This window comes from Pongo abelii, chromosome 2 (assembly GCF_028885655.2).
Source record: "Pongo abelii isolate AG06213 chromosome 2, NHGRI_mPonAbe1-v2.0_pri, whole genome shotgun sequence".
NCBI lineage: Eukaryota > Metazoa > Chordata > Mammalia > Primates > Hominidae > Pongo > Pongo abelii.
The window spans coordinates 147,795,565-147,907,483 of record NC_085928.1 but is presented as its reverse complement, the minus strand read 5'-3'; the positions used below and the strand labels follow the sequence as shown (position 1 = coordinate 147,907,483).

At 46.6% G+C, this 111,919-nt stretch overlaps 2 protein-coding genes across 15 annotated transcripts; one reads left to right on the top strand and one right to left on the bottom strand.

The window, feature by feature from the left end:
* Nucleotides 1-5,571: 5,571 nt before the first annotated feature.
* MRAS (muscle RAS oncogene homolog) lies at nucleotides 5,572-63,982 on the bottom strand. 8 transcript variants are annotated; one of them, XM_063722224.1, is made up of 7 exons: nucleotides 62,807-62,946; nucleotides 62,209-62,376; nucleotides 38,487-38,697; nucleotides 13,653-13,806; nucleotides 12,548-12,647; nucleotides 10,497-10,576; nucleotides 5,572-8,942 (listed from the first exon to the last, which is right to left on the bottom strand). In XM_063722224.1, the coding sequence occupies exons 3-7, from the start codon at nucleotides 38,677-38,679 to the stop codon at nucleotides 8,843-8,845; spliced, it is 627 nt and encodes a 208-aa protein (XP_063578294.1). In that variant the 5' UTR covers nucleotides 38,680-38,697; nucleotides 62,209-62,376; nucleotides 62,807-62,946; the 3' UTR covers nucleotides 5,572-8,842. The 8 variants fall into 8 exon arrangements, with proteins under 8 accessions (XP_063578294.1, XP_054408664.1, XP_054408667.1 ...); XM_054552689.2 differs by having other exon boundaries at nucleotides 62,542-62,944; XM_054552692.1 differs by lacking the exons at nucleotides 62,209-62,376; nucleotides 62,807-62,946 and adding an exon at nucleotides 63,250-63,982 and having other exon boundaries at nucleotides 12,544-12,647.
* A 17,179-nt stretch (nucleotides 63,983-81,161) lies between these two features.
* Nucleotides 81,162-111,700, top strand: NME9 (NME/NM23 family member 9). 7 transcript variants are annotated; one of them, XM_054552685.2, is made up of 12 exons: nucleotides 81,635-81,799; nucleotides 82,216-82,252; nucleotides 86,468-86,529; nucleotides 86,635-86,692; nucleotides 92,087-92,190; nucleotides 93,447-93,518; nucleotides 95,998-96,114; nucleotides 97,233-97,308; nucleotides 105,124-105,206; nucleotides 105,508-105,600; nucleotides 106,578-106,732; nucleotides 107,965-109,891. In XM_054552685.2, the coding sequence occupies exons 4-12, from the start codon at nucleotides 86,668-86,670 to the stop codon at nucleotides 108,197-108,199; spliced, it is 960 nt and encodes a 319-aa protein (XP_054408660.1). In that variant the 5' UTR covers nucleotides 81,635-81,799; nucleotides 82,216-82,252; nucleotides 86,468-86,529; nucleotides 86,635-86,667; the 3' UTR covers nucleotides 108,200-109,891. The 7 variants fall into 7 exon arrangements, with proteins under 7 accessions (XP_054408662.1, XP_054408661.1, XP_054408658.1 ...); XM_054552684.2 differs by lacking the exon at nucleotides 86,468-86,529 and adding an exon at nucleotides 109,903-111,700 and having other exon boundaries at nucleotides 81,641-81,799; nucleotides 107,965-108,101; XM_054552683.2 differs by lacking the exon at nucleotides 86,468-86,529 and having other exon boundaries at nucleotides 81,634-81,799.
* The last annotated feature ends 219 nt before the right edge of the window (nucleotides 111,701-111,919 follow it).

Below are 111,919 nucleotides of genomic sequence, written 5' to 3'. Positions count from 1 at the left end.
TTCAAGTGCTTTCTTGACATTCCTCCCGTCTCTCCTCTGCTCCCGTTGCCCAGCTGGGCTCCCATCCTAGTGATGGGTTGCCAAGTAGTCCTGGAGCTGCCACAGCACCCTGAATTTTCTTTGCTCTTTGCTGGTTTTGTACCAGGGTGTTGAGGGCCAGAGAGGCAGGGGGTGTTAACCACAGCAGGGGTGGAGATGAGGGAGTCATGTGCATTACACACTTAGTCACGCTAGGGAACTGGGAGGAGAAGGGCAGCCCAGCCGCCTCCCCTCCCTCAGGATGTCGTGGGAGCAAGCTCAGAGATGTGTCCACCAAGTGAACAATTTAGAGCTTCTTAGAAGTTGTGGAGTCGATGGATCTTTGCTCCTTTCATTTCCTCTTTCCACTCTCTATGGCTGTGAAACTACCAGAAGGGCCTGAAGTCAAAAAAGAAGGTTCAAGAGGCTGGTTCATTTTCATGCTGGGTGACACTCAACGGTACAGTGAGAATCTGCTAAAACATGATTGTCTCCTCAGAAGAATATATGTATACACGGAATTTTGCATATGATTTGAGGGGTATCAGCCACCCCATCTGTAACCCCATGGAGCCAAGGTTAACAACCCCTGTATGAGGTGAGGTACCTGGGTCCTGTCAGAGGCATTTGAACCACAGCAACTCCATCTTGAATAGGGGCTGGGTAAAATGAGGGTAAGACCTACTTTCCCAGATGGTTAAGGCATTCTAAGTCACAGGATGAGACAGGAGGTCGGCACAAGACACAGGTCATAAAGACTTTGCTGATAAAACAGGTTGCAGTAAAGAAGCTGGCTAAAACCACCATGGCCACAAGAGTGACCTCTGGTCGTCCTCACTGCTGCACTCCACCAGCGCCATGACCCATATGGTCTAAAAAGGAGAGGCATGAATAATCCGCCCCTTGTTCAGCATATAATCAAGCAATAACCATAAAAATGGGCAACCAGCAGCCCTGGGGGCTGCTCTGCCTATGGAGTAGCCATTCTTTTATTCCTTTACTCTCTTAATAAACTTGCTTTCACTTTACTGTATGGACTCGCCCTGAAGTCTGTCTTGTGCAAGGTCCAAGAACCCTCTTTTGGAGTCTGGATCGGAACCCCTTTCTGATAACAGTTCCAGACCTTGAGGGGTCCTCATGAATCAGATGAAGGAAGGAAGAAGTACCTGGACAACTTTGCCCAGAGAGTCAGCAGCTGTCTTGTAGATAAGAACAAGCCCAGCCGCAATTTACCTTCCCGTGGTAAGAACTTTTATTTTTACCTAAATAATTTATCTAATTAAGTGGTTCTCAAACTTTAGGGTGCAACAGAGTCTCCTGGGAAGGTTGTTCAACACAGATTGGTGTGCCTCACCTCAGAATTTCTGATTCATTAGGTCTGGGGTGGGACCAGATAATTTGCATTTCTAGCAAACTCCCAGGATACGGAAACTGCTGGTCTTGAGGGCCACACTTTGAGAGCCACTTATCCAGTGATTTCACCTCTGCTCATTAGCCCAGCCGCAGGGCTGATGACAGACTAGGAAGCTGGATTTGAGTCAGAGCTAATGGTTTAGCACATAATTGCCAGGATGTACATTCCACTGAAAGCATCCATCAGTTCTTTGCTTGGTATAAACTCAGCTTTCCTTTTTTATATTTAAATTTCCACATTAGCATGGTAATGAGCTATTTAGAATGATGTGGCAGCCCAGCAGCTATGCTAAGTGAAAATCCAGCTTGCACAGAATAGCCCACCCTTTCAAGTGCTTAGGGACTGGGAGTCCCTAAGAGTTCTCGGCAGTTAGATTTTTTCTTGTTCTTTACATTTACCATAGTTGTGCACATTTTAACCAAAATGCAAGTGTTTGAGAAGCAAATTGGGAGCCCACTTGCCTCTGTGTGAAAACTTCCCATAATTAAGGGAAGCATATGCTGACCGTGGGTGGGCACTTGGAGCTCACTGCCTCCTCCTCGCTGGGCAGAATCTTGCAGCTGTTAAAGGCAGAGGCGCGAACTTTTTAGTCATCGAATGAATGCAGATGAAGCTTCCTCTGGTTGGATGAAGCTGAACCGGATCCTGAGGAACAGTGAGTCCAGGGCTGGATTTCATTTCGATGCCAGGCCTGATGTTGTGGGGCAGTGGCTACTCAGTCTTCACTGTGCACTCAGCTCTCCTGGGATCTTGTTAAGATGCAGATCCTGACTCAGCAGGTTGGGACAGAGAGTCTGCATTTCCAGAAAGCTCCTGGGTGATGACAATGCTGACATCTATGACACCTGGGAACTTCGGTTCACAGCCTCTTTAGAAGTGTGCAGGAATGAAAGTGGAGTTTAAAATAGTCCTGGTATGGACCTGGGAATCTGGGCACCCTTTTTAGAAAGGGAAACCTTCAATCTTCAAAAGTGATGGAAGTAGTGGGCCCAAAATGTGACTAAAATCTTCACCTGGTCAGTGAACACCCTCTTCATCTACTGAGTACAAGGATTATGAGGGACCGAGATTTATGGGAGCTCCTCCAGGTCAGAGCATTCCTCTTAATGCACAGATCCCCACAGCTCATCATCCCCATGAGGCTGGGAACCCTGTGCTACACAGGCTTTAATGTTCTCTGCAGCCTTGATGTGGGGCTCAGAGCTCAGTGAGTGTGTGCTGCCTGAATGAATGGACATGTTTGACCAACCTTTTTTTTGTGTGGCTAATAAACACCAGCCCATTACTAAGTGTTCAGTGGCATAGCCCACTCTGACACATCTTAAAAATTAGATGGAGGAGCCACCGGGGTGTGAGGTTTGAGTAGAGCAGAGACATAATTTGACTTCCATTTTACCAAAAATGTTCTGGCTGCTGTGTTGAGAATGAACTGCAGAAAGACAAGAATGAAACAGGCATGAAAGATGGCAGCTCAGGGTAGAATGTTAGCAGTGGAGGTGACAAGAAAAGGGCAGATTCTGGATATATTTTGGAGTCAACAGAGATTTGTTCGGTGTGAGATGCAGGAGAGAGAGGAACGAAAGATAACTCCAAGGTTTTTGGCCTGAATAACTGGAAGCATGGAGTTGCCATTAGCTGAGCTGGAGAAGGCTACATGTGATGCAGGTACGGGAGGGTGAAAATCAGGAATTCCGTTTTGGACATGTTAACTTTGAGACCGGGTACCTGACACATCCAAGTGAGATATCAATTTGGCAGCTGGATATATGAGTGGGACTTGTGAGACGGTTTCAAGCTGGAGAGGTACAACCGGAAGCCCACAGCAGATAAAAGGCATCTTAGCCTCAAGATTGGATGAGGTCATCAAGAAAGTGAGTGTAGGTAGAGAAGAGGACCAAGGACTAAGCTCTGGGGTGCTCCAAAGTTAACAGATTAGGTGGAAGATAAGGACTAAGAAGGAAGTGACCAGTGAAGGAGAAAAACTAAAAGATGGCAGCATCCTAGAAGCCAATGGAAGTCTCATGAGGAAGAGGGAGTGTTCAACTGTGTTACTGCTGAAGGGAGCTCAAGTATGAAAAGACTGAGAACCAGCCTTTGAATTTAGCCAAATGGAGGCCATTGGTGACTTTGAGAATGGTGGTGGTGATGGAGTGGCAGCTGAAAGCTCACTTGGAGCAGTTTAAAGAGAAAGAAATGAGAGGAAGCTCACCTGGAGCAGTTTAAAGAGAAAGAAATGAGAGGAAGCTCACCTGGAGCAGTTTAAAGAGAAGAAATGAGAGGACAGCATAGATTACCCTTTTAAGATGGTTTCTTGCTGGGCTGGGTGCGATGGCTCATGCCTGTAATCCCAGCACTTTGGGAGGGAGAGGTGGGTGGAAATTTGAGGTCAGGAGTTCAAGACAAGTCTGGCCAACATGGTGAAACCCCACCCCTTTACTAAAAATACAAAAATTAGCTGGGTGTGGTGGTGCCTGCCTGTAGTCCCATCTACTCGGGAGGCTGAGGCAGGAGAATCGCTTGAACCCGGGAGGTGAAGGTTGCAATGAGCCGAGATCATCACACTGCACTCCAGCCTGGGTGACAGAGCAAGACTCTGTCTCAAAAAACAACAACAACAACAACAACAACAAAAAAGATGGTTTCTTGCAAAAGACAAAAGAGAGCAGAGAATCAAGTGGTATCTGGCAAAAGAAGTGGGTCAAAAGAAGGTTTTGTTTTTCTTTAAGATGAGAAAGATCCAGCAGAAGGGAAAATTGGAGTTACAGAGGAGGGGTGAGGGGCCACGGTAATGTCTGGTATGTGCTAGTGCTCCAGGAAGGGGCTTGGCTTCAGCCAGGAGCATGGAGGGTTCATCACTAACAACTAAGAAGGCACAGCAGGTGGTTGCAGATGCTGGGGAGGGGGCAGAGGTGGTGAAAGGAGTCTGTGGAAATTCTGTTCAGCTGTTTTCAACCTTCTCAGTGATGGAAGAAGTATCAACTGAGAGTGAGGGAGATATGACACACACACAGAAGGCAATGTGAAGATGGAGAAGTAAAAGATATGGAGATGTTGGCCTCGAAGACTGAAGTGATGGAGCCACACGCCAAGGAATGCCAGCAGCTACCAGAAGCTGGGAGAGGTAAGGAGCGAAGGCCCTCCTGGCACCTTCATTTCAGGGCAGTGATACTGAGTTTTGATTTCTGGTCTCCAGAACTGTGAGAGAATACATTTCTCTTTTAAAGCCACTAAGTTTGTGGTAATTTGTTACAACAGCCACATGAAACTAATATACAACTAGAGGAGAAAGAACTGACTTAGAAGACCCACTGCCTTGTTCTCTACCATATACCTAGCACCCAGCCCAATGCCTAGCATATGGTAGTGCCCAATAAATATTTGTGGAAAGAATGAATGGGCAGGAAGACAGGCCTGAGTGGTCCACTACATCACCTATCTCCCCAGTCGGCAGTCTAGCCTTCTCTGCCTCCAGCCCAGAGGGCATGAGAAGCATCCTCCAGCACCCAGGTTTACATGTTTCAGCTAGAGTTGCCCAAAGAGCTACCAAGAAAGGGTTTTGGCTTGTACTCCCTGGAAAACGGAGCCTGGGAGATTCAGCTTGGTCAAGTACCCGCCCTATTTAATCAACAAAGAAGTGAAATCACATCGTGCCAAAGACTGTAACCCTAAGGATGGGGGAAGAGGGCAGTTTCTATGAAAAGGAATGTCAGGCAGATAATCCAATAGGTGTCCTGGACAAAGAGCACCATTTCTGGGCTCCTCACCACACTCCTACATTAGCTTTAGTCCTCCAGCTACTTCGAAGTGCACATTATTGTCCCATTCACAGGCAAGGCAGCTCAAGACTAAGGCGGGTCATTTGCCCAAAGGCACACAAAGGTCGGTAGCAGGGCTAAAATCCAGATCTGCCCAGTATCAAGAGGTAGTGCCTCTAAATGCTGTGCTAACCTGCCTTCATCCTCCGGCTCCATGCAGGAGGGAGACACCCCACAGCCACTAGTGGGGTCCTCCTTACTTTAGATCTGGTTAGCACCAAGGTCATGCTCTGTAAGAGGTTGATGTTCTGGGCAAAACACTAACAACTCACGATGTTCTCAGCAAAACTTAAGGAATACTGGAGTAAAAGGAACTAAGGCAGATACGTGTTTCTCTTCTTTATTAATCAGTCGAGAGATACAAAGACTTAATAAAAAGTTACATAAAAGGCTCAAACATCATTGAGATCTTCAGGCATCACTCTCGTTTCACAACAATGGCCACCTGTTAAGACTATGAAACAGAAGCTGGGCGCTCACAGGCGCACAATAATTCAAGTATCTTTCATTCCAAGTAAACCCAACATGGAATTTCAAACACGATGGGCTGCCAATGGAGGGAACCTGTCTGTGGCTCCAGATTTGCTGTAACATGTCTGAGGGGCCTTTGGGTTAGAGTTGCCACGTTAGTGGGTCATGTCTCCTGGCAAAGTGAGACAGGCCCCACGAGGCCAGCCAGGCATTTTCCACAGCAAGCGCCATGAGAAGGAGGTGGGCAAAGTCCTAAGAGAAACCATCCAGGTGTCCCCTGAGTGGCAAAGTGCACAGGTAGTAAGTGGCCATAGTCCCCAGCTGTGGGAGTGGAGAGGATGGCTAGGATTATCTCCGGAAAAAAAAAAAAAAGCAGCCCTCTAAGGAGGGTGTCAAACAGTGGAAGAAATCTGAGAGCACACAATGGCAAAGGCATGGGGTGAGGGCATTTCAGGAAGGCTGTGCTCCAGGGGATGTGAGGGTAGCACTATTCTCCGGAAGACCAACGGGAACATGAGGATGTCAAACAGCCACAAGTCCCAGTTGGCTCCTCAGTCATGGTGTGGCGTGGCCAATCAGGTTTCCCAGTCTGACCCTGCTAGACGATGATGGAGGAGAAGATGGAGGGATGCCAAGGGGCACACTCTACACTCTACTCTGGCCTATCTGGAAGCTACCTCAGTCACGAGGGCCCACTTCTACAAATGGGGCATTATTTACTCATTTCATTTATGGGGAAATGAGTTCATGGGAGATGAAAGCTTACGGGAGGCTCAACAGCAGAGGATACAGAAGACCAACCCTTAACTAGTCTCTCTCAGACACTATGGAGTTCAACGTGGGCCAGCTGCAGGATGGATGAACAGATGCACTGTCCCTTCTGTCCCAACTGTGTGGTTGAAATCCCTATGTCTTCTCACCTTTATGGCCGAGGTCTCTGTTCTACGTCAGCTGATCTGCTTCCAGTGAGACTATCCCACTCAGTGCTGTCGAGGAGTTGCAGCTCCATGGTGGGCATGGGGTATGCTCATAGTGGTTGGTGCCTAGCAGGAGTTTTCTGGCTGTGGACACCGCCCTGTGTGCAGGGCTTCTCCTACTCCGCCATGCTCTCAGTTCTGAGCATCTCCATCCTCACTCCTTCCTACCTGCCTTTCCTCCACCTCACCTCCAGTTTGCAGCTGCCATCAAACTGCACACAACAAACTGCTGCAGATGCCACTTACGGAAGCATAAGGATTGGGAAGAGCTTTGTCCTTTTAGTGTTTAAAATACCTCTTAACACTATAGGGTCTAAGGAAACTTTGAAGTGCCTCATCTGGAATGTTCTCTCTTATCCTTCCTTTTAGGAACAGAAAAAGGGGCAATTTAGACAAGTAAGAAGTTTGATTTCCAACAAACAAAAGTCTCAACTGTCTCCTTTTGTAGCAGAATCATTCTCCAGCTGGGCCCCTCAGTGCTGGTGATCTTGCTGAGGTAGGAACACAGCGCATTTTCAGAACCCGGATGTCTTGGCATCCAGCTGGGTGCTCACTTTCCTTGGGTTTCTTTCTCCAGAGTGGCCAGGCCACCTGCTGAGGATATTCTAGTTTGCATAGTGACCTGATCTGTAACATCTAGAAAATAAGGTCACCAGCTGTGCTGCCTTTTATTCTGACCTTTTCTTTGGTGCACCATTGTTCCTGTTGTCTTTCCACTTCCACCCCAGCCGGAAAAACTCCAGTCTTTGGCTCACACCAGCAGCACCTGAGGTGGGGGGCGGGGGTGAGCATCATCAGGGAGCTGGGGAGACTGCCCCCTTGCAGAAGGTGTATGAGAGCCACGCATCAGCCCAGCCTTCCTTACTTCTCAGATCATATTATAGTCAAGATTCAACAGGTCAATAAAAATTGCCAAAAAGGCAACCTAGTACTACTTTTACAAATACTGGAAGGGGTCTGCTCATTGACTAGGCTTATAGAGGTGGTAGTCAGTTGACTCCAAGGGAAGATGGCTTCAGGTCTTGGTGCTGTTTTAGTGATAACAGTATTGAATCATTTTTGGTTAAGATCCAGCATGAACTAGAGTTTTCTGGATGGTGTCCACATTAGGTTACTTTGACGTGTCAGTGTGTTCATATCAGAGAGGCACCAAGCAGCACAGCTGATGTGAAAAAGCAGCAAGAGACACATCTGAGAAACCCAGAGCCTCCTCAGACCCCTGGGGAGGGCAGAGAACTTAACCCATACTGTCTGAAAAACAAACGAACACGTTTGCAAAGCCAATCAGCTTACTTTAGTTTATACATTTCCAGGATAATGAAAACCCCTTTTAGAACTGACATGCTCATGACAGCCACTCCCCTCAGCAAAATACAATCTGTTTTCTAATATTTGCATCCCCAACCATAGGAAAACCCTCTGGGTAAATACCTCTCTCTTCTCTCATTTCTAGGCCATGTGTAGGGTCTCTTTCCCTCCCAGGTTTGACCCATGGCCTGAGGCCTCCAGCTACAGTTCCCATTACCTTCTGTCCTCTCAGTCACTCTACTTTTAGATTGAGTTGAGTTTTGGCACTGATGGGAAAACTCGGTTAAAAAACAACAACAGTATTCCAGGTATGTTACCAGAGAGGTCTGCTGAACACTTGAAACTTCACCAGGCAGCGAGCCCAGACCCCTTTAATAAAATAATAATCACTAAAATAATTTAAAAATCTATAAAAGACATCCAAGCTCAGACACTGTGGATAGGGGGTAAGGGAAAGAAGCTTGTTCATGGCTTGTTTTGTACTTTGTATGTGGATAAACACTTCCACATCAAACCAACACTATGTAGTTACAATAAACAACACACCCACCGAGAGAGGGGGAGGAACCGGGTTGAATCAACACATGGGGGAGCCAGGGGCACTTGGATGGTGCTTCTGCTTACAGGTGGCTTCCTTGTCTCTTGTGAGAGGTGGGAAAGCCCGTGCCCTCTGGGCAAAGCCAGACCCTGTCTGCTCCCTGCCCACCCGCCCTTCTCCCTTCCTGTACCAAGTCCTTGGGCCAAGGGTTGTGGTTAGAAATGGTTTCAGTGCAGTTAGGTGGGGAGGGGTCTCGAGGGCTGGCCAGGCCACCGTCACTGTGCCCAGGGCCTCAGGCCTGTCACAAGATCACACATTGCAGTTTGTGGGTGCCTGTGGCCCGGTCTCCCCGCCATTTGGTTTTCTTCTTCTTCTTCTGGCTTTTTTCCGGAATCTGTTGCCTTTTGAAACAATGAAGGACAGAAAGAAAAAGTCAGAATGGGCTTTGCTTCTCCTCTGCCCCTCTCCTCCTTAGCCCCAGATCTGAGTCAGAGGAGGCCTGTTCTGGCGGGGTTAGTGAGTGAGAGGGATGGGGATGCCATCCGTCACCCAGTGGCTGTCCTGGCGGCTGGAGGAGGGCCTGGCAGGATAGCTTCTCTTGAGGCAATGAAATGGGGGAGATGGGGGAGGGGATAACCTAAATTGCCCTACTGATGGGAATGACTGACATTATGTTGTAGCTACATTTACATAAATCGTAAGCTACATCACGTTTTGTCTTATAGAGTGCTGGCCTCTATTCCTGTGTTTCATAGTTTAAATAAAATGATGGGTCAACTGAGCGTAAAAGCCATTTCATGTTTTCTGTTAACTTTTCCTATGTCTAAAACCTTACCTTGGCACTATAGATTCACAACCAAGGCATCACCATAGGCTACCTGATGGCAGCATGTCCTAATTGGAGGCAAAATGCCCAAGAGAAAATAGTTTATTTCTTTCTTTTGTAAAGATGGCATTTCACTATGTTGCCCAGGCTGGTCTTGAACTCCTAGCCTCAAGCAATCCTCTTGCCTCCACCTCCACCTTTGCCTCTGAGTGCTGGGATTACAGGAATGAGCCACTACGCCTGGATGAGAAAATCATTTTGAGAGTGCAAAACTGCCAGCAAAAACATAAAGTGAAGACTGTAATATTTCCTCATTATGCTGGGGAATAATGAGAAGATGAGCTTTTTGAGCATGTGGGGGGATGTGTGTATAGTGGGGGTTAGAGCCCGGGGCTGATCTCACAGCTCACCAGCAACCCTTGGAGGCACCAGCATATAGGCCACAAACTCAACGCACAATGTCTGAGACCCACTGGTTAGGCTGCTGTGCATGTTGAAGATTTGGGAAATGGGATAGATTGGTGACAGCAGATGCAGCCAGGAGGCTGTTTTAGTCATGAGTGCATGAGGTGATTAAGGTCTGGGTCCTGACCATGCAAAGGAATATACAAGAAACTTTCATTAGGATTGCTGACAATACTTCGAGATTGACAGCTGGTGGGGTTGGGAAAGGAGATACATGTGCAATGCCTCGGAAATTTGAACCTTGGAATCAGAATATTGGTTGTTCAGGGGAAATATCAAAGGGTGCTCTGATATCAGGGCAGGGAAGAGGAGAGAGACCTAGTTTGTACAGTGTTGAAAGCTTTGGTGTGAGGAGAACACTGAAGCCAGGCTGGAGGGAGCCACCTTCCAGGGAGCCTGAGCCACTGCCTCAGACAGGAAGGCATTTCCACTTAACATGTGCAGCAGACATCACCCACAAACCCGTTAGCAGCTGTGGGGAGGGCAGAGGTGGGTGGAAAAAGCAAAAGAAAGAAATGGAAGGAGGGACAAGAAATCCAAAAATAGGCCCAGAATTCCACAGCCTCATGGCCTCAGAACAGGAGCTGCTTCCTCAAGCTCCCAGCTGCCTCCAGGAGCCAACCCATGCTGTGGAGGCCCGCTTCTAGGGAGGGGCAGTGCTCACCTAATTACTCTAACGAGGTCATGGAAGGCTTTGTCGACATTGAGAGGTGGGTCCTTGGCACTGGTTTCTATGTACGGAATCTGGAAGGCAAAGCTCAACTTGGTCAAAGTGGCACAGAGATCCTCAAAGCCCTGTTCCACCCTTAAAAATGCCCAGAGGTTCTAAGGAACCCAGGTGCTTTCAACGCCCCCCCACAGAAGCCCCGGCCCCCAACAGCCTCAAGCATCATTTAGGGCTTTTCACTCTTTCAGGTTGGAAAGTGTTACTAATGGCTTTTCCAATTCCCTCTTGTTCTCTAGGCACAGAGATATTTAATAGCTCCCTAAAAATAGAATAAAGTGATCTTTTTATGTACTTGAAGATGGAAGACTGTTTCATTTATCAAAATACATTCTGATTCTATCCATTTTTCTTTCTGAGGTCTGTTTCTCCACCTTGGGATGACTTCTGCCCCTCTTTCTGGGCCCCTCCAGAGTGGACGCTGGTAGAAAAGGCTGAGGAGACGCTGGGCTATGACCAGGATTCTGGGCCCGGGGTGACCCTGGCCCATCGGAGCTGGCCCCCACTCCATCCCAGCTCTTGTTTGATCTGTATCTATGAGCCTGGGAGCTCAGCCATGTTTACACAAGGTTTTTGTCTGCACGTTCAATGCTGAGAAATCATCTCCCGGTTGAAAGGGTGCAGACAGCGGGAGATATGACTGTGGTGGCCCCACAGAGCAGGTTTCCAGGGCCGGATCTGCTCCAAGCCTCGGGCTGGCAGAGGGAGGAGAATAAAGGCTCTAGGAGGTCAGGACACACTCACTCCTGAGCGCTCACCTTCTCCTACAGCAGGGACCCCACCAAGGCAGGAAGTGTTCATTCCCCAAAGGCGGGGAGCAGGGTGGGGAACACATAGGCCTCCCTTGATGAGACAGATGGAAGTAAGCTGAGTGTGATTAAACTGAATAACTTTGTTATTTTTTGTAAGTTTTTTCTGATTACAAAATTAATGCCTTTCACTATAATATGCTGAAAAAGAAAAGCACAGTGAAGGAAAGAAAAATAATAAACACTTGAAATGCATGGAGGAGGGTGACAGAGTAAGTTGTTGTTTTAGAGGAGTAGATTGTAAATCATTGCCCAGAACACAAACCAGTCAGTTATCTTCCCATCCATCATCATCGCCTGAGGTTGGATGTGCACACTTCTGTTGTAGCCAACAGACACACAAAGGGCAGAGCACAAAAGGCAGAGCTTAAGCCTTTGAAATATTCATTGGACAAATATTTGAACCTCTGATAGCACTAAATGGAAACTGCTCTTCATTGTGGGCTGTTTGGCTTTCCAGGTCTCACTATCCCTGACCTCTTTTAGTCCTCACATTAACCCTCTGAGGTAAGCAAGTATCTCCATTCTGTAGCTCAGGAGACTGAGCTCAGAATGACGCACTTGCTCAAGGTCAACAGTGGCTGGCAGAGAATCAGGGTTTGAACTGGGCACACTTTCCACTTTCTCCTGGCCCTGGTAAGGGGTGCTGAGGTCTGCTTTGGAGCCTCTTCCAGGTTGGACACCAAATCCAGCCATGGCAGGTACCCCTGATAAGTGGCCAGTAGAGTCCTATGGGGCCCCTGTGAGTCAGGACAACGTGCTTCCCTGCACACACCCAGAGGGGAGGCAGGAAGGCACCGCAGCCCAAGCTGGGACCTACCTGGAGCCCCTTCACATCCTGTACTCCTGCCAGCTCAGTAATGGCCCAGGCTCCAGGGCCTCAGAACACTGCCACCTGTGGTCCCACCCCATTGCTCAGAAGTCCCTGAGTTGTATGATCCCCCCCAGGTCCCAGACACCTTCTACTTTCTTTCTAGGGGACCTGTCTCTACCTCTGATGAAACACTGATGTGCATTACCTGGATTCCTGGAATTGCAGGATTTCAGTAGCAACAAGACTTAAACTAAGGGGAGCCCTTCAATAAACAGTAGTTTCATTTCCAACGACCAGGACTTCCGCGGTGACCAGGCAACAGCTTTTACACATCTCCTGACCCCCTCTACACACACGCACACACCTACATTGTGTTTGGTCGCCATTTCTTTTCCTTGCTCCCTGGTGATTTTCCTTAAGTGCATCAAATCGACCTTGTTGGCCACGAGGATCATCGGGAATGACTCCCTGGGAAATAAAGGAACAGCAGCTCTGTGAAGTTTCCACCACCCCTCACACCTGGTTAAGGTGGCACAGCCACATCTCAGGCATAGCACAGCCAGCCCACAGCACCTCCCCAGTCAGCCTGGACTGCAGTCCCTTCCCTCCTCCTTTCCAGAGAGAGGTTAGGGCTTGGGGAAAAGGGCCCGGGGGCTGCTGGCTGTCTTGGCTTGAAGCCTCAGTTCCATTGCAAGGCCAGTGGTAGGCCTTGAGGGGCTGCTGGCCAGCGGCTGGTTCCCCAGACCTGGTTCCCATCTCATCTGAGTGAGTTGGGTCACTCAGATGTATCAATCACACAACCAGCTGCACAATTAGAATGGCTCCCAGCAGAGGGCATCAAGAGGCATGGCCACCGTAAAGATTCTTATTGACATGGGCCAAATTTTATCCAAAACTGAGTGAAACGACAATCTCACCGCAGCATTGAGTATTTGGCAGCGTTGGGTATTTCCATTTTAAAAAATTATAATTTGACAGGTGAAAAATGGTACTTTACTATTTTCCCTATATTTCTTTGATTAGCAAGAAAGTTGAATATTTTCCCACATCTGAGCCATTTTTGTTTTCTCTTTTGCAATTCATGTATTCAGAGTAAAACCCCCATTAATCTGTGGGAGCTTTATGTGTATGTATATGCGTCCCTTTACCTGGTAAACTTATTAACACTTTGCCTTTGGAATACATGTTAGCTAGATTTTTTTCTGTCTTTAATGGAATTTGCTCAAAGCTTGTTCTTTTCCTATTAGTTTGTGCTTTTATTTTCATTACATAGCCTCTTTGAGACTCAACAAGGCCAAATGAGTATAAACCAGATTTCAAATTATTTAATTACTCCACATAAGGCTTAAAAAAATCCATGCATTTAATTAGGGGCGAGAGAGAGAGACAGAGAGAGAGAAAGAGAGAGAGAGAGTGCCCTAGGAGGCAGGCGCAGGCCTCTTCCTGGTACTCTCACCTGTCTTTGATGCTCACCTGTCTTTGACACGCAGGATGAGCTGGTGGAAGCGGTCCACGTGCTCAAAGCTGGCCTTGTCGGTGACAGAGTAGACGATGAGGAAGCCATCCCCCGTGCGCATGTACTGCTCCCGCATGGCGCTGAATTCCTCCTGCCCAGCTGTGTCCAGAACTGGGGTGGGATGAGGCCACTCAGGGGCTGTCCTCACCTACCCTGGAGCCCCCACAGCCTGCAAGACTCCAACGCTGCTGCTGCTGCTGTCCCTACCGTGGCCCAGTCCGAGCTGTCCCGTGAGGGGCTGTATAAGCTCTCTCTCTGGGGCTGCTCGAAGGGTCCCAGCTGAAGCTCCCCAACCTTAAAGCCTGCTTCGGGGTGAGGCTCTGACTCACTGTGGACCCACCAAACTCTTCTCCTCCAGTTTCACCCCATGTGCTTACTAGGCCTAAATTCTCTGATCTACAGACGCGCCTCATGAAGCCAGTGATGAACTCTGCTACACAATCCCTCTGGCCGGACCTGGGCTTGGATCCCTGCTGCAGGGCCTACAAACTGTGACTCTTTGGGAGGCTGCCTGACTCTCTGAGCCTCCCCTTTCCTCCTCTGTCAATGAAAACAGTGCCTCTACCTTGCACCCCCTAGGGGAGGAGAGCTTATTTGTGGACATGCCTGGGGGGAAGCCCTGAAGAGGCCATCTGGGCAGGAAGGGCTTCTCAGCCCCCAAGGGGACAGATACCAAGGAGACCTTGGGGGAGGAGTGGCCCCTCACAGCCAGGGCACTTCCTCCTAGGCTGGGGCTGGAAGCTCTTCTTCCTAAGCCATCCATCCCCCCAACTAGTCCTGCCCAGGTGCTCTCGCCTCTCACCCCCACCTTCCTCCAGCCTCCTTCCTGCTGAGGGAAAGTCTCATCCCTCTGCTCACAGCCACAGCTCGGTAGGCAGGGTGGGGGGTTCCTTTTAGCAGTGCAGGCCTGACCCCTTCCTGCCCTCTGGGGGCATGAAGTCTGAACCTGCAGCATCCTCCAAGCACCTGCTCATGGCTTAGCCTCCCCTGCGTCTTCCCAGTCCCCCTACTGTCTGACCAGATCCACCTTCCCCTCTCCTGCGAGGCAGGGGAGCGGGTGCTTACAGATTTTGGAGCCAGCCCACTGGGCGGAGTCTAGCTCCTCATGCCTGGGTGTGACCCCAGGCAAGCTACCCTCTCTGTGCCACCATTTCCTAAAACGGGGATGGTCAAGGTAGTTTTCAGTTAATACATGTAATGCCCTCAGTGCAGTGCCTGGCACAAAAGCCCTACGGGAGGGTCTGCTGTGAGCTTGCCATCCTCATTGGGGTCTTCTCTCCCACTCTGGCTACCCTCACAGTCCAGGACGCTTTCCTCCAAATCCCCCTTCCCTCCCCTTCTCCATTGACCTTGGTGAGCAGACTCTGACTTGGCTGTTGCTGGAGCCCCAGGACCAACCCCAGCCCCATGCCAACCTTCCGGGAACACTTCTGGCCGCCCATGTAGTTGTCCCCAGCAGGACTGTTAGCTCCCAGGGTAATGGCAGGTCTGTGCCAGTCTGCTCATGGCCTGGCCAAAAAGTAGCCCCGAACAGTACTTGAATGAAAAAATAAATGTGAAGTCTGTCCAATCTTGTCATTCATTTAAGGAATGTCTGAGTGCCTGCTAGGTGGCAGGAAGTGTTCTAGGCCCTATGGACAGAAGGCGAATGAGACCAAATCCTTCCTTTTATGGGACTCATCATCTAGTAGCGAGACAGATCAACAAATGAATGGCTGTTATTTTAGTGGAGATAGATACACAGTGTGAAGAATGATATAGTCGGCTGGAGGGTCACTGGCAGAAGTTGGTGTCATTTTGGGTAGGGAAGGAGGACCATTATCAGGAGGTGACATTTGAACAGTGACTAAATGAGGGGCCGGAGGGAGCCACATGGCCTAGCGGAAGAGCACTCCAGGCAGAGGGAACACAACAAATTCGAAGGATCAAAGGTGGAGGTGTGCAAGGGCAAGAAGGGGAGTGAACGGCGTGTGAAGGATGGAGAGGAGGTGGGGGCAGATGGCAGGGCCTGCCACACTGTGTAAGGTTCACTTGGTTCTAAGCAAGACAGGGGCCACTGGAGAGTTTGGGCAAAAGAATGGCATACTCTGGCCGGGCGTGGTGGCTCATGCATGTAATCCCAGTGCTTTGGGAGGCTGAGGCAAGTGGATCACCTGAGGTCAGGAGTCTGAGACCAGCCTGGCCAAATGAAACCCCGTCTCTCCTAAAAATACAAAAATTAGCCAGGCATGGTGGCGAGCGCCCATAATCCCAGCTACTCATGAGGCTGAGGCAGGAGAATCACTTTAACCCAGGAGGCGGAGGTTGCAGTGAGCCGAGATAGCGCCACTGCACTCCAGCCTGGGTGATAAGAGCGAAACTCCGTCTCAAAAAAAAACAAAAAAGAAAAAAGAAAGAAAAAGAAAGGCATGCTCTGGAGGACATCTTGAAAAGTTCATTCTGGCTGCTGGGGAAAACAGAGCAAGAGTGGAAGCAGGGACCCAGTGAGGAGGCTAGCACAAGAATCCAGGCAACACACGCTGGTGGAGCCGAGGGCGGGGAGTGGGTGCTGGGGGAAGTGACCAGACCAAGGCCACTTTCTAAGACAGAGCCAACAGGAGCAGAGCTTTCTGGAGGAAAGTGTGGGGATAGAGAGGTGAGAAAAAGAGGCACTGAGGATGACACCTGTTTCTGGCCTGAGCGTCTAGGGGAATAGTGATGCCAGATGCTGAGGTGGGGAAGTCTGCGTGAGAAACAGGGTTTGGGGGACTCAGTTTTCGACACAGGCTTCAGAACCTATTAGATACCATGTTTGACTTCCAATAGGTATCTGGGGACTTAAGTCAGACACAGAGAAGAGAAGAGAGGGTAAGAGATACAGATGTGGGAGTTACCAGTGTATAGATGGCAAGGAAAGCCACGGGACAAGCTATCCGGCGACGCCTGGGAATCCACATCTCCTTAGACAGGCACCTTTACACAGTACCCAAGAAAGTCGCCTGTCCCCACAGCCCATCATTGCTGCACATCCCCCGGAGCCATCTGGCACTTCAGAGGGGCCAGTGATGGACACGAGGACCCAAGAGGTGCCCAGGGCATAAAAGCAGCTCATGGCTACTTCTGCTCCTTCCCTGGGCCTCAGTCTCATGTAGGAAATGAGGGGCGGGGCTCCGGGACCAGCAGGTCCTTACAGCTCTGATTTCCTAGAACTATGTCATCTGGATGTGAAATGAAGAGGTCAGAAGGCAGGACCCACAGCCAAGGACCAGGCAGTTTCCCCAGTATTTCCCAGGAGGGAGCAGGAAGACTGCACCTTCAACTGGAGGGACTGCAGCTTTTTTTTCTTAGAAAAAAAAATAAATTCCACTCAGAACTGCAATTAATAAAACAGACAGAAACAGCATGCATTTGGCTGAAGTGTGGATGGAAAGGGCTAAATTGAAAAGCAGAAGACTCCTGGGCGCAGTGGCTCATGCCGGTAATCCGAGCACTTTGGGAGGCCAAGGCAGGTGGATCACCTGAGGTCAGGAGTTGAAGACCAGCCTGGCCAACATGGTGAAACCCCATCTCTATTAAAAATACAAAAAATTAGCTGGGGATAGTGGCAGGTGCCTGTAATCCCAGCTACTCGGGAGGCTGAGGCAGGAGAGTCACTTGAACCCGGGAGGCGGAGGTTGCAGTGAGCCAAGATCGTGCCATTGCACTCCAGCCTAGGCAACAAGAGCGAAGCTCTGTCTCAAAAAAAAGAAAAGAAAAGCAGAAGACATTAAGGCAATATCGTAATTCATATATTTACAGATTTTGAAGGTATATATTATCTAAATGAAAACTAGGGATCTAGGATATTTTAAAATATGATCATTCAAATTTAAAAAAATTAATAGGGAGTTGAAAATCAAAATGGGCCCTATGGAAAGGAAAAACAGTTATCTCAGACATTGAAGGTCTTAGAAATTATATCATCAGGCTTTCTGAAAGAATTCTTACAAAGTAAAAAATAAATCCATCAAAGAGAAAGATGAGTGATACTACAAACAGTGGCAAGTGAAGAAAACAGCAAAACATAAGAGTTAAGTTTAAGGCCAGTGCAGTAAGTTCAAGCCTATAATCCCAGCACTTTGAGAGGCTGAGGTAGGAGGACAGTTTGAAGCCGGGAGTTCAAGACCGGCCTGGGCAACATAGTGAGACCCCATCTCTACAAATTTTTAAAAGAACAGGTAAGTTTAACTAAATCTTGTTGCATAATTTGAAAAGAATAGACGATAATGTAGAACTAAAATCTATGATCATCCAATGTGTGAGGGTAGGAGCCGGGAAAAAGTAAGTACTAAAGTTCTTGCCTCGTTTGTCAAGAGGCTAATGATCCTGATTACATCTAGATGCTGATAGAAAAATATGAGTATACATACACATACATATATAGCATAACCAATAGAACGGAAGTAAAACCTCAAAATTCCTAAGCAACAGAGGACAAACAGGACAAAGTAAGTGAAACCAATCCAACAAAAGACAAAAATAAACTTAACAAAAATAAGCAAATATAATAAAAAGTAGGCATGAAATAAGATGGCTGAAATAAATCTATGATTCATCACAATAAATGCAAATGGATTAAATTCATCTATTAAAAGCAGATACTAAATACAAAATCCATTTGCCTGTTTTCTTTCAAAGACACATATAAAGCAAAATGACAGAGAGGATGAAAAATAGAAGGATAAAAAGAACATGCCAGCCACATGGTAACCAAAAGAAAAGAAGTGCATCTACAAAACAGAATTCAAGGCCTAATCATGAAACGGACAAACACAGAGTATTTATAATGGGAAAGGTACAAGCATCAAGAAGTGCCGCAGTCATCAATCATAAGCATCTAGGCATGTTGCTTAAACACGTATGTGGACAAAAAAAACCGGATTTTTAAAAACAGCAGGAATTGACAAATTCCATAATCATCATGAGAGACTTGAAGAGGCCTCTCTTATATATAGAACAAATGATCTCCAAAAGCAATGTCCTGTCCTTAAATAACAAAATTTAAATACTTGGCTGGGCAAGGTGTCTCATCCCTGTAATCCCAGTACTTTGGGAGGATAAAGCGGAGGATCGGAGGATCGCTTCAGCCCAAGAGTTTGAGGTTCCAATGAGCTACAATCTTGCCACTGCACTCCAGCCTCTGGGGCAGAATGAGAACCTGTCTCTAAAAACAAAATTTAAGCTTATTCTGAGAGACAGAACAAACTTTACACTCCAATAGTGAACAAGCATTTATTTTATTTTTATTTTTTTGAGATGGAGTCTCACTCTGTTTCCAGGCTGGAGTGCAGTGGTGCAATCTTGGCTCACTGCAACCTCCGCCTGCCGGGTTCCAGCGATTCTCCTGCCTCAGCCTCCCGAGTAGCTGGGATTACAGGCATGCGCTACCATGCCCAGCTAATTTTTGTATTTTTAGTAGAGACAGAGTTTCACCATGTTGGTCAGGATGGTCTCAATCTCCTGACCTCGTGATCCACCTGCCTCGGCCTCCCAAAGTGCTGGGATTACAGGTGTAAGCCACCACACCTGACCGTGAACAAGCATTTTTAAACATACATGAAATTTGGCCATATATTAGAGGCCATAAATAAAAATTTCAACAAATTCCAAAAAGCAGAAATCCTATAGGCTAAGTTTCGTCCTTTATCTGAAATGCTTGGGACCAGAGGTGTTTTGGAATTTTTATTTTTAAAAGATTCTGGAATATTTGCATATACATAATGAGATCTCTTGGGGATGGGACCCAAGTCTAAATACAAGATTCATTTGTATTTATACACATAGACTGAAAATAATTTTATACAATATTTCCGAGAATTTTGTGCATAAAACAAAGTTCATGTTAAGTACTTATATGTGGACTATTCACTGTAGTGTCACATAAGCGCTCAAAAAGTTTCAGATTTTGAATTATTTCAGATTTCAGATTTTTGGACTGCAGATGCTCAACCTGTACTGTAACAGGATCAGAAACGAACAGAAACAAGAGTATAAGAGAATCTAGCCACCTGAAAGTGTTAAAAGCCATGCTCCTCTATAACTCTCTAATTAAAAAGCAGAAATCACAGTTGAGAATTGAAGGACAATCAACAGTAATAAAACCTCTCATTTAAGGCCAAAGTGGTACTTAGAGGAAAATTATAGCTTTAAATGCATTTCAGAAACTAAAACTGAAAATTAAGTAAACACTTAAATCAAGAGCCTAGAAAAGGAAAAATAATATAAAATAAGAGAGAAAGAAAAAGGTATCAATAAAAGTAGAAATTGCCAGAGTAGGAGGAGGGGAAAGTAGCTGATATCTAAAAATCAAAAGCAGATTCTTTCAAAGGACCAATTTAAAAAAAACCCAGCTTTCAGCAATTCTTATCAGAGAAAAAAAGACAAGCATTTGGAATAAGAAAAGGCCTCTGACTATGGATACAGCTACATATTTAATTATGGAGAAAACCATACACAGTTTGATAATAATAAATTTTCAATTCTCAATGAAATGGATGGTTCAAGAAATATAAATGATCAAAATTGGCTCCAGAAAACATATAAAACCTAAATACACTAATAATGGCAGATGAAACAGAAGGGACAAAATCTACCCCAGGAATGGTATGAAGCCATCCATTGGTCTGGGAGGGCTAGCAGGGAGGAGGGGTGTGTGGCTGAGCTGGGCCTGGTCCCAAGTCGGACTAGCCCACCCCTTGTCTAGCCCACCCCTCCACACACATACACCTGGAAATGTCTGGCCACAGGCCCCTTGTCAGCAGTTCTGACTCCAAGGCTTCCTGGGGGAGGCTGAAGATAATGGGCAGCTACACTATTAAGAAATTATGATCCTGCCTGCATTCTCCATGCCTGATGTCATGAAGGTAGGAGGACTCCAGAGACAGAAAGTATTAGTCACTGTGGGAGAAGAGGTATGCTGCCAATGTGCATGTGCGTGTGCATTTGTGAGAGAGAGACAGACAGATAGACAGAGACAGAGAGGCAGCCAGACTGGGGGAGGAGGAAGGAGAAAGATAAATGGAGAGACAGGGTCAGTGTTGTGCACATCTGTCTGCGATGCTCCAATCCTCCCACTTGAGGATCAAGGGATCAAGGGGCCTAGCAGCTTTGCAAAGGAGGATTTAACGGAGACCCTGGAACTGCTGGGAGCTTGTGGATTTCAGATGCCAAGGCAAGCCCCACATGCTGGCAAGGCATGTAGTTCCAGGCAGGAGGGCAGCCAGCATGGAGGGGCACCAGCCGGGGGCTCTGATGTAATGGTCAAGACCTTCTCCTCCTCCCCCTCACCTCTGCCCCTTTTCTCTGCTTCTCCTTCTCCCCCTCACCTCTCCCCCTTTTCTCTGCTTCTCCTCCTCCCCCTCACCTCTGCCCCTTTTCTCTGCTTCTCCTTCTCCCCCTCACCTCTCCCCCTCACCTCTGCCCCTTTTCTCTGCTTCTCCTTCTCCCCCTCACCTCTCCCCCTTTTCTCTGCTTCTCCTCCTCCCCCTCACCTCTGCCCCTTTTCTCTGCTTCTCCTTCTCCCCCTCACCTCTCCCCCTTTTCTCTGCTTCTCCTCCTCCCCCTCACCTCTGCCCCTTTTCTCTGCTTCTCCTTCTCCCCCTCACCTCTCCCCTCTCTGCTTCTCCTCCTCCCCCTCACCTCTGCCCCTTTTCTCTGCTTCTCCTTCTCCCCCTCACCTCTCCCCCTTTTCTCTGCTTCTCCTCCTCCCCCTCACCTCTGCCCCTTTTCTCTGCTTCTCCTTCTCCCCCTCACCTCTCCCCCTTTTCTCTGCTTCTCCTCCTCCCTTCTCCCCTTCCTGCTCCCTCCTGGGAAATACTAGGGAAACTGCCCATGCCTGGGATTACAGGCGTGAGCCACCTTCTCCCCCTCCTCCACCCAGGCTTCCAGAGGGAGAAAAGTCACAGCATGAGCTCCAGGGGCTCCGACAGTGGCCCATAGCCCAGGGTACGGTCAAGATCTTTGGCTAAAAGTGGTCCCACCCACCGTGTTCCTGCTGGCAGCCAGCACTATGCCAAAGGCTTTATACACACCCACTCTCTCAGTCCTCTTCACAGCCTTGGAAGGAAGATATTACCATCCTCCTAGCATAGATGGGGACATAGAGGTCCAGGAGTTAAAGGGACCCACTAAAGGCCAGGCACCAGGAAGAAGGGTGTTCCTATTTCCCTAAGGCCCAAGCGTCCCAGCCTGTCCAGTCACTTTTCTTCAACCAGAACCACCACTGTCTGGCCATCCTAGAACCGGCTGGGCTGTATCTCCATTCCAAGTCTTTGCCCAAGCCATGACCTCCATCTAGGATGCCCTTTCCCCTCCTCTCCACTGGCTGTCCCAGCCACCTTCCAGCTGGGATGCAGTCCATCTCCCCTCCTCCTCACAAGAGCGCCCAGCCTCTGACCTCCATCTTTGAGCCCTTCCTGTTGCGTGTGTCATCTGTTCCTCCAAGTTTGGGCCTCTAGGCCTGGCTCAGCTCCTCACCATGGGGTAGAGTCCCAGAATGTGGGAGCCTGGCTTTCATTTCCCTGGGCCCACAAAAGCTTCAGCACCCAAGGAAGCCTCAAAAAATACTTGCAGAATGACTAGACGAATCATCTGCACTCTACAGGAAATGCCATCACTGGGTTAAAACAGCCCACTCCAGCTTTAGGGGAAATCACTAAAAACTGACTTTTAAACTGTTATGACACATGGTGGGGCACGGTGGCTCACACCTGTAATCCCAGCACTTTGGGAGGCCGAGGAGGGTGGATCACGAGGTCAGGAGTTTGAGACTAGCCTGGACAACACGGTGAAACCCCGTCTCTACTAAAAATACAAAAATGAGCCGGGCATGGTGGTGGGCACCTGTAATCCCAGCACCTCGGGAGGCTGAGGCAGGAGAATCGCTTGAATCTGGGAGGCAGAGGTTGCAGTGAGCCAAGATTGCGCCACTGCACTCCAGCCTGGGCAACAAGAGTGAAACTCTGTCTCAAAAAAACAAAAACAAAAACTTTTACAACACCCCTACAGGGTGAAATAAGGGTCGCGGAATATCAAGCAATAGAGAAAACAATTTCTAGAGATAATATGCCTCCAAGGGCCATACCTAAAGTTTTCTTTTTTCTTTTCTTTTCTTTTTTTTTTTTTTTTTTTTTTGGAGACAGAGTCTCACTCCATCACCCAGGCTGGAGTACAGTAGTGCAATCTCAGCTCACTGCAACCTCTGCCTGCTGGGTTCAAGTGATTCTCATGCCTCAGCCTTCCAAGTAGCTGGAATTACAGGTGCGCATCCCCACTCCCGGCTAATTTTTGTATTTTTAGTAAAGATGGGGTTTTGCCATGTTAGCCAGGCTGGTCTCGAACTCCTGGCCTCAAGTGATCTGCCCGCCTTGGCCTCCCAAAGTGCTAGGATTACAGGCATGAGCCACTGTGCCCAGCCCCATGCTTAGAGTTTTCTATGTATCTCTAATTCACAAACCTGTCATGAGAGGCAGGAATGATTATGCCCATTTTACAGAAGAATAAGGTAAGGAAGCTTAAGAATAGATTTAAAAAAAATGTCACTTAGCTGAACATACATAGTGATGAGGGGTGTTTACTATTTTAATTTGTGCTCCCCTTTCTGGGTAATGGGGGTGTATGGAGTGGGGTTGGGTGCTGGGCAAAAGGGCTGATGCATTCACCATGCACTGTTCCTAGAAAAAGGGCTGCTTTCTTGAACTTCTCCAAAATGCTGGCAGGGTGCAGACAGCCAGGACACCTGGGACTCCCCAAGGAGACGAGGGCTAAAGTCCTGTAGTGGGCACCAACTGGCTCCCTGGTGACAGGGAAGAGTCCCTTTGCCAGTGGCCCCAACCTCCTCAACACGCTGGCTTAAGGATAACATCAGGGGAGAAGTGCCGGCCACCAGCTTTGGGGGTCACTCATGCTGGAGGCCACACCCTGCAGCTGTGGGGAATGGAGTGAGGGGGTCTTGGGATAAGTTTTCTCAAGGCCCATGATCCCCAGAACTGGTATACAAACTGCATATGTGGGTGCACATTCTGGGGAGATGGTCTATGGTTCTGAGGGATTCTTAGAGGAACCTAGAACCTTCAATGCTGCTCTTAGGGAAGGAAGAGAAGAAAGGGGAAAGGACAGCAGGGATCTCAGCTGTGTAACTAGAGCCCAGGAATATCACACGAACAGACGGGGGCCTGGCAGTGCAGAGAAACAGGGAGACAACTGGGAGCGTTGGCCTATAATCCCACTTCCACATTGTAACCCCTCTGGGAGGCCAGCATTTGACAGGTGAAGAGACAGAGGCAGGGCAAGGCTAGTGATCTGCTTAGGTTCATATGGCTAATGAGCAGTAGAGGCAGGATTTGAATCCATTCCCGTCTGATTCCAAGCCTTGCTCTGCTCCTTACACCAGCCTGTCTTTGAGCAGGAGTCAGCAGTGGCATACCCACAGCCTGTGAAGAAGAGCACGTCTAAAAGGAGGGGTGAGGACAGAGATGGAGGACAGAAGCCTGGAGGCTGCTTCCTGCATTTACCCCACTTGCTTACACCAAACTCTCCACCTACTCCGCACCTGCGCCTGGGCAGCCATGGGTGGCAGGGAAGAGAAAACTCATGAGTGCACTGGCTTCTCCCCCTTTAAAGGCCTGAGCATCAACTTCCAGGGCCTTCAGAGTGCCCGCCATCCTTCTCCATCATTCTCCCACTCCCTGGGCGACCACCACCCACCCGTCCTCTTCTGCCAAGCGTGCACTCTCAGCTCAGGAATTGAAACAGGGATCTATCAGGAGATAAACTCCACATGCTTGTACCCCACATCAACCCACCTGAGAGGCATGGGACCCCTTACATACTGCTGGTACAGTTTGGTAGTTCCTCAAAATGTTAAACATGGAGTTACCAAATGACCCAGCAATTCTACTTCTAGGTATATACCCAAGAGAACTGAAAGCAAGTTTTCACATGAAAATTTGCACACTAACATTCACAGCAATATTACCCACAATGGCCAAAAGTAGAAACAACCCAAATGTCCACTGACTGATGAAAGAATAAACAAAATGTAGTATATGGCCGAATGCGGTGGCTCATGCCTGTAATCCCAGCACTTTGGGAGGCCGAGGCGGGCAGATCACCTGAAGTCAGGAGTTTGAGACCAGCCTGACCAACATGGTGAAACACCCTCGCTACTAAAAATACAAAAATTAGCTGGGTGTGGTGGCACACACCTGTAATCCCAGATATTCGGGAGGCTGAGGCAGGAGAATTGTTTGAACCCAGGAGGCAGAGGTTGCAGTGAGCCAAGGTCACGCCATTGCACTCCAGTCAGGGCAACAAGAGTGAAACTCCATCTCAAAAACAAAAAACAAGATGTAGTATATCCGTACACTAGAATATCATAAAAAAGAATGGAATTCTGATACACACTGCAGCAGGATGAACCTGGAAAACACTGTGCTAAGTGAAAGAAGCCAGGCGCAAGAGACCATGTGCTGTCCCATTCCGCTTCCATGAAACGTCTGGAGTAGGCAAATCCATAAAGGCAGGAAGTGGATTAATGGTTTCAGGGACTGAGGAGGGGGGAGAATGGAGAGTGAGTGCTCATGGGTAAGGGGGGTTTTGAGCAGGGCTGGGGATGAATACGTTCAGGAATGAGTTGGCAGTGGTTACAGTAATTACTGATTTGTTAATCAGCAATATGTGGTTGTACAACTCTGTGAATACACTAAAAACCACTGAACTGTACGTGTGAATTTTGCATGTGAATTTTATCTCAATAAAAAAAGTTATATGAGGAAAAAAATCAACCCACCTCCCTTCCTGTAAAACACATGTTCCACCTGCCCTCTCGCTAGGGTGGATGACCCAGCTCTGCTCCTAAGACCATCCTCTCCAGCTAAGCACTGGCTCCAGGTCCCTGCCACCTGTGTGAGGACACTGCTGCAACTGTTGTTCCTTCATCATCCTATTCTCTATTGGTTTATTTCCACCAGCAGGTAAATGTGCTGTAATTTCTCTCATCTTAAAACAAAAATACATTGGCCAGGAACAGTGGCTCACGCCTGTAACCCCAGCACTTTGGGAAGCCAAGGCAGGTAGATTACCTGAGGTCAGGAGTTCGAGACCAGCCTGGCCAACATGGTGAAACCTCATCTCTACTAAAAATACAAAAATTAGCTGTGTATGGTAGCGGGCGCCTGTAGTCCCAGCTACTCAGGAGGCTGAGGCAGGAGAATTGCTTGAACCTGGGAAGCAGAGGTTGCAGTGAGCCAAGGTTGTGCCACTGCACTCCAGCCTGGGTGACAGAGTGAAACTTTGTCTCAAAAAATAATAAATAAATAAATAAATATATTTTAAAACTCAAAAATACAATAAAATGAAACAAAAAAAATTACAAATAAAGCTGGGTACAGTGGTTCATTCCTGTAATCCCAACACTTTGGGAGGCTGAGCTGGGAGGATCACTTGAGCCCTGGCGTTTGAGACCAGCCTGGGCAACAAAGTGAGAACCCCGTCTCTACAAAAAATACAAAAATTTGCCAGGCCTGTGGTCCCAGCTACTGAGGAGACTGAGGTGGGAGGATTGCGGGAGGTCAAGGCTGCAGTGAGTTGTGATCATGCCACTGAACTCCAGCCTGGGTGACAGAGCAAGACCCTGTCTTAAAAACAAACAAAAAAAATTACAAATCAAAACCCCGCCCCTTGGCCTCACCTCTCCCTCCCACTACTGTTCATTTCTCTCTTCCTCCTTACAGAAACACTTCTTGCCTATCCTCGCTGCCTGCTCCTCCTCTCCACCACTTTCTTGAACCCACTCTAATTAGACTTTCATTTCCAACCACTCCATCAAAACTGATCTTGTCAAGTCGCCAATGACCTCCATGTCACTAAATCCAATGGGTGCTTCTCAGTTCCTCATCCTGCTGGGCTCCTGGCTGGTCTCTCATGCAGTTGATGGTCCCTGCCTTTGTGAAGCACCTTCTTCACTTGGCTGCAGGATGCCACTCTCCCTTGGTGTTTATCCTACTGCAGTGACTGGTCCTGCCCTGTCTCCTCTTCTCCCCAGCCTCTAAACATTGGTGGGTCCTTCTCTAATCGCAGTCACGTTCTTGGTGATCTCTCATCCTGCAGCTTTACAGGTCACCACCCAGATTTCTATCCAGCCCACATGTCTCCCCTCCTACAGGCTTAGATATCCAGCTGCCACCCTGACTTCTACTTGTCTGTGTGAAAGGCATCCTGGATTTAACATGTCCAAAATTAGACTCTTGATTTCCCCCCAAAACTTGTTTTTCACTGTTCTTCCTAATCTTGATAAATGTAACTCTATTCTACTGGTTCTTCAGGCCAAAGACTCTTCCCTCTCTAATAATCTCATATACTCCATCGACAAATCCTGTTGTTTCCTCCTTCAAAACACAACCAGAATCTACCCTTCTCACCACCTCCTCCACCAATGCCCAAGCCCACCATCAGGAGCTTCTTAACTGGTCTTTCCGATTCTGCCATGGTTCCTCTGTGTTCCGTTCACACCAGAGCCAGAGTGAGCTCTTCTCACTCGCCAGGCCAGGAGCGCAGCAGGATAAGGAACTGAGAAGTACCCACGTTTTAAACATGTTAGATCATGTCCTTCCTCTGCTCAAAATCCTCCGACGGCTTCTCATTTACCTACAAAACCCCGTGAGATCAATCCTTCCAGCTACCTGCCTGACCTCTCTCCTGCTAGCTGTGCTCTCACTTGCTCCACATGCTGGCTTCCTAGCTATTCCCCGCACAGGCCAGGCACACCCCTGCCTCGGGGCCCTTGCACCTGATACTCCCACTGACTGAGATTCCCTTCCAGATACAGGTGCAGCTTTCTCTTTTAGGTATCTGCTCCAACATTCCCTTATCAGGAAGGCCCTCCTTGACCAGCCAACACAAGACAGCAACCCCTTCCCCACTGTGACTCCCTTACCTTGTCTGACTCTTCATCACAGCACTTATCACCACCTGACATCACACATATTTGTTTATGCTCTGTCCCCTCACCCCACTAAAACATAAGCTTCATGAGAGCAGGGGCTTTGATTTGCCAATTGCTACGTCCTCAGAGCCCAAAAGAGAGATGGGTACATTAGCAATTATTTGCAGAATGAATTAGTGAACATATCCAGGTATATACGACTCAGGGTTCAATTCACACAACTCTGGGCGGAGAGGTATATCCCTAAGTCAGGGGCTCAAGCCTCACTCCTCAACCTCCCTAGACACAGGGACATATATCAGTGGCCCCTCATCCATACAGGTGATGGGACCTATTCTTGAAACCATCAAGCCACCTCATAAATAATATAAACCAGACACAGTGGCTCACATCTGTAATCCTAGTGCTTTAGGAGGCCAAGGTGGGAGGATCACTTAAACCCAGGAGTTCAAGGCTGCAGTAAGCTATGATCATGCCACTGCACTCCAGCCTGGGTGGCACGGTGAGACCCCGCCTCTAAAAATAACAATAAAAACAACAATAATATATATCACATTAAAGCAATCACTGCAACAATAGCATCTACTGAGGTCTGCTATGTGCCAAGCCCCTTGCAAGGTGACTTGTTTCCCCCCTCACTCAATAAACAATAATTAAACACCTAATAGATGCCAAGTCTGGGCTGACATCAGAGATACAATGGTGGGCATAGTCCTTTTCCTCAAGGAACTCACAATTTGTATTTTTTTCATTTATCCTTTGCAACAACTATGAGGTGTATCTCATTTGGATACAGATCCCACTGATGAGGGTGCAAGGTCTTTGTCCAGAGGCAGCCCAAAGGGAGGAGGAGCCCCAGTCACCAGAGCCAGGGCGTGGGGAGCACAGGCTGACAGAGGCAACACTGAGGCCCAGGGAAGGTGGCATCACCCAACACAATGGCAGACAGGGTAGGTCCCAGATCTATTGGTCAGGCTGGTGTGCTTGGCCCAAACTGGTCACATGACTTCTAACAGTGACCAACATGAAGTTCTGAAAGTCAGGCAAAACCCCACATTAACTGGCATCTATGACCTGATTGTCAGCAAGGGAAGTGGAAAAACACTTGGATTTTGGGATGCTGACAAATTTGGAACGAGCCCAGGCTGTGCTAAGAGTTGGGTGTAGGGAGTTGCATATTCCACTCACACCTTCATCACTGAGTCCAAGCCTCACTGAGCTGACTCTAGGTCAGTGGCTGGAGGGGGTCCTTCAACTCCCAGCCTGGCTAGTGGGTCTGGGAAGGGCCCCTCGGGTGCAGGGCAGCAGCAGCAGCAATTTTCCAGTGGTAGAGAGTACTTCACTATTTTACCAACTAGTACAGCAGTACTGAGGTATACTGGCTGCAGAGCAGCTGTGTTCACCTGGAAAGTGATTTACTCTCACTTGACTAATCTCAATTTCACGGAATTGTCACAAGGATGAAATAAGGCATCCTTGTAAAAGCCCTTAGTATGAGGCCTTCAAGAAAAGTCTGGTTGGTAGTAACCACTATCACCGCTCTGAGGACAGACAGCAAGAGAGGATTTGGGAAGAGATCTGTCAGCAATGTGAGGAAGGGCTTTCTACCACCGAGCACTGCCCTGGGCACCACGGAGATCAGTGAGGCATTTCAGCAGTGTGGCTGATGCAGCAGGGACAAAGGGTCAGGCCCAGGCCTGCAGGGCGGGATTGCATAATCTCAGGCCAGCAGCCATGCTTCCCCATGAAGGGAAAGAGGGAAATTCCTCCCACATCACTGCTGGCAGGGGAAGAGCAGCTTCCCCTTGGTGGGTGACAGGCCAGCTCTGCCTGCACCCCATTCTTAGTTGGGGCCTATGGAGAGTACCCACTCTGAAGCTGGCCTAAGGCCCGCTGAGCATAAAGCCCCCTGGTAAAGCCCCTGGTTCAGGAAAAAAAAACTCTCAATAAACGTTCCTTTTCCTCTTCCTGCCCTTCCAATGTCCTCCTCTCCTCCGCATCCCCAGAAAGAATGTGGATTTAAGTGTGCAGGGAAAAGCCAGGTTCAGGCCCCTCTGAGAAGACAACAGCACTTGTGTCTGAGGTTTGGGCAGAAGCCAGGGTGGAAATGTCCCAGCTTCTGAGGGTGCAGGAGAACAGCCAGGCTTTTGCTCTTTGAAAACACTGGGCCCTTGCTGGGGAGACGGAGACAGAGAGGTTGCAGAGCTGGGCCCAAGAACCCCAAGGTGGGAAGCGGTGTCTGGAGACTCAGGGCCCACTGCTATTCTCCACTGATGGAAGAAAGATGCAAAGTTCCAGAGGCTGGCTGGGCAGAGGGCGGGGCTGGGAGCCAGAGGGCGGGGAGGCCCAGAGACATCTGCCCTGTTGTAAGTGGGCAGAGGATTTGGTCAGCATCCCACCTTAGAGGCCCAAGGCCTGGGCCAAAGCAGGAGGTAGTGGGACAGGGTGGAGGACACGCTTGGCAGAGTCGAGAAGCCCAAGACCCGGCTCCCAGCTAGCTAGGTCTCACCCTAGGCTAGTGACCTCTCCGTCTGTACCTCAGTTTCCACAATTGTGAAGTAAGGGGCTTAGCAGCCTTCCATCCCTAACCAACAGAAAAAATAGGCACACAAGAACTCTTAAGACAAAAGAAGGAAAGCAGGGACTCAAACAGATATTTATATACCATGCTCATAGCAGCATTATTCATAATAGCAAAAAGGTGGAAACCACCCAAGTATCCATCCACAGATGAATAGATAATGAAAACATGGTACATCCATACAGTGGAATATCATTCAGCTTTAAAACGGAGAGAAGGCCGGGCACGGTGGCTCATGTCTGTAATCCCAACACTTTGGGAGGCCGAGGCGGGCGGATGATGAGGTCAATAGATTGAGACCATGCTGGCCAGCATGGTGAAAATGCTACCAGTCTCTACTAAAAATACAAAAATTAGCTGGGCGTGGTGGCGCACGCCTATAGTCACAGCTACTTGGAAGGCTGAGGCAGGAGAATTGCTTGAACCCGGGAGGCGGAGGCTGCAGTGAGCCGAGATCGCACCACTGCACTCCAGCCTGGCGACAGAGCGAGACTCCGTCTCAAAAAAAAAAAAAGAAAAAAAAAGGAAAGAAATTCAGAACATGCAGCAACATGGGTGAACCTTGAATAGATTGTGCTAATTAAAATAAGCCAGCCACACAAAAGGACAAATATTATTCCACTTATCATAGCACTCATATGAGGTATCTAGATTAGTTAAATACATAGAGACAGAAAGTAGAAGCCAGGCGCGGTGGCTCATGCCTGTAATCCCAGCACTTTGGGAGGCCGAGGTGGGTGGATCATCTGAGGCCAGGAGTTCGAGACCAGCCTGGCCAACATGGTGAAACCCCATCCCTACTAAAAATACAAAAATTAGCCAGGCATGGTGGTGCGCGCCTGTAATCCCAGCTACTCAGGAGGCTGAGGCAGGATAATCACTTGAACTCAGAAAGCGGAGGTTGCAGTGAACCAAAATCGCACCATTGCATTCCAGCCTGGGTGACAGAGTGAGACTTCATTTCAGAAAAAAAAAAAAAGAAAGAAAGAAAGTAGAATGGTGGTTGCCAAGGACTGAGGAGAGGGGAAAATGGGGACTTAGTGTTTAAGAGGCAAGGGATTAATAACCTGAATATATAAGAAACTCAAACAACTCACTAGCAAAATAAAATAAAATAAAATAAAATAAAATTCTGATTTAAAGGGCAAAAGACCTGAACAGGCATTTCTCAAACGAAGACAAACAAATGGATAGCAGTTATATGAAAAAATTATCAACATCGCTAATCATCAGAGAAATGCAAATCAAAACTACAATGAAATGCAAATCAAAACTACAATGAGATAACATCTCACCCCAGTTACAATGGCTATTATCAAAAAGACAAAAAATAACAAATGCTAGGGAAGATGTGGAGAAAAGAGAATGTTTGGATACTGCTGGTGGGAATATAAACTAGTATAGCCACTGTGGAAAATGGTATGGAGATTCCTCAAAAAACTAAAAATAGAGCTACCATATGGTCCAGCAATCCTACTACTGAGTATATACTCAAAGGAAAGGAAATCAGTATATTGAAGTGATACCTGCACTCCCATGTTTATTGCAGCACTAGTCACAATAGCCAAGAGTAAGTGCAACCTAAGTGCCTTTTAATGAATGAATGATAAAGAAAATGTAGCATATATACACAATAGAATACTATTCATCCATAAAAAAGAATGAGGCTGGGCGCAGTGGCTCATGCCTGTAATGCCAGCACTTTGGGAGGCAGAGGTGGGCAGATCACCTGAGGTCAGGAGTTCGAGACCAACCTAGCCAAGATGGTGAAACCCCATCTCTACTAAAAATACAAAAATTAGCCGGGCGTGTTGGCAGGTGCCTGTAATTTCAGCTACTTGGGAGGCTTAGGCAGGAGAATTGCTTGAACCCGGGAGGGGGAGGTTGCAGTGATCGTGCCACTGAACTCTAGTCTGCCCAACAAGTGTGAGACTCCGTCTCAAAAAAAAAAAAAAAAAAAGACATTCTGTCATTTGCAGCAACATGGATGGAACTGGAGGTCATTATGTTAAGTGAAATAAGCCAGGCACAGAAAGACAAATATCACATGCTCTCACTCATATGTGGGAGCTAAAACAGTGGATTTCATGGAGGTAGAGAGTGGAATGATCGACACCAAAGGCTGGGAAGGGTGTGTTGGTGGGGGGATGAAGAGAAGTTGGTTAATGGGTACAGAAATACAAAGAGATAGAAGGAATAAGTTCTAGTATTTGATAGCACAGTAGGGAAATTATAGTTAACAATAATTCATTGCAAATTTCCAAATAGCTAGAAGAGAAGAATTGTAATGTTCCCAATAAAAAGAAAGAATGTTTGAGGTGATGGATATGCTAATTACCTGGATTTGATCATTACCTCAAAATACGTATAAATATGATATCAATAAAAGAAAAGAAAGCAAGCAGAATAGTGGTTGCCAGGGACTGAGGAGAGGGGAGAATGGGGAGTCAGTGTTTAATAGGTACAGAGTTTCAGTTGAGGAAGGTGAAAAGGTTCTGGAGATGAATGGGAGTGATGGTTGTAGAACAAAGTGAATGCACTATGCACTTAGAGATGGTTAAGATGGTAACTTTTATGTTATGTACACTTTATCACAATAAAACAAACAAACACAAAACTCCATGGCTCTTCCTAAGGTTTGGGGCTTCCTGATTCATGACAAGATAGAATTGGGGTGAGGGCAGTCACACAGCTGAAAGCCAAGGTGAGGTGGTGTTCCAAAGTCAGAGACGGGAGGAGAGGGCTGAGAGCATGGAGATGGGACAGCCGAAGCGAACCCCACAGTGGAGAAGCGGGGACCAGACGGGGAGGAAGAGAGGCTCCGAGGGTTGGGCCCTTGACAATGTAAAGTGAGATGAGGATCCCAAACCCTTGCAGGAAAGAACTCAGAGCAGGCTTGCTCCAAAGCCTGGGGGTCCCGCAGCCACAGGAGAGCCTGGCTGCTGGCCCCTGAGGCCAGCCAGCTCTTGTCTCTTAGGTTCTGGGAGGCACAGGCAATGTGACTTCCTGGAAGAAAACAAGAAACAGGTTTGCAAGAAAGCAGGCAGCCTGTGAGAATAATCAGTGTGGAAGTCACAGAGAAGCCTTCCTTAAGCAGTTTGCAAATCTCTGACGTGAGATTGAGATCACAACCGGAGCACCTGGCTCTCTGAAGGACCCTGGGTGAGGAGTAAGAAGGGCAGGAGAGGTATGATAGTTCAGCCACACCCGCTTCTTCCTGGGATTTCAGCTCCCCTTCCCAGAGGCACAAAGATCCACTGTGCTGTGGGGGAGGATTTTCCTACACAACCAGACTGACAGTGGATAGGAGTCAACAGGTAGCTCAAACTGTTGCTGGTTGTGTGAAACTTCGCTGTATTTTCTTCATCTATAAAACAGAAATAACAACAGCAACTACCACGGTAGCATTTGTAAGGATTCAAAGACAGCAAATGCAATCTGCTTAGCATGGGCCTTCCACACAGTTTCTGCCCATTCAATACCCCGTCATCAAAATTATCATTCTCTTCCTTCTCCTCATCATCATGCTGCCACATTTTTTGTCTTTCTGAGTTTGGAAGAAGAGAAACTGCAGAGTTGAGAGCCCCTTGAGTTCAGTGGGGTACAGGGCAACCGAGGGCACCTCCAGGCTTAGCACCTCCCTGAAGATGGCATGGCCTCAGGGGAGCAGGACCTCTGGGATCCAGATGCCCAGGGAAGTCCTGGCCATCTGAGGGGTGCAGACCACTCCAGAAAAGTTCAGCCCCAGAAAGGTTCAGAGTTACTCACTGCAACCTCCGCCTCCCGGGTTCAGGCAATTCTCCTGCCTCAGCCTCCCGAGTAGCTAAGATGACAGGCGCCACCACGCCTGGCTAATTTTTTTTGTATTTTTAGTAGAAGCGGGGTTTCACTATGTTGGTCAGGCTGGTCTCAAACTCCTGACCTCGTGATCCACCTGCCTCGGCCTCGGAAAGTGCTGGGATTACAGGCGTGAGCTACCGCACCCGGCCAAGTCTTCCTTTTCTTAATAGCAGATCTAATGGAGTGGAGAAGCATCTAATCTGGGAATCTGGTGTCTATTCCCAAGGAAGGCCTGGGTGGGCAATGCCCTAAATCGGGCCTGACTCTGGTGGCAGAATTAGAGGCTTAACAAACTCATTCTTCTAAAGTAATGCCACGGAGAGCCTAGGCGCTTCAGAACACAGGCTTTGCAAATGCACGCTTCTAATATAATGCTGCGGCCATGTTTCCCCTCTCCCTGCTGCTCCTGCTATAAATGTTATCACAAAGTCTTCCTAAAAATCAATCTTGAGGAAAACATTTTTCCTCAGAAACCAATTTAACATCCAAAGGTACTCAGGAAAAAGTTAGAGAAGTTTATATGGCTATAGAGAGAAATACTGATTTGAGTTCCAACAATGTACCAGGCATGGTGTTACTTTCTTACATGCATTATGCAATGTGTTTCAGAATGTTCTCTATGGAACATAGTTCAGAATCACGTGCAAAAAATGACCCCTGTGGGAAGCCCTAAGGACAACGTATCCTATCACTACACCTCTAATATGTGTTTGCATGTTAAAGGTTCTTGTAAGTCCTGCAGTGAAGAAACTTGTTTACATTGATTTAACTCAGTATATCCCAAAGTGTGCCATATATTCTAATAGGTGATGCATGAAATGATTTTAGAAAGTGCACAGATGTAAGTTTTAATTTTAATAGTTATATATACTTATTATTGTAATGTGAGTTAGAAAAAAATAATATAGCTAGCACATCAAACCTGTCACTACACATATATTGTTCAAGGTTTATTCTTTCATTTGGTCATTCCACAAATGTTTACTGGGGAGCTACTATGAGCCAAGCAGTATTCTAGACGCTAGGAATAATGCAGTCAGTAAATAAAGTCCCTGCTCTCAGACATTTATATTTTAGTCAGCAGAGACAAAAACATAAACAAACAAAGATAAAATATGTCCAACCATAAAAGTCAGAATAAAGAAGAACAGAGTTGGGCATAGAAATGACTGGGGTGGGGTGGATACTACTGTCAATGGTTTGGTCAGGGAAGACCTCTTAGATAAAGTGACATTTGAGCTGAGACCTAAATGAAATCAGTGTTTCTGCAGGAACAATGTTCTAGGCAGAGAGAAGACAAAATGCAAAGTCCCAAGATGGGAAGGTGCTTGGTACCTGTTCAAATTGTTCAAAGTCCCAGGGCTGCAGACAAACCCTTGGAGGATGGTGCTTTTTAAAATTGAGATACAATCTACATGCCATAATATTAATACTTTAAAAGTATATAATTCAGTGCTTTTAAAATATATTTACAAAGTTTTTTGTTTTGTTTTGTTTTTTTGAGAGGGACTCTCACTCTGTTGCCCAGGCTGGAGTGAGGTGGCACAGTCTCGGCTCACTGCAACCTTTGCCTCCTGAGCTCAAGTGATTCTCCCGCCTCAGCCATCTGAGGCTAATTTTTATATTTTTAGTTGAGATGGGGTTTCACCGTGTTGCCCAGGCAAGTCTCAAACTCCTGAGCTCAAACAATCTGCCCACCTCAGCCTCCCAAAGTGTTGGGATTTACAGGCCTTGTAAGTCACAGCGCCCGGCCACAAAATTGTATTTTTTTGAAGTCATGATTTGGTTCTGCTTCTGGCCAAGATGGAGTGACAGGGACCAGATTTACCTTCTCAGCTGAAACAACCAAAAGACAGACAAAATATGTGGGAGGACTGCTTCAGCCCAGAAGGTCTAGGCTGTGGTGAGCCTTGATCACGCCACTGCACTCCAGCCTGGGTAACAGAGCGAGACCCTGTCTCAAAACAAAAACAAAAACATCTTCCCACAAAGAAAACTCCAGGGCCAGATGGCCTTGTTTGTGAATTCTACTAAACAGTTAGGGAAGAAATACCAATTTAACTCAAACTCTTCCAGAAAATTGAATAAAACTCATTCTATGAGGCCAACATTACTCTGATACCAAAATTAGACACAGACATTACAAGAAAACTATAGACCAATATTTCACAAGAACACAGATGTAAGAATTTATATCTAAACAAAAGTTTAGCAAATCAAAGCCAACAATATTAAAGGATAATACATCATGACCAAGTGGGGTTTATTCCAGGGATGCAATTTTGGTTTAATATTTAAAAAATCAAGGACCAGGGATGGTGGCTCACACCTGTAATCCCAGCACTTTGGGAGGCTGAAATGGAAGGACTGCTTGAAGCCAAGAGTTCAAGACCAGCCTGGGCGACGATGAGAGATTCCCCCCAATCTTCACAAAAAAATAAAATATTAGCCGGGCACAGTGGTGTGTGCCTACAGTCCTAGCTACTGGGGAAGCTGAGGCAAGAAGATCTCTTGAGCCCAGGAGTTTGTGGTTGCAGTGAGCTAAGATCATGCCACTGTGCTCCAGCCTGGGTGACAGTGCAAGACTCTGTCACAAAAACAAAACAAAACAATCAATGTAATTTACCACATTAACAAACTAAAAAAGGAAAACCATATGGTTATCACAGCAGACAAAGAAAAAGCACTGGACAAAATCCAACATCCATTCCTGATAAAAACTCTCAGCAAACTAGGAATAGAAAGGAACTTCCATGACCTGATAAAGGCCATCCATAAAAGGCCTGCAACTAACATCATACTTAATGCTAAAGACCAAACACTACCCCTTAAGATCAAGAACAAGACAAGGATGTCTGTTCTTGTTACTTCTTTTCAATAGGATGCCAGAGATTTTAATCAATGAGATAAGGCAAGAAAAAGAAATAAGAGCCATCCAGATTGGAAAAGAAGAAGTAAAACTGTCTTTACTTGCAGTCACTATGGTCTATTCAGAAAAATCCAGCAGAATCTACAAAAAAGATACTAGAACTAGTAAGTGAGTTTAGCAAAGTTGTAGGTTACAAGATTAATATACAGAAACCTATTGTTTTTATATATACTAGCAACAAACAATTGAAAATTGAAATAAAAAATCAAAAATAATAATTTACAATAGCATCGATACAGATGCAGGTATAAATCTGACAAAACATGTAAAAGACCTATGCACTCAAAACTACAAATAAGCCAGGCGTGGTGGTTCATGCCTGTAATCCCAGCACTTTGAGAGGCTGAGGCTGAGGCAGGCGGATCACGAGGTCAGGAGATCGAGACCATCCTGGCCAACATGGTGAAACCCCGTCTCTACTAAAAATACAAAAAAAATTTAGCTCAGTGTGGTGGCGCGCGCCTGTAATCCCAGCTACTTGGGAGGCTGAGGCAAGAGAATTGCTTGAACCCAAGAGGCGGAGGTTGCGGTGAGCTGAGACCGCACCACTGCACTCCACCAACCTGGTGACAGAGCGAGACTCTGTCCCTGAAAAAACAAACAAACAAACAAAAAAAACCTACAAATAAAATTGACAAGAGAAATTAAAGACGACCTAAATAAATAAATACACAAATAAATGGAAAGAGATACTGTGTTCATGGGTTGGAAGCCTCAACATTGTTAAAACATCAATTATCCTCAAACAGATCTACAGATTCAACATAATCCCAATCAAAATCTAGAATTTTAGAATTTAACTGACTCTAAAACTCACATAGAAATACCTTAGGACTTAGACTAGTCAAAACAACTTTGAAAAATAACAAAGTTGAAGATTTAATACTCCCTGATTTTAAGCATCTCCTAGAGGGTGTGTTAAAACACAGGTTGTTGGGCCCACCCTCAGAATTTCCAAATCAGTATGGGCCTGAGAATGTGCATTTCTAATTAGTTTCCTGATGCTGCGGCTACTGCTGGCCTGGCTGCCACACTTAGAACTAGTAATCCAGATTAATTCACACTCAGCTAGAAACACAATGTCAGATGCAAGAGATTCCCCTCAAAGGACAAGTACCAAGTAAACTATGTTCATTAAGAAACAACTTGCTTTTCCCTTTTTTATTAGCTAAAGACATCGATAACTGTTAATCAGAGATTCTGGTCAGCAAGAAAAAACACACATGACATCACTGAGTTGGCATGATTCTAGCCTCCCCTCTTTGTTGAATGCACATTTTGGTTTCCACGAAATCTTGCAAGCCCTCTACGCAGGCCTTCCCTGTTCAGAATTCACCCTGAAAACGACACACAGCTTTATACCAACCATCCCATAACAGCAACATTAAGGAAACCATCTTACCCCACTGAAACCTGTCAAATTTCCCTGATCCTCCCCATCTACTATCCCACCCAATGCAGGGCTGCCACCCAGGTCTCACCGTCCAAGATGGCCCATTGATTGTCAATCTCTGTATGTTTCAGGTAGGAGTCTTCAATGGTGGGGTCATAATCAGGCACAAAGATCTTCTGGAAAAACTGGATGGTGAGGGCACTTTTGCCCACACCCCCATCCCCCACCACCACCAGCTTGTATGTGGGGAGGTTGTCACTGGGGACGGCGCTGGTTGCCATGTTTCTCGTAGGTCAGACCTGCGGAAGCAAGACATGTGAAATGAGACGGAGGGCTTTTTTAACTTAGGGGAAAGTATTCATATGTTTTCCTCCTTTATAAAGTAATACTCTCAATTATAAAGAGGTTTGAAAATGAAGAAATGCAAAAGAAAATAAAAGCATTACCCCTGGTCTCACTACCCAGAGACAGTCGCTGTTAAAGTGATTTATTCAACCATCATTTATTCAACACCAATTATGTGCCAGGCCTGATGTTGAGGACACAGTACCACTGGTCTTGTTTAGCAAGTACAGCCAAAAGCCATGTCAAATAAGCTTTTTGGCCACTAAACTCTACTTGTACAGGTTAACATGAGGGCAGTGGTCTGAGCAGGGCTGGCATGGAGGTTCACCTTTCACATCCCCTCTTATTAACTGGGCTGCTATGCTGAGAAGGATTTGAAGCTGTGTCTAAGCTCAGAAAAGGGGCCATGATAGCTTAGCACACCTCAAGTTTCAGAATTCTGTGATCGTGGCTCCTTTCTCTCCGCTTCTTGCCCTGTATTATACACAAAGTCACGCTGGAATCATTTTATTTGGGGAGGAGGGGGTAGGAGCAAGTCGAAGTTTTGTTTTGATGCTGCTGAGGCCAGCTAAGGCAGTGGTTCTCAGTCAGGGGAATTTTGCTCCCCAGGGATACCTGCAATGTCTAGAGATATTTTTTTTGTTGTCAAAATGGAGTGGGTACCACTGGCATCTGTTCAGCACAGACCAGGGATTGTACAATGCACAGGGCAGTCCCCCCCGGTGAAGAATTATCCATCCTAAAATGTCAATAGTGCTGAGGTTGAGAAACCCTGAGCTAAGGTGACCAGGAGGCAGCTGGAAGTAGGACCAGGATTCTAAAGAATAATCGGGCCTTAACAGAAGTGCAGAGTGACCTTTGTAAATAGTGTCGCAAAGTGACAAGGAGAAGAGGCAGGAGGGAGCCTCCTGGAGGCACTCAGAAGAAAAGGAGGGAAACCAGGATCTGTGGTCATGATGGAAGCCAAGAGTTTCCAGAAGGAGGCTGACAGCACCAAATGTTAAACACAGGTGCAGCTAGGGGGATCCCCTAAAGAACAATTTGGGGGTTGTAGCCAGGAACCTAAACTGCTAACTAACTGTGGACCTGCCAGGAAGAAGCAATACCACCTCCTGGTAGGGCATTCCTGGGTAGCACAAAAATCGAGGGAGGGAACACTTAATCCTACTGCTGTGTAGAAGAAAAGAAAGAATCCCTGTGCAAATTGGGAGGGGAAAAGCATGGTGTACGTGTGACCAGGAAACCAATGGTCTCATAGAGAGGAGGGTGGCAGCGTGGCCGGGAGGACAAAGAACTGGGTGCCCTGTGTGCTCCGCCGCTACTTGGGAAGGCCACTGACCTCTCTGAGCCATAGTTTCCCTATCTATGAGTTTAAAGGGCTGGATTAGATTACTTTTATAATTAGTTTCAGCTCTAAAATAGTCTTCAGTTCTAGATTTTGACAGAAGGGGGGCTGGACACAAATGTGGGTTATGTGGCCACAGTGATTTGCATGGGGCTACAGGCGAGAGTCATTGCAGAACGCTTTGTAGTTACTGAAGCCTGATGTTGACATTTAGGACTTCCCCAAAGTGTCGGAGAAGTACAAGCTTTGCTACACTGCAGAGAAAGTGCAAATCTGCCTAGGCTATACTGAAAATACACTTGCGTAAATAAATATACTCATACCCTCTCCTGCAGCTCTACCCCATGTGAGAATTTATTCTAAGGAGATAATCAGAGAAGTGAAAAAAGATGTTAAGAATGGGGAAAAATAGAAATAACTTAATGTTGGGGGAAAAAGTTAAAGTTTATCCATATAATGGAGTACTATGCAGTCATTTAAAAGGAAGATATTCACTAACCTAGAAAAAGTGTGTTGTTATGTATGAAAAAAAAACAGGCTGCAAAACAGCTAGTAAGTACACCCGATCCACCTTCCACGAAGAGGCCCACCTATGAATCTACACAGCCAGGTGTGGATCCAGGCATTAAGAGCTTTAGCAAATGGTTGCCTCTAAGGCAGATTTCAGGGCATTTTCATTTTCTTAATGTTGTAATTTTCTACAACAAGCATGCATTATATTTGTGTACTGGAAAAGTTTAACACTATTAAAATGCTCCCAGGAAAATAAAATGTTTAAGCCACCTGAAAATGTTTGATTTCCTCTCATTCGAGTGGGGATTTCAGCTCCTTTGGGGCAGTATAGGACCAGGTTCCGGCTGTGGCCCTGGGACCTGGTTCCAGCACCTCCCTACAACATGGGACGGGCTGAGGCTTCACTTAACTGAGCTCTTCCATGGCCAAATCCATGACGGTGAAGGCAGGCCAAGGAGAGAGGGCGGAGGGGAGTTGCAGGGTGACAGAAATGGGGAGGGAGGGATGGCCCAGTGGCCTCTCTCCTTTGCCTCTCAGAGCTGCAGAGCGTGGGGTTCACTCCTCACTGCCCCTCAGCAACTGCTGCCCTGTCCTGGGCAATGACGCTGGGCTGTGGGTGAAAGGTGTTTGCCTTTTTGTTTTTGTTTTTGTTTTTTTTTGAGACAGAGTCTCACTGTCACCCAGACGGGAGTGCAATAGCGTGGTCTCAGCTCACTGCAGCCTCCGCCTCCCGAGTTCAAGAGATTCTCCTGCCTCAGCCTCCCGAGTAGCTGGGATTACAGGCGCCCACCACCACGCCCGACTAATTTTTTTGTATTTTCAATAGAGACAGGTTTCACCATGTTGGCCAGGATGGTTTTGCTCTCCTGACCTTGTGATCTGCCTGCCTTGGCCTCCCAAAGCGCTGGGATTACAGGCATGAGCCACCGTGCCCGATCGGTGTTTGGCTGTTTTTAAAGCTTCCATTCTCTGCTGGCAGTGACATAACTAAAAAATACTAAGTGGGTGGGAAGGTATTGAAAAGCAAAACCGCTTGTCTTTATTTTCTTCTCAAAAGAAAACAAGATAAGAAATACACTAGTAAATATGCTGTAGTACATGAATGAACCTTTGAGTCGGCACTCAGACCACCCACAGCCAAATCACCTGGGGACCTTAAAAAATGCCCTCTGCTTGCCAAGGCAGCTGGCAGGAAATGGCCAGTGGGGGCCCCCTCCTTTTGACAGCACCCTGCTCTCAGAGGTTGAACCCTCAGAGACCACAGGGAGCCAAGCCTGGGTTCCCTTCCCACTTGGGGTTTCCTTCTAATTTGGACGCAATGGAACAGGGTTAGACTATCATTTCACACAAACATCAGACTGGGTCCCTTGTGAAAACCCTTTCAGTGTCCCACAGTGCTGAGGAGGAAAGTCCAGGCCCCCTCACAGGACATTCAATGCCTATCGCTGGCTGCCACTGCTGACCTCTCCAGCCACACCCGTGCCGCAGCCCCTTATACTTCACTGTCACCCCCAACCAGGTTTGTGGTCTCCCAATGTGTCCTGTGGTCATGCTGCAGCCTCTGTGCACACCTAAGACCCCCAGGAGAGCACATACCTCCTCACGGGTCAGCACCAGGCACTGCCTCCACCTGTGCTTTGAGCCCTGAAGTCCCTGCCGCAGACGCCACAATGATGCCTAGAATTTTCTATGTGTTTACTGTGCACAAAAGGGCAGGAACAGCATCTTGTTCTTCTCTGTACTCCCAGAGCCTGGCACAGCACTGGCACAGGGCAGACACTGACTGAATGAACTAGAGGTTCAACACGCATTTCTGAACAGTGGTCAGACAACCTACACACCATAGAGCTGGCTTCCTCATAGAGAGAGCTAAGGGACAACTCTCTCAGCCAGGGCTTGGGACTGTCTCTCTCCTTCTAAGAGATGACACTAATGGCACAGACAGGACTCTTTGGAATCAAGTGTGAGCTAGAAACAAAGAAGGGGTTTCCAACGCTGGAGAATGAGTCCAGAGAATGCCCCAATTCCTAAAGGTGCTATCTCATCCTGATAGGCATGTTTCTCCAGCCCCGCCAAAACCCCTGATCAAATGATGTCTTTGCAGATGGGGAGGTCAAGACGCCAAGAGATATGAACCACACTCCTACAAAACAAGCTGGTCTCATGCGGTAGAGGGAAAGATTTTTTTTAAACCACTCACAGGCTACGACGAAAGTCACCACAGAATGAAAAGTTGGTTGGTTGGCTGGTTGGTGGGTAAGAAGCAAACTGCTTACATTCACAACACCCCTTTCCTTTTCAGCCTTCTCAACTAAAAAGCACCTCGGAGATCATCCTAGCATGTTAGGTCTTCACTTTTGAGGATGATGGATGTGACCCTTTGAGGTAGGAAGGTGGTGTAAGGTAGACTTGGGGTTCTCCTTAAAGTTTCCCCACTATTTTCTGTGCTGAATACTCTCCTACTGACCAGTTGAGTGACCTTGGGCAAACTACCTTCTATGGCCTCAGTATCTTATTGGTAAAGTAGGTTAGTTGGAGACTCATACTTCGCAGGATTGCTCTAAGCGTGAAATAAAATGTGTGAGACATGCTGAGCTCTGAGAAGATGCCCAAATGCTCACTTTCTCACCTTGTTTACTTTGCTCCCAAGAAGAGGGAGCACACACATATACAGACTCACACATGCACACTCACACACACACACACTCTCTCTCGTTCCCAGCCTCCTCTCAGCATGAGAAGCCTCACCACGATCTGTGCTGTTAACAGCCAGACAAAATAGGCCTGTGTGGGAACATCACCCATCACTTAGAGCATTGTTTCCAAGGGAAATGGCTCTGAGGTTCCAGGCAGCCCCATCCACGCAGAAACCAACTTTGGGAACAGCAGCCACTTGGCCGTGGGGGCGGCTGAACTGGTTCCCATGGCAACCACTGCTCCCAGGGCCCCGCCCAGGCCACAGGCTGCATGGCAACCCAAACCGTTGTTCATACTGGAAACTTCTGCCTAAAAGGCAATATTGCTTCCTCAATAATTTTAATAACATGTGTACAAAAACCTCAGGCATCTGTAAATGGAAAAATAAGCTATTTTGGCTGTTGTCTGCCTCTTGCTCCCTTTCTTTCCCCATAGGTAGAACCTTCTTGCATGGTTTGAAGTTGTTTCCCTGAATGCCAGATTTACCTTGTCAAACAGATTGTAAGCTCCACGCGGACAAGAGCCACATCCTCTCATTCCTTTGCCTCTCACGGGGCCAGGCAGAGCCCAACACATGGGAAGCTCAGTCTCTACTCACACTGCCCTCATCACTTCCCCAGTGTGGACTTCTACCCACACAGGCCTCCCTTGTGCTAAGAAGCAGGGGGTCACACCCATCCTTCTGAAAGGGGCTGGCTCATACCCCTAGGAAGTGGGTGGCTGGGTGGACTGATCACCCCAATATAACCTTTTCACTCAGTAGTCTTCAAAGTTAGCATGGGTGTGTCTAAGACCTCCCGGGAATAGTCTTTTGTAAAAGCCCAACGGTTCTCAGTGGGACAGCCTGGGAGGTCAGGGACAGCCTCAACTCCACAGCCAGGCAGCCGGAGTTCCACTGTGGCCTCCAATACAGACTCCCTGTGTGACCTGGGGCAAGTTTCTTAACTTCCTGGTGCCCCGTTTCCCCATCTATAAAACAGGAGAACAAGGCCCCAGGAAGGTGTAAGGCCCCAGTGAGAAAAACTTGGAGGGTCCCTCAGAAAGGGCATATTTGCATCAACAAAGTAGTTGGGCCCCTGCTTTCCCTTCAATCTGGTAGACTTCAGTGATTTAAACCATTTCCTTGCCCCATCCACAGCCCTAGGGAAGGGCATCCGCACTGCATAGGGTTTCAGGAGGACAGCAGCAGGCCCCAACAGGCCCCACAAAATTGCAAAATGGCACGGCTCGGTGGTTCTTATCCCTCACGAAATTTGCCTCTTCTCCTCAGGCTTCCAGGTTCTAGGGCTTCTACAGAGCTTGTTTCCCAAAACAATAGCCTAAAACCACTGCACCCATTGTTCTAAGTGAGCAGCACATGTTAAATGAATGGCTTCAGCTACAGATGTTGCCAAGGGGTCCATAGGTCCCCTAGCCTCTCCATGCACCCCACCCCACCCAGCATCACTTCCAAAGCAGCATCCTATGTACTGGCCAGGAAAAATGGTGCCCAGAAGGAGCTGCATAGCAGCTACAACGCCCACCCTTAGTGGACAACCGCTATGGACTGGTTAGATGCCGAGGGTCATGTTAGAACTGTCATGCCACACTGCCTCCAATTCTTTTGCCAAATCATTTTGCTGCATCACATGGCTTTTCTTAGGGTAGTGTCTTCACGATTCACTATCCTACAGGGCATTCTTCATCATTGTTGCTGCTTCCCTTGGCCCTGACCTTAGGACTACAGATTCTCAGAGGCTGGCCCAGGGCCAATCCAGAGGCTCTCTCAAAGATGCTGCCAACTTTATTGAAGGTTTGGTTTTACTGCTTTTTGCTTCTGTATTTCTATACTAATTATTTTAAAGAGTCCCCCTAACCCCACCAATTGAATTGCAAGTATTTTAGGTAAATCAGGCTAGAGGGGAGGACACATTCATAATTAATGGAGCTCTTAGGAAAGTGAATGGACTTTCATTCACATTGAGCTGAATTAGACCTGGGAAGCTAATCTCATCTCTATGATGTCTGGGTGTGCCCAACCCAGGGGTATGAGGACACGCTGGGGAGAGTGACCCAACCCATGTGGAGGAAATGGCTCTGCATTCCAGGAGCTGCCCTTCCCTTCTGCACAATTCCCAGAAATGGGCAGCTTCACCAGAGCGCTGACCTGCAGGCTGTGTGTTAATGGCATGTGACCCCAGAGGGGTCTAGGCCACTTGGCATCCCTTAAGGCTTCACTCTCCGCTCCCCGAGACTTTGCTCCAGCCCCTTGTTTCATATGTTTGCTAAGCCAAGTGTGGCACTGTCACTGGGCCTCTCAACTCCTCTAGAAAGCCACCAGTGCTTTTCAGCTCACTCCATTATTAAGCCCTAACCACCCACCCAACCATGTATGTGGTTTCATGCCGTAAACATCAAGTCTCAATGGCAAGTAGGTGGTATGGGTGCTGCTCCTCCCCATTCCCAGAGCCACGGCAGACAACACTGATGGATCATGGTCCCCTTCCTTGTCAACACAGTACTCTTGGCAGCAGAACACAGTGACTGCTCCAGAGAGAAAATCTGTTTGCTGCCCCAGATCTAACCTACTACCTTTCTGGTTCCCTCCAAAATATCCCACTTAGTGGCCACCCTTTTCCATAGGAAGGGCTCAGGACCTTTAGGGGTAGCCTGCCTGGTGATGTCTGGAGATCTCTACTACCCAAGTCTTCTGTTAATCTACCAATCCCTGCTTTTCTTCTAATCTCAACTCCTCTGCCAGGATCACACCTGGACTGCTGTCAGCAGAGCAGAAATGATCAGACAGAAGTCCAGAGATCCAAGCAAAGGCCAAGGTTGAAGTAAGTCAGGGAGGGACACTGTTGTTGGGCTTACTCGTGACCCCTAAGTACCACATGCTTCCTCACATGGCAACTGTCAATACCTGGGTGTTTCCCACCAGTATTTGGGCACCTCCCAAACAGGATCAGGGCGGAGCCATCTGCGACCCAGCACTGAGTCTCAGAGTAGGTGTGCAGAAACCACCTGCCATGACAATTATAATAGTGATCATGTTAAAAGCAATAGGAACATTTAAGGTAAACAATGTGTCAGATGCTGTTGGAAGATTTTAATTCTCACAACAACCCTAGGAGGTACAGATTCCAATTATCCCCATTTTACAGTTGAAGAAACTGAGATACGGAGTAGTAAAATAACTTTTTGAAGGTCACCAAACTAGAAAGAGGCAGTGTAGGGATCTGAAACCACACAGTGTGGTTCCAAAGCCACTGCCAGCCTGTAGTGCTAGGCATCCTCTGCTGGCTAGGGGCTGGTGAGTATGTGTGTGCAGTCAGGCCAGGGCAGAGGCAGCTGATCCAGGAGTGCTGGAAAGAGGTCAGGAGTGAGGTGGAAAGAGGTGGTGTCAGAGTAGGAGACACCCCCAAGGTCAGACCGCTGCCCATGTGGGTGAAACAGCTGGGCAGGTCAGAGCTTGAGGGGCAACCAGGGCAAATACTAGTTATCAAAAATAGACGCTTCCCACCCCAGCACCCCAGATCCAGGCTGGGACAGCTTGCTGATCAGGGCATAGATCTGGTACCAGCAGGTAGCCCTCCGCCCTGAGGACCAGCGAGGAAGCTGGGGGCACCAAGCTGCTGTGAAACCCTTATTTTCTAGCACCTCTGTTTGGGACCCTATCCCCTATATGGGGCCGTGCCCCAGCCTCAGCCCATTTCCCTGTGGTCCTACACTCGAGCTGTTCCCTGCCCAGCTCACGACTGGCCCCTCAACTGGAACTCCTTGCCAAGAAGCTTGAGCTATGCAGACAGCCTGCAACCCTAGGCAAGTTACTTTCTGTACTTTGGTTTTCTTTTCTGTAAAAGTAGGGACAGTGGCAGCATCTGCCTCATGGTGGCTGTGAAAAGCTGCATTTATTTGCTTGGCCCAGTATCTGGCACATAGTGACTGTTCAACAAAAATCAAGTTGTTACCATCATCAACATCCTTCTTTGAAGTCCATCCCAAGTCCCTCCTCCTGCTTCTCCAAAGCCTTTCTTGAGTTTCTTGAGCGCCCTGCCAACTGTCAGGTTCCACAGGTGACAGTTCAACACAGCTCAGCCTCCTACCTCTCCCTCCTCGGAAGGCTAGCAGGCTGACATGTGTGTGGGGCTCAGCTCCCCAACTTTGCCTTGGAGGGCAGCAGGCATGTCTCAGCCGGCCACTGAATCACTACAGCAATGTCCCAGGAAAGCAAGCTCTCAAAGGCTTGCTGAATGAATGGTGGATGAAAGGTAAGCTCCTCAAGACGGCTCCTCAGATGCCTTCTTTTGCATTTCTCCAGTATTCAGGAGTTGCTTGTTCACCAAAGAGAATGTGGAAGATATCAAACTGCCAGCAAGTTCAGCATGAAACAAAGTTTCTCCCTCTGGTTTCTAAATCCAGAAGAGCTCTCCATCACAAAACCTAGCCACCCTTTGGGTACCCTGTGGTTTGGGGGGGTATATCCTCTAACAGGTCACATGACATGAGAAAGGCCCCGGTTTTACCTGAGCCCAGAGAAAAATGAGGAGGAGTAAACTGGGTGAGGAGCCAGTGTTGGCCACCCTCCTCTCAAGACACACACACATGCTCAGGCTCCATGGGATCACACACATCCAGTCAATGCTCCCAGAGCACCTCCTGTGTGCTTGGTCCTGGGAACTAGAGATACCAAAATAAATGAGCCTGAGCCCAGCCCCAGCCTGTGGGGCTCACAGTGTGTATTTTGTGGGGGAGGCAGGCAGAGGATTATGGTACATTGGGTAAGTAATGCAGGAGCATAGGAGTGGGAGGCATCTCACCCAGCCTGGGGGTGCTGCGGAAGGCTTCCTGGTAGAAGTGACACAGAATGGGGTCTTAAAGGCCAAGTAGATATTAGCCAGGTAAACAGTAAGGACAGCCAGGCATGGTGGCTCATGCCTGTAATCCCAGCACTTTGGAAGGCCAAGGTGGGTGAATCATGAGGTCAGGTGTTCAAGACCAGCCTGGCCAAGATGATGAAACCCTGTCTCTAATAAAAATACAAAAATTAGCCAGGCGTGGTGGCAGGCGCCTGTAATCCCAGCTACTCAAGAGGCTGAGGGAGGAGAATCGCTTGAATCGGGGAGGCAGGAGAATCGCTTGAACTGGGGAGGCGGAGGTTGCAGTGGGCCGAGATCACGCCACCGTACTCTAGCCTGGGCAACAGAGCAAGACTCCGTCTCAAAAAAAAAAACAAAAAAAAAACAAAAAACAGTACGGACAAGCGTGTCCCAGGTAAAGAATAGAAGCGACAAAAATATAACGCATGGAGGCATGAAAAGCCAAGGAGGCACTCAGTACTGCAAGCAACATGATGTGACTGGAATGTGGAGTGTGTATGTGTGCATGGCAGGGGTGATGGGTGTGGGGGGTAAGAGTGGCAGGGGAAGGGGTTACTGTTGGCTCCCTGGAAACAAGGGACCTTCATCTTTGTATCCCTATACCACACACAGTGCCTGCCACACAGTGGCTGCTTAATAAGCACTGCATGATGAAGAAACAAGTGCCCAAGGCTGCAGGGCTACGCAGGGGAGAGCGTTGGGTGTGACGGGCCTCACATGTGCTGGAGATCCCTGGACCCTGCCCTAGCCCCAAGTCCACACGGGAGTACAATGTAGGCTTGCTAGATGGCTGCCTAACCAAACAGGGCCCCTGCAACTCTTTTTGATGACCACACTGAGGTTAACCAGCAGAAAAAGCCCAGGAGAGTGGATGAATTACATAGCACAAACTCGAAGTGCTCCAGAATCTCAGAGGAGGGGAAGGGGATTGGGAAGGGGATTGGAAAGGGGATGGGAATAGGGTCACAGAGAACAGGTAATCCAGGTTCAGCCACAAAGGCCTGAGGCAGAAAGCTGTGGGGGAGGGTTATTATCCCCATTTTACCAAGGGGAGAGAGGCATTCTACCAAGGGCACAGGCTAATGAAAAGAGAAGCTGGGATTCCGCACCTAGGCCTGGCAAGCTGCAAAATGAAAACACTGCCCCACTCACCCCCAGGCTTGTCCACTGAGCCTGGTGGGTCTAAGTGGCTCTCAGAACCCAGGAGTTGGTAAGAGCCTCAGTGTCTAAGAGGCCACAGAACCTTCAGAGCAATATTACCTGCTGGCATCCTTGGCTCACAGGAATGCCTGCTACTTGGCCACCTGGCCTCTGGGGTCCTACCCCAGCCCCCCACAGTGCCCCCTGCCCAGCAACCAACAACCGGGAAGGTGGGAAAGAACTCAGTCCAGGGATGAGGGGCAGGGCGTGGGCTCTGTGAAGGCAGAGCTGCATCAGGCTCACAACTTCTTGGAGTGGCAGCTGAGGAAAGAGAGTAGGAAGTGGTTTTATTTTTCAATCCTTGTTCTCAGTCCCTGGGGGTCTATTAATATTTTCCTAGCGCTGGGGCAGTCTCACCCGCAGTGAAAGAGGACTCCTGCAGCCTTCCATAGGAATCTGCGCGCAATTGGGAACGTCACGCTGGTGGTCACTCGACCAGGGAAGGCCAGCCTCTGCACACTCTGGGGTTCCCCAGACTGAGCGCCCTTGGCCTCCCCAGAGCCTGGCAGGCTGCTGTCCTCCCAGCCCCCGCTCTGACTCCGCTTTGCCCTCTGCTCACAGAGCCCCGCACCCCCTCACTGTTCTGCTCCGCTGCTCAGGCTCAACCCTGCACAAACTGGATTCAGCCAGCACCTCCCTCACCTGCCCAAGGGTGGGCCCCTTTGCCCACCTCTCTGCCCCAAATTCTCTTCCTCTTTCTCCCTTGGCAGTGCAAACAGCCCTTTACCCACATCCCAGGCCAAGGCCTACCAAGGCTGTCCACCACTGTGGCCCATGTCTGCCCCCGGCCTGCGCAACCACCACTAGCATTGTCACACCCACCACTCCAGCATTATCACTCCCCAACTAACCCAAGCACAGAGTCTCCTGGAATGCCATCCATGAAGCTCTCCCCGCTGACCACAACATTCTAGGCCTTTCTTGAGCTGCCCGAGTGCCCCCTTCCCCTTGCATGGCCTCTGTTCTGCTGATTCCTGGTCTGGTGTCCTCAAGGACAGGGATGGTACCCAAGTGTCAGGTCCCATCCCCCAGAAACGATTCCTTCCTCTAAGGCCCTCTTCTATCCCCGAAGGTCTCCTTCCACTGAGCCACCTTGCTTCCATCTATGGAATGCCAGCCAGGTGTCAGATGGCAGCGCAAGTGCTCCGCAGCCATTATTCCATGTGATGACTCAAGACGCTTCACCAAGAGGCATTGTTTAGCCCCTTCAGGAACCGTGAAGGTCAGAGAGGCTCTGTGGTTTGTCCAAGGCCATCTCTCTGACCAGAAAGTTCAGCATGCCCCTCCTCATCTGCCCTCAAATCTAGGAGCTGGGTGTTACTTCACAGTCACATTCCTCTGCTAGAGTGGGACAGTGGACAAAGGGCCAGGCCTTGTCTTCTTTTTCTCTGGGCACCCCAGAGCCCTGGCACAGCTTTCTGCTCAGAGATGCTCCAACGTGTCTGCTGTCTGCATTTCCAAATGCAGGAGTGATACTGGCAGCTGGCTGGGAGTCTGGCTTGCGTAGACAGTAGGGCAGAGGTGATGTGGGCACTATGCCATGGGCCACACAGGACCTAGAGGACTGCGGTGGCAGGCCTCATGAAGGACATACCATGTGAGGAGTCCCACTGGACACCCGTGGGCACCAGCCCAGCAGGAGGAGTGGTGATGAGGGGTCCTTCCTTGCTGTCCAAATTCTCAAAGCACTGAGCCCCCACCAGCACCCAGGTCATAGCCCCCTGACTGGCCCTGCCTTCTGAGCTGGGGATGCCACACCCAGCCCCCAGAGCACAGCTAAGGTTGTCCCTTAACTCCTTAGCTGTCCCAGCCCAGAGCTGCTCATCTCATGGAATCACGGTGTTCCGCCAGTTCAATCTGGTAAGCCCAGGAGAAGGGCAGGGTGGCAACAGAGAGGGTAGGGAAGGCCCGGATCCCAGGGCCAGGCATCCCTCTGCATCTCACAGGCCCCTGCCTGAGAGACGGATGCTTTCTGACTGATACCCCATCTCAACTGCTTTGCCCTGCACTAGCAGCAAGAGGGAATCAAGAACCAAACGGACATCCCAAAGTCACGTGCACGTGCCGGCAGAGGCTGTGTCAATAAGTGATAGAAGGGGGTAGGTACAGGCAACAGGGAGCAGTGGGGCCTGCGCAAACAGGAGATTACTGACACCCCGCACCAGCTGACTGCTGCAACATAATATCTGCAATGAGCTTGCCAGATAGTCTAAATTTTTAAAGAATAGCCAGCAATCTGAGTCTATGCAAAAACTCAGATTGCTGGCTATTTTATTATTTTAAATACTGGCCACCAATGAAAAAGTTTTACACATTGTATAACCCAAATAAATCAACACTCTGTACCCATCCTTCCTGAGCACACACACATCTGAGTGGCACGGCCATTTGAAGGCAGACAACTCTTCGCACTGCCTTGGCCAGGCCTGGCTTTGGTGCAAGGAGGTGTGAGATCAAAGGAAATGATCTCACTGAAGAGAGGAGCAGCAGGGGTTACTTGGGCTGCAGGACACGGGCCAGCCTGGCATTCTTCAGGGACAGGCACACAGCCCACCCCAGGAGTATGTCAGAGCCCAGAGAGGTGGAGGCCAAAAAGGTACATTCAAAAAAGGCTGCTGCTTTGCTGTGTTTTCACTATTTATATTTAAGATGTTAGACACCATTAATGAAGAATGTGAAAGTGTATATGCTTGACCAAAAATGAGAAAGACATAGGGTCTAGGTTCTTCCTTGAGGTGGGGAGAGGCAATTCATTTTTAAAGAGTAACCAGACTGCAGAGAGACGGACTGAAGCCAAATAAAAGGGAAACTTCCTGAAAACGAGGCAGGCATGGCAATGAGCGTGGGATTTTCCTCTGCAAAGGTCTGCGAAGCAGATGCGGAGGAAGGAGGACTGGCCACCTAGCTTTGGAGTGGTGAACCAGGCTGGAGGAGGGTGTGACGGCTTCTCAGGGACCCTTCCAATCCCAGGGTTTTAAGCCCACTCAGCAGAAGGCTACTTTTCACATCTCCCTCCCCAAGCCCTAAATGACTGCTGCATTTTTTCTCCACAGTAACCAGCCTGCTGCTCCATTCCTGCGAGGCAAGGCCGGTCCAAAGGTCAGTATTGGCTGGGGGGTAGAGGGAAGCTTCCCACCCCTCTGCTTTCTACATACAGCACTTTTATAAAAAGTCATGAATCAAAGCCCCTCTGCTAGCTGTATAACCTTGGCCTAATGGAAAACCTCTCTGTGCAAAACTATTGTTGGTGGGTGGTAGCAGCCACCAGCTGGAGGTGGAACCAGGCTGGGCCCTGTGGCCAGGGATGGTCATTATAATGACCGTTTATTAAGCCCTGACTACATGCTAAGCACCTTAAATATACTTCTCTGACCCCCACTGCACTCCAGACTATATGAGATGACTATCAGGGTCTCCCAAAGCACCCAGCTGTCTGCCTTGACAGCATCTTGTATGCTGGCACTTAACTGCTTAGTTAGTCGTTTACAAGATGTAAACATGTAATGCATCTTCCCCACTAGACCATCGCCTCCATGTGGGCAAGGCCCACCCTCTGTTCTATTCTCCACTGTATCTCCAGTGCCCAGCACATATCTGGCACAGAGAAGGTACTCAATAAAGATTGTCAATCTACATCATCTCTAATCCTTATGTTACAAAATGTTCTAACAGGAAAGGGAAAAAATTAACACCTGGCTTTGCCCTGGTCATTAGGAGAGGACTGACTTGACCTGGCTAGTAATAACGATAGCTTAGTAATCCCAGCGCTTCTGCTGGTTCTTACTGTAGGTAAAGGTATAGGTCTAGAGTGCCTAATTCTTTTTTAGACGAGTTATTTAATGGCCCCTTTATATCTTTTTTTTTTTTTTTTTTTTTTTTTGAGAGAGAGTCTTGTTCTGTCACCCAGGCTGGAGTGCAATGGCACAATCTTGGCTCAGTGCAGCCTCTGCCTCCTGGATTCAAGCGACTCTCCTGCCTCAGCCTTCCAAGTAGCTGGTACTACAGGCGCATGCCACCAGGCCTCGCTAATTTTTGTATTTTTTTAGTAGAGATGGGGTTTCACCATGTTGGCCAGGCTGGTCTCAAACTCCTGACCTCAAGTGATCCACCCACCTCAGCCTCCTAAAGTGCTGGGATTACAGGCGTGAGCCACCATGCCCAGACCTCCTTACATCTGACAAGGGCAGCCCACAGCCTAGTCAAAGACAGATTGTTATCCTTGTTCTGCAATCAAAAGTAATGAAAATTTGGAGTCTTCAGAAGGTCTGGGGGAAAGTATCCAGGAAAACTGGTCCCTGGAAAATAGCAGTAAACTAGATTTGAGGAGACAGCCACAGAGACATTCTCCAAGGGTGTGACCAAGCAAGGGGAGGGTGTCTGACATTCAATTTTAACTTCTGCCCTGATCTGGGCTGCAGACAACCCCCTTTCTTAAAAGCCCTTGGTGGATGCCTGTTATATACAATAATAGTGGCTTAGCAGATGAAGAAGCCAACCTTACTGTGTGCACATGGGGCAAAGTGGAGTGGAGGCCAGGCGGCCAGTGGGCATGGCCCATACCCTGAAATCTTCAGAAATACTGCAGATGGGGAGGGTTGTCATCAATACTTGGGCAATTTTTAAAGAAAATAAATGATACCCTCAGAGAATTTCTACAAGGAGAAAATCCTTTGGAAGAATTAAGAAATACTGGGGGATGTACCTCTTCATTTCCACATGTCAGGTGAGAGCCTGACCCAGTATAACTGGACTAGAGCAGGAAGGCCAGAGTTTGGCTGGGACACTCCCATTACAGATATGGAAGAGGAGGCTATAGAGGTGGAGATTCACACAGACAAGTAGTGGGACAGAAATTGGAGCAGAGGGTTCCTTCAGGAAGGGAGGACTGAAAGTCCCTGAGTCCCCAGGCTGCCAATTCTGCAGCCCGGCTGGGTGGCTTCAGACCCCTCCCTGCCTGAACACCAGGCACTGCCAGAGGCCCTGCTTGGGGCAAGGGCGGCCCCACCTTCTCCTTCCACACAAAGGGGCTCTCCCAGCCCTGCCGTCTTTCCTATTTACCCACCCCAACCCTAAATAGAAAAAGTCCCTGTTCAATGCTCTATTAGAATGGTTATTTTGTTGAAGTGCCAAGTGACCTGCTCCTCCTGTTCCCCGCTTTCCATCCCTCCAGCCATCCCCAGCTGGGAGTCCAGAAATAAAACAAAGGCTTTGTTTCTTTATTTTGATTTCCTCCTAAAATCTCAAACATGCAGGAAACACCCACCCAGCCCCAGATTAGTGGACTCAGGCAGCTGTCCACTGCGGTGGGCGGGACGGGGGGACGGGGTCAGTGAGTGGGGGTGGATGGGAAGGCTGTGATGCCAGCTGGCCTTAATTGCTTGGGAGTGCCAGGGCACCTGGCCTCTCCCGGGCTGGACTTCCTCAGCGGGAGCATGAGACAGACTAGGCCTTCCAGCTCTGCCCCAGGAACCTCAACCTGAGGAATGTGGGTGGAGAGGGAAGGCTAAGGAGGCACGGCTCATAGGTTTTTAAAAATATACGCCCCCAAGGCTTTGGGACAGTGATCCCGCCCTCCTTCTATCATCTCTGCTTTATAATAAAGCAGACATTGAAAGAAGACCATGACAGACTGGTGAGAGCAGTGTTGGCCAAGAAAGACAGCTTTGCCTGTCTCCTCCTTGAGCCTCCATTTCCAGTGGAGTGAAAATATAAAGAAATGAATTTGTGGGTTATCTAAAAAGGGAGAATTTTCAAGAAGGCATGATGAAATTCTAAAGAATTAGGAAAAAAAGCTAAACTGAACTAAAATTAATTTTGCTTTTGAAATGAATACATAATGCTTTTGAGAGGCAAGAATCTGCCGCCAACACCCCCCCCATAAATGGTCAGCTCCTAAAGGGGTGGGGGAGTCTCCTGAATCCACTACACTCCAGCAATCTCCCCACAGATCCACATGCCCACAAATACTTTTACATTTAATCTGTGTACTTGGTATACTAGGGCCAGCCTAATATACAGTACACCAAGTAGTTTCTTTTTAAACCTAAACTTGTCTTTAAAAAGGTATGCCTGTAAGTATAACACATATGTGGATTTCCACATAATCACATAGGCACTGGTTGTATAATATGTTCAACTGCCTTCACTGGTACGGCTTCCATTGCAAGATAAGCTCCAGTAAAGCAGGGCCTTCTGAGGTCTCTCAGCACTCAGCCTTTGCTGGCTTTTGCAGCATCTCCATCAGAATGAGGGAAAAGGATCTGGTGGTGCTATTTTTTATTTTTATTTTTTGAGACAGAGTCTCTCTGTCGCCAGCCTGAAGCACAGTGGCGCGATCTCAGCTCTCTGCAACCTCCGCCTCCCGGGTTCAAGCGATTCTCCTGCCTTGGCCTCTGGAGTAGCTCAGACTACAGGCGCACGCCACCACGCCCAGCTAAGTTCTATATTTTTAGTAGAGATGGGGTTTCACCACGTTGGCCAGGTTGGTCTCGAACTCCTGACCACAAGTGATCCTCCTGCCTCAATCTCCCAAAGTGCTGGAATTACTGGCGTGAGCCACTGCATCGAGCCTGGTGGTGTTATTCTTTAAGGGCAACTCAGGGAAGGAAAATGTTTCAAGACATTCTCAGCACTTAATGAAGAGGACTTGGGGTCTCCCGCAGGTCCCCACTATCTATTATGAAACCAGATGAAATCTCGGTCCCCAATAAGGACTGACAAGAAACTGCCCTGGATAAGGAAGCCTTTCCAGAAGTTTTTGAATCTTTCTGCACAGCTTTAAAAAGCTGAGCTTTACTCACTGTTCTAACTCACGGCAAACTACATGCAAACAGGATAACATCAGGCTTCAGCTCAGGAGTCAATCAGTAGGTGGAAAGGAGAAGGCTGCAAACAGTTGGGTGAGAAGCTGCGTCCTGTTGTCATGGAGAGCTTCTATCTGCAGCTGCAGGGTTGGCTCTGCCGCCTTACTCCTGCTTGGCAGAGAGAAGGACCCAGTACCAGGCACCTGGTTTTTTCTGTGAAAGCTGCAGGAAGGGAAAACTGTGAAGTTATGGATTAGAAAGTAAGCCATCATACTTTTAGTTTCCTTCTCTTAAAGTCATCCTGTACTTTAGAGTATATAAAGTATTTTGTGTCCAGGTGTGGGAGCTCATGCCTATAATCCCAGCACTTTGGGAGGTCAACGTGGGAGGATCGCTTGATGCCAGGAGTTCAAGATGAGCCTGAACAACAAAGGGAGACCCCATCTCTACAAAAAAATTTTTTTTAAATTAGATGGGCATGGTGGCACATGCCTATAGTCTCAGCTACTCAGGAGGCTGAGGCAGGAGGATGGCTTGAGCCCAGGAGTTCAAGGCTGTGATAAGCTATGATTGCTCCGCCGCACTCCAACCTAAGCAACAGAGTGAGACCTCACTGCTAACAACAACAAAAAGCATTTTGTTATCATTGTCATATAATCATAAAAAGAGAATTATGTTTTCTCTATCTTCCAAATATACAAACCTATCATTAATATTACGGTTCAGTTTAGGCAGCTATGACTAAACCATGCTCTGCAGCCTGGCTAAACCCACAATGGTCAAGGCAGGTGTTTGTGAGGGTAGATGAACTTCTCTGAAAAAGGTCATAGCCAAAAACACACACTCTCCCCAGAGTGGCTTCTCCCCAATGTGGTCAGAAGCAGCAAAAGACTCTTTAGTCAACAACTTCCAGGGAGGCCCATTGGCATTAACTGAAGACATGAAGCCCCAAGAGAGAGCCAATACGTGAAAACTCAGGAGCAAGGCTCCCTAAAGCCCATTGCAGGCTGAGGATGGGCCCAAACTGGCCAGGGCAAAGGATGAGTGGTCTGGTTTTAAGTCCAGCCCTACTGTGAAAAGGATCAAGTGCAGACAAAATGGTCACATCTGTACATCTTGGGTAATAGGTACATGGTATTTGTTATACTATCCTTTACACTTTTCTTTTTCAAAATTAAAAAAAAAAAGTGCGCAAATGATTTAGGGGTTCATTTTTGACTATAAGATTAATGACAGTCAGGGAAGACTTCTGCCAGCGAGGCACTCGCTGCCTCTCTTTGCCAGCCAGCGTCTTCTGCACCTCTGCTGCCTCACCACATCTTCGTGCACAGGCTGCTCCATCCCTGCTCCTCATGAGGCCTTTGCTCACTGCACTGATTATGTAGAGCCACAACTCCATGGGATAGGTCCCCCAAGCACCAGGAGAGAAGGGATCATGACATTTTTGGTCATCCAGTGCTGGGAACAGCATGGTCTAACGGAAGGAGCATGCACTTCAGGAAGAGACAGACCATGGCCAGATTCCTTCCTGCCTCTGCTTCTTTCAGGTTATGACTGCAGGTGACCTACTTAACTTCCTTGAGCCTCGGTTTCCACATCTATAAAAGGTTAACTACATCTAACAAAATTTTTGTGAGGCTTAGAGATAGCGAATATAAAGTATAGAGTACAGGGTCCAGCCCACAAGTCTTTGCTGAAGGAAAGATGGATGGAGAGATGGATCAATGAATGGATGGGTAGGTGGGTGGTTAGAAGGATGGATGGAAGAAAGGACGGACATACAGAGGGGCTGTTTTTAAACCATGACATTTGAAGAGCAGTTGAAGAAAGTAAAGCTGCTCATGCTGGAGAAAAGCAGGACTGTCAAAGGTTCATGTGGGACAGGTTAAGGGAAGAAGGGAAAGAACTTCCCAACAATGAGAGACTCCACAAATGCAGTGGACTGACTCAAAGGGTAGAGACGCTGTGTCTCTAGAAGGGTCCAGGTGAAGTCAAAGACACACCCCTAATGGGCTGTCAGGGAAGGAAGGACTCCCCTTGTGTAAAGTTTCCCAGCCTTTCCTCAAGGGCTCACTTTCCCATTTGGGCCATATTTGTCTACTATTGTACTATAACTAGCTTAATCTGAAAACCACCATACTTTAAAAAATTTTATCTTTTTTTAACTTAAAATACTTCTTTAGCCTTAATCTGAGCAAAATATCCATTAAAAAACTCCCAGTTTGTTGTGATGCCTGTATTTTTATAATACATTTAAATAAACCAGTATATAACTATTAAAATGAAAGATGCTATGTCCCATCTAAAATCATCTTCCTCACCACTATGAGAAATGTGCTCTACGGGGTGTGACTTGACTTAAGACACTCAGGAGGCTCCTTCTGGGTCTCGGATTCTGTCCTCTGAAGGTTGCTTGAATACTGGTATAATGCTCTTCATTCTTCCGGCCCTTTCTGGCCTCCCAAGCGTATTTTCATGTGTATATTTTATCTAATCCCCATGATGACACTGAAGGCTGGGCAGAGAAGTCACAGATGGAGCCTGGGCCCAGGCAGCACAGGATCCAGACAAGGCCCTATAGATGGTCACAGAGGCCAGAACCAGAGCTCCCAACTCTCCACCCACCCTCCTTTGTTTGGCCACTACAAGCTGCACAGCCGAATTCCTTATTGGTGCTCTCCAAAATCTTACTAGCACTACAACCCATGTGTAAATCATATTGTTTTATCCGTCAAGGTCGCCTGATGCCAGGACTATACCCCTCTGAGACTCAGAAAGTCACTTCAGCAACCGGTGATGACCCACATTGTCATGCAGCAGTCCCCACCTAGTGAAGCTACCAAGAATATTAAAGACAATGATAGGGACATTAAGAAGCAAAATACAAAAAATACATTTTTATATATAATATATAACCAAAAAAATCAAATAATATGGATTGGACTAGAATATAAAAAATATTTTTTAATATAACAACAACAAAAAGAAGCAAAATACACATTGCTGCTTCATGACTCCTACAAGAGGAATGCCTGCAGAAAGCTGTCTTAGATCATGCTGGCCAGCTAAATGGCCCTAGGGGCTCAGTGGTGGGGGCCAGGGCAAGGAGGGCCAGGGTGGAGTCTCTAGGAATAGGTGGAACCAACTGCATCACACAGGTAGCGGGAATGCTACCTAGAGAACAAGAGATGGGGCACCATTGAATGCGTGGCGAGTGCAACGTGGTCTCCACCTCAGCCTGAACCTTATCACCTCTGCGGAAGCATGAGGCAGCGCCAGCACTGCCCTCTTTGTCAGACCCACTGGCTGACTGCACAGACTTCAACTCACAGGCTGGGCAATGACAACTGTCCCACTCTATTTGTACTCTTGGCCCCCATCTCTGCCCTCTCACACTGCACTGGAATGGCATGCTGACTTGGCTGCACAATGGGCTTACAGAATAGGTCTGCCATGAACATTAGAGAAGTCACGTGCCTTTAGATCAGAGACGGCTAAACTGGGATCCAGGGCTGGTTTTCAGAGATCCATGAATCCCCTGAATTACATGACCAACTTTGTACATCAACGTTCCCTGGGCTTCTCATCAGCATATTAAAGAGGCTGTGACTCAAGAAGACAAAACCTATTACTCTGAACTCCAGACACTCAGCCTTTATGGCTACCTGTCCCATGCAGGAACTTGCTGGAAGTGGCACTGATATCCCATTCCTGTGTACAGAGACCTTCCAAGAGCAAAGAGCATCTTTGGGAGATCTGAGCTCTGCTTAATCTTACTTACTGTTATTTGGGTTTTGTTACTTGCAGCCAAAAGCATCCCCATTGATTCAGTACTACAGGGCTCAGAGGCATGATCTAAGACTTATGAGGGCTGGCAGGGACTCAGAGTCCAGCAAGAAAATTCCTCTTAAAGCTTGAATTCTCTGCTCAGTCCCTAGACAATGGGTACCTGCCAGGTGTCCCAGGTCTCAGGGAACTCCTCCAGCTCCTTTCTCTATCCCGTCTCCAGATAAAGGTGACTGTACCTTCTATGCCTGCCCAGGGCCTGGCAGGTACAGAGCCTCTGGAACTCAATGCACATCCTCTGGACACTTGAGAGCATTCCAGCATTGCACAAGAATGCATTCCCATTCAGTTCACATGAGTATGCTTGTACAAACTACACAATGCACATGAGCAGGTATGTTTTTCAATTGCTTTCAGGGAGACACACTCTGGGGGCATTTCATTGGCACAACAGATTACAATGGTTAAATCAGATGTGAAATATATTATGGAAGCCACATTTCCCTGAGAACTCACTAGATCCAGGAGGCTGGTCAACATGTGATTCTGACTAAGGTTAGGACCAGTCATCCCAAGAACCTAATTTATCAGAGGCCAATAGTCATTCCTGGTTCCAGGTGATCACCAGAGCTCAGGAACCAAACCAACCCCAAGGGTAACTGACTTGTCACTTTTTTTTTTTTTTTTTTTTTTTTTTTTGAGACAGGGTCTTGCTCTGTCACCCAGGCTGGAGTGCAGTGGCGTGATCATGGCTCACTGCAACCTCTGCCTTCTGGGCTTAAGCAATCCTCCCGCCTCAGCCTCCCAAGTAGCTAAGACTACAGACACGTGCCACCAGGCCCAGCTAATTTTTGTAGAGACGGAGTTTCACCATGTTGCCCTGGCTGGACTTGTCACTTTATAAGTAGCTCAGATGAACTGAGTGTGAAATACCAGTGGCTAGAGCTAATAATAACATAAAAGTTAAACTTGTCACAAAGTGTCTTATGTAGGTGAAAAGAGAGGTGGAAATTAGCAACTATCTTATGGAGGAGCGAAGCTGACAATGCTGGAGACAATCGCTTGCTTCACCAAAGGACCTTGACTACCGCCTACCCCCAGTCCCGCCCCCAGCTTTAGGAAATGCCGAGGTCACATCTAGGGGATCAGTTTCCACCAGAGCACGAGGCTTGCCCAACACCTCCCTCCCCAGAGGCTGGCAGACCTCAAAAACCCCAGAGCATGAAAGCCCCATGCCTCCCACCCCGGCAGAAAAAGGACAAACTACACCATAAACTACAGAGGGAAGCTAATTGGCTGCTGGGCAGTGTGAACAGACCTAAGGGTGAAAACCATTGCCCGAAACATTTTCAGCCCCAGTCAGCAAGGACATGTGATTTACAGGAAATTAGGAGGTTTACAAAATGTTAGCAGCTCAAGTTTCTTTCCCGGGAAAAGAAGCAGGAGAAGCTCTAAGAACTGTATCCGAGAAACTGCTTTGTTCACTGCTAAGCTTCTGACACGGGTCAGTTATTAATACCCACAGCTCACTGCCTCACACTTCCACCCACCAGTGAATGTCTATAGTGAATAATTATAAAACAATATATTACAAAACTCTAACACAGGCTGCACCAGAGCCTTCCCAAGCCCAGGACAGCCACGTGGCCAAAAGCATGGACTTCAGATATGATCTTGGGCAAGCTGTTGGCTCTTTTTCACCCCAGTTCCTCCATCCTTTATAATAAACAAACTCCTTCTGGAGGTGTCTTGTCAAGAGGTGTCTTGTCAAATGATGAGCAAATCCACTTCAAGTGCCTGGTCTTTGTAAGCCCTGTTGGTTGCTGTTATTACAGTGGAGTTTCAGAGCTCTTAAAGTCATATCTCCATCTTACTTCTGCTGCCAGACAAACCCCTGGAGGCCACGATTCCGAGCCTTGTCAGCCACCCTCTCTGGTCAGGTCCAGGACAGAGTGAGTCCTAGAGAAGCAAGGCCAGGGGGTTCCACACCATCAGGGGCCACTGGGGAGTAGGGGCAATGGCAGAGCTCTATGATCAAGGCCCCAGTGGCCTTGATGGACTTTGTCCACCTCTCCAGACTCCGCTTTGCCCCAGGCCAGAACAGACCTCAGCTCCAGCCAGAGTCTAACTGGGTGTCCAGTGTATATGCTGCGGCCAGCCAGACATTATCTCCTCTAGGGGGCCTTCTCTCACCTCCCACTCTGGAGTAGGGACCCCTAGGGGCTCCCACAACCCCTGGGCTTACCGGATCTCAGCACTTACCACACTGGCTTGTCACTTTGTGCTCTTGTCTTCCCCGCAGGGCAGGACTGGCACCGTGTCTGATGCCCCAGCCAGGTCAGTTCAATGTATGAGCCCAGGCCCTAGTTGTGACCACAGCTCCAGCTCCCCAAACCTCCGGGGGTAGTGAAGGGTTGTTTTTGAAGCAGCCTGCGTTTTATTATTCAGATGAATTTGTCAACTCCCTGGCGGATCCCTCCCCTCGTTAACGCCATCTTAAGGCGGGGGGGTAAAGAGTCCCCCACCCCCCCGCCCCGTCCTGCCCCCCATCTACCCACAGGGTTCTCGCCCAGGCAGCCAAGGAACTGTAATTACCATGAAAGGGTCTCTTTGAGCGGCGCGCAGGCCCTCCCCACTGGGGTCTTGGTCGTGGCCGATTTCAAGAACGCACACCGTTACGCGGGAGCCCGCGATGGGGGCAAAACGCCACGCACAGCCGGTCCCAGGGCGCACCCCGCAAGCGGAGAGCGCGGCCGAGCCCGGAGGGCGGCCACACCTCCCGCCCCGGAACAAAGCGACGGCCGGGGCGAGAGGCGGCGCGGCCGGGCCCCCTACCCTCCAAGGCCGCCCGACCACTCACCGCGAGCTCCAGCCCCGGCTCGGCTCCGGCACTCAGGCCGCCCCCTCCTAGCCTGCGCCGGTGAGGAGGCAGCGTCGCGCCCGCCGGGCCCCGCGGCCGCCGGACTGACGGCTTCCCCGCCAGCCGGCCACTCCGGTCCGTCCCCGCCCCGGCGCCTCCTTAAAGCGACCGCGCCGCCAGCGTGCGCCCCGAGCGCCTACCGCGCCGCGCATTCCTTATATTGCCACAGCGCCTGCTAAAAATAGAGCGCCGCGGCGGGCGCGACAGTGGGGAGCCCGGGCCGGGTGCCTCGACCCTGTCGCCCCCGCGTGCACCCCGGCCCCCAGGACGCGCGCCTGCGAACTCCAGCCCACCCGCGCCGAGTCCCCTGGGCCCGGCAGGGCGCGCTAGAGCGCCAGGGGCTGGGGTCGGCGCCGCCGTCTCTCCCGCGGCCCAGCACTTACCCGGGTCAGATCCGTGGCGCCGGGAGTGCTGGCTTTAAGGTGGACGCCGAGTGGGAATTCGACTCGGCCTCTTTAAGAGCCTCTGCGCTCCAACCTTTAAATCTCCGCTCCGGCCGGGCCGACTTCTGAGCCTAGGGACGCCTCCCCAGTCCTAGGCGAACCTCCGCCGCCACCTTAGCTGCATTCCCTTCGAATCCTGAGACGTCTTTCTTCCAGATCCTGCCCCAGCGTCTCTCCCCCCAGGCCTTCTTGGTGCACCGTTCCAGGGCCCAAACTTCGTTGGGATGGATGCGACAGGGACAGGCGACACTCGCGCACCATTTCATTGTTTCAGTTCCGCTAACTCCTCTCCAGCGGCGTCATTTTCCCCCCGTTAAAAAAATAAAGATGTAATTCAACACCATAAAATTCCACCTTTTGAAGTGTACAATTCAAGCCGGGCGCGGTGGCTCACGCCTGTAATCCTAACACTTTGGGAGGCCAAGGCGGGTGAATCGCCTGAGGTCAGGAGTTCAAGACCAGCCTGGGCAACATGGTGAAACCCCCTCTCTACTAAATATACAAAAATCAACCCGGCATGGCGGCACGTGCCTGTGATCTCAGCTACTCGGGAGGCTAAGCCAGGAGAATCACGTGAACCCGGGAGGCAGAGGTTGTAGTGAGCCGAGATTGCACTACTGCACTCTAGCCTGAGCAACAGAGTGAGACGCTGTCTCAAAAAAAAAAAGTGTACAATTCAGTGGTGTTTAGCATATTCACAAAGTTTTGCAACCATCACCATGAGCTAATTCCAGAACATTTTCACCACTTCCCACTCCCCTCCCCCGCCCCTCACAAACAGAACTACCCATTAGCAGTCACTCCTCATTCACCCCTTTCTCCCGCCTCTGGGAACCGCTAATCTACTTTCAATCTCTATGGATTTCCCTATTCAGGACATTTTCTATAAATGGAATCATACAACATGTCACCTCTTGTGACTATGACTAGCTGCTTTCAGTAAACAATGTTTAATGATCTATTCATGTTGTAACATGTAGCAGTACTTCATTCCTTTTCATGACTGAGTAATATTTCACTGCATGTCTATATTTTGTTTATCCCTGCATCACTTGATGGATATTTAGGTTTCTGCTTTGGGGCTACTGTGAATAAAGCTGCTATGAATATTCATGTACAAGTCTTTGTATGAACGTATGTTTTTCTTTCTCTTGGGTATATACCTAAGAGTGGAATTCCTGGATCATATGTTAACTCCATGTTTAACTTTTGGGGGAACTGCCAAACTGTCTTCCAAAGCAGCTGTACCATTTTACATTCCCACCAACAACATATGAGGGTTCCAGTATCTCCACATCCTTGCAAACACTTGTAATTGTGTGTCTTTTTTTATTCTAGCCATCCTATTGGGGGCGAAATGGCATCTCATTGTGGTTTTGATTGTCAGCATCATTTCTGAGGACATTCTTTTTGTGGGTGGACCTCAATGACTTAGAACCAGCTTTACATGTCCAGGGAACCCACTCCCTTCTCAGGTTTGCCCCAGGCCTAAGGGAGCCTTACAGTGCTGCTGGCTCTGCCTGCCATGCTGAGGCTCTCAATGCCATGCAGGCTTCCTTTGGCATCCCAGCCACCCATGCAGCCATTTGGTGGGAGCTGCTGTGCACCCCCTGTGCCTCCACTCCCACCTGCTGCTCCAAAGACCCTGTAGACTCCAAGTGTCCCCCAGGAAGGGGACAGCAGTTTGGGTGCCATCAAGAGTATCTCTCCTTGGCAGTAGGGAGTAAAAGACCTGGTTGGGGAGAAGGCTTGAGGGACAGTAGTTTACCTCGACTGGCTGGGTTTGCCCTGGAAGCTGACTCCCTCGACCCCCTCTATTTACCACAGAACTTGGGAAGGCGGGCAGGGATCTGTACATCCTGGTGGCCTGTCAGCCCCTTGTGGGCTCCCCATGTAAGAGATGCCCTCTCTTGCGCCCTGACTGGCACAAGACCCTGACCATGCCCTCAGCTTGAGCTGAGCCAACATCTATGCAAGAGTCAAAGAGATGTCTTTATACTGCTTTTATACACATATCTGTAATAATACCTCTTCTCAGAAATGGAACTTAAACAGCTAATAGTCATACCCAGGTACCTGGGATTCTCTTTTTTTTTTGAGACAGAGTCTCGCTCTGTCACCCAGGCTGTAATGCAGTCGCATGATCATAGTATCATAGCTCACTGCAGCCTCGACCTCCCGGACTCAAGACATCTTCTTACCTCAGCCACCTGAGTAGCTGGGACTATATGTGTGCACCACCATGGCTGGCTACTTTTTGTACTTTTTGTAGAGATGTTGCTGAGGCTGATCTCGAACTCCTGGGACTCAAGCAATCCACCTACCTGGGGCTCCCAAAGTGCTGGGATTACAAGTGTGAGACACTGTGCTTGACCTACCTAGGATTGCCTAATGGTGAGATTAAATCTTGCAGATTGTGATTGGGGATGGGCTGTTCCATTTGAGCTGCCTCCTCTGCTCTTTGAACCTTGAAATACAGTTGTGGCTCAGTTGCTGGCAAATGGGGGCTTAGAGAACAGAGCCACTGAGCAGAAAAGCTTCATTCATCCAGTAAACACTGCCAGAGCATCTACTGAGTACTGGGCACTGGGGCAGAGACCTGCCTTCAAGCAAGCTGAGTGCCAACTGAGAAGCAAGTGGTGTGGAAGAGAGAAGCACAGGGCCTGTGGGAGACCAGAGGAAGGGCACCTAATCCAATATGGGGAGGAGGCAAGTGCCAAGGGAAGGACTTCTGTGAGAGCTGATGACTGAGCCACATCTGGAAGGACAAATAATTAGCTAGGGCCGGGCGTGGTGGCTCACGCCTGTAATCCCAGCACTTTGGGAGGCCAAGGGGGGCAGATCACAAGGTCAGGAGTTCAAGACCAACCTGGCCAATATGGTGAAACCCCATCTCTACTAAAAAAACAAAAATTAGCCAGGTGTGGTGGTGGGTGCCTGTAGTCCCAGCTACTAGAGAGGCTGAGGAAGGAGAATTGCTTGAACCCGGGAGGCGAAAGTTGCAGTGAGCTAAGATCGTGCCACCGCACTCCAGCCTGGGGGACAGAGTGAAACTCCATCTCAAAAAACAAAAATTAGCTAGGCTGAGAAGGGAAGGAGAAAACCTTATATTCTGAAGTGTGATTGAGCAGAAGTCTTTCCAAAGTCTCTGGCAGATGTGCCTGGCTGATCAGGTGTGTTTGAGGCATGGCAGAAGGCCAGACTCCTAGCCAAAAACCCAGGCAAGGCTCAGGCCCAAATTTAATCCACAGAGGTCCAAGGTCAGACACAGGGCCAGGAGCCAATTTCTGGCTAAAGTCAGAGCCACTGAGCTGACCCAGAGCAGGACAAAGCAAACATACTTCATCCACTGCAACATGTCCTACACTTGCCTCTCTGCCCTGAGGCTTGCTGAGTGCCATGCCTCAGAGCCAATCCAAACTGGTGCCTAGTTTAGCAGCAAACGTGGGGGCCCGGGACCTTGGGGCTGGAAGTCAACCAGGTCATTGTGGCCCAGCCTTCCTCTAGAACTCCCAGCTTCAGGCCAGACGTGGTAGCTCACATCTGTAATCCCAGCACTTTGGGAGGCCGAGGCAGGTGGATCACCTCAGGTCAGGAGTTTGAGACCAGCCTGACCAACATGGTGAAACCCCACCTCTACTAAAAATACAAAATTAGCCAAGCATGGTGGCGCATGCCTGTAATCCCATCTACTCGGGAGGCTGAGGCAGGAGAATCACTTGAACGTAGGAGGCGGAGGTTGCAGTGAGCCGAGATCACACCATTGCACTCCAGCCTGGGCAACAAGGGTGAAACTCTGTCTCAAAAACAAACAAACAAACAAACAAACAAACAAAAAACCTCCCAGCTTCAGTGTATTCTCTAAGGGTAAAAGAAGCTGTGAGTTTCTGAGCACTCACAGTGTGCCTGACACCAGACATGGTGATGGGTCTGACCCTGCGCTGTAGGTCATCTGAGCCCTGTCTTAGATATAAGGAGACTGTGACCCCAATCTTACACAGCTGGTAGACTAAGAGTCAGGCTCTTCTGACCACAAAGCCTATACTCTTCTCCCATGCCAAGTGGCCTTGATGGACAAGTGTGCATTTGGTGTTGGCGGAGCAGGGATAAGGTGAATAGGAGACGAATGCTCATTCTAGTCACTGGGCCTGCGGCTGGAATTAGATCTTTTGGTGACCCTGAAGCACCAACCATGGGCTAGCAAAAGAACTTTGCCCCCACGACCCATGCTTATTCATCCCTCAAGCTGACCCTTCTTCTGTGCCAAGTACAAGGCCTTTCTTCCCCTGGGCTGCCCATGATGTAATGCCAAAAACTTATACTCTGCTTTCAGAGTTTTCATGGACTTTACCAATCCAGGCCCAATCCCTTCTCATCTTTACCCCTCCCTGCTACCCTGCTGTGGTTTGAACGTCTCCTCCAAAACTCATGTTGAAATTAATTGCTAGAGGTGGGGCCTTTCAGAGGTGATTAATGCCATTGCTGTGGGAATGGGTTAGTATCCCAGGGAGTGGGTTCCTAATAGAAAAGATGAGTTTGGTCCAATTTTCTCTCTGTCTCATGCTAGCTTCTGCCTGCCTTCTGCCACGGGAGGGCCCTCACCAGATGCCGGTGCCATGCTCTTCAACTCCCCAGCCTCTAGAACTGTGAGCCAAATAAATCTCTTTTCTTTGTAAATTACTCTGTCTATGTTATCGTGTTATAGCAGCAGAGGGGTATGGACTAAAACACAGCCCTCCACACCTACCACCTCCTCCAGCTTCATTAGGAGCTAGGCCTCATAAGGTTTTCTTCTCTGATACTTGTAGTTCATTCCTCACACGGGCTCGCTCTTGCTATCTGGGGCTAGAAGAGAAGCTTCCAATCAATCTCCTTCCCATTAACGGCTAAACTTCTCCAAAAGTTGTCCATACCCAGCTAATGTGTTGGTTTCTGATAATGTTTGTTTTTCTCCCCTTAACTCTTACTCTGTTAAAGTCCAGCAGCTTTTAAACATTGTGGGCCGCAATCCATAGGAAGAAATAGGTTTTACACTGCAAACCAGAACACACACACACACACACAAACACACACACACGAAACAAAATTTAATGCTAGCATGACCTACTAAATCAATTTTGTGCCCCATTAATGGATTGTAACCTACAGTTTGAAAAACATTGTTCCATTTTTTGACACCCAGAGCCTCAGGGTAGTGATAGTGCAGCAGAAATTTGTCAAGAAAAAAAAAAAGTCAACTCTAAAATATTGAAACACATGCTAGAGACAACAGTTTAAAAAGAAAAGTTTTGAGTTTCAAAAGCCTAGGCGATTTCCTCTTCTAGGTAGGATTTAGCAGGCTAACACTCCTACTGCAACAAAATGAGATGAGGCTCCCCAGCTGTTCCCTCATCCCCAGGACATTTGTGAGTTTGGGGCACTTGCTGATGATCAAGTTTGCCTAGCAGGAGGACCTGTAATGGAGGAAAGGGAAACCAGCAAAGCTTTTAGTGACCACAGGTGCTAGAATGACAAATTAGAACATGGGAGCTTTAAACACAAAACCAATTTTCTGCACCTGACATTTGCTGAGTTCTGCACCTAGGAATGCATCTAAAAGCAGAATAGGGCTGGATGCAGCGGACCATGCCTGTAATCCCAGCACTTTGGGAGGCCGAGGCAGGAGGATCACTTGTGGCCAGGAGTTCAAGACCAACCTGGGCAACACAGGGATACTCCATCTCTACAAAGAGAAAATAAAACTTAGCCAGATGTGGTGGTGCGCACCTGTGGTCCTAGCTACTCGGGAGGCTGACATGAAAGAATCACTTGGGCTGGGGAGGTCAAGGCTACAGTGAGCTCTGACTGCACCAACTGCACTCCAGCCTGGGCAACAGAGCAAGACCCTGTTTCAAAAAAAAAAAAAAAAAAAAGGTTGAAATATTCTACAGTCCCACAGTGCTTAGAAAACGAAAGTTTCCCAAGAAGGAAGGGCCTTCCCCAAACACAGAGCCAATTCCCACCTCAAGACATTGGCCAGACCTTGAAGCTCCATGGAGACAGAGTCTGGAAGCTGGCCCAGGAACCTCTGAAAAGCAGAGCTGAATCTCCACAGTCTTTCATGCCTGAGGATCCAGAAACCTGGCAAGGCACTCACCCAAAATCCACATGTCAGGTATAGGGGCAAACCAGAGATAGACTTGAGATAGATAGATTCCAAAAACCAAAACCCAGTCCCAACCCACTTCAATCCTTCACTGGACTGATGTGATCATTCCTTACCCCCATCTGTTTAACAGAAGAAAGAGGGAACACTGTGTGGCAAATTATATCATCTGGAGTCTTTATGCCTCTTACATATAATGTCTACATACAGAAAAAAATAAGTAGACTTGTGAAGAGGCATGAAAATTCATTGATAAGCAAGAGAAAAAAGCAGACAATAGAAGAAGACACACAGATCATCCAGATGTTGTGATTGGTAGACAAAGGTTTTAAAATAATTGACTGTGGAGGAACTGGAACTCTCACACATTGCAAGTAGAAGTATAAATTGGTATAGCCATGTATTATTGGTCAGAGTTTACTCAGGATACAGAAACTACACAATAATTTGGACAAGGAAATTTTAATATAAAAAAATACTGTGTGTAAGAGGGGATTACCTAGTAAAGGGAAAAGAAAACTCTAAAGAATACAATTACAGCAGATATAAGGGGCAGCCTCTAGGGCTGAGGCAGAGCACCCAAGGAAGGAAGAAACCTGGATGAGGTCCTCATCTTCACATTCTACCACCAGGCTAGGATCCATACCTTGTTGAAGATGGTAATGGATGATAGAGAAGTTCATTGCAGTTCTATGCAGATGTGATTCTCTATGAATCTACAATAGTAGGTACATGTCATTATACATTTGTCAAAACCCATAGAACTGTACAATACCAAGAGTGAACCTTAATATAAATTATTGACTTTGGGTGATTATGATGTGTCAATGTAAACTCAAATATAACACTCTGAAGGAAGATGTTGATAATCCAGGAGGCTATGCATGTATGTGGGTAGGAGGTATATAGAAAATCTCTGCACCTTCCTCTCAATTTTGCTCTGAACTTAACAACTGCTCTTAAAAATTAAAAAAAAAAAAAAAAAAAAAAAAAAAAAGGCTGGGCATGGTGGTTCATGCCTGTAATCCCAGCCCTTTGGGAGGCCAAGGTGAGTGGATCACCTAAGGTCAGGAGTTCAAGGCTAGCCTGGCCAACATGGTGAAACACCGTCTCTACTAAAAATACAAAAAAAATTAGCTGGGTGTGGTGGCGCATGCCTGTAATCCCAGCTACTCAGGAGGCTGAGGCAGGAGAATCACTTGAACCCGGGAGGTGGAGGTTGCAGTGAGCCGAGATCACGCCACCGTACTCCAGCCTGGGCGACAAAGCGAAACTTCATCTCAAAAAAAAAAAAGAAAAGGAAAAAAAAAAGCCAGAAGATCCTATGGACCTTGCAGTTAGCATTGAAAAAATGTAGAATATCTGCAGGTAATATCAGCCTGATACCACCATATGTGTACCTCCCTGCAGATGCCAGAGTAAACAGGCAATCCACCCACTGTGCACTGGCATTAGGTAAGTCCCTTATAACTGCAAGGTAACTCCAACAAAAGGGTGTGTTGGGGATGGGTGGTGAGAAACAGTAATTGACCGAGAAATTTCTGAATTTACTGATAGGAAATGGAACTGGCCACGGCTTAATTTGGGAAAGCAGGTGGGATGAGAGCTTGTTGGTTTTTTTGGGTTTTTTTTTGTTTGTTTTTTTCCTGTCACCCAGGCTGGAGTGCAGTGGCGTGGTCTCAGCTCACTGCAGCCTCCATCTCCCGGGTTCAAGAGATTCTCCTGCCTCAGCCTCCCAAGTAGGCACAAGCCACAATGCCTGGCTAATTTTTGTACTTTTAGTAGAGACAGGTTTTCACCATGTTAGCCAGGCTGGTCTTGAACTCCTAGCCTCAAGCTATCCACCTGCCTCGGCTTCCCAAAGTGCTGGGATTACCAGTGTGAGCCACAGCGCATGGCTGAGAGTTTCAAATAATGTTTAAGTGAATAGCATTGTTTGAGGTGGTGGATTTAGAAACAATCTTGATGCTGGCGGGGCGCGGTGGCTCATGCCTGTAATCTCAGCACTTTGGGAGGCCGAGGTGGGCGGATCACGAGGTCAGGAGATCAAGACCATGCTGGCTAACACAGTGAAACCCCGTCTCTACTAAAAATACAAACAAAATTAGCCGGGCGCGGTGGCGGGCGCCTGTAGTTCCAGCTACTCGCGAGGCTGAGGCAGGAGAATGGCGTGAACCCGGGAGGCGGAGCTTGCCGTGAGCCAAGATCGTGCCACTGCACTCCAACCTGGGCGACAGAGCGAGAGTCCATCTCAAAAAAAAACAAACAAAAAAAAACCAAAAGAAACAATCTTGATGCTTATCACTGGGAAGTGGATAGGGAAGATGTGGTGCTTGCCATGAAGTACCAGGCAGCACCCGGACCAAATGTTCACACATAGCAACATGTATGGATCTTAAAAACACTGGATGGTTGAAAAAGAGAATGAGAAATAAAGTGTATAACACAATAATCCCTATGTAAATTAAAAATATATGCACATACAACAAAAAATGTTCTGCAAATACATATACAAACAAGGAAATACTTACTAGAAACATTAGGTTTTCCTGTGGGGGATTAGTGCAGAATAAGAGTAGGAAAGGGGATTGTCTTAGCCTGGGTTCCTTAGAAAACAGACTGTGTAAAGTGCATTTACTAACACTTTATTGGAGGAAGGTACAATCCCAGGGCAGCAAAAGTGAGAGGAAAAGGGAGGTGAGGCAGGAAAGGTGGGGAAGCAAATGAAAGATGGCGCACTAACTAGGCTGACCATAACCTCATCAAAAAATGCAAGACATCTGGAACCACTGAGCACTGGAGTCGTTTCATTAGGGAGAGGAGTTTATCTCTTTCCTGTCTTATGTTTCTCATGGCTCAAAGTCCTTCCCAGGATGCACTCATTCCACTTCCAGGTTGTATCTATCATCAGCTTCTCCAGGCAGCCACAGAGGGACCCAGATCCTGTGTGGTGGTGCTTCGCCCACCTTAGGGGGTGGTGGGAATGCCCAGAGGTTCGTGGGTCTGATCAGCCAAGGCTTGTGGCCAGACCTGCTGTGACTCCTGCTTCAGCAAGAACAATGGAGGCCCTGCCAGGGCTGGGATCTCATCCTAGTGAAGGCTGGGACAGCTGGTGGTGTTAGGAGATGAGGTGTTGGTAGCAGCAGCTGTGGCTCAATTGCATAAGTGGCTCAAGCCCTGGGGAGCAGATGGGCCCAATAAATTGGGTCTGATACAATGCCTTTGCATGGATTCCATGCATAATTCTGCCCAAGGACACGGAGTGATCAGGGCAGACTTCCAGTACAGTGTGTTCGTTCTCCTGAAGCCGCAGGCTAAACCTGCATGTGGGCTGAGGTCCTAATTCTTAGACATCTTTGTCCAGATCCTACTCATGACTGGGCTCGGTTGTTCCCCCCATGTCTGTTCTCAGGAGCAAGTCTTCTCTAGGATTGTACAACTTCTCCCTTCATGCTGGGAAATAAAGCTGAAAAGGGAAGAGGACCCAGGCCCAGCCACTAAAGTGGACGCATATTCTAATTATGGCTACTATGTTTGGAGTATTAATAAACTGGTCATTTTTTCTGGTAACTAAATGACCTGGAGAGGCAGGAGCTGCAGTGGAGCAAAGAGCCCCCACACCTCCTCCATGGTCTTAAGCACACTGCACATGTCCGGACCAGGGCAGACCTCCCAGAGCCTGAGCTTGTCACATCCAGGTATGGCACATGTGTGAGCCTTTGGGGCCAATCACAGGCTATTTATTACTTGGCTCATTTTCCTGGAGTGTTGTTTTTACTCAATGAATTAAAAGAATAAAGTTTTGAAATTTTATTCTTGTCAGTGGTTTTGTTACATGCAGATACAAACCAAATCAAACACCTCCTGTTTTTCTCTCAATCATCCCCATGTTTTTTTCATGAAATCCCAGAGTTAACATTCAGTGAGTGACGTAAAGACTTGGTAATTTGGAGTGCCCTGATGCTATGGTTTGGATGTGGTTTGTTTGGCTCCACCAAGTCTCATGTTGAAATTTGATCCCCAATGTTGAAGGTGAGGCTAGGTGAGAGGTGTTTGGATCACAGGGGCAGATTCCTGTGAATGGCCTAATGCCATCCTCAAGGGAATGAGTCAATTTTCACTCTTAGTTCCCATGAGAACTGGTTGTTGGAAAGAGCCCAGTACCTCCTCTGTGCTCTCTCTTGCTTTCTCTCTCACCATGTGATCTGCACATACCAGCTTCATTTTGCCTTCTGCCATGAATGGAAGCAGCCTCAGGCCCTCATTAGATGCAGATGCTGGCACCATTCTCCTTGTAGAGTCTGCAGAATTGTGAGCCAAATAAACCTCCTTTCTTTATCAACGACTCGGCCTCAGGTATAAGCAACACAAAATGGACTAAGACTTCTGAGCACTTGCTGGTATTGGTTCTGTGGGCATGCTCAAGTAAAAAGACATGTATAGAGTGGGTGACTGCTGGAGAATGAATTACTGCTGTTGTCTCTGGCCCACACAACTAGTACTGTACCTGGCTGGGGGTGGGAGGCAGCTAGCTCTTTGGATGGCAAATCTATGGTCATCTGAACTAAAATAACGAAACTATTTATTCTGGTCAATTCCCCAATTTTTGGGGAGCTGAGTGAAAAGGATTATGGGTCTTTTGAGTAACTTACATTTACTCAAAATCTTACATTTTCAGGCTGGGTGTGGTGGCTCATGCCTGTAATCCCAGCACTCTGGGAGGCCGAGGTGGATGGATCACTTGAGGTCAAGAGTTCAAGACAGCCTGGCCAACATAGTGAAACGCCATCTGTACTAAAAAAATTACAAAAATTAGCTGGGCGTGGTGGCATACACCTGTAGTCCCAGCTACTTGGGAAGGTGAGGCAGGAGAATCTTCAGGAGTGGAGGTTGCAGTGAGCTGAGTTCACACCACTGCACTCCAGCCTGGGCCACAGAGAAAGACTCTGTCTCGAAAAAAAAAAAAAAAACTTACATTTTTCAGAAACTTACATTTGATAAAAATGACAGTGTGGAGGGTAAAAAATCATTTTTAAAGCATCAGACATCTTTCTTCATTGAAAAAGAAAAGCCTTTAATAACATTTCCTGGAAGCTGATAAAAAGCTGACCTTGGGCTAGGCATCGTGGCTCACACCTACAATCCCATAATATAGGAGTTATTAAGAAATTATTTTTAGGCAGCTAGAAAGGCTTGGTGGAATTTTCCTTTAATGAAAAGCAGCCCCCAAACCATGTCTAACAAAAAACAGCCTGGAAGGTCAGGCTGCAAGCATAGATATGCCTATGTAAACGCAGGTGGCTAAGAGCCAGGTCCACCAAACATTGTGGTTCCCACTCCCTTTTCCTTGACACCACATGTGCGGGTGTCATGGCACCACCCAGGTAAAACCAAGTGTGCTGGTGTCATGGTGACCGCCAGGTAGAAGCCGCATTTGCATAATAAAAGACTACGGCGGAAGTGCCAGTCTTTTCGTGGGCTCTGTAAAATGGCACACCTGGTCAAACCAATCCCCTAGGCCCTATGTAAATCAATTACTGCCTCCTCAAGCCTCTTTACAAAATTGATCGCATTCCGCCCCAAACCAAAGACCCCCTCTTGGGTGACCCGCTTTCTCAGTATGAGGAAGTTCTCTTTCTCCTCTTGTCTATTAAACTTTCCACTCCTAAACCTACTTCTCATGAGTGTCGGTGTCCTGAATTCTTTCTCGGCGTGAGAGAAAGAACCACAGGTGAATCCCCAGACAACGGAGCTGTTTCACCAGCACTTTTGGAGGCCAAGGTGGGAGGACTGCTTGAGCCCAGGAGTTTGAGACTAGCCTGGACAACACAGCAAGACCCTGTCTCTACAAAAAATTTAAAAAATTAGCTGGGAATGGTGTCATTTGCCTGTAGTCTCAGCTACTTGGGAGGCTGAGGTGAAAGGACTGCTTGAGTCCTGGAGTTTGAGGCTCAGTGAGCAATGATGATTGGGCCACTGTACTCCAGCCTGGGTGACAGAGTGAGACCTCAAAAAAAAAAATAAAATAAAAAGCAGCAGCAGCTTAGGTAAGAGCCATTCCCTGCCACATGAATAATGTGGCCTCTCAACAGGAGATACTCACAATGACATTCTGCCACCCATAGCCTGGGGCCAACTTCCTGAGCATCTCCTCTCAGTAACCCAGCCCCAGTTTGTAAAACAATGGAAAAATGATCTTCATTTGTGGTCACATGTTTTCATGAGTTTTAGTACTTGAAATATTGTAATACCAAGTCAAAGAAAAAAATTGCCTGGATGCTGAATTTGAAATGCAGGGCTTGCTTGCTCTAATTTAACCCAATTTTCTGAAATCCAGTAGCATCATCCAGTAGCATCACATCAACTGTCTTGACAAACAAGACAGTTAGAAAACACTTTTAAAATCCCTGATGGCTAGAATTTTAAAGTGTTATTTTTACATTAAAACAAATATGGATGATGTGGTATGTTGTATTCCATAAAATGCACATAAATCTTTGAGTTAAATATTAGTGATGTTTAGAGATCTCTAAATGCTTAAGGCCTTTTAGCATTAAGCCCTCAAATCTCCAGGGCAGCCACTCAGGAAACTTCAGGTGAAACACTGGAGGAGTGTGGTCCTTGATAATGAGGTCTTTGTAGCTTGACTGAAATCTAGCTCTGCCTCACAAGTTTCAAGTGTATGGGCGAGGAGTTCTAATGGGAGGTTGGAAGAGCATGCTCTCTAGGAGCCTCAACAATCAAGGGCAAAGTTCATTACCTCTAGGGAGGTGTCAAGAATTGTAAATCATCTGAGATTTTACCCTCCTTGCAAGCTTACAAGTTATTCTTCCATAATCATGGATGCTGAAAGAATATATGTCGCTCCTGGGTCTGAGATGAAGGATAGTTTATTATTCAAAGCAATAGCAATAACCAAAGTATTAGCATTTTTGCATAGGTTTCCTGAACTGATTCCCATAGGACAATGCAGAGAGGGCCAGGTGACACCTGCACATGCAGCAGGTTGTGTTACAGGAGAAGAATCCTAGCTTCAAGAAACCAAAGCTTTTACACTGAAGAGTTAAGTATGCTTTCTACAGGAGACACTATCTCTAACTTCCAAGGCTGTAAACAAATCTTTCCTTTGCTTTATAGAAGGAGGTACTACCTCTATCTTCCAAAGTTGTTCACTATATAAACATTCCTGAAAAGGTAGTTGGGAATAAAGCAGTCAGTGCCTCCGCTTGAAAAATATGCAGATACATGAGAGACCCATGGAGAAACATCTGTCAACAGGAGGGACCTATGGTCAGATTCCTCTACAACATGTAGAAGTTTCCTTGTCATCTCCTCTGACTTCTCAGTAAGCATGAACGGTGGGCAGCATAGGGCTCATTCGTTCAGGTCATGATGGAAACCTGAGGTTCATTATAAAAGATTCACTAGGAAGTAGCTGGGACAACCTGCCCTACAGGGACTCACAATACAGATACAGATGAGCAGTTTGATTGTAACCTCCAATGACTACTATGACATGAAGAAAATGCAACACAGTCTAAGACAGGTTGGTAGGCTCAGACTAGCTGCTTCCATTTTACGGTTCACTATCTTGTGTTTTCAAAGTTACCCTCACAATCAACAAAGAAACTACCAGCACTAATAAGTGAGTTTAGCAAGATCTCAGAATACAAAGTCAGAATACAAAAAATCAGTTGTATTTCTACGTACTGGCAGCACAAAATTGGCAATAAATTTTGAAAGTCAATTTCATTAATAACAGCATAATAAATACAAATGACTTGCAACATTGGTTCAACAACTATAAAACATTGCTGAAGTTAAAGAATAAATGGAACACACATCCTATTTATGGACTGGAAGACTCCACATTATTAAGATGTCATTTCTTCCCAAGTCAATCTTTAGGTTCAATGCAATTTAATCAAATTTTCAAGAGGATTTTTAAAGACAGACATATTAACAGATTGACTCTAGGATTTGTATGAAAGTAAAAGAACTTAAAATAGACAAATTTTGAAAAAGAAAAACAAGGTTGGATGACTTAGATTACCCGATTTTAAGACTTACTATACAACTAGTAATCAAGTACCGGTATAAGGATGGTCAACTAGATCAGCGGAATAGACTAGAGAATCCTGAAGGAAACTCACACTTATATGGTCGGTTGGTTTTTGACAAAGACACCAAATCAATCCAGTGAAGTAAAGGAAAGTCTTCTCAACAAATGGTGCTTACGCAACCAGAAATCCATATGCGGAAATAAAAAACCTCATATCCCACTCAAATATTAATTTGAAACAAACGGTGATATACTGAGACCATGGAATATGAAGTAATAAAAAGGAATTAAAATATTGATCCACACAACAACTTGGATGAACCTCCTGGGGAGTTATGGCTTGCAATCCTTGGCTGGGAAGCTGCTACCCAACGTATCTATAATGTGGAAAGGGGGCATGATACCTTCACAACAACAACAATAATACTGTTTTTTGGGTTTTTTTTTTGTTGTTGTTGTTGTTTGAGACGGAGTCTTGCTCAGTTGCCCACGCTGGAGTGCAGTGGTGCAATCTCGGCTCACTGCAAGCTCTGCCTCCCGGGTTCACGCCATTCTCCTGCCTCAGCCTCCCGAGTAGCTGGGACTACTGGCGCCTGCCACCACGCCCAGGTAATTTTTTTTTTTTTATTTGTAGTAGAGACAGGGTTTCACCATGTTAGCCAGGATGGTCTCGATCTCCTGACCTCATGATCCACCTGCCTCGGCCTCCCAAAGTGCTGGGATTACAGGCGTGAGCCACCACGCCCAGCCAACAATAATAGTGGTTTTAATGTCAAGAAACTTTGAAACACATTACCTCTCTCCACAACATTCCTGAAAGGTAGGTCTTATTTCCCTATTTAAAGATAAGGAAACAAGCCGGGCATGGTGGTGGACACCTGTAGTCCCAGCTGCTTGGGAGGCTGAAGTGGGAGGACTGCTTGAGCCTAGGAGTTCCAGGCACCTCGCAACATAACAAGACCCCATTTCTTAAAAAAAAAAAAAAAAAAAAAAAAAAAAATTTAAAGATAAGGAAACTAAGACTGACTGAATAAGCTGAAGTAGCTTCACCCAAGCTTAGACAGGTAGTAGGTGTATCTGTGATCCAGCCCATATCTGTCTGACTCTAAAGTTCCCAGTTCTACCACTCCCAGCTGCCTTCCTCAGAGCAAGGCACAGGAGGGACCTGCTGTTACTTGTGGAAAAAAGAAGACATTACACCTGGAAGGAGAGTCAGGTTAGACGAAGACGTGTATATACATTCTTATCTTCTACGATGAAAAACGGGAAGGTATCCGAGGAAGCACAGCCTGCTTTGGTCTATGATTTCCTCTTAAAGTGAGGAGGGTCATTCTTGTTTTACAGAGTCACATCAGTTCTGAAGCATTTTGATAAAGAAAATGCTCCTAGTGTCCAATTTGGGTCTCAGAAGGGTTTCTTTTGAGTAAACCACCACCTTGTGGCAATAAACATGAGTTGCAGGAGGAAGAGTTTGGTTTTTAATCTTTTGAACTCTAAAACATCTTAGTAGCCCTTAAATTTAGTTAGCAGGTTTTGCATTAAAACAAACAAAAAAGTACATCACTGAGGGAAGGGCTGATACATTTGAAAAAAATCTGACTTTTGGATAATAAATAAAAACATTGACCCAGCCAGGAGCGGTGGCTCATGGCTGTAATCCCAGCACTTTGGGAGGCCGAGGCAGGCGGATCATGAGGTCAAGAGATCGAGACCATCCTGGCCAACCAACGGGGTGAAACCCATCTCTACCAAAAATACAAAAATTAGCTGGGCGTAGTGGCACATGCCTGTAGTCCCAGCTACTCGGGAGGCTGAGGCAGGAGAATCGCTTGAACTCGGGAGGCGGAGGTTGCAGTGAGCTGCGATCACGCCACTGCACTCCAGCCCAGGCGACAGAGCAAGACTCTGTCTCAAAAAAAAAAAAAAAAAAACCATTGATCCATGTCACAAAACATGTAAAAGATGGAAGTTTTATTAAAAAGCAGGAGTGGCCCAAGGTGATTCATTTGGGAAAAAACTGATGAGGTTCCATGTTGTCCAAGCTGTAAATTTTTTTTCTTTGAGATGGAGGCTTGTTCTGTCGCCCAGGCTGGAGTGCAGTGGCACGATCTTGGCCCACTGCAACCTCCGTCTTCTGGGTTCAAGTGATTCTCCTGCCTGAGCCTCCCAAGTAGCTGGGATTATAGGCATGCACCACCGTGCCCGGCTATTTGATACTTTTTTTAGTAGAGACAGGATTTCACCATGTTGGCCAGGCTCCTGCCCTCAAGTGATCCACCTGCCTTGACCTCCCAGAGTGCTGGGATTACAGGCGTGAGCTACTGCACCCTACCCAAACTGTACACTTTTGAAAGTGAGAGGGGTTGCTATTAATAATTGCATGGGACAACAGGTGAAAAGTGGGGGTGTCCCAGGCAAACTGGGACATGTGGTTTACCTAAATTTGTTTCTGAGGTTTAGCCTGGCAAAGATGTGAGTACATTTTGTAATAGAGATCCCATGGTAAGAAATTTAACCCTTTCAGAAAGAATAAATGTCACTATCTTTCCATGTGCTGGCAGGAGGAATTTAGCATCTGATTTGAATTTTATTTTGGAAACTAAATTCTAAGGGAGATTCCACACCATTCAAGAGCTTGAGCAACCACCACCTTGTGGCAATGAACATGATTTGCATCTAGTCAACTCAGTTTGCAATGCGGTGTGTTAAGGAGTGACTGTGGCTCTGCGTAATATTATCACGGAACTGAATATTGCCATGGGACTGAAAGCAACAAAAGAGTAGGTGGATTCGGAGCTGAAGTGGGAGAAGGCAGGATGACAGGTAGGAAGATGTTCGGTCTCCAGTATACCCATCGCCCTGTACTTCACAGAGGGTTGCTGGGTACCTCATGGCCAAACAGGGTATCAGCACTCCCTGGATGGAAATCATTTGGTGTATGCTTCACTTGGGAAGAATTGATATCTTAACAATATTAATTCTTCCTATCCATGAACATGGAATATTTCTTCATTTACTTAAATCTTTGAAATTTCTTTCATCAGCTGTGATTGATTCCTAGTTTAATTCTATTGTAGTCAGAGAACATACTTTGTTCTATCCTTTTAAATTTGTTAAGCTATGTTTTATGGCCTAGATTGTGGTCTATCTCAGTGAATGTCCCATGTGAGCTTGAGAAAGAATCTGTATTCTGCTGTTGTTGAACTAAGTATTGTATAAATGTCAATTAGATCAATTTGATATATTTTTTTCAGTTCAACTATATCCTTGCTCATTTGCTGCCTGCTGGATGTATTACTTTTAAAAAATGGTATTAAAACATTCTATTATAATAGTGAGTTTACCTATTTTTTCTTGCAGTTTTATCTTCTTTTGCCTCACATATTTCAGTGCTCTGTTTTTAAGTACATACATATTAAGTATTGTTATGTCTTCCCAAATAACTGATCCCTTTAACTTTATGTAATGTCCCTGTTTATACCTGATAAATTTCCTGTTCTGAAGTCTGCTTTTCTTGAAATTAACTTAGCTACTTCAGCTATTTTTTTAATTAGTGTCAGCCTGGTATAGCTGTCTCTATCCTTTTGCTTTTAATGTATTTTCTTGTGGATAATACACAACTGGGCTTTGTTTGTTTTTGAAATCCATTCTGACAATTTCTCTTTTAATTGGTGTAATCAGATTATTCACATTTAAAGTGGTTATTGATACAGTTGGATTAATATCTACAATGTTTGTAACTGTTTTGTGTCTCACTTGACTTTCATATCTAATTTTGAATTTGTAATTTCATATTCTTTGTCTTAAAGAGAACGCTTGCAGACCCCTCAAAACCTGGAGACACCCCCTACCTTGCACACATTATACCAGTATGTGATGGTAGAAAAGCTGCACATCAGTCTTGGCAGGCAGGGCAGGAGGGATGCAGGGATTCACAGATGCGACTGTGCAACGCACAGATGCACTGGGTCTTTGCCTGGTGGGTTCAAAGCCTCCAGTCGCTGACAAACGCTGCAGCCAATGAGTGGGTTCCTATGGTCCGATACGGAGGGCAAGGGGCGGGACTCCCTCCTGCCTCTCGCTGGCTGGGTTCAGAGTCTCCGCGAAGAGACTGCGCTGGGCCCAGAGTGGGCGTGGCTTACGTGTCCGCAGGCTTTCCTGGCAGGCCTGGCGGGGGGGCCAGGTTGCCATGACGACCGCGGCTAGGTCGCCGCAGACTCGGTTGGTGACTCCGGGCGCATCGAAGATCCTGTACCTGTCGTTCGCAGTGGCTCAGTTTCCCCGTAATCCATAAGAACAGCAAGGGATAACAGGGTCCCATGTCGTTTTTTTGTCAGAATTCCTCTTCTGGTGACCCTGTGCCCGACAGGCTGCACCGCGCCCCGCGCACTGACTCTGGCCTCTGCGCGCGCCCCCTGGCCGGCTCCGGGGTGGGGAGGGGGCTTCGCAGATCCCCAGAAAACCGCCCGGCGAGCCACGAGCCCGTGGACTGCAGGCTCCGCTTCCTCGTGGGGTGTTCACTTTGTATCAGCGTGTTGATTTGCCGCCAGTTAGAAGCACCTTAAAAAGGGGCCGGGGGCCGTAGGAGGGGGGCTTGTCTGAAGGAGGCTCTGGGCTTGCTGATCCACGCAGCGGTTTGTCGCGAGGCTGCGGGGAAACGGCCCACGGCCGCGGTAACAGGGCTTCGTCTTCTTTGCAGAGCCATGGGCAGCAGGAAGAAGGAAATTGCCCTGCAGGTAAGCCTCAAGGGGCGCTAGCTTCCAGCTCTGGGTTGGGCTCGGGGAAGAGGAGGGTGATTGGAGCGGGGTTGCAGTATAAGTGACATTCTGTTTGCCAGCAGTACGTGACAGTGTTCTCAAACTTGAGTGATGTACCCTTCCGTCTTAAAGGGACAAAACTTATCTTGGAACCCCAGTGATGACAAATTTTATGCAAACAAAATTAATGCAAACAAAACTGAGTAGAATCTGTTTATATTTGTAGTGCTTATACAACCATAAAACCTAAACATGCATTAAATAAAACTACAAACCAAGAAAATACGAATCAACATAACTCGATGTGACCGTTATTTTGTTCTTGTTGTTGAAATATAACTGCAGCTTGCACAGAGAATACAGTACAGGTTCTTTTGACTTTGGGCATGAGTCTGTAACTGTGCGCTCTGTAGAGACCCAGTTTTCCCACCACTGTTCTCATCAAATTTCACTTATTAACAAATATGTTTTGAGATATATTATGTGCTGGACATTTGTTATATAGAGTGCCTTACTTCATTTGCATGTGGGACAAGTGAATTCAGAAGCCAGCAACTGCTCTTCTTCTTGGTCCTGGACAATAGACAGTGGTTGATTCTGAAGTGATGGTAAAAACATGCAGGCATAGACCCTGGAATTAGGAGAGAGTGCTTGGTCATAAGGAGATCAGGTGAATGATCTGTAACATGGGAACATTTTAAAACGAACTCTAAAATGCCTCATCATCAGCTGGCCCCAGTAAGATGCATACCAAGGCTACAGCACCTCCTAGATAATAGAGCTTTAGTGGTTTCGAGACATCTGGTTTCTCTCTTATTGTCCTCAGTAGGACCAGCAGTTTGCATGTGGATTTCAAAAGCCTAGTGGTTTAAAAAAGAGGAAAGGGGAAAGCAGCATCATTCTAAGGGTACCCCATGCTGGGGGTGGGAGGGGTGTGGGGTGGGGTGCGGTGGGATTTTTAGACTGGAAGTCAGAAGACCTGATGTAGTTCTTGTGTCCTCTATAGCCAACTGTGTCTTTGACTACATCACATAACCTCTCTGGGCTATAGCTTGCCCATCTATGGAATGAGGATGTTGTGTGAATTATCCCTAAGGGCCTTCTTCCAGCCTTGATATTCTAGGATTCTAGAGTCAGAAGCCACTTCATATGTGAATGTTCTGGTTGAAGTAAATTCTGATCAACTGGTCCTACCATTCATTGCTGTGTGACTCATTTCCTCAACTCTCTGGCCTCCATATCCTTTACGTAGACAGGAGGGATGATACCTGTCCTGTAATGCCTGCAGAGCTGTGATGAGACTCCTTTAGACACTTCCTGGCTGGTCTGATGTGGTCTGTGGTGTCTCTAATGTTATTGCCCCATATTATGGTCATTTCATGTGTTGATGCCCTAGAGCTCCTATGGGGGTAATAACTTTTGTTAGCAATGTTGTTATTTTTTCATGTGTATTACTCAGAGCTCTGAGTACAATGCAGTACTCAAAGTAAGTGCTCCCTCCTGCTGAAAGGAGGAGAGCGAGCAGCCTCCCCTCCCGTCTTCCACTGAGGCATCTGTGTAAAGGTCACCCCTCTATAAGGTAAACCCCTTGAAAGCAGTGCCTAAAGTTGGCCAACCCAGGAACCTTGTCCTCTCTCTCAGCAAGATTATTCAGGGTTCCGTTTATAACTGAGACAGACAGAAATCACAGGACATCAAGGGACAGTCTAGGTAAAAGGTGCCACACATTCCCTATTCATTCCCTACCAAATGCAGGGCTTAGTGAAGTCTGGGTAGTTCCCACACTGTTCCACTCTTGCCCGGCTCCCAGAGCTGAGATTCTTCAACTGCCCAGAGTCCTGGCCCCAGAGCTGGTGGGACTCACTCCATGACAGGGGTGGGCCACAGAGAGTTGCTGGTGACTTAAGTCTGAGCCTCTGGGTAGGGGTGTGGGGCCCTTCTGAACGCTTCTATCACTTTCCTCAGGACTGTAGTTGTGGGCCCAGGATTTTATCAGTCCAACTCTCTTACTTCATTTAAGGCATCAAGAAGACTTTTCTGGGCTTCTTTTTCTTCTACTTTTCATTGAAACAAAAAAAGTAAGGAGTATGCTTCCTTAAAAGACAGACCTTTTTTTTTTTTTTTTTTTTTTTTGAGACAGTCTCATTCTGTCCTGTCGCCCAGGCTGGAATGCAGTGGCATGATCTCGTCTCAGTGCAACCTCCACCTCTCAGGTTCAAGCAATTCTCATGTCTCAGCCTCCCGAGTAGCTGGGAAAACAGGTATGCGCCACCACGCCTGGCCAACTTTTTTTTTTTTTTTTAATAGAGGCAGGGTTTCACCATGCTGGCCAGGCGGGTCTCAAACTTCTGGCCTCAAGTGATCTGCCCGCCCTGGCCTCCAAGTGTTGGGATTACAGGCATGAGCCACCACGTTCGGCCAAAAAAGGGACTTTTAATAGAGGATTAGCAGGTGTTACATGTTTCTTGCCCTTATTGCCAATAATGCATCCTATCTTTTTTAAAGGGACACAGACCTTAGCATACCTGTATTAAGAACAATAGTAGGCCAGGTGTGCTGGCTCATGTCTGTACTCCCAGCACTTTGGAAGGCCGAGGCAGGCAGATTACTTGAGGTCAGGAGTTCACGACCAGCCTGGCCAACATGGTGAAACCCTGTCTCTACTAAAAATACAAAAAATTAGCCAGGTGTGGTAGCAGGCACCTGTAATCCCAGCTACTTGGGAGGCTGAGGCAGGAGAATCTCTTGAACCCGGGAGGCAGAGGTTGCAGTGAGCCATGATCATGCCACTGCACTCCAGCCTGGGTGACAGAGCAAGACTCTGTCTCAAAAAAGACAAACAAAAAAACCCAGTAGTAATTTTTGTGGTCTTTTAATTTATATAGTTTCAAAGTAGCTCACCACAAAAATATGTTAATTACAAAGGCAAAGTGAATAATTTTACAGACAACAGGCCTGACAGACCATGTTAATCCAGTGATCAAAGTGAACATCCGTAACAGGCAGATGGAAATTGTGTCTCATCTGCTAGGGAGTAGTGAGAGGAATGATCTTCAGCTTCTCCAACACTCCAACCAGTCCAGCCAATTTCAACCAGTCCAAACATGCAGTCTGAATCCAATCAGGAGGAAACATCAGATATGCCCCAACTGAGGGACATTCTACAAAATACCTGGCATGTAGTTTTCCAAAGTGTCAACATTGTGAAAAGAAGAGAAAGACTAAAGAACTATTCCAGACTAAAGAGACTTGACAAATAAATCTAGCACACATTTCTGATTAGCTCCTTTGATACTCAGGACATTATGGGATAAATAGGAAAACTTGCACTCTATCTAAGGGTTAAATGTTCACAATATGTCAGTGTTTTTTTCCCCTGATTTTGATTATTGTATTGTGTTATATAGGAATAATATATTCAGGAGTAATGAGATAACAAGCTGTAATTTGCTTTCAAATACCTAAAAAAAAAAAAAAAATCCCTAAATCTTTATACTGTACTTGCACACTTTCTGTAAGTTTGAAATTATTTCAAAGTAAAAAACATTATACAGAAATGTTTACTATTGGCCAGATGTGGTGGCTCACGCCTGTAATCTCAGCACTTTGGGAGGCCGAGGTGGGCAGATCACTTGAGGTCAGGAGTTTGAGACCAGCCTGGCCAACATGGTGAAACCCTGTCTCAACTAAAGATACAAAAATGGCCAGGTGTAGTGGCACGTGCCTGTAATCCCAGCTACTCAGGAGGCTGAAGCATAAGAATCGCTTGAACCTGGGAGGCAGAGCAGAGGTTGCAGTGAGCTGAGATTGCGCCTCTGCACTCCAGCCTAGGTGACAGAGCAAGACTCCATCTCAAAAAAAAAAAAAAAAAAAAAAAAAAAAAAAAGAAAAGAAATTTTTACTGTTAATGAAGAGGGATAATATGTATTTCTCCTTGTATTTCATATTTATAAAACCAGAACTCTGTGGATAAGAAAAAAAATGTGAGTGAATGGCAATAAATTCAACTTAATTCTGATACTTAGTGAAAACACAAATTTCAAAATGAAACCTACAGTTTGATACATTTATGTGCATTTTAAGGACACAAAAACAATTTATATATTGTTCCTGGACAAATAACATGTAAAATTATTTTTTAAATGCCTGAGACTAGTACACATCATTCTTAAGATAGTGTTTTTTTCTGGGTAGGGAAGAAGGGAGAGAAGGAAGGAGAAAAGAAGATAGGGGAGAGGATAAGTTGAACTGTACTTGTAAGTATTTCAGAGATAGAAAGAGAGAAATCTAGAGCAAATATATTGAATTGTTTCCCTGCCTGAGCCCTCAGTAATACGGCATTTGATCCTCTTTGGCTTTAGGTCAACATCAGCACCCAAGAGCTTTGGGAGGAAATGCTCAGTTCCAAAGGACTAACTGGTAATTCAAAGTAAAATAACTTTTTAGATTCATTCTTTTCTAAATTATTAAATGGTGTGATGAACCATGAAGAGAAGGGCTGCAATGAACACCACTTTCCTATTACCTTGAGCCTCATAAAAAACCAGGTGATGTGTGTGTGTGTGTGTGTATGTGTGTGTGTGTGTGTGTGTGTGTGTGTGTGTCTGTGTGTGTATCTGGCTTGAATATCAGTAAATTCAGTTCAGGAAATGAGTCAGTACTTAGGGTTGTTTGGTGTTAAAAGTAACAGAAAACCTCTTCTAATTACTTCAGGCACTAAAGGAGAATGCATTGGAAGGAATACAGGGATCTCTTGGAACTCAAAGGATGGAAGGAGAGCCAGGCATCACTGGGACTTGAACCTGGGACTGCAGTCATTAGGAAACAGCAGGCCACTGTCTATGGGCCTCCTCATCCCTATCCTCCTGGCATCAGTTATTTGTTGCTGCTTAGCAATTCACCCAGAAACTTAGTGCTTTAAAACAACAAACATTGATTATCCCAGTTTCTGTGGGTCAGGAGTCCAGGTACAGCTTAGTTGGATACCTCTGGCTCAGAGTGTCTCACCATGGTAGTTAAGGTGTCAGACGGGATCTCAAGGTTCAACGAGGAGCAGATTTGCTTCCAAGCTCTTTTGTGTGGCTGTTGGCAGACCTAAGAAGATCCACTTCCAAGCTCACTCATGAGGCTGTGGGTAGGAAGGATTTAAGTCCTCACTGGCTGTTGGCCAGAGACATTAACTTCTTGCCATTGGTTTCTCCATGAGGCTACTCACAACCTGGTAACTTGTTTCCCCTAAGACAGGGCTCTAAGAGAGGGCATAAGTTGGAAGTCACAGCCTTTTGTTAGCCTAATCTTGAAAGTGATATCCCATTGCTTTTGCCATACTCTACTCATTAGAAGCTGGTCACTAGGTCCAGCCCACTCTCCAGGGCAGGGGATTACACAAGTACATGAGGACCAGGAGGTGGGGATCATTAGAGACATCTGAGAGGCTGCCTACCACCTACTGTCACCCACTCTTTACTTCTCTTTCTCATTCACTGCAGATATCTCTGTGCTCTGTTACTCTGTGTGCCTGCTCAATTTTTCTCTCTGTGAATATACCTGCTCAGTGTGCTTGTATCTGATCTTAGCCTTGCCCATTACCACTCCCTCCACCAAATGACTTCAGCATTCAAGCCCATTCAAGCCAGATGGGATATCATGGCCCATCACCAACTGTAGAAATCTTTCTTATTCCCAGACCCAGTGCAAAATTAGTCTCCTCATATGAAATCTTTCTGGAACCTCTGTGTGGTCATGTCCCTCCTGGGAGCTCCTAGGGCACTTGGGGTGACACTCTGTCTCAATCCCTCCAGCACACACCCCACTTGCTGCAGCCCCTGTAGGGAAAGACCATCCACAGCTTTTCTCCTAGACTCTAAACACAACAGCATTGGCTTTTTCTGTTTGTTTTTGTTTTTGTTTTTGTTTTTGTTTTTTGTTGTTGTTGTTGTTGTTGTTGAGACGGAGTCACCCAGGCTGGAGTGCAGTGATGCAATCTTGGCTCACTGCAACCTCCGTCTCTGGGGTTCAAGCGATTCTCCTGCCTCAGCCTCCCAAGTAGCTGGGATTACAGGCACGTTCTATCACACCCAGATAATTTTTGTATTTTCAGTAGAGGTGGGGTTTCACTGTCTTGGCCAGGCTGATCTCAAACTCCTGACCTCAAATGATCCGCCCACCCCGGCCTCCCAAAGTGCTGGGATTAAGGCGTGAGCCAGCACACCCGGCCAGCATTGGCTTTTTAATCTCACATCTGTAGTAGACTTGCCCGGGACTGAGGCCGAGAGGGTACTAGATAAATGCTGATCCAGTTGTGTGGGTGTCAGTATTGCCACACTCTACTGTTTGAGGGATTATAAAGCCTTTTTGATGGTGCCAAGGCTTAACCATTTTGTCCATGTGTCTTGTCTGGGCAACTGGAACATGGCTCCAGGTGAAACAAATCATTATTTCTATTTCTTTAACAACCGTGAAAAAACCACCATTCCTTAATTTTTTGAGAATGTATCGTGTGCCAGCCACCTTGATAAGCACCCTATGTGATAGTAGCTAACATGCAGTGAGCACTGACCCTCTGCCAAGCCTGGTCTAAATGGTTCAAGGGCCTCTGTTGACTGAAGGTAGCAGGGCTTCCTCTTTGCTCCTTCTCATCAGGCATTCTAGAGGAATATATAGATATGGAGCATATAAATACATAGATATGTGTTTTTTCTCTCTCTCTCCAGCCAGCAGAAATTTGCTTCCAAAGTGAACCACCAGCATCTTGGAAATCTTGCCTTCTGCTGGCTCATTTTCACCTGCTTTCAACATGCCAAAGTCCCTTCAGACCTACACATGCATGCACACACACACACACACACACACACACACACACACACACACACACACACACACACACACACAGACACGCACCTTTTTCTTATCTCTGCCATTCCTTCCATGTGGCTTCTCTGTTTTGCTTCCTCTCACTCAGAGTCAAATCAAACACTTCCTCTCTGGTCCTTCCCACCCCCTACCCCTGACCCCCGCTTCCTCCATAGCTTTGTGAAGGTGCCTTTGTACCCACCACTCCTCACAGAGCCAGAGCCTCCAAGGGGGAGGGAGAAGCTAGTAGAAATGGCAGGTGCATTATCCATACAAATACAGCACACAGAGTTTAGGCTAATTGGGCCCCAGCTTTTTTCCTTTGGGATTTAAACCTGTCCTTTTCAGTGGGCCCGTGTACAGGGCCCTCTAAGTCTTCAGGGACATTTTCCTGGCTTGACCCAAATGCCCTTTTTGGCCTTCACCCAAATAACTGTAGTAGGTTGAAATTAAAAAAAAAAAAAAAAAAAAAAAAATCTGTCAATTGTGAAACTCTTGTCTTCAGAAAAGCCCAGAACTTTATCCTCTACCTGCATGCTGTGGAACCCAAATCCCACTCTCCTGCCCCTCCCCTCTGCTTGGATGTCTGGTTGCCTTTGTGATCACTTGTCTTTGATTTTCCGGATGGTACTGAAAACCCAGCCTGTTTAGAGTTGAGTTTGTTCTCCTTTCCCCTCCAACAATCTCTCCCCACCCCTCCCTAGTTCTTTTTCTCTGCCAGGCTCAAAGGTGAAGTCCTTTTCACACCATCTTCATTTTCATCCCTAGTATTTTGCCTACATTCTTTTCATTCTATCCCCTCTGCCACCCCTGTGTCTGGCTTCCTCATTCCTCCTATACCCAGCTTGGTTCTCACATTCTGCAAAATTGTGCTACATGTCTAAAGCAACGAACACTGCTGAATTCATGCGTCTTGCTTCTTCTCTGGAGCAGTTGAAAGAGCATGGGCTATGGCATCAGGCAACACAGGATTTAAAACTTGATTCTGCTGTACTGTGGTTTAAATGTGTCCCCCTTCAAAAATCAGGTGTTGAAACTGAATGTCCAAAGTAATGGTTTTAAGAGGTGGGGCCTTTAAAAGGGGAGTAGTGCCCTTCATGAGTGGCATTAAGTGCCCTTATAAAAGGGCTTGATGGAAGGAGTTTATTCCTTTTGCCCTTGACTTCTGTCATGTGAGGACACAGTATAATTCTCCTCCAGAGGATGCAGCCCTTACCTGACCACCAAACCTGCTGGCACCTTGATCTTGGACTTGCCAGCCTCCAGAACTGTGATAAATAAGTTTCTGTTCATTATAAACTGCCCAGTCTGTAGTGTCCCATTACAGCAGCATAAATGGACTAAGCTATACTGCTTGAGAATTTGCTTTCTTACCTTAGGTCCATGACTTCACCTCTTTGAACTTCAGTTTCCTCATCTGCATAGTGCAATAATGATATCCACCTCACTGGGCTTTTTAGAGAAAAGCAAAGTGCACCTGCCCTCTTGCAGCTAAAGCAGAATAGCTTAGTCTGTTTATGCTGCTGTAACAGGACACTACAGATAGGTAGTATATAAAGAACAGAAATTTATTTCTTACAATTCTGGATGCAGGCAAGTCCAAGATATTAGCTCCCTCTTCTAATACTTACTGTGAATCCTCATTGCCTAGTGATTCAGGATACAGCTCCTCAAGCCTCACATTCCAGATTTCTCCAGTGATTCCTGCCACCACTTCCTACCACACCACCTTGGGCAGGTCTGGTCTAGCAGGCTGCCCAGGGGTCCCTGAGTCTGCCACCTGTGCCTGGCTGCCCATCCTTTGCACCACAGTCTCCCTCTCTGCCCATTCAAGCCTGGGCTCTCTACAATGCCCAGTGCAAGTCACCTCTTCATGGGAAGCCTTCCTTCCCTGGTTAGTATAGAACAGTGTTAGTACAGTGCCACCAGTTTCTATACTAACTTTAGTCATGACAATTTATATTGTGTTATATTAATAGTTCTCACTTGATGGGAAAATTTTGAAATGTGAGTCTTCAATAAGTAAAATCACAAATTGCACACTATTAAAATTGGCAGAGCTAATCAATTATTAGCAATTTTGACACTATCTCCCTGTGACTATGCTACTTTAGCGGTTCAACAGAAATGCTCACCTGTGTGGAACAGGCATGAACTCTGGGAGTGTTGAGGCGTTTTGGCAGATATCCCTCCTCTAAAATATGGCCACTGGTGTGTCACCATCTAGCCCTTGCTGCTGCTTCACAGCCACGTGGGGCAGGCCCTGCACAAATCCAGTAGACAGGAGTTGGCTTGGTTTGCTTAGCTTCCTGTCGATCACATGGTTCACAACACTCAGATGAGAGGGTTCCCTTACATCCAGCCCTGACATGTACTATAGATTGGGACTAAAGAAGAAAAAGGTATCCAAGTTTCTCTCTAGCTCTCTATCAGGCTCACTTTCTGGGAGAAAAATGTTGATTTTTCTAAAGTAGATAAAACTCTGTTCCACCCAAAGAAAGTGGCTTTTAATTCATCAGAGGAAAAGGTCAAACCTGTGTTTGTTATCAAAGGATTACATACAAGTCAATTGTGTGCTGCTGGGTCACCTACAGTGACCTCTCCTTTTTAGAATAGACAGTTTCAGTCTAATTCCAATATAACTGAGGGCCACCCTGTGTTCGGCCTAACCCTGAATGTAGCCTGAAGAACCTTTAAGATAAAGGAGCCATGTTAGAAAAATTATTTTCTGCTATGCTTATACTGTATTTAGAATTCAGTATACCAAGTTCATAAGAATGAGGGCTAGCTGTGTTTCCATGCTGGCTTATCATCTCATGGGATAGTAAATCCCTTTAACCATTAGATATCCCGGCAAATGAATGTCCATTTGAGGGGGGTTAGAATGTACAGGTATAAATTTTGCCTGGTGTGGTGGGCGCTGACATCCACTGAATGTTCCTGCTTCTTGGTTCCACACAGTTGTTGATGTCTATCAAGGCTGGTGTGGCCCCTGCAAACCTGTGGTGAGCCTCTTCCAGAAGATGAGGATCGAGGTCGGCCTGGACCTTCTGCACTTTGCATTAGTAAGATTCTCTCTCAGCCAACAGTCATACAACATTGTAAAAATAATTTAAAAATTTAAAAGAGTCAGGAAGGAGAAGTGTGAGAGTGGCCTTTCTCAGGTCATTAAAAAGGAATCAGTGTGGACTTTTTGTTGATACTGTCATGATACTTTCTAATTTCTCTAGTTATGAAGGTTCCTATTCCCCATCCCACCACCCTATGTCCCTCTTGGCTTGAGCAGTTCTTGGTGCTATATGAAGAGAAGAAATGTATGTCACTCAAATGCATATTCTCCCTCTTCTTTTTTCTTTGTCCTGTCACCCAGGCTGGAGTGCAGCGGTGGTATCACGACTTACTGCAGCCTTTGCCTCCCAGCCTCAAATGATCCTCCCACCTCAGCTGCCCAACTAGCTGGGACTATATAGGCACATGCCACCATGCTTGACTAATTTTTTAACTTTTTGTAGATACAAGGTATCATTATATTGCCCAGGCTGGTCTAGAACTCCCAGGCTCAAGCAATCCTCCCACCACAGCATCCCAAAGTGTTGGGATTACAGGCGTGAGCCACCACCCCAGCCACATCTCCTTCTTGACTCGTGAACACTGTTGACTGAAATGTCATTTTCAGAGCAAAGAGTTTTAAGATTTCCATCCTCTGCTCCATAAAGGGGAACTTTTAGCAAATATTTATTTGGATGAATGTATGGAAATGGGAATAAATTCCAGAGAAGTGTGCAAGAGACACTGTTGATATGCTGCATGGGTTTGAGGTTCATAGGCAGGGAAGACAGGAGAAAATATAACTTACACTAATCACTCAAGAAGTTGGACTTCAAGGACTCTGCAGTTCCTCCTTTGGCAGCCAGTCTTGGTGCTTCCATAGGCAGTGTGCTGTAGAAGGGCTTGCATGGGGGATCTCTTATGCCCATGTGCAGCAGGTTTCTCAGACAATGAAGGTGGTGCCTGAGGACCTTCACCTCGGTTGTCAGTCATGGCTGCAGAAGGACATTAGCCAGTAGCGCTCCCTTGGACTGGTGCAGTAGCCGGGTGGGGTAGGAGATACTCTTGCTTCCTCATTTGATTCTTCAAGAGAGTACATGTCTGCAATTTTATAGGACAGCTCTGATTAGCAGGAACAGCATGAGAGCAAATTGGGGCTCTACCTGGGGAAGTCAGTCCTGGGGGTGTTCACTTCCCTGTGTGGTTTCCCACCAATCAATCGGGCCCTGCACCCCCTGCACCCAGGGTACCTGCTGATAGTGGTTTTCTTTAGGCAGAGGCAGATCGTCTTGATGTCCTCGAAAAGTACAGAGGGAAGTGTGAGCCAACCTTTCTGTTTTATGCAGTAAGTACATTTTCAGAATCAGAACTATTTGACGATTGCAAATCATTAGAGTTCAAAATAGAAGCATCTCACTGACATTAATTCTCTCTGGGAAAATTAATGGGAACCACCAAGAGGCCTCACAGATTCAAACAAGTGATGCTGTTTTCTCTGATGCCTCCCAGTCTGTTTTTATGATGTTGGCTACATACAGACATCCCCACCCCCAAGTCTAACTGGTGATACAAGCTGCTGACTAGGATGGTGGCCTGAGGGCCCTGTGCCCAAGGAGGTGGATAACACAGCACCCTGGTGGTCACTGTGCTGGGGTAGCCTTCCTGACTTGCTGTACACGGGGAGAGAGTACCAGTCACTCAAATGTACATGCTCCTTTTTGGCTCATGAATACTCTCGACTGAGGCTTCACTCTCAGAGCACAGGGTTTCAAGATTTCTATTCTTTGCTCCAGAAAGGGAAATTTTTAGTAAAAATAGATACTCCTTTATGGGGCAGACAAGCTCTTCATTCACTTTGATTTAATCAGAAAATGTGAAGATATGTTTACAGAAAGTTAGAAATGAGAGGGACTATTGAGGAAAACCAAGTGGCCCAGTGTTTTGAAAATATAATTTGGACCAGCTGGATATGGTCCAGCTCCATGCCCCTTAGGGCCCACTGTTTCACACTTGGCTTCCTAGGTTTAGGCCACCTGCCAGGCTCAGATGGCAATGGATCGATATACCTCCTCACTCAGACCAGCCCCCTCATTGTAGAGTCAGGAATACTGGGATCTACTCAACCAGGTCTCTGAACACCAGGCTAGGGTTGTTTAATTTGGAAAACTTCAGCCTCCTGGCCTCAGCACTGCAAGTATTACAAATTGGAAACTTATGATAAAACATTATTTGAGCTTTGGATTTTAGTAGGGAGACTGAACTTACATGAGATAACATGGTTGGGAGGAAAGGAGGGAGAAGTAGGAAGGAGCTCAGAGATGAGCATGCCCCAGACACACCTGACATCAGAGCTCAGCTGCAGAAATGGGATCATTACCAAAATGGCTTAATTGCTTGAGCCCATAGCAATTAAAACATAAATCCTAATTGGCTGTATGGGAACATGGACCACAATCTTCAACCCTATGGTGGCCCACTGAGGGATGGGATGGAAATGGAAGGAGGACCCACTCTATGTGAACTTCTCCCTCTCCAGATCCATTTCTTTGTGAGTACAAACGTAGAGACTTTTGGCTGGGTGCAGTGGCTCACACCTGTAATTCCAGCACTTTGGGAAGCCGAGGCAGGCAGATCACCTGAGGTCAGGAGTTTGAGACCAGTCTGGCCAACGTGGTGAAACACTGTCTCTGCTAAAAATACAAAAATGAGCCAGGCCTGGTGGCGGGTGTCTGTAATCCCAGCTACTTAGGAGGCTGAGGCAGGAGAATCACTTGAACCCAAGAGGCGGAGGTTCCAGTGAGCCGAGACCACACCACTGAACTCCAGCCTGGGCAACAAGAGCGAAACTCCATCTCATAAATAAATAAATAGACTTTTGAAAGAGTTAAAGCGGAAACTCAGGTTCATCCCAAATACCACCTGGCCTGTGAAGTCTTCCCTGACCATCTCAGATGATGCTGGCAATTCTTGCCCCAAGTTCCAAGCACCTTATAAGTTTCCCTATTACAGCAATTATTTTATAGTATTGTAATTGTTTCTTCAGCTTGGCCAGCCATCCCTCTCCCCACTCTACTACCCATTCATGAAGGCTGCAGCTATGTTTTTTCATGTTTAATGTTTATATTCTTTGCCTCTGCCTTAGTGCTTGGTATAGTAAGTGTTCAATAATATTTGTTGAATGAATAAGTCATGTGTAAGCTACACTTAGTCACTCATAACTTACTACGTATTGTTCCTCCCTTAATGAACTGCTGGTTACCCTGAAGGAAGCTTTGAAAGGAGTGGCATGGCCTAGAAGGTAGAGATCAGAAAAAGAGAAATCATTTAAAACTAGGAGCAGACTGGCCGGGCGCGGTGGCTCACGCCTGTAATCCCAACACTTTGGGAGGCCGAGACAGGCGGATCGCAAGGTCAGGAGATCGAGACCATCCTGCCTAACACAGTGAAACCCCGTCTCTACTAAAAATACAAAAAAATTAGCCAGGTGTGGTGGTGGGCACCTGTAGTTCCAGCTATTCGGGAGACTGAGGCAGGAGAATGCTGTGAACCTGGGAGGTGGAGCTTGCAGTGAGCCAAGATCACGCCACTGCACTCCAGTCTGGGCGACAGAGCAAGACTCCATCTCAAACAAACAAACAAACAAAAAACCTAGGAGCAGACCTGAGGGTGTCCTGCCAAGGGAGGGGAGCAGAAGTGAGCACCCTGCTACAGGCCTGGGGTTGAGGGACCTTGATCTTGAGCACACTCCTAGACAATCTTGCCATCTCTTGCAAGAGATTAATTATTTGCCAAGAGTATTTCATGCTGTTTGTAACGTATTCTAGGGAGGAGAACTGGTGGCTGTGGTTAGAGGAGCAAATGCCCCACTGCTGCAGAAAACCATCCTAGACCAGCTGGAGGCTGAAAAGAAAGTGCTGGCTGAAGGCAGAGAACGGAAAGTGGTAACTGGAGGTCACTTCTACAAGCACCTAACTCACAAGTGCGCTAGTAGGGCGAGATCAGCAGTCCCCATCCCTTCACCTGACTCTCCTGGAGCTGTTGGTGGACAGCTTCATAAAAGTTTCACCTGGGTCTGTTCCTCATGCACTGTGCCCTGGTGATATGTGTGCATTTTGAAACCTTCTTATAAAAGCCATCTCTTTCATCCAGAGCGCTTTATTTTATCCATTTCCCTTTCATCTCCCACTTCAACCCTTAACAATGAATTCAGAAATGAAAATCAAGTTACAGAATGGAGTGGTGGGTAGGAGAAGTCAGCTTTCCTGGGCTCCTCTCAGCCTCGAGGTGAAATCTCTCCTAGTGACCCACTGGCTCATATTCCTGAAGGTTTTACTTGTGAACTCAGAGGGCTCATTTCTTTAACTTAGAAATTAAGGTCTGTCATTATCATGAGAAATAGAATCAGCAAAGCTTGTGATTTTGATACATTATTTCCATGATAACATTGACTGCCAGTTCTTCAAATAATTGGCTGCCTTTGAAAATCAACATACCGTAGGTAGAGAGGTATTTCCTGGTGCTTTGAACATCTGGCAAATGTGACTCAACACCATTCCATGTTCATTGTTCAAGTTTTCTTATTAAATTCCAAATAGCAAAGCTCCATTTTTAGAGAATGGATTAGAATCAAATCATATTTTTCCCAAGAAAACTGGCCATTTTCCCTCACAAAAGAAAACTGCAAATGCTAACATTTTCATGTGCCTCCTCCAAGGGAATATTATCTCTTTATGGCTTCTCTGTACTGCATAGTCAATCTCTTAATATTTACTTACATTTCAATTCTTTGTCTTCTTATCAACTATCTCTACTTAATGCTTATGAAAAGAGGCAGACTCTAAAACTTAAGCATGGATTTTCTTGTATTCTAATTCTGTCAGTCCCACACCATCACCCAACTACCAAAAAGGGTCCTGTAAAGTTTCCAAGACTGATAATTTTGACATTTTTTTCTCTGTGTTTTGGAGCTTTGCTTTTTTTAGTTTCTACAGGTTTTTGAGGGTCTTAGTGGTAATGTTAATTAGCTAACTACTTTCTTTTAATGACCAATTTGTACTAGATTAAAGATGAGGCTCTTTCTGATGGAGATGAATGTGTTTCCCATGGAAAGAACAATGGTGAAGATGAGGACATGGGTGAGTGCAGAACCAATGAGCAAGGGAAAAAAGCAAAGCAGACTCAGATTTTATATATGTTTAAAATAGATGAGTATTCAGTTTACTGAGCAATCTGAACTCTGAGATTTTTTAATGGTTCATAATTTTCTTTTAAAAATTGATATATAATAGATGTGCATATTTTCAGAGTACATGAGATAATTTGATACATTCATGTAATTAAATCAGGGTAACTGGGATATCCATCACCTTAAATATTTATCTTTTCTTTATGCTATGGATATCCAAATTATTTTCTTCTAGCTATTTTGAAATGTACAAAAGATTAATGTTAACTATAGTCACCCTACTGATTTCTTGAATACCAGGTCTGATTTCTTCTCTCTATCTGTAGATTGTACCTATTAATCAACCTCTCTTCATTCCTCTCTCTCCACTCCCTGGCCTCTGGTAATCACCAATCTACTCTCTATCTTCATGAGATCCATTTTTTAAGTTCCCACATATGAGTAAGAACATGTGCTATTTGTTATTCTTTGCTTGGGGGCTTATTTCACTTAACATGATCTCCAGTTCTATCCATGTTGCCACAAATGACAGGATTTTAATCTTTTTAATTAATGAATAATATTCCCTTGTGTATATACACCACATTTTCTTTATTCATCCATTGATGGGCACTTAGGTTGATTCCATATTTTGGCTATTGTGAATACTGCTGCAATAAACACGGGAGTGCAGATATCTCTTGATTTCCTCTCTTTTGGATACATACATAGTAGCGGGATTGTTGGATCATATGGTAGTTCTAGTTTTGTTTTTTCAGGAACCTCCATACTGTTTTCTACAGTGGCTGTGCTAATTTACATTCATACCAGCAGTATATGAACATTCCCCTTTCTCTACATCCTCACCTCATTATTCTTTTTTTTGTTTTGCTTTGTTTTGTTTTGAGACGGAGTCTCCCTCTGTCGCCCAGGTTGCAGTGCAGTGGTGCGATCTTGGCTCACTGCAACCTCTGCCTCCCAGGTTCAAGCAATTCTCGTGCCTCAGCCTCCCTGAGTAGCTGGGATTACAAGCACCCGCCACCATACCTGGCTAATTTTTACATTTTTAGTAGAGACTGGATTTCGCCATGTTGGCCAGGCTGGTTTTGAACTCCTTACATCAGGTGATCCACCCACCTTGGCCTCCCAAAGTTCTGGGATTACAGGCGTGAGCCACCACACTTGGCCTCCCTTTTTTTTTTTTAAATAGTCCCCATTCTAACTGGGGTGAGATGACATCTTATTGTGATTTTATGATTTGCATTTCCCTGATGATTAGTGATATTGAGCACCTTTTTCATATACCCACTGGCCATTTTTATGTCTTTTTTTTGGAGAAATGTCTACTCAGATCTTTCGCCCATTTAAAAATCAGATTATCTTTCTTTTTGCTTTTAAGCTGTTTGAGCTCCTTATATATTCTGGTTATTAATCCCTTGTCGGAGGGATAGTTTGCAAATATTTTCTCCCACTCTGTGGGTTGTCTCTTCACTTTGTTGATTGTCTCCTTTGCTTTGCAGAAGCTTCTTTGCTTGATGTGATCTCATTTATCTATTTTTGCTTTGGTTGCCTATGCTTTTGAGGTATTACACAAAAAATCTTTGCTCAGACCAGTATCCTGGAGCAGTTCCCCAATGTTGTCTTTTGATAGTTTCATAATATCAGGTCTTAGAATTATGCTTTTAATCTATTTTGATTTTGTGTTTGTATATGGTGAGAAATAGGGGTATAGTTTCATTCTTCTGCATATGGTTATTCAGTTTAACCAGCACCATTTATTGAAGAGAATATCCTTTTCACCATTGTATGTTCTTGGCACCTTTGTTGAAAATGAGCTGGCTATAAATGTGTGGATTTACATCTGGGTTCGCTATTTTGTGTCTCTTTTTATGCTAGTATTTTGCTGTTTTGGTCACTATAGCTTTGTAGTATAATCTGAAGTCAGGTAGTGTGATGCCTCCAGGTTTGTTATTTTTGCTCAGGATGGCTTTGGTTATTTGGGGTCTTTTGTGGTTCCATATAAGTTTTAGGAATATATTTTCTATTTCTGAGAAGAATGTCATTGGTATTTTGATAGGGATTGCATTGAATCTGTAAATTGCCTTGGGCACTATTAACATTTTAACAATATTAATTCTCTCAATCCATCAGCATGGAATATCTTTCCATTTGTGTGTGTGTGTCCTCTTCAATTTCTTTCATCAGTGTATCACAGTTTTCCTTGTAGAGAGCTTTCACATCTTTTGGTTAAATTGAAGTCTACATTTTTATATTCTTTGTAGCTATTGTAAATGGGATTGCTTTCTTGGTTTCTTTTTCAGATTGTTTGCTGTTGGTATATACATATGCTACGGGTTTTGTGTGTTGATTTTGTATCCTGCAACTTTACTGATTTCGTTTATCAGTTCTAACAGTTTTTTGGTGGGGTCTTTGAATTAAAGTGGTAAAAGCAGGCATCCTTGTTTTATTCGAGATCTTTGAGGGAAGGCTTTGAAATCTTCCCCACTCACTGATGCTGGCTGTGGGTTTGTTATACATGGCTTTTATTGTTTTGAGGTATGTTCCTTCTATACCCAGTGTTTTGAAGGTTTTTATCACAAAGGGAATTCAAATTTTATTGAATGATTTTTCAGCATCTATTGGAATGATTATATGGTTTTTGTTCTTGGTTCTGTTAACGATTTGATGAATCACATTTATTGATTTACATATGATGAACCCTTTTTACATCCCTGGGATGAATCCCACATAGTGAATGATCTTTTTGATGTGTTGTTGAAGTTGGTTTGTTAGTATTTTGTTTAGGACTTTTTCATCTATGTTCATCAAGGATATCGGCCTAGTTTTCTCGTTTTGTTGTGTCCTTGTCTGGTTTTGCTATCAGGGCAATTCTGGCCTCACAGAATGAGTTTGGAAGTTTTCCCTCCTCTTGAAATTTTTTTGAAGAGTTTGAGTATAATTGGTATTAGTTATTCTTTAAATGTTCAGTAGAATTTAGAATTGAAGCCATCAGGTCCTGAGATTTTCTTTGGCAGAAGACTTTTTATTACAGTTGTGATCTTGTTATTTGTTACTGGTTTGTTGAGGTTTTCTATTTCTTCATCATTCAATCTTGGTAGACTGCATGTATCCAGGAATTTATCTATTTCTTTTAGGTTTTCAAATTTGTTGGTGTATAGTTGTTCATAACAGTGTCTAATGATTCTTTATATTTCTGTGGTTTCCATTGTTATGTCTCCATTTTCTTTGTGATTTTATTTGGGTCATCTTTTTTCTTAGTCTGGCTAAAGGTTCGTTGATTTTATCTTTTCAAAAAATCAACTTTTTGCTTCATTGATTTTTCTGTATTTTTTAGGCTAAATTTCATTTATTTCTGCTCTGATCTTTATTATTTGCTTCCTAGTACTAATTGGGGGTTTGGTTTGTTATTGCTTTTTTAGTGCATTTGGGTGCATCCATTAGGTTATTTGAAGTCTTCCTACATTTTTTGATGTAAGCATTTATTGCTACAAACTTCCCCTTTACTGTATTACTCCTTTTATTGTATCCTGTAGATTTTGGATGTGTATTTCCATTTTCATTTGTTTCAAGAAATTAAAAATTTTCCTTTTTTTCTCTGATGCATTTGTTGTTCATGAGTATGTTGTTTAATTTTCATGTGTTTATGTATTTTCTGAGGTTCCTCTTACTATTGATTTCTAATTTTATTTCACTGTGGTCAGAAAAGACATATATGATTTCTGCTTTTTTGAATTTGTTGTGACTAGTTTTGTGGCTTATAATTTGCTCTATGCTGGAGAATATTCCACATGCTGATGAAAATAATGTCTTTTCTGTAGCAGTTGGGTGAAATCTTCTGTAAATATCAGTTAGGTCTGTTTGGTCTAGTATGCAGTTTGACTACGACGTTTGTCTTCTGTCTGAATGATCTGTCCATTACTAACAGTAGGGTGTTGAAGTACCCTATGTGTTGCAATATTGTATTACTGTATTGCAGTCTATCTTTCCCTTTAGATCTATTAATGTTTGTTTTATATACTTGAGTGTTCTGGTGTTGGGTAGATATTTATAATTGTTACTCTTGATGAACTGACTCCTTTATCATTATATAGTGACCTTCTCTGATCTAAGTATAGTTTCTCTTGCTCTCTTTTGGTTTCCACTTGCAATGAATATCTTTTTCCATGCCTTCACTTTCAGTCTATGTGTCTTTATGGGTAAAGTGGGTTTCTTGTAGGCGCATATAGTTGGGTCTTGGTATCTTTTTTTTTTGAGATGGAGTTTCACTCGTCGCCCAGGCTAGCACGATCTTGGCTCACCACAACCTCCGCCTCCCGGGTTCAAGTGATTCTCCTGCCTCAGCCTCCCAATTAGCTGGGATTACAGGCATGGACCACCACACCTGGCTAATTTTGTATTTTTAGTAGAGATGGGGTTTCTCCATGTTGGTCAGGCTGGTCTGGAACTCCTGACCTCAGGTGATCCGCCCACCTTGGCCTCCCAAAGTGCTGGGATTATAGGTGTGAGCCACTGCATCTGGCCTTTTTTTTTTTTTTTTTTTTGAGACAGTCTAGCTCTGTCACCCAGGCTGGAGTGCAGTGGGCATGATCTTGGCTCACTCTAGTTCTGTCACCCAGGCTGGAGTGCAATGGTGCGATTTTAGCTTACTACAACCTCCGCCTCCTGGGCTCAGGTGATTCTCATGCCTCAGCCTCCTGGGTAGCTGGGATTACAGGTGTGTGCCACCATGCCCAGCTAATTTTTGTATTTTTAGTAGAGACAGGGTTTCACCATGTTGGCCAGGTTGGTCTTGATCTCCTAGCCTTGAGTGATCCACTTGCCTTGGCCTCCCAAAATGCTGGGATTATAGGCGTGAGCCACTGTGCCCAGCCAACAGTGGGTTTTATACCTCAAATATCTTCTTTTTGCATATTAGTATTTTTTTCTTTCAGATTAAAGATTTCCTTAGGCATTCCCTTTTTTTTTTTTTTGTTTGAGATGGAGTCTTACTCTGTCACCCAGGCTGGAGTGCAGTGGGCACAATCTTGGCTCACTGCAACCTCTGCCTCCTGGGTTCAAGTGATTCTCCTGACGCCTCAGCCTCCCCAGTAGCTGGGTTTACAGGCATGTGCCACCAAACCTGGCTAATTTTTTTTGTATTTTAGTAGAAACAGGGTTTTGCCCTGTTGGTCAGGCTGGTCTTGAACCTCTGACATCAGGTGATCTGCCCACCTCAGCCTCCCAAAGTGCTGGGCCACCACGCCTGGCCTACCTTCATATTTGAAGGATAGCTTTGCTGGGTACAGTATTCTTGGATGACAGTTTTTTTTTTTTTTCTTTCAGTATTTTGGAAATGTCATTCCACTGCCTCCTGGCCTATATAGTTTCTATTGAGAAGCCTGTTGCTAGATAAATTGGAATGACTCTGGGAAGTTTAACCATAAAATATTCTGTCTCCAGTCACTTGACTTCAAACATACTGTGTCAAATCTCTTTGGATCTTTATCAGCATTTTGGGCACATTTCACAGCGTTTTGATTATGTTCAAATATAACAGGTGTGACTTTCATTGCAATTACCAGGCATCAAAAAAGCTGCATGTAATAAAATGGAGGGTAGCAACATTGAAAGCAATGATGCTGTTATTTCCTTAGTTCTTATTTGAACTTTTTAAAAAAGCTCAAGCTTCTTTTTTCACCTCTTTCTTAAACATTAGAAAACCTTTCCTTCCCAGAGCCCTACAACCTCTTTCCTGTATTCTCCAAATATTAACTTGCAGATTTTACACTCCTGGGTATCACAGTACTTCCTGAACCTTTCATATGAGAACAACTTGACCTGACAAAATGAAGAAAAGCTAAGAGTTAGGAAAGCTGTTGCTGGGACGGTGTCTCTTGGTGGTAACTGAGACACGAGCGAAAACCAGAATTAGGCTCAGGAACTGTGTTGATAAGAGGAGGAAGATTTTTTAAATTATTGCTTGAAATAGAAAGGCTGTTTTTACATGTGTGGAGAATAAGAATTGTTTGAGCTGGATTCTAACAAGGGAGAAGGCACCGTTTAGGACAGCAAAACTTCAAGGGTGAAGAGAAAATCAGTGATTGTGATTCTGCAGGAGACATTTGTTGCTCCCCTGTTGCATCATCTCCTCTTTCTTCCCTCCTCCATGATTTCCTCCCAAATCAAGTCTCTCCCACCTAGAAAACCATCTAAGATACCGCCCTTGCCCTTAGCCTTCCTCTTATTCACAGCCAGGCTTCCTTTGTCCACACTCTAGGCCACCTTCACTTTCCATTCATGCCCCGACCTGCTGCAATCTGGCCTCTGCGCTCACTACTTCCTGAAATGGTGGTCACTGGTGGCACCAACAGGTAGTTTCCAGTGCATAACTTATGGGATTTTTCTGCAGAATGGGATGATGTTCACAATGTCTTCCTTCTCAAAACCTTCTCTTCCGGTTTCTGGGATGTCACAACTTTTCTTGTTTTCCTTCTATGTCTCTGGCCTCCCCTCAGTTTCTCCTTCATTGGCTTTTCTTGTGCTGCCCTTTTAACCTGGAGCACCCCAGGCCCCTGCTTTGGTCTCTTTTCTTCTTCCTCTACCTCTAGGTGATCTCACTAATCAATTTATAATGGAACTTATTGTAAAACTCTCTTAAAATCTAAATATTCATAACATGTTAGAAATAGTAATCTCAGAAAGAAATAACAGATTTGTTGCTTGAAATGATTTATATTTTTGCAGTACATGTTTTTGAGATTTTTCAGAGTAGAAGCCCTCTTTAAATGTAGATATTGTCTTGTTTCATTTCAACACAACCAATGTAAAAGCTGAGAAACAAAATAGGTGATGGGAGAATGATGATTCTGTGGGGAGTGTAGACAACTCACCGAAGACAAGTTTCTATAACAGAAGCAGGACAATGGAGGTGGGCTCATGGACTAGACACAGACCTCCCTACAGCTCCTGTGGGCCTAAGCAGTGGACTCTGATCCTGTGGCACCTCCCTCATTGTCATAGCTAATTGGACTGGTGGATGCTCATCCAAGGGCAGTCAATCAGCAGACTGGCCAGTGAGCTAGGGCTGGTACCTTGGCTAAAACCAATGAGTGGGGCAATCTGGCTTCTCTCAGGAGAACTTGAACGGGGACAGACTACTGAAACTGCAATCTGGTAGTATGTGCTGGAGCTGAGAAGTCATGGAACATCATGCAGACTCAGGGCCTGGAGGAGCCATTTTTAGCCACATGGCAGGAGGGGGAAAAAGTAGCAGAGGCACAGGAGCCAGTAGAGTGAAAGGAGAGCACGTGGCAGACAGCAGGTAGAGGCTGGGAATCATGAGAGGGTGAGGGCAGCCAGTGTGTTGCCCATGCTCCAGACCCCCCTCTCACTTTCTCCTATACCTCCTCTTCTTCCCACTCCCCAGGCCAACTCAATTCAGTTGTTTCTGGATTTCTGGTCCCAAGCAGTCTTTCAGCAATCCCTTCCCCCATGTTCCTCCTCTGCCACCTGCCCAGGTTCATTGAGCCAGTCTCTGAGTCTCTGTTCCTTGCAGCAAGATGGAGGTTGAGGTCTGGCCTCAGGTCTGGAGTCAGACTGGTGCATCCACCAGAGTCCAGGTTTGCAGGGGCAAAACTAAGAGGCCAGGGAAGGGAACTCTGAGAGCCCAAGCCTGTGCCTGGCACTTGGTGCAATGGAGCCTTGTGTAGAGGTTGCATTGTTTTTTGTGGATGGCCTCCCAAGAGCCTCAAACATCAGCATCTGACAGCACCACTTTTTGGCTTAGTTTCATCAGAGAGGACCTGTACCTTGGCCATCATTAAACCAGATGCAGTGGCCCATGGAAAGACTGATGAGATTATCATGAAGGTAAGACAGACAACACTTACCATGCACCACTGTCCTTGTGTCCTCTTTTGTGGATAAACAGGGATGGGGCACTGGACAGTGACATCTTAGTGCAGAAAGATGACTTCTAAGGGGTTGTAGCTCAAACTCCATTCAAGTAAATGAAAATGTTAAATCTGATTGGGACAGATAACATGGGGATCAGTGTCTCCACAGCCTTTAATGTTGCCTGTCTTTATTTTTTACCTTTCAACTAAATTAATAAATCAATGTGAATTTGGGCTTGATTTACCCTTTTAGAATATTTATATATATTCTACAGATTCAGGAAGCTGGGTTTGAAATTCTAACAAATGAAGAGAGAACCATGACAGAGGCAGAAGTGCGACTTTTCTACCAACACAAAGCTGGAGAGGTCAGCTCATCTACTTCCACAAGTTCAACACACTGTCGTTTCTCTTCCTCCAACATTATGCTTATAGATTGATATTAGTGTGTAACAGAAGAAATTATGAAGAACCAAAATAGGAACAGCAAGTGGGTCATGAATTTGTTCTCAGAATGACAATAGGCTGTATCAGGTAAAGTTTTTTGGTTGCAAAGAAAAGGTTTTGACTCTAAGAAATGAATTAAGGAATTTATTAGAAGGAGAGTCCATAACTCACAGAATTGAAGGGAGAGTTTAATGAGAAGGGCTTGGAGACAAAAGGAAGCTAGGGATCTCGAAGCAAAGCCTCAAGCATATCACTTTAGATACTGCCATTGGATAACTCAGATCTAACTACCTTCCATTTGCTTCTGCTGATGACCCACCTGCTTGGGAGTCTTCTTGGCTTAGCTTGGGTCAGAACCCTTCCTCTCAGGTCAGGGGTGTGTGTGTGTGTTGGGGAATAGGCATCCCATGGTTGTCAGTCAAACTTGGACCAAATGAAATGGGTAAGGGCTGTTCCCCGAAGGAAACCCAGAGTACTGTCACTTGAGGAGGGAGGAAGGGTTGTGAGGCATTGCATGAAAAAAAAAAAAGTACCAACTATATTTCAGCCCTTGGTTATCCAGCATCACACGATTTCCACAGATATGGTCTTTTAAATGTCTCTGCCTAACTTATATAATCTCATGTTTATTCCCAAATGAGTCAACTTAAAAGTCTCGTCATTCTGAGTTCTCTGAGTGTGGTTGGTCGTCACTACCACCCATCCCTGACACCCTCCACAGCAGGCAGAGGTGGCCAGGCAGAGACAGGGTGCAGTGGCTGAGTGGCCACGGGCATACTGGCTCGTAGCAAGGCTGCTCACTAACTCCCTCCCATTCCGTGGGTGAGATGGGCTCGCTGATCCTCTGCAGGCCCTAGCAGCTCCTGCCCTGGTCACTGTTTTCCCTCCCTGTGCCTAGGAGGCATTTGAGAACCTGGTACATCACATGTGCAGTGGACCGAGCCACCTCCTGATCCTCACCAGGACTGAGGGCTTCGAGGACGTGGTCACTACCTGGCGAACCGTCATGGGCCCCTGTGACCCCAATGTGGCCAGGAGGGAACAGCCTGAAAGGTGATGTCACCAGCTGTGGTCCTTTCATCCATCTTAAAACCTGCATCCCAGGAGGCTGAGTCCCACTCAGTGTTCAGCCTAAAATCATGGGTAACACAGGGGACTCTCTGATGGCCAGGAGCCTCTCTCTCATATATTTGGGGAGACCCTGACATCTTCCCCCTCTGTTCCAGTCCCCAGCCTTTGCTGAGTGCCTCCTGTGAGCTGCCTCCTCTTCCTGCTCTGTCCTCTTCTGAAGGCTGCTTCTGGATTCATTCCTCAGTCGCTGTTTTCTCTTTTCAGCCAGAGGATTCCACAGGGTACTCCCAGGAAAATACAGATTCTAGGGCCCCATTCAAGCCTGTCAATCAGAGACTCTGGGCCAGGGCCTGAGAATCTGCACTGTAGTCTCAACGCCGTCCAAACCTACTCCCCATCAGGGTGTCCTGAAGCCCTCGGGAGTCTGGGTACCTTGTTCTGCACATTGCACTGGGCTTGCTTGGCCTGCTCCTTGGACTTGGGAGTATTTAGCTTGGCTCCAGCAATCCAAATCCACTGTACCTTGGCCTTTGCAGCTGACAGGCCCAGACAACAGGAAAGAAATTAGAGGCCAAGGAACTGCAGTTGTACTTTGTAGCTGTAGGGGACCAGGAACATTTATATGAGGCAGGCTGGGCTAGTGAACGCCAGCTCAGGATTCAGATCTTAGGTCACTGCCAAGTCTCTTCTCAGCCTGAGTTCTCTCAACTGTAAAATGGGGATATGAGTATCCATCAGGATTGTGTATACATACATGTATATATCTCAACGAGAGTAGTGCTTGACATACAGGAAATCATAGCAATATTATCTTACGAGGTTATTGTAAGGATAACTATGCACAACTTTATCAAGCACTTGGTATGGTGCTAGCCTTTGGTAGTAATATAGAAAAAATGGCAGCTCCTGTGCTTACACCATTAATCATGCATCTTTAAAATGGGGGTAACAGTAGACTCCCTCATAGAGCTGTGGCGAAAATGTAATGGGATCGTATAGGTAAAGTACCCAACTATGTGCCCAGCACACTGCCGTGACCAAATAAATGCCAGCTACTATTATCATTGCTGCTGTTCTTGGTATTTCCTGCAGAGAAATCAATTTCACAGGAATGCAGGGTGCTGATTGGTAGTTGGTGATCATGTTGCCAGAAAGCAAAACATTTCTTTTCAAATGAAACAATTGTTTCTTTTACATTTTGCCAATGTTCCCAGTCTCCGAGCTCAGTATGGCACAGAAATGCCCTTCAATGCCGTCCATGGAAGCCAGGACAGAGAAGATGCTGACAGAGAACTGGCATTGCTCTTCCCCAGTTTGAAATTTTCAGACAAAGATACAGAAGCCCCTCAGGGTAAGTCATCAAGGCAGACTTGGTCTTTATTAAATCATAGATACAAGGAATTTGTGACTATGTGCTTGAGTGTGTGGGGGATTGATAATTTTTGGTAACTAAGTCTTCAACCTAATACAGTCCTGTTCTGAAAATACAGGCCATTATATAACTTGATTATCAATACTAAACTGTTTTGTGTTCTCATAGAGCAACAGTGTTGCTTTTTAATACCTCATTAAATTTTTTGCTGCTTATCTTGGAGTCATATTTTTGTTACAAAAAGTACTTTATTTGCATTTCCCTGTGGAAACCATTGGGAAAATTTCATTAACTTTCTGGAAGCCTACCTCAAAGCCAGTCAGAGGCCAGACCTGCTCCACACACTCCATGTTAACCCTAAGGGCTCACTGAGAAACGCAGCTATACGGAAGGGCCCTCAACCTGGAGCCTGCTGTGACCTCATTTCCCTCAACCCCACATTTCAATGCATGACCGTTGTTTAGGAGCTTCCCTTCATGGGAAGAATTCAGACAGCCTCTGGGAAAGGCATGCCAGGTGGCATCGCCACCTCCAAATCTGGGTGAGAACCCCAAGGGGTCCGGAGCCCATGTGACTCAGTCTACCCCACAACCAGTGGAACTGCTGCATTACATGTCTCTGGTTTGAGCATGAAATGAGTGGAAGAGGCTGGGAGATGATTATCTTGGGAAAATCCAAAGGATGTGAGGGTTGGATTCTTGGGAGGTCACATTCACATCTAAAATGTGTGTCTAAATGTTTGGGTTTTAATCAATATATTTGCCTAAATGTTTGATATGCTCATGGTCTCAAGATCTGAAATGCAGCCAAGTCAAAATAGGTGGACTTGCCACTGCTCTGTGAAGTAGAATTATTCCCACTGCCAGCTGAGAAACAAGCTGAGCGTGCCACAGAGGTTGGGGAGCCAGGAAATCTTGGGAAGTGTGGCTCTATGTGGATCAGAGACCCACTGACACTCCAGGCCAGCTTTCCTCTGGGACCTGCCCTCAGAGAGTCCATGATGCATTTCCTTATGTGTCCAGGGTTGTGGGGCACCTTCAAGCTTTGGGAATGGGGGGTGGTAACTGGAAGCAAATAGCTGTAACTCAGAGCCAAGTCTGTGGCAGGTGGCTGGGAAGTTCTCACTGGGCTGTTGGGAGTGCTGGAAGATCATGAGACTGACTTTTTGGCCTCAGGTGATGAGAAAAGGGGCTATCTGCAGACCACATCCTGGGAATAAGTGCACAGCCTCCTTTGGACACACTGGCAGCCTGGCTGGGGTGCTGTTCTGCCCATTTATTCTGATATGTCACTCTCTCAGCTTTGGGGAGCAGCATATGCCTCCACTGTACTTAGCACTATTCCTGCTTAAAAAAAAGGCAGGCGTCAAGGTGATAGACAATCCTAGGTTTGAATCCTGGCTCCACTATTCCCCAGCTGAAGAGCCTCTGAAAAGTTACTTACCTTTTCTGGGCCTCAGTTTCGTCATCTGTGAAATGGAGATAATGATAGACTCGTCATAACCACAAATAATTTCATAATAAAAATCTTCATCATAGAGCTGTTGTGAAGATGAAAGACAGGATGTAAAGCTCTTGGTCTGCCATCTGACACGAATTAAATGCTCAATGTTATCCATTCTAATTTATTTAATTCCTGGTCCTTAACACATATCAGGACTTCTTTGCTGGCCCTCCTGCTCTGACCTTTAACTTCCCATTTCTTTGTGGATGGTGGGTGGGACAGAAGGTCTGGGACAGGGCTGTTTCAGGAGTCCTACCAAACATCTGTCATCCCACAGGCGGTGAGGCTGAAGCAACAGCGGGGCCCACTGAGGCGCTTTGCTTTCCCGAGGATGTGGATTGAGATGGCTGTGCTGCTCTTCCAGAGCATGTGACCAGGGGTCTACTGCACAAAACAGACCTCCAGAATCGGAACTTACTCTTCTGAGTACCAATACTTTTTGGTTTAGCTGTCTTTTGTAGACAATGAAAATAATATGGCTGGGCGCAGTGGCTCACGCCTGTAATCCCAGCACTTTGGGAGGCCGAGGCAGGTGGATCACCTGAGATCAGGAGTTTGACACCAGCCTGGCCAACATGGTGAAACCCTGTCTCTACTAAAAATACAAAAAATTAGCTGGGTGTGGTGGCATGCACCTGTCATCTAGCTACTCGGGTGGCTTAGGCATGAGGATCGCTTGAACCCGGGAGGTGAAGGTTGCAGTGAGCCGAGATCATGCCACTGCATTCCAGCCTGGGTGACAGAGTGAGACTCCATCTTCATAATAAAAAAAAAAAAGTAAAGAAAGAGAATAGTATATACTTTTCTGCCTTATTGAACAGTATGTAGAACACAGTTTTGTTTTTTTTTCTGTCTTTGGGATTTAACAAAATAATTGAACATCAGTTATTACATCCTGTTGTGAGATATAAGTGTCATCTCAGAGGATACTGGGTTATATGAGATGGTGTTTCCCCAACAATAAATCTACTTTATGAATTAAACAATTTTAGAACTTAATTTGGTAACCATGAGCTTGAAAACAGTGCAGCAAGATTGGCTATGACACTTCCAGGCACACTGATACCGAGGCAGATATAAATAGGCTCCAAATGCTTCCTCACACTGCCTGCCCAAGTCACACCAACAGTCATTTAATGCTGCCAGATTTTCCCATCTGCAGTTCTCCATTACCAGGGCATGTTCCTAAAGCAATGCTTAGACATTAAATTTGGAACCAGGGTTCATCTAATTTTCTTGACGCATCCCTCCATTTCTCTGGCTTCTGATTCTGGCTGACACCTAAATTTAAAAGCTGAGAGCTCCTAGTGGGGCCAGGTTGCCTTCAGCTCTCACTGAATTGCCTGGCTTAGCCATCCCTCTGCAGTTCTTCCCTTGAGGGACACAGGATTTCAGTAAAAAGTAGCTATTATGACCACTTGGGAATTATTAGCACACAATGCCACCCCCTCTAACCACTTTATTTATAAATTTGCCAAGTGCCGGCATACTTTTTCCTATCTGAGAAGGCCATGTTCTTCTACACCACGAAGCAAATGCCAGCGTCTTCCTCCTTGCTGGTTTTGTCCATGACTTGAAGTTCTTTAAATGGGCAGTTAGCTCCCAGAGGACATCTTCATGGGTGCATGCCACTTCGTCAGCCTAGCACAACACAGTCTGTACTCAGGGGACAAACGGATAAGTCAGTCCCCACAGTTGGGAACCAAGGCCAGTGACCTTCAGTAGGCCCTACTGTTTAAGGCCACTGTGTTTCCCAGGACCTCGTGCCACCCCTGGATGGAAACACACATGTCCACAGTGCTCATCGGAACCTGTACAGGATCTCAATGTGCCCAACAGTGCCCTCACTGACAGGACCTGTCAGGAAGCTGGATGCACTATTTCAGATCCCCAGACTCACAGCCCACCATGGGGCTGTGCTCTTCCCTTTGGGAGTGGGCTCAAGAGCGGGGCCCATATGGTCTGTGCCCACTTCACAAGTGGCAAACAACTTGGAGAAGCCCTATGCCTGGGCTTCCACACCACAGGTGTGTGTGGCTCTGAATGAGCTACTTGGAGGGGGTACACCCAGCTGACAGCCATCTGATCTCCCCAGAATCTGGGAAGCCAAGGATCTTCCAACATTGGTGAGATGAGATGGAGCCACCAGGGCCTCCCAAAGCAGGGGAGAGAGGGAAAAATGAGGTTGGGGAACTGAGCCTGTCGGTGGGGAGTGTTCTTGTGTCAGTGATGGATGAAGTAGCTGGGCAGGGCAGTGGGAAAGCAAATGGGGCACTAGGTGATGGGGCAGGAGT

Bases quoted from the DNA above. Each gene is read 5' to 3' on its own strand.
- MRAS (XM_024244820.3), bottom strand. From the start codon at position 38,679: ATGGCAACCAGCGCCGTCCCCAGTGACAACCTCCCCACATACAAGCTG. The intron at 13,807-38,486 runs GTGAGACCTGGG...ATCCCACCCCAG, and splicing joins TCAATGGGCCATCTTGGACG to TTCTGGACACAGCTGGGCAG. The intron at 10,577-12,547 runs GTAGGTGTGTGC...TTTGCCTTCCAG, and splicing joins AAATGGCGACCAAACACAAT to ATTCCGTACATAGAAACCAG.
- NME9 (XM_054552683.2), top strand. From the start codon at position 82,220: ATGGGCAGCAGGAAGAAGGAAATTGCCCTGCAG. The intron at 105,601-106,577 runs GTCAGCTCATCT...CCCTGTGCCTAG, and splicing joins ACCAACACAAAGCTGGAGAG to GAGGCATTTGAGAACCTGGT. The intron at 106,733-107,964 runs GTGATGTCACCA...CAATGTTCCCAG, and splicing joins AGGAGGGAACAGCCTGAAAG to TCTCCGAGCTCAGTATGGCA.